At 44.2% G+C, this 121,896-nt stretch overlaps 3 protein-coding genes and 1 pseudogene across 5 annotated transcripts; 1 reads left to right on the forward strand and 3 right to left on the reverse strand.

Annotated features, from left to right (window-relative positions):
- Positions 1 to 988: 988 nt before the first annotated feature.
- On the forward strand, positions 989 to 4,568 carry LOC120850194 (zinc finger protein 493-like). The gene has a single exon (XM_040222626.3). The coding sequence runs from the start codon at positions 1,205 to 1,207 to the stop codon at positions 2,774 to 2,776; it is 1,572 nt and encodes a 523-aa protein (XP_040078560.1). The 5' UTR covers positions 989 to 1,204; the 3' UTR covers positions 2,777 to 4,568.
- Positions 4,569 to 59,031: 54,463 nt separating this feature from the next.
- LOC120850199 lies at positions 59,032 to 61,172 on the reverse strand (annotated as a pseudogene).
- A 3,039-nt stretch (positions 61,173 to 64,211) lies between these two features.
- On the reverse strand, positions 64,212 to 106,106 carry LOC8038428. 2 transcript variants are annotated; one of them, XM_040498507.2, is made up of 10 exons: positions 105,838 to 106,106; positions 103,329 to 103,433; positions 101,185 to 101,310; positions 95,281 to 95,427; positions 90,166 to 90,288; positions 86,002 to 86,124; positions 81,069 to 81,191; positions 76,691 to 76,813; positions 67,292 to 68,031; positions 64,212 to 64,469 (listed from the first exon to the last, which is right to left on the reverse strand). In XM_040498507.2, the coding sequence occupies exons 1-9, from the start codon at positions 105,863 to 105,865 to the stop codon at positions 67,580 to 67,582; spliced, it is 1,350 nt and encodes a 449-aa protein (XP_040354441.1). In that variant the 5' UTR covers positions 105,866 to 106,106; the 3' UTR covers positions 64,212 to 64,469; positions 67,292 to 67,579. The 2 variants fall into 2 exon arrangements, with proteins under 2 accessions (XP_040354441.1, XP_040354440.1); XM_040498506.2 differs by having other exon boundaries at positions 103,329 to 103,496.
- Positions 106,107 to 115,356: 9,250 nt separating this feature from the next.
- On the reverse strand, positions 115,357 to 120,712 carry LOC115330981 (zinc finger protein 239). Of its 2 annotated transcripts, none has more exons than XM_040222634.3 (4): positions 120,316 to 120,712; positions 119,299 to 119,381; positions 117,880 to 117,984; positions 115,357 to 116,486 (listed from the first exon to the last, which is right to left on the reverse strand). In XM_040222634.3, the coding sequence occupies exons 1-4, from the start codon at positions 120,465 to 120,467 to the stop codon at positions 115,963 to 115,965; spliced, it is 864 nt and encodes a 287-aa protein (XP_040078568.1). In that variant the 5' UTR covers positions 120,468 to 120,712; the 3' UTR covers positions 115,357 to 115,962. The 2 variants fall into 2 exon arrangements, with proteins under 2 accessions (XP_040078568.1, XP_040078569.1); XM_040222635.2 differs by having other exon boundaries at positions 119,207 to 119,381; positions 120,327 to 120,412.
- Between the last annotated feature and the right edge of the window lie 1,184 nt (positions 120,713 to 121,896).

Raw genomic sequence — 121,896 nt, forward strand, 5'->3', positions numbered from 1 at the left:
TAGCGGAAAATTTTCCCCGCTAAATTTGGTGGAAAATATTTCCCCGCTAAATTTAGCGGAAAAATTTCCCCGCTAAATTTAGCGGAAAAATTTCCCCGATTTCCCCGCCAAATCTAGTGGAAAATTTTCCCCGTTAAATTTAGCGGGAAAAAATTGCCCGCTAAATTTAGGTCGCGTGACACCTCCCCTCCCCCCTCCCCCCCCCCCCCCCCCCTCCCTGAGGTCACGTGACCTCAGGAAGTCACCTATCCCCCTGTACCCTTCCATCCTCCTCCTCAAGAGCTGCGCTCTAATCCAGCGTTACAGGGAATTGTAAACGACTTTCATTTTTTTCGACGCAAGACTTTTGTTTAAAAGGCATCTAGGCTGCTGTACTGATTTATCGCATCACTCCTAAGAACCAGAGGGGTTACCGTTCCTATAAGAAGAGAAATAAAGCTTTCTCAAGAGATTGGGACCCCCGCTCTTACGTCTACAAAGAAAACCCCAGCTCATTGTTTTTCTTTTGTTGGGAGCATAGCAGCTGGAATGTATCCCATCTGATATTGCATGAATCAAATGGGATGGGGAACGCTTTAAAATTTGAACCCTTCGGATATTTAGCCAGAAACGCATGATGGGTGATATCTCGGAGGATCATGCTCATAGTATATAGGCTTCTATGGGATATTCTATTAATCAATAGTTCACAGGTGCAAACATCTTTGGGAAATAAATTACTGAAAAATTATCACTTCCTGTATTATCAAAGGCCCTCAAATGCTTTACTGGCATTGATTTTATTCCAGACCAGACTTTTTTTTTTATCTATGGTTCAATAAGAAATCTGTCCAGGGTTCTAACACGACACGGGTCAAACTTTGTTTTCCATTGCAGTTAATTTGGGACCATTTCAACCCGTTCAAGTTCCTAATTGTTCGTTCAGAGTTTACTTGAGGTATTCGAAATTTAGGCAACTGCCCTATAAGGAATATGTAACTTTTCCCCTAGTTTTTTTTTTTAATTCGCAAAAATTGAACTTACTTTTTTTGTGTTCCCAACAGATCCGGTTGATGTGGAAGAGGAGAACTCTGACTGTGGAGGAAGCAGCGGTTTGTCCTCTTCCAAAAAACCATTGTACCGGGAATGTCTAGACGAACAGGTGGATGCAGAACATAACCGCTCTTTTGGCACTTACTGCAGTGTCTTCACAAGCAAGATCAGCATGTTCGAAGGGACACAGACGGGGGAAGCGTCTAGGAAGGAGCGTCGCTCGACTGCTTGTGAAAGGGTTCACACAGATGAAAGGCCTTTTAAATGTCTTGAGTGCCCTAAGGCGTTTCGGACTAAGCCTTCCTTGAGGGTTCACGAGAAATCTCATTGTGATGAAAGGCCATTTAAATGCCCCTACTGTCCTAAAGCATTTCAAACGAAGCCATGGTTGACTGAGCACAAGATATCTCACAGTGATAAAAGGCCATTTAAATGCCCCAGCTGCCCTAAAGCATTTAAAATAAAGTCAAGCTTGACTATGCACAAACGATTTCACAGTGATGAAAGGCCATTTAAATGCCCCAGCTGCTCTAAGGCATTTAAAATCAAGTCGCACTTGACAACTCATTTGGTATCTCACAGTGATGAGAGGCCCTTTAAATGCGCCACTTGCCCCAAAGCCTTCCGGACAAGGCCAGACTTGAGGGTTCATGAGAGCTCTCATAGTGATGATGGGCCATTTAAATGCCCCTACTGTCCTAAAGGATTTCAAATAAAGTCCAGATTGATAGGCCACAAGCTGTCTCACAGTAATAAAAGGCCATTTAAATGCCCCAGCTGCCCTAAAGCATTTCAAACAAAGTCAAGCTTGACTGTGCACATGATATCTCACGGTGATAAAAGGCCATATAAATGCCCCAGTTGCCCTAAAGCATTTAAAATTAAGTCGTCCTTGACGACTCACAAGGTATCTCACAGCGATGAAAGGCCGTTTAAATGCCCCAGCTGCCCTAAAGCATTTCAGAGAAAGTCATGTTTGATGGAGCACAAGATATCTCACAGCGATGGTAGGCCGTTTAAGTGCCCTAGCTGCCCTAAAGCATTTAAAAGAAAGTCACACTTAACGACTCACAAAATATCTCACAGTGATGAAAGGCCCTTTAAATGCCCCACGTGCCCTAAATCATTTCGGACAAAGCCTCACTTGAGGGTTCACGAGAGCTGTCACAGTGATGAAAGGCCGTTTAAATGTCCTCACTGTCCTAAAGCATTTCAAATGATGTCTCGCTTGACGGAGCACAAGATCTCTCACAGTGATAAAAGGCCGTTTAAATGCCCCAGCTGCCCTAAAGCATTTCAAACAAAGTCAAGCTTGACTGTGCACAAGATATCTCACAGTGACAGAAGACCATTTAAATGCCCCAGCTGCCCTAAAGCATTTAAAATGAAGTCATCCTTGACGACTCACACAATATCTCACAGTGATGAAAGGCCGTTTAAATGCCCTAGCTGCCCTAAAGCATTTAAAATAAAGTCACGCTTGATGGCTCACGAGATATCTCACAGTGATGAAAGGCCATTTAAATGCCCCAGCTGCCCTAAAGCATTTAAAATCAAGTCACGCTTGACAACTCACAAGTTATATCACAGTGGTGAAAGGCCGTTTAAGTGCCTCTCCTGCCAAAATTCGTACTGTTGCAACTTTTCCTTGATTGTTGACGAGAGATTTCACTACAGAGGTGGAGGGACTTTCAGATGTGAAACCTGCGACAGAGCATTTGCAGAGAAGCGGCAGTTAACCTAACATTAGCTAATTCATGCAGGCCCAGAGCTTTTCGCGTGTTCCACCTCTTCGAAAGAGTTCCCTTTTCGGTCTAAGTTGAACATTGGCAAACTTGTTCGCGTGCCTGTGGCTTATAAACGCCCCACCCCCTGCTCGAAATCATTCCGTATGAAGTTTTACTTGGAACGTTCATGAAAAGCTTCACAAAAATTAAACAACTTGTCTAAATTATATTTGTCAAAAGTCTAGCTTGTAGTCACAAAACAATTAATGAATGCAAGGAACCAGCAGATGTGACACCTGTAACAAAGTGTTTGAACAGGAAAATCTAAATTCGACACCTACCCAAAAGAGTTCAGAGTAAAATCGAGCTTGAGTCTTCACAAATGCAAGATGCCATACAAATGCGAAACCCTTGACGCAGTGTTTGTACAGAAATATAAATATGTAGGTTGTCAACAGAGTGACTTGGTCAGAAATCAATTTGTATGCCAAACCTCCTCAGAAGCACTGTGCAGGGAGTCGCATTTGAGTGCTCATGAAAAGATTCACCGGGATGATCTGGCCACCAGACTTGGACCTCATGCTATCGCAGTCACTGAACAAGAGCACCTAAATGCTCACCAGGCTGTTCACAAGAAAGTCTATCCAAATGTCCCATCCAGCCAAAAGTGTTTAAAATGAACTTACCTCTTCATTTCAAGCTTTCTTTTCAGTTGAAGCTTTGCTTGAACAATCTACAAATGTAGCACTTGTACCGTGGCATTCAACAATGAGCAACACTTGAATGCGGTTCACACAGGATGAATGACCTTGAGTGTGTCACCTGCTGATGAGTTTCACAGAATGTCTTCCTAGCATTCTTGTAAATGTTGTCACAAGCAGAACACTTGACTATTGTGAGTTTTAGGCTATGTGTTTGATACCTGTGAACTAGGATTCAGATGAAGTAGGAGCTTAGAAGGGCATGTCTTGTGTATAAATGCTATAAAAACACATGCCCACTCTCGAGGTGCGCGAGAGGCTAAAGCCCTGTCGAAAGTAAGCTCATGCTGCCGGCGGGACAACTGAAGCTGCTGCGTGCTATTCTCACCTTTCTAGTGACTATTGTGTGTTTTTGTTAAAAACAATAAGGTTTAGTAGTACTTTATGATTAAGCATTAGTATTTACAAGAACTGACCTATCATCTTGCTATTTTTGTATATAAACAAAAGAGGATGGCTGTACATTCCTCTCACATGGCTACTTATTGATAAAAAGAAATGTCTGTCAGAGATGAGGTGTTTGTTCTGACATGATTTTGAGTGAAGAGTTGTTAGATCTTAATATAGAAAGGAAGAACTGGAACATTCTTCAGATAACATTCACATACTATCATGCTATACTTTGGTTTACCACACTATTTTATTTGCAGCACCTTTCTGTATCAAAGAGGCTGCATTTTGGTTTTAAAGTAAGGAACCCTGCTTTTTTAATTATATCCGACGCGAGCCAAGGCATTACATTTAAGGCCGCACCTGCTGTGGAACCATTCTGAGACAACTTGACTGTGTTCAAGTGCTCCCATTATATCACTCCTAAAACTTGGAACTCCCTAGGTATCCAGATTAGAGACTAGGCTAAGAGTTTTGTATTTCTTTTTTTGAACAGCATGTATTAGCAGTTGTGACCTGTTTGGCGCTTCATAGTTTACTTGGAATCCTTGAATACTTTAAAACAAGCTGGGGAAGTTATGATTTTTAGAATCTAGACTTTGTTATGTTGTATGTTTGTGTTAATTGAATAAATAAATGCTCTTTCCTTTGTTTCTTCCTACTGATGTCTGCCTAAAAAAAAATCATATCAGGTGTTTCCGCAAGTACTGTGAACCCTCGTTATAATGAAATTGTATGGCTAGGGTTCTATAGATTTTTCGTGCGCAGCGGCAAAAAACTCTACGCTCGCACCGCCGCACGCCTTCCCCGTATAAAAGATTCAAAGTAAATAACCAAAATAAAGCGTTGATGAACGCACGTGCAAGATGCCATTTGTTTTATGCTTTAGAATAGTTACTGCTGCAGACGCCAGCACGTGGAACACCATTCCCAGCATTCTCCTTGATGCTTGGGTAATTTAGCAGTAGGTCTGTTCAGTAGATTACAAAGTTATCATTGGGCACCATTTTCAAGCTCAGTAGACCTGCAGGTAGGTAATAGAGGTTTCTCAAAGATTTGCCGCTGTGAGACCCACGTCTGTGATGTCTACGCTCACACTGCCCTCTCTTTGTCGTCGTCCCAGATGCTTGCGTGCCTAGTTTCCTTCCGCTCTCCCGGGGTGGCAGTCCCATTGCGCGTTTCTACTTGCCGCCAGGTGGCGGCCCAGTCGCACGTGTCTAGTTTCCTCCGGCTCCTTGGAGCGGGTCTGTGCTGTGTGCTGAACAGCTTCGCTCGTCAGCCACCTTCACAAAGTGTAATGGCTTATGATTTTTTAAATTATTGCTTTTATCGAAGTCAGCGTGGTTTTGACTGAAATGCACGCATTTTTAACTGGATTTAAAGTGTACCGGCGGCCGGCCACGCTTTTTACGAAGGCCGAGGTGCCGAAAGCATGCAAGCCTACACTGAGGCGCACGGAAACCCCTCCACTGGGGCAAACGGCAAACAAGAAAATGGAGCGAACAGGTTATGGAGGGTAGAGCGCGCAGAGTGTAGCTTCCAATGCTGACGCGGGCAGGGCAGGGGGAGCAATGTCCACATTCTGACACTGCTTAAGGCACCCGCAACTGACGCTGCCCAACTCTTGTCGGAATCTGCTCAAGGGAGCGAAGGAGCCTAGAGGAGATTATCCCTTAAGGGGGCACGCTTGCGGTGTACGCACACATGTCACATGGGAGAGTGGGAGTGTTTACCCTAAGTCAAGTGGCCGGTTCAAGTCTGAAATCGCCAAAGAATTCGACATTCCAGCATCAACTGTTCACCGCTGCCCACCTTTTTGCAGAACAAGGAAGGCACACTGGACGGCTTCAAGAGTTTCTTATGCTAGAGAAAGCGCGCCTGCAACCCGAAGATGAAAGATGGTAAACTTTGCGCACGTCAAATTTTCTCTCGCGAGCATGTTTTTTTTTTTTTTTTTTTTCGTAGAATGTGCCACACGGTATAATATAGGGAAGGGGGGACAGCATGTTTGCGAGCCAGCACACAATCGCGACGTCGGTGGTTAGGTTGTGAATATATAAGACATCCAGGAAATAAACGCAGTATGTAGCTGATTTTGAGACATTCTTTTCCCCCGTCTTTCTTCGACCAAGTTTTCCTGCTTTTATCACAGTCTCGGGATTCTTACATCATGATCAACATCCACCAGCTCGCCTGCGCACTCACTGCTTTTGCATACACAGTCTCTACTAGCTGCAGCGATCTCTATACAGGAGTATGTGAAAACGAAGCCACCGAGGATAACTGATTTTTTCGCGCTCAATGCAGATGTTCCCGCTGTTGCTCCTCCCTCGGATGCTGCTATCGTAGACCTTGCGTGCAGCCAGAGTAAACGCGTAACGACGTCTGAGAGGCACCTCGGAAAACACCGACGACTGCGAAGACGCGAAACATCCTGCTTTGCAACATATTGGTGTGGAACGTGGCGGTGACAATGTTCTTGCGATGCCTGGAGTAGTTCAAGGAGAACTGATGCCCGGAAGAAATTATCGGCAAACACCGCTTAATTACCTTTTTATTCGGTAAACTGCAGCTTTTTGTTCGTAACTAAGGTTTGCTTGATTATATGCAGTCGAGCCCAGCTATATCACACCCAGGTATTTCAAATTGTTGTTTACATCGAACACTCCAAATAGGAGCGTTGTTTTTCTGTATCGAACTCGACGGTGGGGACACTTGATATTGCGAATTAAAACGGCCGCCGGTCGCTTTTCCCGCGGACGGATTGCGCCGCCGGCGACCACATAGCACAGGTTGCGGGGCTGGCAGGCAGACTACCAAGTGGAGGATGGCAAAAGCAAGTGGAAGGGCACGCGCACTCGTAGGGAGGGCAGGGAATGCCCGCTGTTAGAACGGTAGCGTCCGCTCTTTCCCCGAACACCGCTGTCGCTGCGCGACTCCTTAGCCCTAAAATAAAATAAGCAAATAAAAAAAAAGTCTGTCGAGTGCTTGAATAACAGTTCAGCAATCGCACTTTGAACGTCTTATCTTTGTTTACCTTTTTCTTTCGCCGTTTTCGCTTTGCCGTTTCTTTTCCCGTTCTTTTTTTGCTGCCTGAATTTAGTGAAGTTTCTTTTTTGGTGCTTACTTAACTTTATTCTATGGGTGGAGTTTTTTTTTTAGTGGCTCGCTTTTTCTGTTCTTTCATTTTTTTTTATTTTTATTTTCGCGTTTTGTTGTCGACGCTGTGTGGAAGTCACAGACACCGTCGCGTAAATGCGGCGGTGTTTATGATCTTTATTAACTAAGCTCGACTGTATTTAGCGGCTCTTAGAAACTCTATTTGGTAAGGTCCGGTTTGTCGCGGCCTTCGGTATTAGCAGAGATGCGCGGAAATTTCAACTGGAGCTTAACACATTTTTGTATATCAAATTATCGATATATCGAACTATTTTACGACCCCTTTTGAATTCCATATATCTGGGTTTGACTGTATTGTTCCGCAGTGTTCCCGTCCACCTTCGTGGCTGCTGGGGCTGCTTATTTGGCTTTATTGCTTTTATAGAGTTGCCGCTTATACCAAATTTTTGTGCCATCGCGTCAACTTTGTTGTAACGAGGAATTACTGTAGTTTCAAGAATCCCTACAAGTAGGATTGTTGAGCACAACAAAATTCTTTGTGAACAACTTCCAGGATTGAGGGACTGCAGAGAACATGCTGATTAGCTTAATAATTTGCTAAAACTTACCAATTCGGTTTTTAATTATAATGAAAATATACATTGTTCTAATTAGGAACTGGGAGAGCGTTACCAAAAACAGCTCATCGGTCAATTTTAGAAAGCCTCGAAGCATGTGGGAAGGGCATGGGTGTTCTAAAGGTCCCATGTGCAGCAGGTGGAAAGCTGGCAATGCAAAAACGCATACAATTTTCTAATCGTGAGTGCTTTTGCATCGCCAGCCTTCCACCTGCTGCACACCCAGGGACTTCGGTGCACTCCCTGCTCTTCCCACCTACCGCAAGCGTTCAAAAAATCTGATTTAGGGTTTTTTCAGGACGCTCAGCAAATTTATATTTGCCGAGCGTCGTGCTCCGAAAAGAACTAACAGTACCCCCAATACTGAAGCTGTACGACCCTTCGGCCCCAACTGAACTCCACACGGACGCAAGCGTGCATGGACTTGTGGGAATGATTCTTCAGCAAGAAGGGTCAGGTTGCTGACACCTGGCGTTTTGTGTCAGTAAGTGCAGCATGATGCCGAGAAAAACTACCATCTAAGAAAACTAGAGCTGATGGCAATAGTCTGGAGTATGGAAAGACTTTGTTCATTCCTTTTAGGCATTTCGTTCATGCTAGTAACAGACCGTCGAGCAATTGTGTACATAAATGTACCCAAGACCCTTAAACCACAGATAGCAAGGTGCTTTGACTTACTACAGGAGTATGACTTTGAGCTGAAGCGTCGAGCAGCTGAGAAAATGGCTCATGTGGACTACCCGAGTTGTGAACCCGTAGGGCCGTCTGAGGACACCCTTGACCAGGTCGTCGAAACTAGGGGTTGAAGTATGCCTCACCTTGGGTTAAGAAGACTAAGTTGTGCTCATATTCAGTAATCTGGTGCAGACTTGGCTAACCTTGCAGATTCTCGAAATTGTTCAGCTGTCCACATTAACAAGAGACGCACGTGTATCTACATTTAGAGATATTAAGTTCCATAAGCCAGTCGTTGCACCATAGGGTTACATTGTTAATATCGGTCTGAAGAGTAGAGATGTCGAAGTCGTTAAGGATATCTTTGTAAATAATGCAGTCGTCAGCAAAAAGGCTAATAGAAGAGGAGACACGGGTCGGGAGATCATTAATATAAATAAGAAATAGTAGTGGAATAGTACAGAGCCTTGTGGGACACCGGAGTTGACAGGCAAGTATGGAGAATTAGTTCCGTTGGCGACGACAAACTGAAGACGGTTAGTCAGAAAGGCGTCTATCCAAGCGAGAATGTATGGGCAGATGTTAAGGCTACCACGTTTATATGGAGGAGAAGAGCGTGGGGAACTTTGTCAAAAGCGTTGGAAAGATCAAGGAATATGCAGTCATTTCTGGAACCCTGGTCAAGTGTGACATGGAGATTATGGATAAAGGTAAGAAGTTGGGTTTCGCAGGAGTAAAACTTCCGAAAAGCATGTTGTGATGTGTTAAGAAATGAGTTAGTATCCAGAAAGTTTGCAAGTTAAGAGTAAATTACATGTTCAAGGATTTTGCATGGTATACTCATTATGGAAATGGGACCGTAGTTAGATGGACTTTGTTTATCGCCACCTTTGTGTACAGGAACCACCCTCCAATCCAATGGCAAGACACCATGTTGAGGTGACTGAGAAAAAAATCTTGGACAGGATAATGCTAGAATACATTATAGTGTTTTTCAAAACATTTTGTGTTAATGTTATCAGTACCTACTGCACAAGACATTTTTAGGTTATCAATAATCTTAGTAATTCCTTCACTATCTACAACAACAGGATGCATAGGCAAAAAAATCACAGGCTGTAAATACTGGGAAACAAGAACTGGAATAGAGAAAGGTTTAGTAAACACTTCATTTAAAACGAAAGAACACTGATTATTGGATAATCCATCTTCATCTGCATCTGCATCCCTAAGCGTTCTATTGGAAGAAAAAGAGGAATTAATAACCTTCCACAGGTTATTTAACAACAAGGAGGGTAACGTATTATTAAAACAATGGGATTTCGCACCCAGAAGTGCTTTTTTATACACACCAGCTGCAGTATGGTACGCTGACCATCGCTGTTCGTTGTCCGATAGCTTTGCAGCACGAAATATTTTTTTCTTGTTTGCTAGCCTTTTTAAAAACACGTTATATCAAGGCGATTCAGAAGAGGACGAGGTAGTGCGAAGTGGCACGTGCATTCTCATGAGGTACACAACTTGTTCTTTAAATAAACACCAGTTATTCTCAACTGAGCGCTCATCAACGCAATCCAAGTAAAAATCAAGAAAAAGGCAAAGGTTCCTATTAATGGAATCAAAATCAGCTCGTGCATAATCAGAAATTCGTTTAATTAATGCATGGATGAAGAAAGAATAAAAGAATTAAAACAGGGACAACACAACCACATCTTTCAACTAGCAACAGACGAGTAAACTTTCAAACAGCAAGCAGCCGACTATACCCAGTAGGAGTAGGGGAGAGAAGGGGGAGAGAAGGAAAGATAAGAAACGCGAAGTGCAAGTCAGGGTGTTAGGGTTATCTCGGATTTTAAAAATTCAACCTCAGTTTTCGTCAGCAGGAGGGAAGGGTTTGGCAGGAGGGAAGGGTTTGACACGTTGTTTTTTGCTGTGGTCATGGCGAATGATTCTATGATTTCCCTGCCGAATCTGCTGTCATGCCCCCCTAGGATTTTTGTGTCATCAAAGAGGGGATGACAACGCAAACACGCACGGGTATGTATGACTATGGGATGATAAGAATCTGGAGAGGCCTTAGAAACTTTGTTGTGATGTTTGCGGAGTCTGTGATTGGTGCATCTGCCGGTCTGTCCTATGTATTGATGGCCGCAGCTCAAGGGCCATCAATACATAGGACAGACCAATCCTTCAGTATATCGATATATCAAACTATTTTACGATCCCCTTTGAATTCGATATATCCGGGTTTGACTGTAATCTGTAATCACTCGCCACATTTCAGTTTCATTATCAACGTTCCTGGATGGGCTCTCTTGCTGAGCTTGCTTACGTTCCTCTCGTCATGACCGACTCGGCCGAGCATACTGCGGAGACGACATCGTTGCAGTTAATTTCAGGAGGTCTAATAAAACGCAGTGACCACAAAATCAGCCAGAGCGACGAAGATACCAGCTTAGCTCCAGCTCGAGCGACGATGAGGCAGCCATTTTCGGCAAAGTGTTTGCCGAGTCGTTTGCCTTGCCAGCGAAGAGACCCAAGATATCGCGTTACGTCAACGTATCGTGTTACGAGTCGTTTGGATGAAGAGCTAAGTATGTCATTTGTTCGTTGTGCGGTTTCTGTAATGTAATTGGAATAATTAGAAGACAATGCGTCAAATACTCCGCAGATGGAAGTCGCCTTCGGAGATGATAGCTTTACGGCATGCAAGTTTAGTACTGATTAATTGCATCCCATGGCTCATACACATACTTCTAGTTGTCTTCATCGGTTTTATAAAACTAAGGAAATACAAATTGTCTTAACGTCGGGGTCTTCGTTAATCAAGTAGTAAACAATCAAAATTTTTGTCAAAACATGAAGTTCCGATCAGAACTTCATGCTTTCAGCAAGATAGCATTGGGAACCGAAACCGTTAAAAAACGAGGGCAGTCGCTCTGAAAGCGGTGGTGCTGGGAGCCAACGAGCTTGAGTAAACTTAGAGCGGTAAACCAGCGGTCAAAAATGGCACCCCCCCAATTGCCGCCATCTTGCCTGTTTGCCACATTAGTGACCACGTGACGTTAAGATGGCTGCGCCCAGAGGTGGGCCAGATCAGATTTGCCAGATCGCGGTCAGCAGATGGCGCAGATGGGTACTCTGGGGCTGCGTTCGAATCTTACTCGAGTGGCGCCGAGTTATTCCGGCGGATTAAGTCACGTGACAAGACAGATGCAGCAACGCTGGACGCGGGTAGTTTTTCGAACGCAACGGGTATGAGAACCTCACCCAGGAGGACCAGGAGTGACATAAAAGCTGCGTTCGATTTACTTGCACCTCCTGCGCTGGTGCAGAAAAGTGTAGGGCAGTCTACTTCCGGTATATATATTAAGATACGACCGGAAGTACACCGCCCCACACTTTTCTGCACCGGTGCAGGAGGTGCAAGTAAATCGAATGCAGCTTCTATCTCTTTCCTGGGTGAATTTCTGGTACCCGTTGCGTTCTAAAACCTACCCGCGCCCAGCGTTGCTGCATCTGTCTTGTCACGTGACTTTATCCGCCGGAATAACTCGGCGCCATTCGAGTAAGATTCAAACGCAGCCCCAGAATGCCCATCTGCTGACCACGGTCTGGCCGATCTGATCTGGCCCACCTTTGGGCGCAGCCATCTTAACGCCACTTGATCACTAATGTGGCAAGCAGGCAAGATGGCGGCAACCGGGGGGTGCCATTTCCGCTGCAGGCAGTGGGTTCCGGTTTACCGCTCTAAGGTAAGACTCAAGCTCGTTGCTGGGAGCATTACGCTCGATTTGCTCCGCAGAGCGTGCCACTGGGGTGGATCATGTGACCGATCGTTCATGGAGGCCAACCGCTCGACGACCGCGCGCTCGGCATCTGCCAGAGGAAGGGACTATTAGTTTTTTGTCCCTCAACAAATGCTGTAAAAGGATAGACACATGTATATCTTTTTTTGCTAGATGCACAAGTGAGCATTTTGCACGTGCTTTTGGGTTTTCAAGATGGCACCCTTTACATCGTCCGCATTTAGGGACTGTGCAGTCTGCTGTGACAGGAAAGTCAAAGGGCAGAGATGTGAAACTGTTTCCTACTGTAAAACCTGCACTCAACACTGGCTTGCACCCCAGTATTTGCTTTTACAAGTATCATACCCTGCACAAATACCGCTAGTATAGTTCAATAATTTTAATGAAAACATTCAGGACAATGGAGAGTTATTTCAAACTGAACATATTGATTGTAGTATATTAAATATTTGAATTTGAGGTAACTCATTAATTTGATCTTTTTTCACTTAAACTAATACTGACTAAAGGGGCCTACAGGGGACCCTCAAGACCCCAAAAGGTTATTCGGTGCGAAAACATAATTTCCCATATTTCTCAGTGGCTGCATTTTTGAAGATAACGAAATTCCTATTTCTCCAGTTTGACACTCACAATACTGAAATAATGTAAATAAACCAACCAAAAGAAGCCAGCTACTTCTTTCAGTAACTATATACAAGACCATTTTCAATAAAAGGTTTGAATCCTCTAGGGTTACCAGCTCTTCAGTGAAGAAAATCGGTACAAGGGAGGCTAAAGGGCTAACGTTGCGTTGAGCTGGCATAAAATGATGATGGTGTGGGGGCCGCGAGGTCCTACCACATTGTTTAAAGTGTTGTCGCAGCAACTCGCCACCGAGATCCTCCGCGCAGTCAACAACAGCGCCGACATTCAACATCTCATTGAAGGAATCCTGATCACCCCCGCTTGGCAAGTCCGTCGGGCGTCTGTTACTAACCACACTATATGGGACCGTTCCCGGTTCTGGAAAAGAAGCCAAGTGAATTTGTTGTACAAATCAATGGACGACGACACACCATCGCTCTCGAGCGTCTAAAGCCAGCACATCTGGAGCACGCACCCGTGAACCTCATCACATGCGAGACGCGCGAGGAAAGTCCGAAGTCTCGGAAAAAGTCTGCTCAAGTTCACTGGACAAACTCATGACCACAGCTAGCATTTCAATTGTATGTTGTTGTAGTTCTTTTAATTTTATTTAATTGCTCGTTGGGCCTCCTCACTAAGGGGGGCATATCTATAGGGTGCAACGCACCCACAGTTCCATCTTTCTTATCAAAATAAAAGAGATGGCTCAAGGCGCAGCACAGGCACGTGCCTCCGAGAGCTCGTGCAAGGGAATGCTCTGAAGCCCCCATCAGAGGCAGACACGTTCTTCCATTGTCTCATTCTATGTCCTCACTTTAAATAACGTGGTAGGACCTCGCGGCCCCCACAATGGCAACAGAACTGTCCGTCGGAGGGGGGGCTCTGGCAGTCATACCTCGGCAAGCCTCACTCATGAGGGCCCTCACTCACCCTCATCTTCACAGGTGAGGTGAGGGTGAGTGAGTATCTGAACCAGGAAAATTCGTGAGGGTGAGTGAGGGCCGCGAGGGCGATGAGGGCCGCGAGTGCGTGAGGGGTATGAGGGTCATGAGTGCGGTGAGTGGCGTGAGGGCCATGAGTGCGTGCGGGGTGTGAGGGCGGTGAGGGCCGTGAGGGCCATGAGTGCGTGAGGGGCGTGAGGGTGGTGAATGGCGCGAGGGCCATGAGTGCGTGAAAGGTGTGAGGGCGGTGAGGGGTGTGAGGGCAGTGAGTGGCATGAAAGCGTGACGGCCGTGAGGGCGGTGAGTGCATGAGGGGTGTGAGGGCCATGAGTGCGTGGGGGGTGTGAGGGCGGTGAGTGCGTGAGGCCCCCTTCAGACGGAGCATCTTTCTCAGCAATTTTGGTGTTGATGGCGGGTTGTTCCCTAGCTTTCCCTAGATCGACACGAATTGCTGAGATGGGGTCCGGCTCGAAATAATCAAGCAACTCGGAACAATTCAATGATGTTTGAAGCGGCTGCATCCAATCAGGGACGCAAAATTTTCACGTGATACCTCGTGCCGCAGGTGATGACACCGAAAGACTTGGTTCTGGTTTGAAATCGATCGGTTTTGGAAATAACTGTTTCAGAATGGTACATTAGTATCCTCAACGAGATTGAAATGCATAAAACACGTTTCTAACGCATAATTGTGTCTAAATAGTGCAAGAAAAATAAAATTTCATGATGATGATGGCAAATTGCAGCTATTGGTTGCTGTGTGATCGCGGGCGGCCCGTGTTGGTGGTGTTGCGGCGTCAAGTTTCTGGGCGAAATTGCCCCATCTGAAGCTGGCCTGAGTGGCACGAGGGCCATGAGTGCGTGAGGGCGGTGAGTGCATGAGGGCGGTGAGTGGCGTGAGGGCTGAGGGCCGTGAGGGCCATGACTGAGTGAGGGGCGTGAGGGCGGTGAGTAACGTGAGGGCCGTGAGAGCGCGAGGGCTATGAGTGCGTGAGGGGCGTGAGGGCCATGAATGAGTGAGGGGCGTGAGGGCGGTGAGTGGCGTGAGGGCCATGAGTGCGTGAGGGCCGTGAGTGCGTGAGGTTTAGTGAGGGTGAGTGAAGGGCTGAAGGTGAGTGTGACTGTGAGGATGAGGGTAAGTGAGGGGCTAAAGGTGAGTAGCTGTGAGGGTGAGTGAGGGGCTTAGGTGAGTGTGGCTGTGAGGGTGAGTGAGGGCGGCCTAAAATGCCGGCCTCTGGTGGCAGTGTCAGCGCTAGGGTCACCATAGGATGGCACGCACAAATTGGCTTGCCATGGTTTGCATGCTAAGGCGGCTAATGGCTAAATCCGCCTACTGCCCACCAGTCAGCACTGACCGTCGCAATGATCACCGTTTTAGTTCACTGCCCCTCCGGCGTCACTCTCTCGAGATTCTCGGCCTGTTCGAAGTTCATTTAGCGCGTGAGAGTCTTGATTTCACCAATCCGGGAGATAATGCTCTCTTGACTAGGACAAGTCAAGACTCCTGCAAAATCCGAGATGGTTGGGAACTCTAAACTCCTTAGTATACGGAATATGTAGCTAAAACGGCACATGAAAAAGTTGCTATAGACACTAAACCGAATAAAACCACAACAGATAAATAGCCCAAGCACTATTTTGTTAAAACTATACATCAACAAGGAATGATGTTCACACACATATTAAGCGGTATAGCAGCGAAATTCAAATCGATATGAATTTTGAAACTTTCTGCAATATTAACCTACGTCAATATTAATCAATAAAAAAGAATCAATGGACCTGACCCATGCAGTAAAACTGAAGATTAAAAAAAAAGTGACACAGCACAAGTTCTTGTTAATTAACATATCTAACATAAATGGCTTCAAGCATCTAAGTTCACAAGAACATTACAGTCACAGATGCAGCATATCGACGTCGGTTGCAAGGAATGAACACACAACAGGCCTCAAGACAACCGTTCAAGTCTAACATTTATCATATGGTGTGAATCAAACATTTATCATATGGTTAAAGTATAGTTAAGGTTCCGTTGCATTTTCGTCTCTTTATTATGGACGACTCGCATTAAAGATACTTTTTTGGGGGAACAGAGGTATTCATATTAATGAGACACTGCTGCCTGAACAATGAATGTGCTAGATTTTTCTCAATAGTTGTATTCAGCGCTGAAACGAGCATAGGCACGAGCACATAGGCTTGGGCAGGGCTCTCGTTGCACACATGATTGTGCCTATCAAAGCTCTCTTGAATGCCATACGCCCAGGCAACACGTTTGCTCGAGTTGTGCACACCTCGCGCAGAATATCAACAAAACAATGCAGTAAAAAGAATGTAATGCAAGGTTTCAGAAACAAGGCAAGTGCAAACTAACATAGTGTTGACATTTATGTGGTATACTTTACAGCTTGCACAACTATGCATCATGTAAAGTTGTGGAAGTAGAATTTTCAATATGTACAAAGGTATAAAAAATACTGAGGAATACAGTAAAAGAAATAAAACACTGCTCAACAAGAACCGTCTAGCGCAATACACTCGCAATATTATCCCAAAAGATTAACACACCCACAGCGGTGATTCTTGATCGGTGTAAAATGTTAGGTAACACAGAACAGATCACCATTACTTTCCAAAGCGTACAATAAGCTCCTTAAAGGGGTTTTCCGGACATTTTTTTTTAGCTACCCGAATTGCATTTTATGAATAACCCGACTCTAGTTTTCACGATATGCTATTTAGTCTCAAAATTCAAAATAGCCACTGAGGAAACCATAAATAATGATGATGATGCCGAAACATTAAAATTTTTGTGCGCTCCCCACTGATTTGACGTCGCAAATGATGCAGACTTTCAGGTCGTGCAAGTAGTCTTAAACAAAGTATGTCGAGTGTTTTTTCGTGCTTCTCGGTGAATGAGCTTCCAAGTATTCTTTTCCCACTATCAAACGTGTGTTAATCAGTTGAGAATGTGTGACTTACTGCCCACTTCAGACCATTTCTGTCGTCACACTTTAATGTCGCCAGCAGGGGCTCTTGGTTTGAGAAACGGGGCGAGAACAAAATATTTAAAAAATTTGTGAATTTTTTTTTTTGCACAATACTTGCCGGGTTGGTACAGCCATGTCTGCCGTTGTGTTGAGCTAAATTTGAGGCAAATCAGCGATCATAAAAAACATCGCTGGAGTACCCCTTGAATCATACCTAGGGCTCCGTGTTTTCAAATAAATCCGAAAAACTCCGAAAAACACCCGCCGGTAAAATTTTGGTCAATTCGGACTTATCCGATAAACTCCAAATATGTATCCAAATATGTATGCCATTCCCCCTGCCAAAAAAAAAGTAATACTTTTTTTTTTTACAGTTTGATTAGCACAAAAGCCACTGGTCTTGATTCCACCATAATTATCTTTCAAATCTCGGACCGTTGTCAAAAGGGGTGTTGCCTCTTGTTTCTTCAAAGTTGATTCAGGGCAACAGGTCGTTCGTTGTACATTCGGGCGACGACAAAAGCCACTCTCTTGGTTTCCAGTTTGGGCCATGCGATTTGTGATTTAGAGAAAGGAAAGGGTATGTTTTAGTAACACTGAAAACTATGGACCACAGAGATTGTATAAAATTTGGGAAGAGGGGCAGTTCAAACTCCTCTATTACCTCCTTAACCACTTCACCTTGTGCGGCCGCGGGCTAGATTGATGGAATAGGATGGGATGACTACGAGCTTCCTAGCGACTACCTCCAGGAGTTTATTGATTTTAAGGTATCAGCGTTTATAGAAGCGCCACTTGTGTGTGACTTTTGTTGTGGATAAATTAGTATTGCCAATGGCAGGGCACCATCGCCAAATTCAACTGAAGATGTTTCAATTGATACAAGTGCGTCTTAGTTTTAATCTGGCATACGGTTACATTCGATTATTTATTTATTTATTTTTAATAGGAAACACAGCGAAATTAAACTCCAAATTTCAGAGAATTGGGAATCAAAGATATAAACTCCGAATCTTCGGCTAAAAACAAACTCCGAAAAACATCCTCCGAATTTAACGAAAAATAAACTCCGAAAACACGGAGCGCTAATCATACCCCATCTGCTTCCAAAACTGCACTGTCTCACTGTGGTGGTTGGAAATTTTTTCTAGATCCTCAAAAGTAGTTGTTAGCAGTTACAAGTTTCAGGAAAGTTTGACAATTGATGGCCAGCGATTGCAAAACGTGGCCCAAAAGCATAGTAATCTATCTTCCATGACTTCCCCCACCTGACCGAAAACACCGTGGCAAGACAGCCCATTGAGAACTTTTGGTGGTCACATATGATTCACAAAATTACCAGATATCAGTGCATTCAATGCAAGCATCCACTTGAGGTATCATTTGACAGGTATCCTCACAAAGAACACTTTTTCTGGTGGGAGCGTAAGTTACTGCTATCTGTGTATCTTTTTCCACAAATCTCGCATTTGAAAGGCCTTTCTCCAGTGTGTAATCTTTCGTGACGTATCCTGTTGCTCTGCTCTCCAAAACGCTTGTGACAAAACCGGCAGCTAAAGGGCTTTTCACCCATATGCACCCTCTCGTGAGACACCAAGTAAGCCTGTCGCGGAAAGGCTCTTGTACAGAAGCGACAGCGAAAGGGCTTTTCGCCCGTGTGTGTCCTTTCGTGAAGGACGAGGCCTGAACTGGAAGTGCTGAGGTAAGGGCAGTAGCGGCACCAGTGCTTCCTTGGTCTTGGGTTCCTCGTCCGGCACTCCACTTGCAACTCACCATCTTCCTGTTGGTCGAAGCTCTCCTCTTCATTGGCCAAATCTGTTTTGTGGGATGAGGTAGTAAAACAGGTAAGAAACTTTGATTTCACACTTAAATTGGTTTACAGCATTTGCAAGAAGAGCACTATATTTTCCAGATTTCAGTGTAAAGACTTGGAGCAGTCATCAGAATTATGAGGTATAAATGTTTTACAGAATATTTCTGCAGATATATTGTACCTAGCTTCTGTTTTGTAGTAGTGAAAAACCAAAGCTTTATGTGCATAACAATGATAGCTGAAGCGATAGCAGGACAAAATTTTTCGACTCTGTCGATAGTAGCACTAACTACACTACTTACTTAACCCAGCTACATAGGAATTGAATGTTTACTCACAAACACATCCATGCTAGAAGATTCTCGTCCTTAGCTTGTTACACAGCAGCAAAAAGGATGCAAGTAACACAAGAGCAATAATATTTTGCCAAGTGTTGCGCAAGTCTCAGCGCTAATGACCCACTCCTGGTTTTATCAGCAATTTTGGATTTAAAAAAAAAAATTACATTATTTTCACACTTGATAAAACTAATGTGAGCACAAGGGCCCTTTCTCCATCGAAAAATAAAAAGAGACACGGAGTAAAAAAAGGCACTTTCACAGCCTTTCACAAGTGGTTAACAAAAATGCACATAGTATTTTCTCATGTTAAAATGGGAAGAGGACAGAGTTCCCAACATCAGATGGCAATTTTCAGAAATGTTCTCCATTTATATGAAATTTTGGTGGCATTATTGGAACTTCACTAAAAGAGAAACATATGTTGGTTGATCCCTGATATAGGAAAATGTCCAGGCAGAGCCTCTTGGAAAGTATTAGAGTTTGAAGTGGGGCTTGTCAGTGCATATACAAGACGAGAACACAAAAGAGAAACACAGCGCTGACTCACCTTCTCATTTTCTTTTTCAAGACAAAGGCAATGAAGTGGGGAAAAAAATAACTTCATTGCCTTTATGTTTTGAAAAAGAAAACAAGGTTGCGAGTCAGTACTGTGTTTGTCTTTTGTTTTCACGTCTTTTTTTTCCGTTTTTTCTGTTACCTCTTAGAAAGGCACACCAAATACTTTTTTTTTGTATACACATACAACATTCTTAGTGGGCTGAACAGGAAGAAAACAGCACAACTTGCAGAAAGAAATGCATTAATCCACAGGTTTACATTGATCAAATAAAAAAGTGTCTGGCCAAAAATGCATGCACACAAGCAAAAATGGTGCCGGAACATCCAGGGCAACACAACACCCTAACGCCATCATGTGACCTGTCCAGTGTCCAGCACAGTGGATCGGAATTGATATTTTGCAGGTATCTCACAGTTGAGTAATACCCAACAGCAAAATTTAACACCCTTGAAATGAGACTAATAAAACACTATATGTAGTTCAAATATATGGCTCTAGTTTTACATTCAGGTGAACATTGCCAGATATTTTGATAATTCCATCATGTGTTTACACACAACTAAACAATCTACACAAAGGTATAGCTTGTCCTCACTTGCCACTGGTAGGTCTACCAGGTCAAAAAGCAGTAATGCAAACATCACATCCTGAAATATTCCACTGTGAGAAAAACTCAAAGCACCATGTTTCTATATCAGTGTACCAACAGCAATATTTAAAAATTAACAATACTTAACTATTAATTAAAAGCAATATTTGGGCTCCAAAAAAGTTTTACAGCCACACTTCTCGTGTGAATTTGTCGCACTGTAGTCGATATGTTCAGGGTTTATATAACTACCGTGCATATTAGTAAGCAGGTTCTTGTTTTCATCAAACTAAAATTTATTCGCCTGGTTATATACTTTGCTTGCATAAGCCTTATAACAGGGTGAAAACCACCGTAAATAGAAACAAAAAACAATATTTACCAAAGGAATGAAAAACAACAACAAAATACAATTAAATTGGAAAGAGCAATTAATAATTTCCTAAATATTGGAACCAAAATAATGCAACAAACAATAGTTGTGGTCTGTGATTAACAGAATGTCAGGCGGGGATAGTTCCATTCAGATGCATGAAATTAACTAACAAAACGTTGTCCTGCAATAAGATGGGCCAGAAATTAACTAATGCATTAAGGCATGATGGTGATAAATTATATGAAACAAGCTAAGACAGAATGCTTTCCTGAGCAGTTCAAGAGTATATAAGGATAACATTATTTTTATTTTATACTGCCGGTTTCATCTAAGTTAAATGTGTTAATTATTTTAGAGGATTTTAAGACTTGAAAAGAAAAGATCCCGGTAAGTCACTGCATATTTTAACTCTAAATGCACCAGATTCATAAACATTTAATTAAATGGAACCAATAGCCTTTAAGAGTTATGCGATCGACACCTGTAGCTCAGGATACAATCAATCGCACTTCCAATTCGGTTCTTATATTGATACTCAAGTATTTGTAATATGTAAAGTTCAAAATAGCAGCATTCAAGTTGAACGGTTGTTTCATAAAGCTTGCATAAATTTACTTATGTTAATGTTTAAATTCAAAAGCCACAACTCACAATTTTGCAGTATTATGTGGGAAACTCCTAAAGTCCATTTAATTCGGCAGTAAAAAGTAGCTACTCTCATAATTTTAAAGCTTGCTTATTCACCACTATTCTAAAATTGCAACTAATGTCAATGTCAACGATCATCCATTGGTTTTTAACCACGCCGACGACATAACCAGAGTAGTATTTTTTTTTTTTTTTGTGCACGTGTGTTTTATTTTGTAGAAAGGCCAAAAAGCAGCAGGTACCAAAGAAGAATGCCGTAAAATCTCGAAAGATGCCCTACCCCCGAAAGATAGCCCACCCCTATTTTTGGCTTGATTTGCCATATTCTTTTAAACACCGAAAGATAGCCGACTCCTAGTAATAGTAGTGTTGAGGTCAATGATGACCTCGGCGTAAATGCGGCTAGTTAGCTATGGCGGGATACAAGTGAACGTTACTGGCTGGGAAGTACAGTCTTCTCCTCTCCGTTGCCCCTCACCACCATAAAGAGCTTGGAAGGAACACAACCTAAAAATGGTAATTTTTTACACTTTTCTTGATTGTACATCGAAAGTTAGCCCACTCCACATTTTCACCCGATTTGTTATTGATGTTAGGTGGGTTATCTCTCGGGATTTTACGGTAGGCTGAAGCTTAAACTAAATTGATTCGTGAGGAAACTAATGACTATTTCCCACAATGTATTAATAAAAATATATTCAGTGTCTGAACAAGTGCATAGAGAGTAGTAGCAATTTCATTTAAAATAAGCATTCAGTAAGAACGGTTATGAGGGTTTTCATGTTACTTATGTAAAACTATCAAAGTTTTGAATTTCCCGACATGTTAGGCCAATTTGTAAGACTGAAATATTGAAATGGGTAACAATAATCAACATATAAAAAATTTTTAATTTTCTAACTTCCTGCCATTCCGACCAGTCGCAGATGAAGTATTATCACGTCGATGGGAAAACAAGGTTGCACTACCGTAAGTGCTTCCTTCCATTTTATAAAAATTTAATATTTTTATGGCTGCTATCTTGATGTTATTCCCGAACCGAGTAAGGGCCCCCTCCCTATTTAGATTGAATAATCTCTAACTTTGGAGGAGGCACTTGCTCGGTATTTTACGGTATGCACAAGCCATCTGTGCATATCTTCCCTCCAGACGTGCTATAATAGGTATGCTTTACATGTACAGTCTTCAACAATATGACAGACCGATTTGACGATGCAGGTTCAGGCAGCTGTGCAGGGTTTGCTTCTGCCAACCCACATTGGTTGGGGTAAAGACATAAATTAACCGTTCTATTCTCTCCCTAAAAATAAAGTGCCTAGGGCTACCGTCTGCTTAGCCCCGCCGCGTACACTGCCTATTTGAAAGGGTCTTTCTAATTGTTGGGGACTGTACATCGTCTATGGAAACTTAAATGGCTTCAATTGCAGAATGCTCTTCCACAAATCTTGCAGCTGTATAGCCTCTCTTCTAGGAAAGTCCTTCCAAACACCATCAAATAGGTTTTCTTTGCCAACTCTCACAAATGCTGCACTTAAGGGGCTTTTCACTGTGACAAATTCTGTAATTCAAGTGGCAAACTGCTCGAGGTAAAGGAAATCTAAACGCCAGACACTGCAGGAACTGTGCAATCACTATTTCTTGAAGTCCTCCAATAAATAGTTATGCACCCTTGTAGTTCTCAAATCACATGTTTCCTACTTGCAGTCATTTCCTAACATCTATGCTCCGTTTCACAATAACTTAGGGGACTGTAGGGGCTGCGGTCCCCGCGACCCAATAAGAGCGTTGGAGCAAGGCACATGACAACACTCAATGGTCGAGGCCACACAGGCCTCGTTTCTGCCAACAAAGCAGCGGCGTCTGGGACAAAAAGCTTTTTAGGCTCCTTTTTCTTTTAACGGCAATTGAACATGCACGATTCCATTTCTATCAAGTATGTAAAAAAATTAATAAATATTTTTGAATCCAAATTATCTTTAACCCCAAGTTACGCACCAACCGTGTCCGCTCCAGATTTATTTTCTACCTTGTAACACCGTGGCCGTTTGTGCCATTTTTTGTTTCGGTCAACAGTTTTGCACCTAGTTCGCGTTTAGACTCTTCTGACTGCAACTCTACATGACACGGAAGAAAGGTAAAGGTATATTTTTCAATGATACTTAGCTCTCATCAACAATTTTCGAGAACATGGCTTTTGAACGACGTTTGTATGAACAGATTCATGTAATCGACTGCTTCCGTTCAAAACATTGCCCTGGTATTACCATCCACCACAGATCCGCAGGTAAACTCGGTGTAAGGTTGTCTCGTGAATTGTTCTCGAAGACTTTGCTACTCTAGCAGACAGCAATGTTGCGGCGGTGGACGTTCCTCTGAAGTTGGTTGGTTTCGCAGCAGATGACTCTTGGCCAGTCATACAAACGCTCCCATAACGTGATGTCACATACCTTGCTCCGATGCTCCAATTGAATCGCGGTGGCCGTAACCTCTACAGTTTGCCAAGTTATTATGAAATGGAGTATAGTCAAACCCCCGAGATAACTGTGGTTACCAGCTATAAACCCTGAATACAGGCGACAATGGAAATGACTACTTCCTTTGGTTGGTGGCAATCCCGGAGAAAAGCTCACCGGAGAAAAGCTCACCGGAGATAAGCTCACCGGAGAGAAGCTCACCGGCCATTGAGCGTATGCGGAGAAAAGCTCACCGTTTTTTTTTTCTTCTTCTTTTTATATGTAGGCTGTTGGATCATGCGTAACATATATCAATTTATTATCATTAAAATTCGTCAGCTTCGTACAAAAAGAAAATGTCCTTTTTGTATTATTTGCTAAGTTTATTGGGTACATTGCTCCCAAAATAATAATTGCCGGCGAGTGTTTTCTGTGGCTTACTTTCTAGGCAACGAAAGCCCAACTCAAAACTTTATGAACTTGAAGAACAGGAAAAAGTTTGAAAAGTTAATAATGTCTGCCTAAAACCTAAAAATCAAAACTGTAAATGCTGAAAATGCGAAAGTGCATGTGGAGCCTGAAACGCGGTGCCTGAAAATCTTTTTGAAGCTTTTGTTAACCTTTGAAAACAGGATAGAGCAATAAATAAGATAGAGGCTTTTTTTTTTTTTTTCACGGAGAAGCAAGTTTTTTAACCGTTCGTGCTGGTGTTTCAACACGTTGCCTTTGTGTGATAGTGCCCTTCTACGGTGAGCCACCCATGACCTTCAGAGCTCCAGACTGGCACCGTTGTTACTCGTGACCTATATAAGAACTAGTCTTTTGTAAGGTAGCGAATAGGGCGAGTTGGTAAATGTTATACATGATGAATAATTAATATACAGAATGGGTGATTACTAATTTCTAATGATGTTTTTTTAATGAAGTGACGTGCGAATTATGTTAAATAGCAACGTTTGACGCAGAATCTGCTAAGTTAAAAAAAAAATCGGTGAGCTTTTCTCCGCATCCGCTCAAAGGCCGGTGAGCTTTTCTCCGCATTTGCCGGTTTTGCGGTGAGCTTTTCTCCGGTGAGCTATTCTCCGCCGCCCGGCTGGTGGCGCACTGCGGCAATTATGCGCTTGTTCAAACTTGTTCTCGAAGTGCGGCGTCGTGGAATTCAGCTGTGGACAAGGCAGGCTGTAAAAGTCCGAAAAAGCCTTTAAAGAGCGCCGTCAAAAACAAAAAATGGCACTCTATCTGCAACAACCCCTCCCATAAAGGAGCCATGCCGTGAAAAGGTCAGGATTACAGTAATTCGTGTTGCAAACTCCCTCACCCCTCTCCTCCTTGAATGTCACTATGGTGAACTGCAAGGTCAAACGACATCCGTGTTGAAGAAAAACGAAGTGAAAGAAACTTCATCTCAAGCACGTGTCCAGCCCAATTTATATAACCCCAGCTTCAAAGGACGTTTGTGCAAAAAAATTGGAGTTAACGAAGTTAACAAAAGCAAAACTTAAGTCATTCATAAAAAAAAAAAAAAAAAAGAATTAATAACACAAGCAGTATCTCGAGATCAGCAAACATCTATTCTCCTGCAACCTGACTTCACAATGTAAGGTCAAAAAAATTTGAGAGCAAAGTGAAAGGAATAAATCTTAGTACAGAGCTTTCTTCTGTTTATAACTGAAAACAGCTCAGATTTCAGTGGGAATAAGGTCACGGAGAACCGCAGTTCATAGGGTTGGGTGATGTCTGGGAAAAAGACGGCTAAAAAAACGCTCCATTCCCGCACTATTGTGACAAAGCCAGTGGCAACAAAGAATGTGACGCAGCATCGAACTAGGCACTTTTCACGTCGGCAGTTCTGCGGCCAAAATCGCTGCCGCTAGCAGCACCGTGGCACAGATCGCAAGGCTTCATTTCGCATGCGTCATCAGCAAGCATTTTCTGCCGCTGCTGGCCGCTGCAATGCCCAATGCTGCTTGCAGCAAGCGGACACACACAATGAATTTAGCAGTCTCCAATACCTATTTGGATGACTGAGATTTCAGTTTCTCTGTTTAATTTTACTTCAGAAAGCAAAATAACCATTAAATAGGCAAAAAAATAGTTTGTCTTTATTTTTTATTTTATTTTTTTAAGTTAGTTGTTGCGGAGGGTGAAACCTCGGCTGGAAAGACTCCAACAAATATGGCCACCTCCGAAATGGAGGCGCATAGAGATATGTGTTTATGTGGCGAAACCCAACACAAGAAACTCTCACGCCATAAACACAAAAGTTTCGAGAATGCCAATATGGGCAGGTTCTGGTGCAAAAGGGAAGAGGAAAGGGGAACTTGACTTTGGAAGTGGGGATATTGCTCCCAAGTTAGGGTATGCCCAAACATTTCAGAGATTCCTAGCACAATATTTCGGAGCAAGGGAAAACAATCTTTCTCTCCAAATTTTCCGAACAGTTCTGAAGCTGAACCCACCAATGGGAATGAAAAAATTAAACCGCAAACCAGTCGCTTGCATACTTTCTGTGCATGTCGTCTGCTTGAAAAACGCTATTGACTCCGTAAGTGTGACGTCATGGGTCCAAACAAACCGTTGCTAGGGTCGTCGTTATGGAAAAATACATGTGGCTAGGATTCGCTACGGAAACCCGACCGTTCAAAAATCAGGAGTAGGATTTAAACTTCTCAAAATCGCAGATATAGAAAGCGACAAAAGTGTGCTGGTAATCGCTTGTTTTTGCAACTTCCGGTCCTCAAGATGCCTGCAGCAGACGACGAATGCAAGAAGAATGCCGTCTGCCACACACCCGCCGGTGAAGCCGGCGCCGGCGTCTGAATCGGGCGAATAAAGACGATATTCTGATATTGCATTTGTTTGAAATATGATTTTCAGTAACTTAAAAGATTTCATAGTGGGGTGCGATGCAAAATGTGGTTTATCGAAAGTCCAGGCGTCGATCGAGATGATCGCCTGCTAAAGGTCGCATTGGACCCGTGAGAAAAGGACTTTAGGCGATCGGTCGAGATCCCAAATTTTGTTTGCGGACTCGCGCTATGGGAGGGTGCTTCGTACCTGGTTGTAACCATCGCGTGGAGAAAGATTCTTGCAGTTTCTTCAGATTTCCGCAAGACCCCAAAAACGCGAAAGAACTGGATAAAAAACATAAGGTGAGTTTATTGCAGATTGTAGCCTCATCGCGGGTTCGATGGAGATCTTCAACGAAAGAGCACATCCACTAAATTTAATGTATAAAAAAAAAAATTGTGAAATTGCGATAGACATGCAATATTTTAATAACCTGACAACCTCAATAATAATAATAACAAGACTTATCTTGATGGCGTACGATTTGTTTCTTATGCTTCAGGTCGTCGTCGTAACTTTCTTGCACTTCAGGTCGTCGTCGTAACTGATCTGCATGGCGTGGTTTGATTTTACGGAATTTTCGCCCCTCTGAACTAAGCTTGGTTCTTCACAGAAAAAAACGCACATTGCGGAGGCCTCTGCGGCCATGGCGATGCACTTGCGTGTGTTGCTCGTTTACCGACACAATTCAACGAAGACGCCTGCTGCAACAGAGGCCAGCAAATCTATCATGTCGTCTGCTACCAAAACAAAGCGGAGTGGAATACTTCAGAAATGGCTTTCATCGTTGCAATACGACGCTGAGATGACAATAACATCTTCGTAATTAGATATCAAGAAGTTAGGTTGCTTACAAAAAATTATTTACTTACTTACAAGCGAAAATCTTGCCTCGTGTGGAGTCTCCATGCATTTGTCCATAGCAACGCCCCTAGCAACGGTTTGTTTGGACCCAGACGCCTTGTTGACGTCATCACTTACGGGGTCAATCCTTTACACAAGTTTTCCAGTCATGTTGCACCTTCCACAATGTTCTCCGCCGCACTGTGAAGGCCTGTGAATATATTGCCACTCTGCCGCCGCCACAAAATTTATAACCTTCTAGAACAGTGCCGCTCGCAAATTCAAGCAAATCTTAATAAAGATTTGCTTGAATGTCGCACACAAACATTTGTGAAGTTGTGCACACAAACATTTGTGAAGTATCCTAATTTGAGCTCTAATACCAAGCAGCAACCCCGCAACCACCCGTGTTGCCACGCCGCGCATGGATGGATGCCGGTGGGGAAACGGCCCATAGAAGCCTACCGCAGCGCCGTGACCGGATTGTGTACTCGTCTGCTTGCGGGTACCGCTTTGCGACTTTGCGATTTGCGACAGATGGCACTGCGGCAAGAAGAAAAAAATCGGAATCGGATTTGCATGGAACGTTATGGAAGAGTGCCCAAAATAAACCGAGAGCACGGCAGTCCTCCATTGAAAATCCATGAGAAACCATCTCCGTCAGTTTAGCCAGTCGCTACCGGTCACCCACCCGGAGTGAGAGTTCGCGGTGCTCCACATAGATGGCGCCACAGAAAAAGAGAAAACTGAGAGGGACACTATCCGGTCGCTCATTTTGCACTCGTTTCCCCACCTGTCTATCTTACACCTTGCACCAAACAAAGAAGTTGCGCAAGAGCTTGCAATTGATCAGGCACCCGGCGATAATGTATGCTTTCCATTTTCCAGTTCATTTGCCCACTCACTTGATGTATTGCTTTCAATCTTTTTGATGCCTCTATTTTTTTCTTTACTCAGTTTACTTTTCAGTCGAGTAGTCAGCAAAGGCACAGAAAAGGGACCTATAGACCTTTTCATTTCAGTAGTTGGCTGACCGTCGGGTAGAGGGCGCTGGTGCACTCGCCGCCATGAAGTTGCTTCAATTTGGTTGGCTTCGGTTTCAACGCGCACGCCATTATGTTGCCGTTTCATGCCGTTTTCGCTTTTTGCGATACAAATTTCTTGTGGCACACAACGAATGACACGATGGTACTAAGTCACTTGGCCAACCACGAGGTGGTTTCAAACTTAAATTGCGAGCACTTTCACAAACACCAGATGCGTCTGATTACGTCCAATCGTCAATTTCGGCCAGGTTCGGCGGTGAAATAACTGCTCCGATACAAAGAGAGGATTACCATGGCCCACGGCCACACCCGCGGACAATAGTTGCTAAACAAAAAAATAATAATAAAGATCAGAAGCTCCGCCCCCAGCACGCGCTTCTTGCCTGCAGCCGGGCTTTGGCTGCGCGTACACCGAGTGGTATGGAAGAACTCAAGCTCAACTCAGAGATCCGACTGCTCATTTTATATTGTAACAGACTATATGAGTGCTTAGTGAAGAAGCAGGTCCACAACATGATTAGCAATGTGCTGAATCACGAAAAACAGATGAAGTGACAAGTTTACTGTTTGGGTTTCGTAGATTAACTTTTTGTAAACTTCACAGTCTGAAGAAGTCCCCTATAATGACATAGATAATATAAAAAAGTGTTGTTTCCTCAGCCTGTTTTATTTAAATAAATTAAGTTCTCAAGAAATATTTGAAAAGACTAAGCTATAAAATTGAAAGCGCTAACGAAGACAAGGACAAAAAGGAAGGCGAACAGAACGAGCACTACCTTTTTGTCCTTATCTTTGTTAGCGCTCTTAATTTTATAAGTCACGAACCAACTCGCCCGCTTCGCCACTTTAGATGAACCTAGGCCGACTAAAATCTTTTTTTAACTGAAGTACTTATTAACAAGATTTCACAATATTAGCCTAATGAAATAGATTATTTGTTATATGGAGATATGCTTACGACGTTCTCAAGGTATGATATAATATGACAGGCCCCTCAAATGATGTCAGACATTAATCCCCCGTAAAATTTGCCAGATGAAATGAAATGCCGCAAAATAAGTGACCTCCGGTAAGTTTGCCTGAAGTAGAGCGCCAGTCACCACACCATGGACCTGTGTAGAAAGCTCTTTACTAGTTCGAACCGACGCGCTTTGTAGACTTCGGCGTAGTTAGTAACTAAAACTAAATCCCTATTCCCCGTCGACAACGCTGCACTCGTGCGATTTTCATGCAGACGGATTCTTTTCAGCGTCACAAATTCTGGACAAGGCACTCTCAACCTGTCTGCGACAGATTCTTAAGCGGGAAGCCAAGACAGTTATGCTGAAATGAATTAAAGGAATTTAACTAGTTATCTTAAGAATATCATTTAACAATTAAAAGACTAGACATGGGGCTAATTAAACACGGCCATACAGTTTCTTGAATTCATAAATAAACCAATCAAGCAAAAACAATTAAGAATGTCATACGTATGTTGGTCTGATATTGTAAATAAACAAATTGCCTGATGTTGACGCACCATTATTTCTAGCATCAGAAAAAAAAAAAAATTCAAATTAAACATTTGTTGCCTATCTTGTCCACGAGTTCACCATTATAATCAAAAGCCACCATTTTTTATCTGTTATAAATACAAAACACAATGCTTTCAGGAAACACATGTGGTTATTTACAGTGAGCATTTTGTCACCTTCCTCGAGATCCTAAACGCGCGATCATATATATATATTTGCATTGTGCTTCCTATTGCGAACGTTCTGCTACTATTAGTAAGCAAACCTGAGTTCTCATGAGTTATTGATGTTTGAACCATCCTGCTCTTAAGTCATATACGTGCTCAATGTGCGTGAACGTTAACGCTGATTCATGTGCCCAAGTAGCCTCATCACACGTAGCCGGCACACCAACGGTAAAAATAGTCAAAACGTGTTTCAAAATAAAATTAACTGCAGAAATTGTGAATATAATGATGTAATGTAATTACACAATAAATATAGAAGTATCGGACGATGCTTTCCGGAGTGAGGTAAGAAACGCGGTGAAACGCGACAAAAAACACAAATTCAACGCATCCGCCAAGATGCGGAGTAGCGTGGAGGGGAGAGCAGAGCGATGAGTTGAAGCAACCTAATGGCGGCCAAATCACGTGACTCCAAGATGGCAGCGCCCATGCAGCGGAAGGTGAAAAGGCAGGTACAGAAGGCTACAGGCACAATAGTTTCAAAACGTGGATTTACGGAGGCATTCTCACTGTGCGAGAATACGAAAAATGTCATTCGAAAGTGCTCTTTGTGCGTATGCAAGCAAGAAACTTTGCATGCTAGTAAAACATTTTTTCGTGAATGTTTTGTGTATAGGTTTAGTTCAGTGAATCCGTTGCGCAGCCATGTTAGTTGCATAAAAAAAAATTGATGTTTTTTAGCTTTCTCTCTTTGATTTATTTTGTTACCCATTGAAACATCGCCCATCCTAGTCAGTGACAACTATGTTAAGAGTAAAGTGGGAGCTCCTCCCACCTCTTACGACTTTAGCAGAGTGAATGCTGAAAAGGAGGCAATCTCCTCTCCAGCGTTCGCTCTGCTAAAGTGGAAAAATGTGGGAGGGGCTTCCAATTCACTCTTAAACTGTCACCTACTTGTGTTATGAATTCTAGGCAGTGGTAGTGGTAGCAGTGGAGGAGACGGCAACTAGGGATGTTAATGCATTTTAACTACCAGTATATTTTTAAATTATTTAAAACTACCTTCCAGGGAACAGCAAGCTTTGATGGTTTTTCTACGGCGTGGCATACCTTCATAGCTGGTAGAAGTTGGAGCAAGCCTAAATACAATTGTTTTTTTTCCTCCTGTACTTTCAGTTTCCCTGCCCCTGCTCTGACCAGTCTACTTGAAAGCATGTAACACTTTTCATCCATGTCTGATCCTCACATATTCGTTGGCAATTGGTGTCCATGTGCTTTGTTGAGAAATTAAGCTAGCCAAATTATACTTAGTTACTTTTTATTCCTTCTAGCAATGTCTAAAACACGAGCACTCTCACACATGAATTCAGTGGTCGCACCATTCAGGAGATAAATCCAAGTGTGGCAGAGTCAGCAGAACATAACTTAGCATGAGACTTCTGCCTATTACTTGAAAACTGTAGTGGATTACAGGTGTTAGTAACTCAGCCTTAAATGCAATGAATATTAAAAACTAGTCTTGACAAAACTTAGACTCGCTTTCACATGACGAAAATAAGCAAGTTTTGCACACATGCCGAGTAAATTAGTTCCTGATGTCACTGAGGGCAGAAGAAACCTTGGTAAAATAACATATATATATATAATCAAAAAATTTAGCTACATATGCCTTAATTGGCCACATAAAGGGAGAAATTAGTAGTGCTCCACGAGGAGTCTTTTTTACTACAGTTCTTGGGGTGAACACAAGAATAGCACATTTTCCAGTATACAAGTAACACAAATACAAGTGGCCATTGTTATTAGAAATTTTTTAGATATTGTGATGTCTCATACATACAAGTGCCATTAATATGGCTACCACACTATGTACAAAATATTTTCGGTGACAAACTGAGTAAATATGTGCATTTTTGTTTGGTTATTATGGACAAATCACACTGCAGACACTTTCTGGGGAAACTGAGGTGTTTACATTATGGAGCCATCACTACGAACAATGAATGTGCAAGGTATTATCCCATTATTTGTTTTAGGAGCTGAAAGGATCATAGGCACGAGCGCACAGGCTTGGGCAGGGCCCTGGTTGCACTCATGCTCCTACCTATCAAAGCTCTCTAGAACGCCAGATGCTCATGCAAACATGCATGCTCAGGCTGTGCACATCTCATGCAGAATATAAACAAAAAAGCGTGTAAAAAGAAGGCAGCGCAAGGTTTCAGAAACATGAGGCAAGTACGACCCAACGGAATGTTTCAACAGTTGTGTGGTATACTTTACAACTTGTAGGACTATACATAGCCTAAAGGTGTGGAGGTAGAATTTTCGACCTTGTACAAAGGTCTAGAAAGTACAAGGTCGAAGTACAAAGGTCTAGAAAGTACAAAGGATTAACACACCCACAGTGATTCTGTTCAGTATCAAAGTATTACGGAGCATGTAACAGATCACCATTACTTTCGAAAGTGTACCATAAGCTCAATAATCACGCCTCATCTGCATCCAAAGCTGCACTGCCTAATCGTGGTGTTGCAATTTTGAACTTTTTTTTTATCTTCAAAGGTAGTGTGGTGTTTACACAATGTTTCAAAAAACTTCGACAAACAATGGCGAGTGGTTGCAAATGTGGCCCGTAGCTAGGGTTCTGTGTTTTCGGGTAAAATTCCAGAAATTCAGGAAGACACTCGCCGATGAAGTTTTTGTTAAGATTTGTCCAAAAAACTCTGAATTTGGAGGCCACGAGAGAAAAATAAGCAAGGAAGACGGTATTTTACCAGTTGTGCAGATGCACAAGGCCAGTGGTCCTAAGAAAAGGCCGTTTCAGTTTCCTTTGAAATATCAGACTATTGCCAAAAGGGAGTTCTCGTTTATCTCGTCAAGGTTTGCTCAGAACGGGTCATTGTACTTCTGAGTCGTGACAAAAGCCACTGTTCCAGTTACCAGGCAGAAGGATACTATTTGTTCTTCTTTGGGAGGTGTGCTTTTCAACAGTTGAAGCTATGAACCTTCCTTGCTTTCCAGAATACGTGCAGGTGTCCAATGATTCCAAATTACTTACGGTTATTGAACCCACACTGCAAGATTGGTTTTGGTACAATTCATTGGCGAGGCCACCAGTGCCAAATGCAGCAGGTGTATCATTTGATACAGGCGAGTGCTTATGACAGTAGGGTAATGTGTCCGGATATCGCTTATTGTTATTTTGAATACTGAAAAATTGGAAAAAATACAATACAATTTTGAATTTCAGACAATTGAAAATTTATAAAAAATATACAAGCTTATTCATGCTGACAAAGCCTGGTAAGCACAGAATAAGCTATAGGCCTCCTAGGGAATAAGAAAAGGAAGTTTGAACAGCACTGTGTCAGCCGAAGATTCACTCCAATTACCGATACGTGCTGCGAGATGGCAGGAAAAGCCGTGAAGCGCGCAACCGTGCCTTTGTGCACAACGCGGAACAGTTTGGTTTTGACCGGTCCAAACACCGACCAGGGATAGCTCAGTCGGCAAAGCACTTGGCTCACAATCTCAAAGTGGCGAGTTCAAATCCTGCTGAAAACTGAAAAGTTCTTTGATGGTTCTGTAGAGCGTAACACTTTTCAATGTAGGAATTTTTCTTTTTTTTTTTCTTTTTTACAGTTGGTTGTTACTGTAATACGCAACAGAACTTCAAGAAAATCAGCTGACAAAACACATTGAGTTAAAAGTTAACTCTGAACTCAAAATTTAGAGCAAATTACATTACAACCCAACCCAACCCAACCCAACCCAACCCAACCCAACCCAACCCAACCCAACCCAACCCAACCCAACCCAAACACCCCTTAAAGAAAAAAAACATCTGAAAAATAATTCCTGAAAACACGAAATCTTACCTATAGCACATGCTATCTGGCTTCCACGACTTTCCTTGCCTGATCAAATGTTGTGGCACCGGTGGTCACATTCGAAGTGCATAAACAAAATCCCCGGATCAGTTTACATGCAAACGTTTACATTAGGTACCTAAAAGAGAGCACCTTTCCTGATGGTAACGCAAGTTACTTCTATCTGCGTATCCTCTTCCACACGCCTCACATCTGAAAGGCCTTTGTCCCGTGTGAATTCTTTCATGACGTAACGTGCTGCCTCGCTCACCAAAACGCTTGTGACAAAACCGGCAGCTAAAGGGCTTTTCACCCGTATGTGCTCTCTCGTGACAGACCAAGCCAGCCTGCTGCGTGAAAGCTTTTGAACAGAAACGACAGCAAAAGGGCTTCTCGCCCGTATGCGTCCTTTCGTGATTGACGACGTGTGCACGGGAACTGCTGGAGTAAGGGCAGTAGCGGCACCGGTGCTTCTTTGGCTGTTTGTCCACTGGCTGCCACTGCACTTTCAACCTGCACTTGTCCTCTTGCTCAACCCTCTCCTCTTCATTGGCCAAACCTGTTTTGTGGCAGGAGGAAGTAATGCAGATAAGAGCTTTTGTTTTTAAACTTGAATTGGTTCACATCATTTATAAAGTGAAATAACAGCATTTCCCAGACTTTGGTGTAATCTCACTTAGCACAACCAGCAGTTGCGGGGTATACTTTTTTTTTTTTTTCAGATTTCTATAGATATTTTGTATTCAGATTGTTTCGAAGTGGTGCAAATCCAAATATTCTTATGCGGGAGTGGTCATATCAATAGCTGTAGCGATGGCACGGCCACTTTTCTGACTCAGCTGACCAAGTACTCTACCCACAATTGCTAAACCTATCTATATATGAAATAAAATAGTTACACACAAACACATCTATGCTAGAAGATTCTTTAGTTAACTTGGACAGCAGCAGAAAAAACACAAAGCAATATTCTTTTGCCGAGTGTTGCTTGAGCAACAGCTGACCTGCTCATGTCCCACTCACTCCTGGTTTTATAAAAACTCAACGCTGATTTTATCAGCAATTCTGTTTTGCTTTTTTTTTTCTAAATTGTGATTGTCACACATTCGACAAAACCGATGTTAGCACATGTTATAGCAGATGTTATACAAGACAAAGTTTGACTTAAAAAAGGCACTTTAACAGCATGTCACAAGGTTCACCATAAAGTTATGGCTCAGAACCTTAACTCATTAAAAAATTATATGGTAGTATTTTCACACATTAAAATGGGAATGGGGTAGAGTTCCCAACATGATATAATTTTCAAAACAAATGTTCTGCATTTGTTTGAAATTTTTGTGGAATTATTAGAACTTCATTGAAGGAGCAACATATATTTGTGATCCCTGACATACATAGGAAAATAATTTGTCTTGGCGGGGCCTCTTGGAAAGGTACGCCAAATACTTTTCTGATGATCATACAACACTCTAAGTGGGCCAAACAGGAAGAAAAAAACAGCACTAATTGTAGATAAAAATGTACCTGTCTATGGGTTTAGATTGATTGGATGAGTAAATAAAAAGTACATGATCAGAGTTTTTCACACAGGTAAGAACTGTCCCAGAACATGAGGGACACAGCTAAAAAAACCTAAAACATCATGTGATGTGTTCATTGTCCAGAACAATGTATCAAAATTTATATTATTGTATCTTAGTTAAATCATGCCGAGCAGCAAAATTTCACCCCCTTGAAATTAGACTAATGAAACACCATACACAGTTAAAGAAATATATGGCTCCAGTTTTCGATTAAGTGAACAAGGCCAGATATTGCAATTGATTTCATCTCTGCCATTATGTGTTTATACACAACTAAACCATCTATACAAATGTAGTTAGTTCACTCGAGCCACTAGTAGGTCAACCAGTTAATAAAGCAGTAATGCAAAAATATTCCACATTGTCATAAAAACCACCCATAAAGCACTGTTCCTACCGATATCAGTGTACTAACTGCAATATTTAATAATTGACATAAATGTTTAAAGATTAAATGCAATATTTGTGATCCCGTAACACTCACACTTTACGAGCAAATGAAAGTTGCACTAAGTTGGCTGTTCATCTTGTTTTCATCAAACTAAAATTTATTTGCCTGTTTATATACTTCACTTACATAAGAGCCCTGCAAGTGAGGGCAAAACGACCATAAAAGAAATAATGTTGACAAAAGTAACAGAAGCAGGAAAATACAATTAAATCGGAAAGAGCAATATTTTCCTAAAAATGAGAACCAAAATAACATAATGAACAAAAGTTGGTCTGTGGTTAACACAACTGACATTGTGTTAATCACAGACCTCAACTTTCGTTGAGGTCTGTGATTGGTGGAGTGGGGATAGTTCCATTCAGTAAACATTTGTGGAATCAATAAAAAAAAGTTACTATAACATGTGAGGGCATATGCTTTGTAACGGTGATCCTGCAATAAGATGAACCAGAAATTAACTCATGCGTTGACAAGATGGGGATAAATGGTATAAAACCAGCCAAGCCAGAATGCTTTCTTGTGTAATTCTAAAAAAAATGGCAGCATTATTTTTATTGATGTACTGCCAGTGCAACTGTAAGTTGGATGAAATGTGCCAATTATTCTAGAGTATTTTGAGATGACTTGAAACTTGAAAGATAAAGACCCCAGTGAGACCCTGCATATTTTAACTCGAAATGCTTCAAAATCATGTAGTTAAATGAAAACAATCACCTTTAAAAATCATGCAATATGTAGCCTAGCACTGATACCTCTAATTCAGAATGTAACCAAATCCCACTTTCAGCTCTCATATTGACACTAAAGCATTTGCAATATATGAAGACTCCAAATTAGCAGCATTCAAGTTGAATGGCACTTTTCTGTGAAGCTTGCATAACTTCTGCTAAAGTTGAAATTAAAGAATAATGTGGGAAACTCCAAAAGTCAATTTAACTTTTGCAGTAATAATGCAGCTACTCTCGTCATTTTTCTTTGACTTGAAAGTTTGATATTCATTACATTTCGATATAACTGCCACTAATGTCAACATATTTCTTCTGGTGATGTACCAAGCTTTTTTTAATACTCACGAAAATTGTCTGTTATCTAGCAGTTTTTGACCTCCCCAACGACATCATCTCAATAGCAAGAAGTTTCGTAAGATCACCCAATGGATGGAAAGTGTCGGGCGGGCATTCTTCGGTTGTGCAACAACAAAATATCATTAAAATTAGTGCAGAACACGAAGGAAGGGGATTTTTTTTTCTTACTATAAAGCTTGTAAAACGGGGAACTGATACCACAGATCGCGGACACGGGAAATTCGCGTTCCACGGTGTGTGGAAACCCGCTGCAAACACGAGTGTCAAAGGTAATGAGATCAAACGTAGATACTGGACAAAAAAACTTAGACACAAGCTACACACTCTCATGTCCCGGGAACATACCGCAGACGCAACAGATTTACATGACGCAGTGCGATAAACATGAGAGAACCACTGCAAACCTGCTTGTCACATCCATATCGGTACCGCAAAACGCGTAATTGGTGCAATTCTCATCGCACAGTGCATGACCGATATCCGGCAGGAATCAGGGGTGAGCCATGTTTCATCATTTTTAAGTTAGGAATATTCAGTCCAAAAAACCGGATGGGTGATCTCTCAGGGCTGGGTGTTCATACGGGATGTTACGGTAGTCTTTTTTTTGGACATGCGCTTATTTCGAGGAAAGGCCAGAAAGCACCAGGTGCCAGATCAGAAGAATAGGCTGAAGGTTGAACTAGATTTGAGGAAACTATTAATCGCCCCAGTCACGCACGAATAAGCGACAAGACACAATTTCCGAAAGTATAAATAAAAAATAGAAAAATTGTCTTAACAAATTTATAGACATTAGCAGCGATTTCACTGAAAAAGTCTAAGCATTCAATAAGAACAGTTATTAGGATGTTCATATTATTTATGTACAGTCAGCACGGAATGAAACTCTAACGCCGGAATGCGTGGTTATCGACACAGGCTGCTCCACCTGGAGGGCCCCTAAGAACTAATAAAAATGCGCTGGGGTGCGAGTCCTACTAAGATGTGCTCGAGCCTTGTAGTGCGTCTGGGACTTCCGCGTTTCGCCGGTGGCGCGCTGCAAGCGCTGTCACTTGGGGCGCTTTTGTGAGCCGTACTGTCGCTTGGTCGACACCGGGTGGCCGCTTAACCTGGCTATAGCTCTTCGAGATACTAGGCCCTGCCCAGACAGGGTGACAAATTTTTTCCACTCCAGGCTTGATATGCCTGGCATATCGGAGGTTACCACAGAGAGCGTCAGCAAGCAATTTCTTGCTTTTTATAACAATCGACTGATAACCTCGCACAAAAACATGTGCATTGCTTATAAAAACCGAGGCATCCGAGTCGATCTGTTGCACCATTTTTTTTTTCTTTTCATAAAGAGCATGGTTCTGCCAATAAACACATTTTATTTTGCCTCTACAGCGTTTCACTATTTCTCAGAAACCGTGCGTGGCACATTGTTCACCGGAGCCCCAGCATGGTTCCGGTGACAAGTCATCAAGCACTATGGGCCTTCTGTGCACTAAATGTTTTTAATTTCGCCCTTGCGATACACAAAGCGATAAATAATGACAGCGCTGAAGAGACATCGCTGTAGGACCCGCACCCTCGCACTCCGGTGCATTTTCATTAGTTCTCAGGGGGCCTCCAGGTGGAGCAGCCTGTGTCGATGGCCACGCATTCCGGCGTTGGGGTTTCATTTTGTGCTGACTGTACGATTATCAAAGTTTTGGACCTCCCCACATATGAGGTGAGTTTGTAAGGTGGAAACATTAAGGTGGGTGACAAAATTCAACATTTAAAATGTTTTAAATTTCCAATTCCCGCCAGTTCCATCAGTCACAAAGTCATGGGCGTCCAGAGGTGGCACACCCGCCTTTTTAAGACTATGGGGGTATTGGCGAAGGGATGTTTTGGTAGCATACTCTTATGGTTCCTATTCGTGACGGCAAAACCATGATTACGAAATGCGAATGAGAAGCTTGATGAAATGTGTAACTAGCACGGCGGAAGCTTCAAGCCATCATGTTCATAAAACCAAGACCGTCAAAGTTGATGGCCTGATGTTGCTCTTATTTCCGTCGATGAAAACACAACATGACCAAAAGACTAGGAATCTACTAAAACATTATAATGCCCATTCGGCCAATAGCGGCTTGCCACAGCAACGCATTTGAGCCGTAATTCTAGGGTTTGGTGGGAGCACATGGTTGAACTATGCAGAAACCTTCTGTGCGCATCTTCCCTCAGGCATAATGTTATAATAGGTACGCTTTACATTAGTCTTCAGCAATATGAAAGACCCATTCGTTGATGCACTTTCAGGCAGCTGTGCAGGGTTTGCTTTGGCCAATCCACATTGCTTTAGGGTGAGGATAGATTAACCTTTCTTCTATTCACTCTGAAAATAAAGTGCCTAGGGCAAACATGCACTTAGCACCAAAACATGAACTGTCTAAGTGAATGGGTCGTTCTGATTCTTGCAGACTTTAAGACCTCCTTCTATGACTACTTCAATTGCTTCGATTACAAAATGCTCTTACATGAACCTTGCAGTTGTATAGCGTATCTTTAAAAATTCTTTAGTGCATCATCAAAAAAATTTGGTGCCTACACTCTGCACATGCTGCACTTAAAAGGCTTTTCACTTGTGCACACCCTTTTGGGAAAGTAAGCCAGGCTTGTTTGTGAACTCTCTGCCAGAAACACCAGCTGAAAAACACCCCTGGTGTGCACACCCTTTCATGAGAAACGGTGCTCTGCACATGAGAGCCAAAGCGTTCCTTGTCCGGTTTGCGCTGTCTTGCATCCCACCCGTCTTTCCGGAAAGGCCACTCTTGCTGTCACTGCAATGAGACCTCTTGCCATCAATAACCAGGTAGGTGTTGGCCAAACGTGTTAGAGAACTTTACAGGGCTCTTCACACTCTTTTAGCTAAGTGCCCAAAGCACATATTACAGCAAAATATAGTTTTTTAGTACCATATTTTTTTAACTTTGCATGTTTACAAGTTGAAATTTTATGAGGTGTGGACAATTTACAGGTACAGACTATACGAGGATTTGTTGAATTTCTATCATGAAATTATGCTTTATCAACTCTGAAAAAAAAACTGAGAGGGATATTCATCTCTCTCCAGAAATGCAAACAAACAATTACTCATACCAGTTAAAAAAGAAAACGCTTTACAGGGAATTGAAAGAATGTGTTAAAAGTACTTGTACTTTACTTTGAAAGTACATTGTATTTATAGTGCTTTACTTCAACTACATTGTGCCCAGTGTACTTACTACTTTACTTCAAGTACATAACCTCCAATTTACCTTGTACTTTACTTCCTAATACTTTGAGATGCACTTTACCCAACACTGGATTTTCCATACTTTATTTTGACAAACATGGGAGATTTTGTGAATCGCATGGTATGTCAATTATAATTTATGCAAGATACTAGGTCTTTGTGGGCCAAAAAAGCAGGCATTTGTTAAAGTGTGCTGTGTACGAGAGTTTTTATGTGCAAACTATGCACCAGGCATGAATTTTTAAGGAAAATGTTTTCCTTTCAACCGCATCTCGCCCCAGCGGACAATACTCTGGGTGCAAACTAGGTCCAGAAAATACTCTGCATCTATAAAATAAAAATGGGATTAGCAGAATTTTTGAAATTTCTCACATAAGAAATTTCTTACTCTTTTGAAATTACAAAAATTTAAAAATAAAAAAAAAAAATTGAAATTTCTCATTTTTACATTGGAAAGTAAATGATTTCTGCTACACGCACAGTGCGCTACAAGGCAGAAATAACAATGGCTTCAACGAGTAAATCCTCATCGTAGAAAGTGTCCAGGAATGCATTATTTTTCTTCTCCAAAACAGCAAACTGACTGCAAGTGAAGCAAAGACACAGGTCACAGGGGGGGGGGGGGGGGGGGGCAATACTAAAGGGCAATTATGTCCTTCCCATTTAAACAAAGCACTAAAACCAAGAGCAGGGAACTGGGGTACTACAGCAACATTTATGCAAATGCTATCAAAAACAACATGGCACGCATTCACACAACAAATAAATATGAAAGCCAGAAAACATTAATAAATGTGCACGCCATCAATAAAAATATCCAAAATACTACTCTTGCAAAGAGAAAATTAAAACCAACATAAAAAACCCGTTCATCGTAAGTTTGCACTTGAGGATATCACCTTACTGAGGCAAAGTCTATACAGCATAAAACCCTACCCAAAAGAAGGAACCCTGGCCTTGTATGTTAGAAAGCAAAGGTTATGAATGGATTGGGAGAGGTGGATAGACCCTTTTTGAAAGCCCATCAGGCAACATTGGCAGTAACTAATTCTTGGCCAGATAACGTGCGATTGGATCCGAGTGCTCGCCAAACGCCGACGCAGCCCTCGCGTCCAGTACATGCTCAGAGTTTGTGCCTAAACAAAGGTGGAGTCGAATGATAGGTAGAACAGGCCCTGGATGGCGCATCCTTTGGAAAAGTGTCCATTGGGTAGGTGCGACAGTGCAGTGGATAATGGTTCTGCTCCACTGGCCGAACCGAGGCCACGTTGCACCTGGTCCACTACTGTTGCATTTGTGTAAACAAGGACACACTATCAGAGGTTTTTTTGACAGCAAACCGGCAAAGTCTCCACGGCAGCAGCGAGCCATTCACACATTTGCACCGAGGCGATTCCCAGAGACTCCGGCCTGAAAGGTTTAGAAGGTGATTGAGGAAGAAACAGACACCTACACAAAGTGGTCACAATGCCAAACATAATTAAAAGGATATAATCACACTGTGCAGCCGTAAAAGCTGCACTAATGCAGTCGTAGGCAAGTTTCACGGCCAGGAAGCATAATATAGGGGGCTAATTGTTACGATAAATCGGCTAATTAACTATTATGTTTTCATTACCTTTTAGTTAGTAAGGATAAGCTTGTGGTTCCAATTAGAAACTTGCTAAGCATCATCAAAAACCACTAAATCAGTCAATTTCAGACTTGGACAATGTGAGAAGTACGGTGGAACCACCAAAGTTGCCACTTGTGGAACAGGTACAAAGCTACCGGTCCGATAACATGCTCGAGCAGTTTTTCCGCCTCTTTTCATCAGTGGTTTCTCCCCGCTCACTTTGTGCCGGAAGTTTATAATTGGAACCATGTTTATTTTCAACAATTTAAAAGCTAATTAACATATTTTAGCAAATTATTCGACTTACCATAAGCATTAGCCCCCTGTATTGTCCCTCCCATATAACTCTTCTGCAGAAACTGTGTATACAAGAGCTTTTTTCTAGGCTCATACTTCTCAATAGTGCTTATGCCTTGTATGTGTTTTCTGAAGTTAATTTTCGGCAATATAAGCAACTTCGGAACCATTTTATTTTATTTATGAAGTAGTGAAATGCTTCTAATTCTATAGCTGCACGTTAAGCACTGCATGTCATTAGTTACTTTCTTCAATGCAAGGGAGTCCATTTTTTATGTCATGATGAGAATACTTCTGTGATATAATATTATCAGCACAGATGTACAATGGCATGACAGCACAAGTCAGACCTAACACAGCTCCGGGTTTAACAAGATGTTTACTCTGAGCAACCTGTAACAAATTACCTCAATAAACATTAAGAATCAAACAATGTTCTAGGAGATACTGTACACAACTATTTTTGCGAGTTCAATATTTCCGTAATATTGGAAAGTGTGGCTTTCATAAACAGTTCACAGGCACAAAAGTTTGCAATTTTGAGTGATCTGCTAGGTATTCCTTACTACGGGGCAAGATATTGTCAAGAACAATTTTATTCTGTTAAGTATTTAACATCCGACTGCACATTTAGGATAGTCATGAAAGGTGACGTGACACAGTATGGTGCCACAAATAATCTGTCATAAAATTTTTCAAAAGTCCCAAAGACCCTAGTTTTCCATGAGCCGTCACAAAACATCACCAAAACAGCATTTGTGGGGGGCACGTTCAGTGCCCACTTGCAGCTGATAAACAAAACACTTTTTGCCTTACTTCCATGGGCATGCTGTAAGAGTGAGAGCATAGGGTCGTGTGTTTCACAGCAAGCAGTGTGTCACGTTGAAATACAGATACATGGGCACTGCTGACTTTCATACTAGCTCTCCGGCATGGAATGTAACGGTTGTGAAAGTCCCGAGTGATATTCTGAATTTAGTCCTAAATCGATAGCCTCGGTGGCTATGGTGAATGTGCAGTCCAGCCTTGCACCTTCGATGAACGAAACACCCATCTCGTGAGTGATGAGGACAATTAATTTTAATTGTTCTCATCCCCAAGGGATCCGACAAGGCAACTCTGGCTGCAATGTCTTCAAATTCCATCACTTTCCAAATGACCGAGACTTCCGCTGGCCGTAAATTGCGTCCGTAAACTGAGAATGCTTGTCTTCGACGCCATCATCTCGAGTGTGCTTGAAGCATCTCGTGAATAGAGTGCACACCGAGCTTCACACTGTGCCGGCAATCAACATGGCCTACGCTTGCAAGGTGGGCAAAGCTTTGTCGTGAGAATCGCTGTTTCAGCTTGTAACTTTTCAGTTGCTATTATTTGCAGGTAACGGTGATATCTTGCAGTGGTGACATTGACTCAATTTTATCATCTAAAGCGCTTAGTTAAAGGCTCACTTACACCGCCCAGTGCAGCTGGAAATTGTCATAAAGTCAGGTCTATCGGTTTTCCTTAAAAACACTAAAACTAGGAAAATATGTTTTTTTCCACTCATTTACTGCAGGCATGTCTGAAAAAATAGTGTTTGTCTAAAAAAAAAAAGATTGTCTAATATTTATGTTACAATACAAATTTTTCGATTTGCGGGTGAAACCAAAACGGTACCTCTGAGGGATGATGATGATACTGTTTCTTTTCAACTAGTGTGCGCCATTGATTTCTATTGCAGTGGGCTGGATCACAGATCGAGGCTTGTCTTGCTGGGGTCGAGTGGCACCAATCACTTGACACCAGCTAATGCATGGGACTCCACGCGAAAAAAAAAAAAAAAAAAGGAAAAGTGCCGTTTTTTTGTTTCTAAGCTGCTGTCGGCACTGAAACTTTTTGGCTGCTTTTTGGGAAGTCAGCCAAATAGCTTGTGCACAAACATTAAAACTGACAGCCCTCAATGTTCTTATAAATAAATGTTTTGTAGTCAAGAGTGACACCCCTGGGCAAAAAATGTAGTGCAGTTCAATGGAAAAAGGGTTACTTAGTTACCGTGGAGTCGGTGGTTGTTTCAGTGAGGGGTTTAGCAGACAAGCTTGAAGGTGTTGCAACGAAGAATTTGCTCACTCCCAGAAAGCCGCTGTCAAGGCTAAACTTTTTCGACATTTGCCAACTTCTGGGCTTCCCCGAGTACATAGTGCCGCTGAAAACTTCAATTTCTATTGCTGAAACATGCTCATAGAATTAAACGTAAACCTTTCGGTGGACATCCACCTGGTTAGGAATGACAATGAAAGAAAGGAAAAACTCTAACCAAAAAATTGATATGGAGCCCGACGTTTCAAGGCCAGTTCGGCCCCTTGATCACGGGTGACTGTTTTTGTCCTTGTCGTCGTGGAACTGGCCTTGAAACGTCGGGCTCCATAAGTTTTTCCTTTCTTTCACTGAAACATGCTCATGCATCAATTCCAAATCATTGATCGGTTCGACCCAGCAAAGGGCCCATCTGTACTTTGCTGTTTTCAGTTCTCGACAAAGGACATACATGTCAAAATGGAATCTTCCATTAAAACTTCTATAAACATCTGCAAGCCGGAGGGAGCTGCCTTCTATCATTGCTTGCAATGCTCTTATTTTGCGCACCCTTGTTCACATTATATTTCATTGTTGTGGATGACACAAAACGCCAAAAATAATTTCAGTGTACTGCATCTAAAACCACAAAATCCTGAAGGAAAATTCAATCAAATTCAATCTCTTAACTGATTCAATATTTGAGAACTACCAGCGATGCATTCAGTGCTGCTGTTCTCGGCATCGCCGCACTTGCGGATGCCATAAGGCGGTGCAAGAAACGTTCCCAGCGAGTTAAGAAACGCATGTGTTCTAAGAAGGACACTCGGCACTTTACACCACCCAACCAGCACACCTAACACAGAGACAGCGCCCCAAATAGAACTTTCACAAATGTTTCTAAACACTCAGCATTGCCGCGTTACCTGGTGCTCGCTAGATAGCCCAGCAGTATTCAAAATGGCACCACCCACAATAAAACAGTCCATAAAAATCAGAAAAAATAGACAAACATGCTTGTGATCCACTATATCTGAATTAAAATGAAACCACCCAACCACCAGAGGCACTACAATGTGCATCTGGTGGTTGGCATCCGCTGGGGCGGCCTCTCACACACGATCGATCCCTCTCACCTTTCAGTCCCTTCTTTGCAGAAAGGTTCTTCCCCATTCCTCAACTCTAGTGCGTGAAGGGATGCAATGTGGTCAAGCTGCTTCGCCAATGGACATCACTGCACTCATAAAACAAGTTATCAAAGCACCTGGCTGGTGGGCGGGCCTTCTTTCCAAGGAAGTATTACGTCCATTTGCCCTTTCTGCCCGACCATAATAGTCAATTATGCTCAACATTGCTATAAGCGACCGTTTCCCAAAGATAGTGTGCTTGCATGATCTCACAAATGCTGCAAAACCTGCCATCTAGTCCAGAACTGGAAGTGCTTAGGGGCTATTTGCACGCCGACGAACTCGCTCGAGAAAACACGAATAGTCTTTCAGATTCAAACCACAAGGAGGTGGAGAAATTTAAACTCTTTCTTACTTCGGGAGGTTCATGGTGCCTGTTGCTACGTCATTCACCCCATTTTCAGTGTGCCAATAAAGAGCATGGGAGCTACACAGCTTCGAAAAGGGGGAATGGGTGAGAACATCGCTTGTAAGCATGCGACTGCTCGTAATGCTATGTCATACATCACACACAAAAATAATCGGTACTGAAGGTAAGCCCAGGAGAATGAATGGATCATTTTGAGAAATCGTCATTTTAGGAGGCCCTGGTACGAAAATAGGCAAGCGCGTGTTCGCACAAGCGTGGGCCTTCCCTCAACGAAAGAAGCCAGGCCGTGCTGGCTTCCACGGGTTTATAAATTGACCTCTCCCAACGCCCCTCTTGTGCCTTACCTTTTGCAGCCCCGCTCGTTTGAAGACCCACCTTTCCCCATCTTCCTAACGACACACCGTTTCATCCAGAGAATCCTTAAACAAGTTTTTTGGCCACATGGGTTCACTCATTTTAAAAATGGTAAATTCAGGAGAGGAGTGTGCAAATAGATTATGAGACTATAAGAGTGCGTGGACATGTCGGTGGCCGACGTAGCTGCTGGCAGTGTCCTCTCGTTGGCTGGCTACGTACTGGACATCCGACCGCAGTACGCTGGCATCTTTTAACAGGAGTGCGCGAGCACATCTGCAATCGACAGCAAGCGCACATGTTCACACACCTCTGATCGCATTGTGACAAAAAGTTTGTCACAACAATCGTGCGCACCACCACTTTTTTGCCTACACTGCTACCTCGCCTTGTTTTTGCCGGGTAAACGACAGATGGAGGGAAGCTTAGGATTTTTTGCCCCACTGCAGCCTTTAGGTGCTCTCAAATTTGCTTTTCCTATTGGAGCCGGTGTCTCCCACATTTAAGCCGGCTCATGTTCTAGAGCACCAGTGAGTGTGACGTGCGCCCGCTTTTAGGACCAACTTACAGGTTTATTTCCTATTTACAAACGCTTGTCAAAAAATCAATTAAGCAGCGCACGCCATAAGCATGCAGTGTCTAGAGTCTTGGCTGTGAAACAGGTGGGTAAAGCTGCTGGCATTCTTTTTTACAGACCTACTCTGCTTGCAGACGGCACCATGTCACCTCCATAAACAAGAAAGCAATAGTCATCTGACGGTAGCCAGCCAATGAGGAACAACTGTCAGCCCTTTGTTTCTTCCTTTTTTTTTGCTGGGCTGTTTGTGCTGGCTGCTGGCAAAATATCCACACCCAAATAAAAAAAGGTGCAAAACCCGCATCCTGCTTTGCATTTGTGCCATTTCTTGAGAGAAGGTAGCAATATATGTGTACAGCTTATCTTGGTCACATTGAGAATAAATTTATAAATTAACCAGCACAAATTTACGTCGAAAATGTGCTCTGGCAATCTCTTTGTCTGTCAGCCGGCAAACTGCAAATACTAATGAATGAGTAAACCCCAGTCAGACAAGCTAGTTTAGTGTCCTTCAATCGATTGCCCGTAAAGTCATTTCGATGGTGTCAGAGTGACACTTGCTGAAGAACATACTTGCCATCAAGAGAGTTTCGCAGAATGTACTCCACTTTATCCTGGAGAATTAGTGTGCAGTCATTTTAGCTATGTGATAAGAAGACAAAAAAAAAACATTAAAAGACAATAAAGCTGTGCAAAAAATAATTGCTATTTTTACAGAAGTACTATCCGATGTGCATTTGTTTAGGGTTACACGAAAGCAATATATTAAAGAAATAATCTAGTTTCCAGTCCTTGCAACACGTGCCAGCCAACACTTCTCTGCCCAAATGAGGGAAGGTCTCCCCCAAACCACCGTCCCTTTTGTCTATAGGCCCAGAGTTCACGCTAGACAATGGGTGCTTGGCATTGTCTTCTATGATAGCAGCTATGGTAAAAGCATTCTGCTGCAACTGCTGTTCCAAGGTTGTTTGAAAATCTTTGTTCCACTATAGCCAGCTCCAGCTGCCTCTTTTTGAAGAGGCGCTGGTCTCACAGATACGAGGGCTGCTAGAACGCATTTCCACTGATGGCAGTCACCTGCAATCACGCCTGCACCATTCCACAATCTGTTGTATGAATGTTGGATCTGCTTCTTACCTGTCTGGGCTCACGCGATGGCTCACAAATGTCTTCAAATTGGTGCAAAGCATGTAAATTAGCAAAATAATGTCCGATAATGCACTTTAGAAAAGAAGGCAAACGTTTTGGCGAGAGCTTTACGTTATACTTCAATATTTCACATGCCTGTCCCTTCAGCCATCACCACTGCCATCATTTCTGAAATACACTTGGTTTTACAGTGTAGCACCAACACACTTGAATTGAGCAACAGGCTCCATCAGCAACTTTCCGTGGATACATGCCTCATAGAATCCAGTTGCATCGACACTCATTATGCGGACTGCATGCTGTGGGGACATTTGGTCACGCTTGTATCACTGGCCACGTGTTAACCTACCCGGCCCACCTGTTCATGCCGACCGTCTGTGGCGACTCGTTACAAAAATGCTAATCCACCTGATCTACCTGTACAAGCTACTTCGTGGCAACAGTTGGGGCGTTTTATTACAGAAAAACAGCTATCGCAAAATACCATGGAAGTGCACACTTCGTTTAAGCGCCCACTATTAACATTTCCGAAACTTGGGAATTCTGCAAATTATATGTTCAACAACCAATTCGACTGAACAAGCGCCCATGCCTAGATTAACCTAGTTTTTAGTGAAATGGGGTAAACGCTCCCCAATATTTTAAGGTAACCTGAGCTGTCGATGAAGCTCTATCGATGAAACGTCGTTCGATGAACTGATTGCCCGGTGAAAAGAGAGACGCAGATTGGAAAGTCGAAACATCAGCTAACATTGCGAAAACGTTTTGTTCATGCATCGTGCCTGAAAACAAATTGACGTCACATTGACGGGTTCCTTCTCGCGGTGCAAGGAACATCTGACAAGTGCTCAAAGCGAGTCAAACGTTCAGGAATACTAAAACATTCGCAGAAACTAAAACGTCACCGTTTTCTTTATTTCATTTTTATTACTTTACACTTTGCTTTTTTTTACAGAGGCTTCAATTTATCGCTTTTGCCACCCGTATCCCACGAGATGCCGGGTTCGTCAAACCGCCTGTAAAGCCCCTTCATGTTTCAGAAGTAGAGCAAGGTGCGTCGATGCACGAGGAACGTGCAACGTGCAGCTCTTGGGAAGATCATGGCGGCACAGCGCAGCACTGAGCTAGATTTCAGACGCCATGAATTTACCAGAAGTGGCGCGCGGCACGTGCCTCGAGCGTTGGTACAACAATGAATGGCGCCAATTTTCCCAGGATAGAGGGGCTTTAACCGCGTGCGGTCGGAACTGGCTCGTGCGGTTCGCGGATTTCGGTGTATCGCGTTGCTGTGCTCGGAGTATGAAACTCAAAGCGTTGAGATACGAGTAAAGGAACGCGGGCTTAAAGCGCCCAAAGGCACAAAGACGTTCACTCACCTAGCGCTGAAGCGACGCGACGGATGGTCGCGGTCCAATGTGACTGGAGCACATAGTTTTTCGACGAGGACAGCAGGATAATGTTTAGGAAAAAAACAACGACCAAATATTTTGGAATAGTATTATGGGTTTCCGCGATTTCTACTGTCATACATGTTTCGTATAGGGCCACAAGACTACTCTATCTTCCACCGTGCTCAGGGCAAAGGAAAGAAAAACTGAGAAAATATCAAACCGGCTCTGGACCTCTCGACCATCTGAATCTGGACCGCTCTGGACTGTCTCGACTTGGATCGGATTGGCACCTACCATTGGTTCTCGCGCCGCTTGCCTAAAAAAAACTTAGCGAAAAACAAAACATATTTTGGGATGAAGTTTATATATCTAATATTTATACATCATCATTTGTTAGGCATACTTCGTTAGACTTCCACTGATCTCCACCTCGTTCAGCCGGGAACATCCATATTCACTCGCGAAGTCGAAAATGGTCGAAGAGGTCGAAGGCACCAGCAGAGCCAGCAGAAGACACCGTAGACACCGGTCGAAAACTTGGGCGCGCAAATTTGGTTCAGAGCGTGGTGGCGTGGGTGGCATGTGTATGTCGTTCAGTATAACGTATAAACGGTATAATTACGGTATAACAGGTATAACTGTCAAAGTAGCTCGAGGCAGCCATTTGGCAGGTTGTCATTGCAGCGTCTCTACGCAGCAGTGAAGCGAGGAGCGCGACTTTCGAGTAGTGCTTGTCCCTTGTCGTCACAGGTTGTGAGGACTACTGGCGAGGACCTCCCAGCAGCAGCGCATTACTGAACCAGGAACGGAATGCAGTGGTGATGCAGACACAGTAGCAGACGTAAGGGCAATTTTGCATGTGGCAAGACAGCATGTCAAGCGCGACATGTCTATAGTTGGGTTCGGTCCTCTGCCCAGTATGCCGCGAGGGTGGCGAAAAGAGCTAGAAGGATCTCTTGTAGGCCAACATATCGTTAGGACACGGTACGCCGGCATTTGGCTGCCACATTCGACAAGTGCAGTGGAGATGAAGGCAGCTAGCTTTAGGTCTACCCACTAATCAACTGCTACATCGAGGATCACAGGACATTTCATTTCATTTCATTTATTTACTCTCAAGGCCGAAGCATTACAAAGAGGAGTGGTGAAGCAAAAAAAAAAAATAAAAAATACAACATGAACATAAACACAGCAGGGGGATTACAAAAAATGGTTGCAAACGGCACTTTTGAAACGGTCGGTGTCAGTGATTGAAGCGATGGAGGTGGGGAGGTGGTTCCAGTCTGTGCAGGTTTTGTGAATGAACGAGTGGAAGTGCAAATTGGTGCGGCTGCTTGGGACGCCAAACTTGAACTGATGTCGCTTCGGGAAGAAATGTGCGATGGTGGCAGAAAGAGAGAGTCACTGAGTAGAGAATTGAAATTATAAACCTTATGAAAGAGACAAAGACGAGATAGTTTACGACGCAATGAAAGATCGGGTGAGTTAAGATTAGATTTCATAGAAGTGACACTGGCAGTTCGAAAGTAATTTGAGAAGATGAAACGCGTGGAACGGTTTTGAATGGCTTCTATTTGAAGAATAATGGAGTTAATATGAGAGTAGCTTTGACCTCACTAAAGTTTTATAAAGTATGAGTTTCAAGTTAGTTGGGGCTAAAGAAAAATTACGCCGTAGATAACCGAGTGCGCGATTAGCATTACTAGTGATGTAGTCGATGTGATCTTGCCATGAAAGGTTAGCAGAAGTGATAATGCCAAGGTATTTGTAGGACGAAACTTGCGTTAGGCGAACACCGTTAAGTAAGTAGTCACACGGTAAGATGTGATTTGAATGACAAGCAATTCTCATTGACATACACTTGGCAGGGTTAAGTGATCTGCAGCAGAGAATAAGTTGTTAGTAAAGGCGAGTAGTTGAGTTTCACATGAGTAATTTTTTCTGAAGCCGTGTTGGTGCATACTAAAAAAAGAATTAGTTTCGAGGAAGGACACCATATGACGGTATATGACATGTTCCACGAGTTTGCACGGTATACTGGTTAATGAAATGGGTCTATAATTATTGGGACAATGAGTGTCACCTGATCTGTGCAGAGGCACCACCTTTCCCCCCTTCCAGTCGTTCGGGAGCGTACAGGATTCTAATGATTGTGCAAAAATCTTCGACAATATTATAGATGAATACACTTCGGTGTTCTTCAAAAATTAGGGGTTAATGCCATCATCACCTGGAGAAGAGGAAAGCTTCATATTTTGAATTAATTTCATTACGCCTGCCTAGTCAATAACTATTGGACCCATCGGAATAAAATCATAAACCGGAACATAGGGAAACATACATGGCGTGCTGTTAACAAACGACGATGAGAATGCAGAGTTCAAAACAACGCAGCAGTTTTCCCTAGGAACTACCGATTCGCTATCCGTAGCAACTTTAATTGGTTTCCTTTCACTTCCGCTCACAACGTGCCAAAACTTACGCAGATTAGTTTCCAGTAGCGATGGAAGGGTTTGATTAAAAAAAGTATGTTTGGCGAGAGACAGTGCACGTGCGTACTCATCCTCTGCACAATGATAAGCTGCCCATCTCTCTGAAATCGTTGATATCTTGGCTCGTCGAAAAATTTTTTTGTTTGATAACCGTTTTAATGTTGGTGTATACCAAGGTGACTGTGTATTTCTAATTTTACGAAGGGGTATGTAACGGATAGTAAGCTCAGTTACTTTCGATTTAAACAAACACCAATTACCTTCCAACGATTGCTCAGAAAATTTTTGAAGAAAATCTGATAAAAATATCTCGAGTTCATTATTAATCCCAGTGTAGTCAGCCCTACTATAGTTTCTAAATACCTTTGAAGCTGCACATTTGCGAGGCGAACTGTTCGGAATATTAAAGTGAATGACGGAATGATCGCTTACGCCTGGAAAAACTGAAAGTGATTGTACAAGATCTGGATGGGTAGTGAATACTAGGTCAAGGACAGTGGCACTTGTCCGAGTTGTACGGGTTGGACATTTCACGAGCTGAGTCAAGTTAAAATCCGAGCATGTAGTAAGAAAGGAATTGCACTCAAGAGAGCCGAAGCTTGCTACGGGAATAGGTGCATCCCAGGAAACGCCAGGGAAATTAAAATCACCAAGAACAAAAATGGGCAATGATGGATACCTTACGTGTAATGTATTCAAAGCATCATATAGATCAGAAGAAAATCCAGAAGGTGAATTAAGGGGGCGATAACAAGCGCAAAAAATTACGTCCTTGTGGTTCAGACGAATGCGCACAGAAGTTAATTCTAGAGGCGAGGCAAGCGACACACCAAAAGAAACCAACTCGTCGCAAACCGCTATCAAAACGCCACCCCCAGACCGAGTTCCCCTGTCACATCTGTAGAACCGATACTTCTTTTGGCAATTTAAAATCTCACTATTGTCTACTTTTGCGGATAGCCAAGTTTCCGTCAAGACCACTACATCAGCAAGACATGCGTCAATTAAAGAAGACAAGGCGTCGCGCTTGTTGATAACGCTCCTGACGTTACAGAGCAAAAAAGAAAAATCACGTACTAAGGAGGCACTGGACATAGTAGGCGAGGGAAGATTACGATCACCACCCTTCGCCGACCGCTAAAGTGATGTGGGTGCACTGGGCACACCCTCAGACCTTGGTGATTGTTGCACCAAATTACGGGAGGGTCGTGGTCGAGAGAGCTCTGAGATCTGGTCTAGCTCTTGGTCATAAAAATAACACTTATCATTTACATACAACTTGTTATAAGTAAGTTTAAAGGTGGAACTCTGAGTCTTTCCAAATTCGATTAGGTTCCTTCGAGCCAAGCGTGTCGCAGGACAAAAATCTTCGCTAATGCTGATGCAGTTCAACTTTAGCTTGGCTCTGAGCTGCATCACCTGGTCCTTTGTTTTAAAAGACGAAAATTTGACAATCACTGGTCTAGATTTGTTTGCAAAAAACTGTCCCAATCTATGAGCACGCTCGACGTCAAATGACAGCGTGTTGGCAGTCAACTCAGCTGAACCCCTGTCGAAGCAGAGCGCTAACGCGTTTTTAACCTTTTCTTCCTCCCGTGACCACGTTTCAGACACGCTGTCAGGAGTTCCGTTGAAAAGTAGATTGTTTCGCCTGGATTGATCCTCCATTTCATTCAGTCGTGAGTGCAAGGCGGCATTAACATTCCTCTGATCTGTTTTCCCGTCGCAGTGCATCCAGTTCACCCTCCATTGTTCCCGCTTTATTCTCAACAGACGTAAGTCTTTCCCCGATATTTGTAATTTTGTTGTCGATTGTTTTTTGGCTTTGTTTTACTTCATCAATGGAACTTTCTAGCTCTGTTTGACCCGTCTCAAACCTTTGCGACCGAGAATTCAGTTCGTTCAACAGGTGAAGCATCTGCGTGAACTGGGCCAACTGCTCTGCACTCATAGACCAGGATTTGGTTCAACGTCGCCACAACAAAGAAGGGACCGAAAAAAAGAAGCGGAAGTCGCAACACAAGACTGCAAGTGGCGTGGGCAGGTCAGCAGCAATAAAAAACGATTGTATGGATGCCATTTAATTGCTAAATTTTGCTGGGAGTCTATGGGGCAAAATGTTTGTTTTAACTCTGGTCATAAGAGCCCATTAGTGTGCTTGAATCGTTTACGCAAGATATAAATAATTGTTGTTTTCACATGACGTCAATCCGCCATTTTGTTGTTAGCTTGTTTTTTCAAACAAATTTACTAATATGAAGGATCACATCGCAACGTGTTGAGGGTATGTCAGCGTGGTAAAACTTACCGTAGAATACCGTGCATCCGCCCATACCACATTAAGCGCCCATTCCCAAATTTGTAAAATCTGAGAAAATATGCACAGTACATTGATATGTAGAATTGATGACCGGACAAGGGCCCATTTTTTCATGATTATCTCAAAATCTTGAGTGGGCGCTTGCCCGCTATTTTACGGTATAAGCTTCTGTGCTCTACGCACTTAAGGGGTCATATAGATCCTTGGAAGGCTCGCCTTCGGCACACGCCAAACAGCTCACAACAACAAAATGGAGACAAAATTACGTCGGTGAAAACACCCTATAGTCACCAGTTTTGTTCCAATAAGTTAAGCATTTATTTAACACAAAACATAGTAAATTCTGCCATCTTGGACGCTGCTGCTTGTCTGACAACCCTGCTTTCTCCTCTCGACGTTCGCGATTCCCGGAGCGAGAAGAAAGCGAGAAGGGCTACACCAAGGCATTCGTTGCTTGCAATGGGAGGCGAGAGGAAAGTCGTATGGAGCAACTGAGTTGCAACAGAGAAGGCGTCTGCTCCTGTGGAGGCAACATTGGCACACATCCTTTCTCTCAGGCGCCACCATTAAATTGCACACACTCCCCAGGATTTGAGTTGTGCCCACCCTCACTAGAGTCTCCCTATTCCGACATCTCTGCGCACGAGCGGTGCAGTCAGCATTACACGGTTGTGTCTTCTAGAAGTGCTCGCGGCCCCTTCCCGAGAGCAGCGGTGGCAACGGGCCAAGCTCAGCCAAATCTTCACGCACAATGTTAAGAGCTGTGCATTCTAGGTAAATCGCCATCTTTGCATCTGTGATAGCCAACATGCTTATATCTGGGCAGCGCCATCTGTATACTCATAGCCTCCTCTATACTTGCAAAGCATGGCAGTTCGACGACGGAACCATAGTGTGCCCGGTCGCAGATTTGGAGTGCGAGAGGAACCTGGTATTCAGCGTACAGCTTTTGTAGTGGAGATGACCCCAAAAACATGGTTTTCCAACCCAACAAGATAAGCAGGAACGCGAGGAGCATGAGCAGACATTCCATCGCTTAGGAGAAGTGTTTTGGCGTCTCGCCGCAGCGGGGCACCTGTTACACAACTCTCCTGTCATCCATTGTCTGCCGCTCTACCTTTTCATTTTTGGCGGCCGCGTCTCGTGACGATCTGCCAGGCCTTGTCAGTATAGAGGAGGCTATGGCATACTCTATGCATGCAGGACGGAAAAAAAGACAATGGGATCGTTCTTTGCCTAAGAGAAGCTTTTAGGAATTTTTTCCTGCTCGATGCTTCTAGATGCGGCAAGCAAGCTGTCGTGCAATTTGTGAACAATTAATAGACCCCCTTAAAATTTCGCCCTCTTACGTTTGATTCCGAAATGCGGCAGACCTAGCACAGAAAGAGCGATAAAAACAGCCAGTCTATCAATAGACTGATCTCACCCAGTGTTCGGCACATGCGTGAAGCCGCCACAACTTTAGTCCACAGGAGACGGGCGGCAATGCCCAAGATGTCTCATGCTTTGCACGTGCAGAACTCCAGCAAAGTTGTGGCATGTGCAGAAAGACTGAAGTTCCCTTAATGCCTTGCGGCAGCAGTGTCTCAGCTAAACTGGCTGGCAAAATGGGTCTATTGCAGTGCTTCTCAACCATTGATGTTTTGCGAACCCCTCATGGATCGGCGGAGATGATGGAGAACCTCATTTGTGGTGAGGGGAACGGAAAGGTATAGGTTAATTATGATAATGGTTTAATAAGTGGATATAACTAGGGTTCAAAGTTTTCGGTTTAGACCGATAAAAGTATGTTGAATCCATTTTTGGAAATTCGGTTTTAACCGAAAAAGGTCCGTTTGTAGGTTCGGCGTTTTTCCTTTAAAGTGCGAAAAGTATGGTGGGGGAGAGGGGGAGGGCTTTGTAAGGTTTGACATTGTGCGACGCCTTCGTAATTGCCCTCTTCCAAGGTTCAACATGCAACAAAAGAGGTCTTGGATTGGCCTTCGCGGGACGTCTGTGTCCTTTCTGTTATCAGGCTTAGTGTATCAAATTCCCGGTCCTAAAAGGAAAGGTTTGGATGTGAACTAGTATAAGGTTTTTAGCTTCATGCACTTCAGAGGTCATCGAGGAAAGTCGTTAATACCTTTCTTAACACACTCTCTTAAACTTCCCTGTGGTTAAAAACAAAAATACAATGTCTTTGTTTTTTTTGCCATTCCACTGGTCATTGTACGGTCATGGCCTCAGACGGTCACGTCGTCAGAATGGGAAGGAAAAAGAAGGGCGCTAAAGATTTTGCCCGCGAATTCCTGACGGAACTTGTAGCGAAGACGACGCATGTATATCCGTCATTATTTTTTGAGCGGTCGCAAATATCACAGCTACAAGGATCATCTGATCCGGTGTCCGATTGTGTTTCTTTCATATTCACCGAAAAAAAACTGTAAACTTTTTAGGAATAAATATACACCGAAAAAAAAAAAAAAACGAAAATTAAATTTTAAAATAAACACCGAAAAATGCACGCCGAATTTCGAAAAAATAAAAACCGAAAACGCGGAACTTTAGATATAGCTAAGGGCTGGGATAAAGTAGACTTCTCTCATTGACATACACATGAGAAAGCTCGCCCGAAAATTGGAATGTTTCTTCTCAATCGGATACAAGACTTTTTATTGCCGGGCTTGACCGACGAGGCAGAGCTTCGCGGAACCCTAGATTGCCTTTGCGGGCCCCCATTTGAGTGCCCCTGGTCTATTGTATAGACCAGGGGTGGCCAGGCTGCGGCTCTTTGCGTGTTAAAGTGCAGCTCGCGGCACCCGCCTCCAACCTCCCCCCTCCCAGTCACACGAGCACTTCCCCAAAAAGAGAAATGGAACGCGTTTTAGATAGAAAAACAGGTTGCGGTCTGGTAGTTTTGTGCTACTGATACCTTACGCACAGTTGGACTGCTTTTGACTTGGATATACTGAAAGTAGTTAGAGTTTCGTTTATTGCTATGAACAAAAGTTTGCCCCCCCCCCTTTTCCGCGGCTCTTGGAAGTTTCGTGGTTTTGTTTGCCGCTCTTAGGCTGGGTCAGCCTGGCTACCCCTGGTATAGACTATAGTCTCTTGGAAGCGAGCATTTTTTTTTTAGTTACAGACTTGCCAGCTTGTTGCTGCGTTTTGTACATGCCACTTTGCAGTATTTTTAGGTCGACCATAAGAGGGCATACTTTTTGAAGGGGTCTACACTAGAAAAAATAGAGCAGGCCTCAGCGGGCCCATGCTAATGAGCGTCGCGCCGTGCCAGCTGTCTGAAATGGATACTGGACAGCAAGCAGGCTCAGGTCCAAGAGAGGACTGGCCGGGCTCCTAAATACCGGTCCGTGCAGACCTAGTGTGAGCCCCGTTCCAAGCAGGTCTGGATAGCTCAGCATAAGCACACCCGGCAAGATGTCACATTGGCCACCGACCGTTGGTTCTGTGTTCTGGGACGTCGCCACCTTGTACGGCACCTCACTATATCGCCATTCTCTTTTTTTCAACATTATTTTATTTAACACGCTGCCCCTGCAGGCTAGGCCAAATCTTCAGCCAATCGGCGTTGACTGCCAGCTAACGGCAGCAAAGTTTCTCCGCCTCGAAGCAACCATCACCGTTTTTCCTTGCTGTGGGCTTACAGCGACGAAAAGCTTTAGGATCGCTGCGAGGTGGAGAACCATGCGCTCGTAAATGGAGCTTTTTTTCAATGCCGATTCGACGCCGCTCACACAGTAGGAAGCTCACATTGCAGTAGGCCTTGCCCGCTGATACGGTATGTCGGGCAAAAGCAAACTGTGCCAACACTTACCTGAGAGGAAGTGCTTTCTTGAACATACTTGATACTTGTCGAGATCTTTCCGACTCCTTTCGCACTCGCGTGTTCATACTTTTGGGAGCGAAAAAAAAAAAATGCAAGTCCACAACCTTTTTCTCCTCTTCCTTTTTTTTTTTTTTTTCTTTTCAACTACGTCTTAGTGCGGCAGACGATCGTCACAAGTCATTTTGCTTGCACTGCAAAGAGCGGTATCGGGGGGGGGGGGGGGGGGGGGGGGGGGGCTCTACAAAAGACATATGGCGGATGGCCTAGCTACGCCACTGCTTCACCGTCATGTTTGGGTGAAGTGAGCCAGTGTGCAGGGACAAGCTTTTGAGATTTTTTGGACTGCACGCTTGTTTGGCTTTTTGGGCTTTTTGGGACACGACAAGGGAATCAGTCATTGGCCCCATGGTTGCCACCTGTTTTATTGTGAATGTGGTACGATTGTTTAGTCTGGCTAACTGATAAACTTGACTAGTACCTCGGTTTTCGTTAAAGTGGCCAGTAAATGCATACTCATAATGTACTCCTTTTTTAAGAAAAAATTGGTGAACTTTGAGACTTCCCTTTAATTTGACCAGCGGAATGTTTGTATGTTTCTTATTTCCAGTTAATATTACAAGAGCGTTTATATGGTTCTTGCACCCGAAATTGACGCACAACCTTTTTGACTTTCTTGCACTCGTAAAGGCTGTCCAAACGGGACACTTAAAACGCAAGAAGCGACATTTCGCCGGCACATAAAGTAAATTTAAAGTCTGGCCGTCCGCCTTCCGCTTGGACATCAACCACGTGAACGTCACAGCTTTCTCCCTCTCCCCCTCCACATTTCTGTGACGTTGGTGCAAGTCAGACTCAGCGTCGCAGGTTGCCTACCAATAGTGTGCCTCTATCTGTTCTGCCGCGGCCACAGTTGCCACGGGAGGAGGGTCGAAGAGGTAACTCTGTGGTATGCATCTCGTGCAAAGAGGCTTTGCCTCCGCGCCGTCGTGTCCTTCCCGACTTGAGCAGCCTTGGAGGCCTTAATGGTAGAGAAAAACGCGTGTGAGCGACAGTACGGACCCACGTGACGACATCGCTCTGGGCCTCCTCCGTCAAGGGTAGAAACAGAGGGAAGCTTTCTTTCCTGACAAAAAGAATTCTGATGAAAGTGGACGCAGCGAACCGGCGCACACCATGTGGCGAAGTTATGTGGCTTTACAAGTTTTGAGGTGTCCCGCTTGGACAGACGTTTAGGTGCACCTCTTATTTCATGGCGGCAGCGGTGTTCCTAATTTACGCCCTTGTCATCTCTGTAGACAGATTTGGACGAGACGCTTCTAGGTCCCGAAAGCAAGGGCTCTGGCTGCGAGGGCCGCGGCAATCTGCGAACTTCTGGATGGCAGAAGACAGGCCCCACTTCCATTTTTGTGTTTTGAGAATGTGCGGCCACTACTGTCTGCCACGGCAAGGGCCGAGAATTGCTACTGGTTTGGGTCGTTGTTTGTGTGCCTCGAAAGGGCAATGTCTGCACGAAGTTCGGTATACGCCGTAGTTCGCTCTGTCTTTTATCTCTGTTCTGCAGGTCCGCCATAGTCGCTGACGAACATTTGTGAAAAGGCAGTTTACATCAGCGTTGAGCAATATACACTGGCCAGGGAACCCAGAAACAACAAAGAATTAAATTTTGGAAGTTTGCATTCCAACTAATGAATACATCTGCAATGCAGAAGGAAAAGACCGCGGATTTTTTGACGTGCACAAGAGGCCCTAGTTACACGGTACCTTCGCCGCAATAAGCTCCCGTCATATTGCGGCGTGTCTGTTCACAACACGTTTGAAGCGAGACATGAAGCACAGCATGAGACCATTGGTGCCATCCTCTCAATTGCCTGTATGAACAGGTTCCAATGGGCTGTCGGGTAGGACCACGTGACTTTTGCAAGAAGACGAAGAGAAGCGGCAAATTTTTTTCTGCAGTCATGTGGTCTAGAAAGAAATGTCCATCTGTGGTACGTCACCTTTTGACATGTTGCCCATTTTTTACTTATTGAGACATGCACAAAACTCAGTCTAACCAGAAGTTGTTATCGGTACAGGCAGTTGGCTTTGGTTGCACATTGTTTGGGCTGTGGTATTGTTGTAAATTCTAGTTTGGGGTTCAGATTTTACACACAAACGGCTAAAACAGCAAAAGGAGCTTCTTGACGACGCCCCATTACTACAGCTGTGACGAATCTTCATAAAACACCATTGTAAATTAAACCTATTCTCACCAGAGACTTATTTCAAAAAATAAAAAAGGCTGTGTTCTTTCTGCATCCTATCCATTCTTATTACAAAAGGTAAGAAATAATGCACTCCAGTATAACAAAGGAACCTTCTATCATTATCAATGATGAATTTGTTTAGCTATGCAATCACTTTTTCATTTTTAAAGTGATATACTAACAGATGTTGGCATCTGCTCCAAACCAATATTTTTCCTGCTACAGAACCTGCTACAAAATGTCAAATGCTGCTTCCATCACCAATTACGAAGAGCTAAAATAAACTTGCCAGGGAGGCTGACATATCTGCAATCAAAAAAAGATTCACAAGCCGCTACGCCATGTAGGGTCCTGGCCAATAAACAATAATGACAGAGCAAGGCACTGCAGTAATACATGGAGAGGCAATTGCAAGAGCTGGTATGTACACAAGTGATGATACTCAACACAGTAGATTTGCTTTCCCACTTCACATTTCTTAGGTAAACAAGTATTGGAAATGCAATAAAACATTAGGCAAGTCTTTAAAACAAAATAAATTATCCACAGGTATCACGGAACACAAATCCTTCACCCACCCTTGTGATGTTCGTTCAGATGGCACTTCCTCGCAAATGTCTTTTCACAAACCACACACTTGTACGGCCTCTTACGTTTGTGCATGCTGTCATGATCCAACAGGCTGGAAGTACGTGCAAATGCCTCCCACACGTGCTGCACTTGTATGGTCTTTCACCCGTATGAGCCCTCCTGTGAGACAGCAAGTGAGAACTTTGTGCAAATACCTTGTGACAGACGTTGCACCGAAACGGCTATTCGCCCGTGTGAGTCCTCATGTGAACCTGCAAGGTGGCATCCTGGGAAAACGCTCTCCGGGAGACACAACAGTTGAATGGCCTCTTTCACGTGTGCGTTCTTTCGTGGGCGATGAAATGCTGTACACGACGACTGGCATAAGGGCGGAAGCGACACTGGTGCACGTCTCTTTGCTGTGGCCGATGCTTGGAGTGCTGCCATGTTGCCGTCTTTGACATTGACGTGGTTCTGATTGTCCCACCATTTGCTCTCGAGTGGCACTGCTCGCAAGAAAGAAAAAAAAGTTTGGGAATGCTGAGTTATTTATTAAAGCAGTAGCTCCTCAAAGGCTACAATGGCACAAAATGTGGAGGTCAATCGATCCTTAAAGGGCCCATGAAACGATTTTTGGGTTGGCATAAATCATTTTAGATTGGGATTTTACTAATAGCACATCGTTCAGTGGACCAAAAAATAAAAGGTAGAAAGTCAAAAGCCTGACTTTCAGTGCGAAAATTTGAAAACAGAACGGACTATTTCGTACCTCCTCCCCTTCGCAACCTGTCTGCCTTTTCACTGTGATACATCCGCGGTCCCAAAAGCGTGTCATCGGGTCCAAACTGACGTCAGACGCAACCGGACCTCGCTTATTCCCTTCACCCCTAAGCTGACATTGTGGTGGAAGCTACGCGCTTGCCGGACCAATCAACCGCCTCCCTTTCATCACCTGACTTCATTTTCTGCAGCCACATTTGCCACGCTCTCGTGGCAAGTGTGGCTGGCCCAACGAGCACGTGGCTTCAACAGCACTGTCAGCTTCGGAATGAACGGGGTGGGTAAAGCAACTTTTGTCTGAATTTTGAGCGACGGGCTAATCTTCTAGGGGGAGAATGGATGTGTCCGGATTACGCAAACGAGAGTGCGAGCAAGAGGGGATTCCCCCTTTTCGTCTTCTTTAACTGTTTGGTGGAATGCGCGATTTATGAGTTGAGGAGGAAAGCTAAACAGGAAAAAGTTGGATAAGCGTTTCATGACCCCTTTAACCGCTAAACAATCTTAAAAAAAAGAATGTTGCTTACAATTTTCTGTAACACCGAATTAGAGCGGAGCTCTTGAGGAGGAGGAGGGAAGGGAGGGGAGCGTATACCCCTCCTCCCACCTCACCTCCTCACCCTGCCTGCTACTCCTCCATCCAAGCGTCGCCGGCGTCGGAGTAACCGTGAGGTCATGTGACCTCACGGAGGTCATGCGTTGTCACTGGGGTCACGTGACCTCACGGTTACGGCGACGGCGCTCAAGCCGGAAACGGGCGCCTAAGAGCTGCGCTCTAAGAAAAAGACGAATTTGTAAGGTCAAGGAGTTAGGCAAATCGTTAATACAGATAGAAAAAAAGAAGCGGGCCCAGCACACTACCCTGAGGGATACCGGAGGTGATGGGAACAGGGTCAGAATGACGGTTGTTAGCGATAGTGTACTGGGTCCTGTTATATAAAAAGTCTTTAATCCATTTGAATACATGCGGGTCAATATTTAGTGCAGATAATTTTGAGAGCAAACGCTGATGAGGAACGCGATCAAATGCCTTAGAAAAGTCGAGAAAAATAGCATCAGTAACCTCATTGCTGTCCAAATTAGTGTGAATATGATGTAAGAAACCAGCTAGCTGTGTCTCACAAGACAGTCCTTTTCTAACACCATGTTCATGAGGTGAAAAGAAATGATTGTTCTAAAGAAAAGTAACGAGGTTAGTATAGATTACATGTTCAAGTAATTTACATGAAACACTGGTTATAGATATTGGCCCGTAGTCATTAGCAGATAATTTATCACCATCTTTGAAGACAGGAACGACCCGCCCGATTTTCCAATCATTGGGCAGCCTCTAGCAATGACTGGGAAAATATTTCGGATAGTAAGACACAGCTAATGTCCCTAGTACACTTCAGTAATTTCGAGCTAATGCCGTCTTCACCAGCGGATGTAGAAAGTTTAGAGCTGTTAATAAGGTTAAGAACACCGTCTGGTGTAATGTTTACGTTAGGCATGTTATTGCTTAAATACGAAGGAAAGGAAGGGATTGCCCCCAGTGGTTCCTGAGTAAACACGGCACCAAAAGTCATATTCAACAGCGAAGCACACCCTTCCTCAGATACAATGTTTCCGTTATCAGTTAAGTGAAGTGCGGCATTAGCTTTTGGATTAACCACCTCCCAAAATTTTCTTGGGTTATTCAAGAGAAGTGACGGCAAATCTTGAGTAAAATATTTTCTACGGGCTTTCCGACTCTTCCCCTTGTACAAACGATGGTACTCCTTATAACTCGCCCAGTCAGAATCGGAGCGGCTTCGCTTGGCTTTCCTGAAGCGACGCTTTTTTTTATTTAGTATTAGCTTCAGGTCCCGGTTAAACCAGGGCGCAGAATGATTAGTTTTTATACTGATGACGGGAACAAATTTTTCAACTAGGTCAAGCATTGTATTTTTAAACGGTAGCCAGTCGTGTTCCACAGTACGAGAAGAAAAATCAAAAAGAAAATCTTGAGCGAACACTGTCAGATTAGCATTAATTGCATCATAGTTACCCTTTGCGTAATTTCTGATAAATTTTTGTGAAGTGACATTAGTAGGCACTGGGAACATGGCATGAAGGTGAAAAAGCTTATGGTCGCTTAGGCCATCGAGGCATGATATATCTGAAAACACCTCGGGGAGGGTAGTCAAAAGAAGGTCTAAAATAGCGCTACAATCTGTGGTAATTCTGGTAGGACTTTTAATGAGTTGGGTAAGATTAAATTCAAGGCACAACTCAAAAAACCGTCCCAGTTCTGATCTTTGTAGCAGAGGAGGATTAGTCCAGTCAATGGTAGGAAAATTAAAGTCACCGAAAAGTGTGATGGATGCATTGGGATAACTGGCAAAGAGCCCGGCAAGCGCATCATTCAGTGCATCAACAAAAGAGGCATCGCAATTCGGCAAGCGGTAGCACACTCCGACAAGATGGCGCGACTCTTTGGTATTTATACATATAAAAAGCAATTCGAGGTTAGTGGCTATGTTAACTAAAGCAGATGTGATGGTCTTTCTGATTCCTATCAAAACGCCTCCTCCGCGCCGACCAATCCTATTGCAACGATAAATGTTAAAAGATGGAACGCAGTCAAAAAGCTCTCTGTCATCAATAGAATCATGTGGCCATGTTTTCGTGATAACAATCATATCAGCACTGGTGGAATCAATAAAACTTTGTAATTCATCGCGCTTGCGCATGAGGCTTCTTATATTAGTAAATAAAACAGAAATGGGTTTTTCAGAGATACGGGAAGGTGCTACGCAGTCACTGCGAACAAAAGAAATCTTGCAAGTTTCACTGGTTTATTTTTTAAACAAATGACATTCCAGCGATTCAACCCCAAGATCCAATTCTCTCCTGCTGTTGCAACAAAGTTAGCAGCTTTATGAACTGTTGATTGCGAAAACTCAGAAACAAACACTACATACCAGAGAGAGGAATGAAAGTAATGCACAGTGTTTACGTACATGGGGACCCTTATTACTCTGAATGCTTTGCCGAGCACACAAGACTCTCACCAAGAAGCTTCTGGGTAGGAGGGCTGTTGGAGAAGCATCTCTTCAGACTGTATTGCCTGGCGAGCTGTCGGGTGCTGGTTCTTTCGATTACTATGGATCACTTCATGAACCCTCAAACGACATCTGATACAGAATGCTTCTGGGCAGACAAGGCATTTGAACCGCATTTGGTAAGTAACCTGGCGAGCATTTAGTAGGTGTCGTCCTTGCATGAATATCTAATCACAAGTTCTACCCTTGTATGGCTCTTCGCAATGGTGAAACCTTTCGTGGCTGCTTATACTAGACTTCCACCGAAATGTTTTTTTGTCAGGTGGAATACTTCAATAGCTATCTGTCCTCGAGAACCAATTGATGGACATCTATACTCCGTTTCAGCTTCCGTCCGAAAGCAGCCAAAGTTGCGCGTGGCCCGAGTTAATCACACGTTGGCAATTAGTCACGCGATCTCGCTTGCATTTTTGCATCACTCCGCTGCTCCGATGGTCGTTTGTGCCACCTGCGCTCGCCGAGTATTTTGTCTGCTACAGGTGTATCAACGGTATCGTCTGCTACAGTTTTAAAAAGTACCCTTTCACGTTCTGAAATTTAGTCACAGGGGATATCAGTACATAGGCTGGCCGCTGACGTCTGTGTCCACTTTCCACCTGTTTGGCATAGTTTTGAGATGTAAGTACACGTTGCAAGGTGCCCGATGACCCGGCCGTTGATGTTTCTTTGTATTGTTTGGCTATACCAAGGCTCGAGGTGCAGTCCTTTCCACCAGCTCCTCGGCGTTCAATGTGATCGCCGCGTATCAGTGAATCGTAGTGGCCCGAACGCTTATCTTGTTTACAACACATTTGCAATACGACGCGGCCAGTCTCCTGCCAAATTTGAAAGTAGACAATTATCGTAACCTCTCGCGCCTGATGCCCAAACGTGCCTTTGCGAAAGGGCGTTTTGAAGCGACTAGGTGAGGAAGATGGAGGATGGCAAAAGCAAGGGGAAGGGCACGCGCGCGCGTAGAGAGGGCAGGTGGTGCCCACAGTTGGAACGGTAATGTGCGCTCTATCCCCAAACACTGCTATCGCTGCGCGTCTTTTTAGTTTCAAAATAAAATAATCGAGAAAAAGAAGTCTTTGTCATGTCGAGTGTGTCAACAACGGTTGAGCAATTGCACTATGAATGCCTTATCTTTGTTTACCTTTTCCTTTCGCCTTATCGCTTTATCCATTTTTTTTTCCTCTCTTTTTTTTTGCTGCCTGAATTTAGTGAGGTTCCTATTTTGCTGCTTGCTTTCGCTGCGGCGGTGTTTGTGATCTCCACCAACTAAGCTCTACTGTATTTAGCGGCTCTTAGTATCTATTGAGTAAGGTCCCGTGTGTCGCGCCTTCGGTACTAGCAGAGACGTGCGGAAATTTCAACTGGAGCATAAGTTAACATATTTTTGTACATAAAATTATCGATATATCGAACTATTTTGCAATCCCCTTTGAATTTGATATTTCCAGGTTCGACTGTAAGTGGTAACTCCATAAAAGTGATAAAGCCAAAAAAAACAAAAAAAAACAGCGCCAGCAGTCTTGAAGGTGGACGGGAACACTGCACAACACTAACCGTATATTCAATCAAACAAACCATGTTTATGAACATCTCACGGCAGGTTTAACGAGTAAAAGTGTAATTAAGTGGAGTTTGCCGATACTTTGATCCAAGCACCAGTTCTCAAAGTGCTCTAGCCATCGCAGGAACACTGACACCGCCACTGCACTCCACTTTGTTTCCAACCAGCCGTAAGACGTTCCCCGTCTCCGCAGTCGTCAGCATTTCCCTACGTGCCTCTCCGACGTCGCTTGGTGTTTACCCTGGCCGCACGCAATATCTAAGATTGCAGCACCCGTGGCAGAAGCAACAACAAAAACGTCCGCATCGACAAGCGTGAACGAATCAAAGTTATTTTTAGTGACTTTGCCAACATGTTTGCACACACTCCTGCAAAGATCGTTTTAACTTTGGGAATCGTGCACCGGCTCGGCAAGCATGCTCGCGAGAAAAAATCCGACGTGTGCAAAACACCTGGCGATCTTTTGTCTTCGGGTCGCGAGCACGCTCTCTCTTGCACAAGGAACTTTTCGAACCCATCCAATATGCCCTGCTTGATCTGCAAAATGGTGGACAGTGTCGAACAGTCATTGCCGGAATGTAGAATTCTTTGGCAATTTCCGACTTGGGCCAGCCACTTTTCTCAACCTCAGGTATCTAAGCAACTTTCGGTGAACACTCCCAATCCCTCATACAACGGAGGAGATCATTCAAAGGAATGACCTCCTCCGTCGTATGTCCAGGCTCCATTGCTCCCTTGACCAGATTACGACAAGAGTCAGGCAGCGTCGCTCCCTGCCCGTGTCCCTGCGTAGGCGCATCGGCATTGGCACTCTGCCCTCCGTCACCCATTTACTCCGTTTTCTTGTTTGCTATTTTTCTCAGTGGACAAGGGGGAGGGAATGCAAGGGTCTCCATGCGATTCCGTGTAGGCTTGCATACTTTCGGCATTGTGGTTTCTGTACTCAGCGTGGTCTATCACCAATACATTTCCAATAATCCGGTTAAAAATGTGTGCATTTTGGTCGGAACCACGCGTTGAACTTCGATAAATGCGAGAATTCGAAAAAAGCAATTTCGTCATAATGAGGGGTTACTGTAGTAAGTGCACGGCTGTGCCTCCTGTTGGAAATGCCGTGATACATAACCGAGTAGAGTGTGTCTATGGCAATTAGGGGCAATACAATAAACCTTTCTTTTTTCAATATGTGGCAGTGCAGTGTTTAATATCTATGCATCTATCTATTCCCACCTACTACTAGCTCATGTTTGTGTTCACATTAAATGCCAAGTCCAACATACCTGAAATCCTTAGTGCAAACAGCACTCTCGGGTGAATCCGTTTTACCGGACCTTTGCAGATGATGAAATCGCTGCTTCCGTTGCAACAGAGCCATCGTCACTCGTCGCAGAGCACAGCCAACGTCGACAACCTGAACGCTGGACTCTCAGGCAGCATCATCCAATGTTGCGGCTGGACGATCTACGCACACCACGATTGGGTCCACGCATTCCACGCTGTAATGTAGATGAACATTTTCCGAGCGAAGAGCACCGACGGCCTCACTGAACGTCGCAGTCGCTTCGGTGTCAGTTGGTGGGCCGCTTCCGGTTCTCGTTTGTCCTCGCCCGCAACGACACGTTGAAGCGCCTCTTCCAACGAGTCAGGTACTGGTGCGATGCTTGAAAGCCTCCTAGACCCATCTTTGCCGCCAGCTGTCGCGCATGAGCTTGAAGCAGGCGGTTGCTGACGGGTCTCCCCGCCAATCTCTCATCCTCCAGGAAGCTCACCAACGCATTGTCTATCTCTTTACTGAACACGGGGCGTCCCTTGCCCATCGACCTTTTAACCCTGTTCTCTCCTTGGCACTGCTGCAGGAGCGACTGGTAGTTTGCGTTCCAGTCCCTTATGCGTTTCCTGTCGATGTCGAACTGGCGTGCAGTCTTGCTCACATTGTTTCCGTTTTGGCGGTGCCACTCCACGACGTTCACCTTCTTCAGGATCGTGTAGCTTCCCCTCACCCGGCGTGCACGACGGGGTCCTGCAGATCATTAACCCTTTGTTGACAAGTGTTGCCTTGAGGCAACAAACCACATAATTTTTTTTATTTAATAGTTTCAGTTTTATCAAGTATCTTTTGAATACTCGGAGTCGAGCCTGGTTATATCCCATTCGGGTATTTCGAGTTATTGTTTATATCAAACAGTCCAAACACCCCTTGAAAATCACATGCAATAGTATAAGAGCGTTGTCTTTTTGTATCCAACACTTATGGCAAGGATATTCAATATAGCAAATGAAGCCCAGCCGCCCGTTGCTTTCCCCGCGACCCGATTGCCTCGGTGGCGCGCACATTGCTTGCGGCTCGTGGCTGGCGGACTGCCAAGCCAGCATAGATGCGGGAAGATACCCAGAGAAAGAGCAGTTGTGGAAAAAGAGACACAATGAAGCGTAACAAAAAAGGTGGAGGATGGCAAAAGCAGGTGGAAGGGCGCGTGCATGTGCGTAGGGAGAGCAGGGAGTGCTCTCTGTAGGAACGATGACCTGCACCTTTTCCCTAAACACTGCTGATGCTGTGCGACTCCCTAGCCCCAAAATAAAATAATAAGCAAAAAAAAAAAGGCTTCGGCACGTCAAGTGTGTTGACTACAACGGTTGTGGAATCACACTTTGAACGCCTTAGTATCTTGGTTTACTTTTTTCTTTTGGCATTATTGCTTTGCCTGTTTTTGTATTTTTGCCTTTCATTTTTGCTGCTTAAATTTAGTGAGCTTTCTTTTTTGTTTCTTGCTTAACTTTTTCTATGGATGAAGAGATTTTTTTATGCGCCTCGCTTTTCGTTTTTTTTTTTTTTTTTTTTTTTTTTTGCTTATGGTGTGTGAAGGTCCCGGCCAGAATCCGGAATTCAAAGGAGATTGTAAAACTATTTTACAATCTCCTTTGAATTCAATATATCCGGGTTCGACTGTAGCAGCCTGGCAAGTCTTGAAGATCTAAGCTACAGCACCATCTAGTAAAAAGATATACGAATAGTCGAAGAGAACAAAAAGTCTGGCGCTCAAACACGGGATGGCGAAAAATATGGGTAAGTGTTTTCTCTTGCTGTTAATATTTACGATATGTGACAGTTTTACTTGAGGCTATCGAATGCGCAGATGTAATTGACATTTTATAACGATTCATAGAGATTACGCGAGGAAGCCACCTTCAAACAGGAGTAGAGGAAGCCAAGCTCGCCGCTGGTCGAGCGGGATGACCTCGTTGCATAGCAGCAAAGGCGCCCGCACCACTCCCCACGAAACAAAAAAAAGGTTCGGAAGATTTTTCTACTTTGACAAGACGTAGGTACAGCGTCTGCAACGAGCTCCTGACCGGTGCGTCTACTGGATTCTCGAAAGTGGCGCTTTGATTTCTGCCCTACGACATGGTACAAGTGTTCGTGCTGTTGCCCGCCCCGATACTGGCAGTTGCGCGACAACGGTCGTTTACGTAGCAGACGCCAGTCCTGCCGCAGGTCGATCTGCAGCTCAGTGGTCCGCGGAATCGTCGGCGGCCGGGAGTTGGGACGCCGTGACAACGTCAACGCTCACATTCGCTCGTGCTTGTTGCCGGAACTCGCGCGACCGACGACTAGGATTGCGACATGCGGCACCAACAGACCGGCTCTTGCGACGTCATTTACTGCCGCTTCGGGACTGCTTTAGATGCGTGGGCGGTAAAGACATGCCGGTCGACATGTGCAGGGCACCGTAACTGACACGAAGGTACGCCTTTCCATGTGGTGGGACGTTTACAATGGGACTGAAAGAGACGAGACCCATCAAGTGTGCCGCATTTCATGCACGTATAACTACCGCCTTGAAGAAGTCGTATTACGAGGTAGCCTTTGGTTATGAACTCGTAGACAAAGTCAAGTGGAGAAAATTGACCACATCGAGCTCAGACGTGTCTCGTGCGGCCTGTCGCGATCACGGCGTGTTCGAATCTCCCCATGGAAACCACCGCAAAGAAAAGCAGACACTGCCGTGATTTCGTGACGCAACTTAAGGCGAGAGCTAATGAAAGTTAGCTTTCGAACAAAGGGAAGCGGAAGCCGTTAGGCGAACGGCCTCGATGGCATCTAAGCTCAATTGCCAGAGCAAGTGCGCATGTTTGACGCTTGGATGGCGACACGATAGCTGGATTTTCAAAACATTGTACAAAAAATAAAGCTAAGCACGTACCGAAGTGAATCAGGCACAACTAAGGCTAACCGGGGTAGGTAAAAATGTTTAAAATTGAAGCAAAAAATTGACGTTTGCAGCACCTGTTTGTTGCCAGCAGCACGTGCTGCTGTACCAAAAGAAGTCTGTAAGGATCCGACGCTAGTGACGCCGCAAAAAGGAGTGGAAGCGATTGGTTGGCGGAGTAATATGAATCCCTTTGAGGGGCACCTGCCACCAATCTCTTGACCTGTCACTGACTATAGTTTTGACAAGCGGAATCCTTTCAAAACAGTCAAAGGCTCGTGAACCATCTTTTTTTACCTGGTCGGCCGCGATATCGCCGTCTGCCGAAACAGGTATCCAAACAAAAGAGGGGTGTCGAGCCATCCTTCGGGTGAGGACGTTTGTGCTAGATTTTGTGGTATATTTAGAATAAACCAAATGGGTAGCATCTAGAATGAACTCGTACAGTTTCATGCATTTTTCTTTGTTTGCTTATAAAATGAATTTTCAGCATTTAGAGATCCTTGAAAAGTTTAGCCCTACCTTTGCTTCGCAAAGAAAAAAGAAACAAGCATAATATCAGACTGCAAAGCACCATAACCATACAATGCAGTGGCATATTTTTTTCCGTAGGGCAGGGGATCTCAAACTGGGTTCCGGGAAACACAGGGGTTTCACGAGCTGGTCTCATGGGTTCCGCGAACACCCAAACTGCAACCCCCCCCCCTGCCGCAGGCTGCGCGGCACGGCCATGCAAAGCGCCTTCATCTCACTTTGTACTGACATCGCGATTGATATGGTGGGAATATATGGGAGCCAAGGAGGCAACACAAGCAAAATTGCTTACAATTGCACATCTGTTGCTTCTCGGTCGGCAAATATGGAGGGGGGGGGGGGGGGGGGGGGGGAGAGTTCCGCGGCAGTTTTTGAGGCTTCCTGGGGTTCAGTGAAACCAAAAAGTTTGAGAACCCCTGCCGTAGGGAAAGAGCGTGCTGGCACCGGTTTGTTTACAACATGTTGTTACATATTTTTTTCCTAGACTTCACATCTTTGCATAAATTACTCAATTTAGTATTCAGAATTAATTTATTCACATCAAAATGTTTCAGATTATACCGCATTTGCACAAATGTGATGCGAGATTTTTTTCTGCATTTACACACTTTAAAACCCATTTTTCATTATATTCGGAATAGACTACAGTATAGACCACTTACAACATAACCGCTTATAGTGCAGGACCGGGTATAACGCGGTTTTTTTAAACCACCAGTTCGCCTCCCATAGAACTCCATGTAATTACATATTGCTTAAAATGCAGGCGCGCGAAGGGAAATACCGGTTATTAGCCCCGAGAAGTTTGTGTGGCGCCCCCTTACGGCGAACCGGGGTGACGTCACGGCGAGGAGAGAATTTTTCCCCGACTCGCCCCGCTCGCCCTGTGGAGGCTGTGACGACGCTATTGAGGTATGGCCTGTAGCTACAGGCGAAACTTCAACCAACATTTTAAGAGTGGTTGACAGGGCAGGCAACGCATGAATCACAGCTGGTATATGAAAATAAAGAAATATGGCCACAATTGCAGGATGACTATAGATTTACATCTCGCACAATAAATGCTGCTCATGGTCTGAATGAATTGGTAGGTTATGTATACTATATTTTCTTGTATCTCTGTTTTTAAACAAGATCGCCGAAGCAGAAAAGCTGCATGCTGCTCGAGCAACATGCTAAATACAGTCTGGGCCATGGGGAGAGAATCATAAGACAGCCCAAGTGCAGGGGCAAAGTAAGAAAAAAAAAAAAGGAACATTTATTGTATACATTGCTCGCATTTGACCTTTGCTTGATTCCGATAGTATTTCAATGGACTACACGTATGGTATCTGTAGACTTGTTTATATCAACCCTCAAGTAATATATAACAAACGTAAGCGAAGGTGTCTAGCTCGTTATTAGTCCCATAAGCCCTAAAATTGAGATTTTACTTAAATCTAATTGTCCTGAAGCTAAAATATCGGAAGCTTTTTTCACGCAGACTGTCGCCCTTCACAGGTTCCACATTTTCTGCTACTAGTGCTGCATCTACCACTGGACAGACGTTCGAATGCTTTCTATTACTCCTGTTTTCCTCTGTTGTCAGAGAGTCCAGCTGTAGGGAGTGTGGAGGCTGAGGAAGCTTTTGGGGACCTGCAGCAGTGTCTCTTTTAATTGGAAATGACAATTCAGACTAAACGGTGTATTTTCCGAATACCCAAGGCTGGAATAAAGAATGTCAGGAAAAAGTATAAACATTCGGAATTGCGGCACTATTGCTGTGCATATTTTGGGCAGCTCAATATATATCATACAGGCAACTGGGGGCAATTCAGCCGTTTTTGCTGCTACCTTACGAACTAATTTCCAGTAGTTGTGCATCTTCTAAGAAATATGCTAGCATACGTGTATAAACTATATAATTAATTCACGAAGAAGCTATACATTTATGTAAAACAACCCTGTTCCACGAGCACTTCAAAGATCATCAGACGCAGGGCCTTTAATACATCTGCGAACCAGCGCATGCAGAGTGGCAGCGCAGAGTCGGGGTCGCGAGCTAATTTGCCGACCCCCCAAAGGCCCATGATATCAATGCCACTTCAAATGCCTTGAAAGCGGGATGTAATATCGTCCCAATTCGTGAACATGCAAGGAACAGAATTCCAGCGTCTGAAACACTTGCGCCACCGTTTCACCGACCCCTCGTAAGATTGTCTTGTGTCGTGTGGACGGACGGGGAGGTTCGTCGGCGGAATTGCCTCCGCCGATAACTTTCGGGATTTGTAACCCAATTTTAAAGGTAAAATGGACAAGCAGGCTTAAAATGTACGGAAGCACGTCAATATCAGCCTAGCTCAACGTCTTGTACATCAGGTAAACGAAGTCCAGCTCCTCAAAAGAGCTTGCGGCACACAACACCAAACCAGGAAACCGGTGCTGGGAAGCGAGCCGATGCGAGATCGCGGAGCGGAGTCCTCCGCCTGGCGTCACGGTACACCTCAACCAATCAGGGCGCGGCGACCGCAGCGACGCTTGTGTTCGCTCTCGGGGCTAATAGTGCGGTTTCTGGCACAGCCCGCCGACCGCGCCGACGACCGGGGCAGCGAGCACGCTTGCCTGTGCGAACTGCGCTGACGACGAGAGCCGCAAGCGTTGCGCAAGCGGCACTCGCGGGGCAAGGAGGTTGCTCGAAGAAGCGGGAGAAGCGAAGAGAGAGGTTTCAGTTGCCCTAGCGACGGAGGGACGCAGCGGAGGGACGCACGCACGTGACCGACACGTGCGTGCGTCCCTCCGCTGCGTTAGAAACCAACAACCGCAACGACAGACCAATCGCAGGTCGAGGAAAAGTGTTCGCGCGCGTTGCATACATGCTGGCTGCTGGTTGTGATCAACGTTGTGATCGTCGTCGTAGACGGCGTTCATCTCATCGTTCCGCGTAAAAGCGCTATCCTTGACTGAATTTTCGTTGTGTGTCGCTATGATAACCCAGCACGTACTAGAAGGGAAGATCCACCTACTCGAGCGGCGATGTCGTGGCGGCGCTCTCAAGACGGCAGAAACGCCCGTGTCGTCGTGTTTGTTTACTTTGACTACAGTGGCGATTTCTAAGCATTTGTGTCCTCAAACATCGCCCGGATTTCTTATTTGGCGCATTTCATGCGTGTGCTCAAGTTCAAGGTATTACTGGCGCGTACCGTATGAAGGATTCGAACTTTCACGCGTTTTCATCTCCGGAGAAAAGTGATTAGGGTTAGCAATCCTGAACGCTCGCAACGTCCGTCCGCAACCCGCGACGCCGCTAAAAGGCTGCGCCAGGCAAAAGCCGCTCATTTCTTTCAAAATGTGTGACACACTTGAGAGAGAAGTGTACTAGTCTGGTGAAATAAAGACTTTCCTCAAACTAAGCTTTATTTTTCATCTAACATAAAATAAATTCTTTTACAAAGGTAAGTTGTCTTATGGCATGTATTTTGGCCTGAAAAATTGATGTTTCGGTTATAACGTGGTACCGCTTATAGTGCGGATTTTTGCGACTCCCGCGACATACGTTATATGCGGTCTACACTGTACATTAAAAAATTCCTGCACACAGCACTGCACGTGTTGCCTCATGGGACATCTTCGGCCATGAAGAAGAGTGGCATGGTTTTGATTTAGACTGCCCCCATCGAGCCCCCGTTTCAACCTTGACCTTACCCTATTGTTCTATATACAGTTAAAACGCAATCAAACAAAGCTGAACGGAGCGGCGAATTACATTGTTAAATTGGGAACTTCCGTTACATCAAAACTGCCATTTTTCGGGCATTATTTCGATAAACCTGGGTTTCATGTAACGGCATCCAGAGAACTACTTCGATACCACATTTCCGCAGTGTTCATGCACCGAAAATGTGATTTTTGCACCGAAATTGTGATTTGAAAATTTAATCCGTGAAGACGACCCGCAGCACTAGTGCATAAAGGAAACAAATTAAGGTTACATATCTGACACCAAAAGTTCTGCCCCTTTATCGGCACTCCGTGAGAACCAGTCGGAGCCAGATTGAAGTCGGATATCCCACCAGAGATGCAAAAAAGCCCCTTTTTCGATCCAAGCACAAATAATTCCCACGTTTTTTTCGAGGCAGGGACTTTTAAATATGAGGCTTCATATCACGGCGACGCAAAAATCACTAATAGCTGCCATTCTTGTCTTGGCGATGCCCTGGCACTCAGATCCGCAGGGCCCAGAGTTACCCTAAACGGTGGGTTGACCATTACCGAACTAGCGAATCCCATCGGTGCCATCTGTCGCATGCGCGACAAGAATCAAACACCTTGAAACAGTCAATGCCGCCTGACATAATTCACTAAAAGCCCAAAGTGGCGAGTTTGTTTTCCCATAAAAACAAAAGTAGGGTCACGCAATCTTGTTGCCAGCATGCCGGCAAGAAACTTAGAGGCATTCTAAACAAAATTAGCTTGAAATTATGTACCCCTTTTTGCATTAATTCTTTTTTAGGAATGCTGACATCCAAATTTATTTTATGTGTATAAATGCATGGAGCCCTATTGGGAAGGAGATTGAACTATAGAGGGCACTTTATTGAGCTTGTTGTCCCCGCAGTCCAGAGTTTACTAATACAACATAACAAAGAAATTGAAGCTTGCTTAGCACGGTCTGGACATGAGCGCTTTGCTTTGACCAGTGCTTTAGTCGCACGAGGAGCAGCCTTCGAATTGTCATCTTAGACTTCTTAGACTACAGACAAACAAGAAAACAAAGTTTGCTGTCCCCACAGCTGAAGCGTACCACTAGAGGCGTGACTGTTTGATCTTTTTCTCAATAGGCATCAGTAATAGAATTATAATTTGTTTGTTAAATCAAGAATTTTGTAGAATCGAGTTTCATAAAATCGAGTTTCAACTGTATGCCTCCCTTATCAGAACCCTCTTCCTTTTCAACCTTTCTACTACCAAAATGGGATGTAACTTTTGCTTACTGAAGAACACTGCACATCCGCCTATTCCACAATAAGCGCCCATTCCCAAATTCGCAAGATCTGAGAAAATATACACAGTACATTGATATGCAAAATTGATGACCAAACAAGCACCCATCCCCCATTTTTTTCGCAATTATCTCTAAATCTTGAGTGGGTACTTGCCCGGTATTTAACGGTACCTGTTTTCAAGAAAACAATGCATTGTTTTTCTATGTTTTTTTATAGACAGTGACAGGCTAAGAATAAGGCCGAAGCTCTGCTTTGAGCACATGCTCGTTGCCCTCTGCCGGGCTTTGGCTCCCCATGCGACGAAGCCTAATCACAGGCAGAAAGCTTGTGCTGGAGGCGCCCCGTGCATCTACTGAAGACTTAAAAGGGTACCAAGATGGTTTCTGAGATAGTTTATATAGCTAAAACTTAATCAACGAGCTATAAGCATACTGGAACACCCGAGACAAGATTGACGTGCATCCCGTTTCTCTATTGAAAATGGGATCAGAAATCGCAACACGCCCCCGTTTCAGCGGCTCGGCACAGAAACCAGAGGGCGCTCGAATGTGCGACGGCCAATCGCAAGCGATCGCTTACCATGCAGCAGGGGGAGCGATTGACGTCGAAATGATTTCCGAATGTGCAAGATTCGTGCGCGGGAAGCGATCGCTCGCAATTGGGCATTGCACGTCCGATAGCGCCCTCTGGTTTCTGCACCGAATCGCAAAAAAAATAGGAGTGTCGCTATTTTTTATCTCGTTTTTGATAGAGGAGTCCGATGCTTATCGGTGTAATCTTGGTTTTTTTTTTAGAATGCTTAGAGCCCGTAGACTGGGTTCCAACCGTAAACTGACTATCTCAAAAGCCACCTTAGTGCCCCTTCAACGTGTCGCAGACTATAGACAACGGCTGGAATCCTACGGGACAGTGGATAGTTTGACAAATTGGTGACCCCAGTCACTGTTCAGCTTGCCTTTCTTTGCTGCACGACCGTTGCTGCGGCGTTTCTTGGGGCGCCGTTTGAATGGGGAAGCATCGCTATGGTCCTCGGAACCGGAGCTGTCCCTTGCTGGGGAAGACAGCCTCTCCTCCAGCTCTGTTGAGGAGAACAGCACGTGAATGTCGTTGACTACAAAAGACAAGAAAGGGCAGGGTAAAAATAAGTTACACAGTACAGCCCACTTATAACGAACGCCGCGTGAATCTAAAATCACTTTGCTATATCCATTTTTTGCCATATGTGGACTTCTAAAAGAAAAATAAGTGAGAAATCAGCTGCTTTAGCATGCGAATTTAATGCTTCCCAAAATAGCCATAGATTCGACACCGCACGTACCGCGTACGAGACGCCTCCATGATCGCCTGCTCGATTGCGTCGAAGTGTGGGAAAAGGCTTTGTTTAATTCCGAGCCGCTCGGCACCAGCGAAGTAGTCTCGGAGGGTCTCTGCCGCGGCGAAAGCCGTTCCAGCGGACACCGACTTCTTTGCAGAGTTGTCACCATTCTCGTCACTTTCGCTACCTCAGGGGTGGAACTCATGAAATGTACATGGGAGCAGCCATGGGAGCAGCTGAAACAGCTGTTTTGGAGCAGATTGGGAGCAGCTAAAACTACATTCTGGAGCAGGCTAGGAGCAGCCCAGACCAGTTTTCACTGCACTTCAGGTTGTGTCTTAGACAAGCATGGAAGCAATTTCAATTGTGCTTAGCAGCACAGATGAACATGAGTGGTTAGGAACCTTAGGTAGATGGGATAACAGTGTAACAGATGCGAAAACTTGAAACTTTGTGAGCCTTAATGAGAACCAAGAAGTAAGTACCATATATTTCTGAAGATAGTGTCCTTGACATTTTCTGAGTGGCTTTCAGTTGCTCTAACTGGAAACCAGCACTGCTTATCGCACAACCCACACAAGCAGACACTGCCGTGATTTCGTGACGCAACTTAAAGCGAGAGCTAATGAAAATTAGCTTTCGAACAAAGGGAAGCGGAAGCAGTTAGGCGAACGGCCTCTATGGCATCTAAGCTTAATAGCCAGAGCGAGTGCGCACGTTTGACGCTTAGATGGCGACACGATAGCTGGATTTTCAAAACATTGTACAGAAAGAAACTACCCACGTACCAAAATGAATACCGGCACAACTAAGGCTAACCGGAGTAGGTAAAAATGTTTAAAATTGACGCAAAAAATTGACGTTTGCGGCACCTGTTTGTTGCCGGCAGCAGGTGCTGCTGTGCCAGAAGAAGTCTGTAAGGATCCAACGCTAGTGACATCGCAAAAGGAGTGGAAGCGATTGGTTGGTGGAGTAATATGAATCCCTTTGAGGGGCACCTGCCACCAATCTCTTGACCTGTCACTGACTATAGTTTTGACAAGCGGATTCCTTTAAAAACAGTCAAAGGCTCGTGAACCATCTTTTTTACCTGGTCGGCCGCGATATCGCCGCCTGCCGACACAGGTATCCAAACAAAAGAGGGGTGTCGAGCCATCCTTCGGGTGAGGACGTTTGTGCTAGATTTTGTGGTATATTTAGAATCAACCAAACGGGTAGCATCTAGAATGAACTCGTACAGTTTCATGCATTTTTCTTTGTTTGCTTACAAAATGAATTTTCAGCATTTAGAGAGCCTTGAAAAGTTTAGCCCCTACCTTTGCTTTGCAAAGAAAAAAGAAACAAGCATAATTTCAGACTGCAAAGCACCGTCACCATACAATGCAATGGCATATTTTTTTTTTCGTAGGGAAAGAGCGTGCTGGCACCGGTTTGTTTACAACATGTTGTTACATATTTTTTTCCTAGAGTTCACATCTTTGCATAAATAACTCAATTTAGTATTCAGAATTAATTTATTCAAATCAAAATGTTTCAGATTATACCGTATTTGCACAAATGTGATGAGAGATTTTTTTTCTGCATCTACACACTTTAAAACCCATTTTTCATTATATTCGGAATAGGCTACTTTAAAAAATTCCTGCACACAGCACTGCACGTGTTGCCTCATGGGACATCTTCGGCCATGAAGAAGAGTGGCATGGTTTTGATTTAGATTGCCCCCATCGAGCCCCCGTTTCAACCTTGACCTTACCCTATTGTTCTATATACAGTTAAAACGCAATCAAACAAAGCTGAAGGGAGCAGCGAATTACATTGTTAAATTGGGAACTTCCGTTATATCAAAAAATGCCATTTTTCGGGCATTATTTCGATAAACCTGGGTTTCATGTAACGGCATCCAGAGAACTACTTCGATACCACATTTCCGCAGTGTTCAAGCACCGAAAATGTGATTTTTGCACCGAAATCGTGATTTGAAAATTTAATCCGTGAAGACGACCCGCAGCACTAGTGCATAAAGGAAACAAATTAAGGTTACATATCTGACACCAAAAGTTCTGCCCCTTTATCGGCACTCCGTGAGAACCAGTCGGAGCCAAATTGAAGTCGGATATCCCACCAGAGATGCAAAAAAGCCCCTTTTTCGATCCAAGCACAAATAATTCCCACGTTTTTTTCGAGGCAGGGACTTTCAAATATGAGGCTTCATATCACGGCGACGCAAAAATCACTAATAGCTGCCATTCTTGTCTTGGCGATGCCCTGCCACTCAGATCCGCAGGGCCCAGAGTTACCCTAAACGGGGGGTTGACCATCACCGAACTGGCGAATCCCATCGGTGCCATCTGTCGCATGCGCGACAAGAATCAAACACCTTGAAACAGTCAATGCCGTCTGACATAATTCACTAAAAGCCCAAATTGGCGAGTTTGTTTTCCCATAAAAACAAAAGTAGGGTCACGCAATCTTGTGGCCAGCATGCCAGCAAGAAACTTCGAGGCATTCTAAACAAAATTAGCTTGAAATTATGTACCTCTTTTTGCATTAATTCTTTTTTAGGAATGCTGACATCCAAATTTATTTTATGTGTATAAATGCATGGAGCCCTAATGGGAAGGAGATTGAACTATAGAGGGCACTTTATTGAGCTTGTTGTCCCCGCAGTCCAGAGTTTACTAATACAACATAACAAAGAAATTGAAGCTTGCTTAGCACGGTGGGCACGAGCGCTTTGCTTTGACCAGTGCTTTAGTCGCACGAGGAGCAGCCTTCGAATTGTCATCTTAGACTTCTTAGACCACAAACAAACAAGAAAACACAGTTTGTTGTCCCCACAGCTGAAGCGTACCACTAGAGGCGTGACTGTGATCTTTTTCTCAATAGGCATCAGTAATGGAATTATAATTTGTTTGTTAAATCAAGAATTTTGTAGAATCGAGTTTCATAAAATCGAGTTTCAACTGTATGCCTCCCTTATCAGAACCCTCCTCCTTTTCAACCTTTCTACTCCCAAAATGGGATGTAACTTTTGCTCACTGTAAAACACTGCACATCCGCCTATTCCACACAAAGCGCCCATTCCCAAATTCGCAAGATCTGAGAAAATATACACAGTACATTGATATGCAAAAGTGATGACCAAACAAGCACCCATCCCCCATTTTTTTCGCAATTATCAATAAATCTTGAGTGGCCACTTGCCCGGTATTTAACGGTACCCGTTTTCAAGAAAACAATGCATTGTTTTTCTATGTTTTTTTTTATGGTTAGTGACAGGCTAAGAATAAGGCCGAAGCTCTGCTTTGAGCACATGCTCGTTGCCCTCTGCCGGGCTTTGGCTCCCCATGCGACAAAGCATAATCACAGGCAGAAAGCTTGTGCTGGAGGTGCCCCGGGGCATCTACCGAATACTTAAAAGGGTACCAAGATGGTTTCTGAGATTTTCCATATAGCTAAAACTTAATCAACGAGCTATAAGCATACTAGAACACCCGAGACGAGATTGACGTGCATCCCGTTTCTCTACTGAAAATGGGATCAGAAATCGCAACACGCCTGCGTTTCAGTGGCTCGGTACAGAAACCAGAGGGCACCATCAAATGTGCGACGGCCAATCGCAAGCGATCGCCTACCACGCAGCAGGGACGATTGACGTCGAAATGATTTCCGAATGTGCAAGATTCGTGCGTGGGAAGCGATCGCTCGCAATAGGGCACTGCGCGTCCGATAGCGACCTCTGGTTTCTGCACCGAATCGCAAAAAAATGGGAGTGTAGCTATTTTTTATCTTGTTTTCGATAGGGGAGTCTGATGCTTATCGGTGTAATCTTGGTTTTTTTTTTTTTTTTTTAGAATGCTTAGAGCTTGTAGACTGGGTTCCAACCGTAAACTGACTATCTCAAAAGCCACCTTAGTGCCCCTTCAACGTGTCGCAGACTATAGACAACGGCTGGAATCCTACGGGACAGTGGATAGTTTGACAAATTGGTGACCCCAGTCACTGTTCAGCTTGCCTTTCTTTGCTGCACGACCGTTGCTGCGGCGTTTCTTGGGGCACCGTTTGAATGGGGAAGCATCGCTATGGTCCTCGGAACCGGAGCTGTCCCTTGCTGGGGAAGACAGCCTCTCCTCCGGCTCTGTTGAGGAGAACAGATCATGAATGCTGTTGACTACAAAAGACAAGAAAGGGCAGGGTAAAAATAAGTTACACAGTACAGCCCACTTATAACGAACACCGCAGGAATCTAAAATCGGTTCACTATATCCATTTTGCGCTATATGTGGATTTCAAAAAAAAAAAAAAAAAAAAAAAAGAAATCAAGAAATTAGCTGCTTCAGCATGCGATTTTAATGCTTTCTAAAATAGCCATCGATTCGAGACTATACATACCGCGTAAGAGATGCCTTCACAATCGCCTGCTCGATTGCGTCGAAGTGCAGGAAAATGTTTTGTTTAATTCCGAGCCGCTCGGCACCAGCAAAGTAGTCTCGGAGGGTCTCTGCCGCGGCAAGAGCCGTTCCAGCGGACACTGACTTTTTCGCAGAGTCGTCGCCACTCTCGTCACTTTTGCTACCTCAGGGGTAGAACTCATGAAATGTACCGTATTTGCACAAATATAACGAGAGTTTTTTTGGTTTTTTTTTGAAATTACGTGCTCCAAAATGCACCTCGCGTTATATTCGGAATCGAGTTCAGCCACGAGGCACGCGAGTCTGGAGAAAGCCAGGGGAGAAAGCCATCCCTCCGGCTCAATGCAAAGTATCCGGTGGGAAAAGAAGTGGGGGTGTGGAAGGGAATTTATTAGCTATTGGGCCACCTGAAGGGGCGAATAGAAAACATAAAAAAGCATTTTTATCGCTTTTGTGTTTGTACAACGCGCACACGCCAAAGAAACTCAGCGCGCGCCATGCGGGAATGCGGGCGCTGGCCAATTCGAGCCAAGCCAAGCCGGGCCAAGTCAAGTCAACACGAGCCAAGCCAAGACCACCAACCACGTTTACGCAATAGACTACTTCCATAAAGCCCTGCATGCAACACGGCGCGCGTTGCACTCTGGGAACTAGTTGGCCAGGGAGGAGGGTGGCATGGTTTCGGTTTCGATCGACACGTCGACAAGAGATTGTTTTCTGGTCCCGAGAGCGTCATTTGTGGTCTCTAAACTAACCTAAATGGCCAGACCTCGAAGCTTTAGCACAAGCCCGAGACGTATAGCTTGTCTTAACACATGCTTGTTGTATTTTTGTACTTGAGCCTTCCTGTTAGCGCTCCAATCGAGGTATATGTGGACGAGCCAGTGCTGGGAGTCTCGACGCTGCGAAGCTCGGGTGCTCGGGGATCTTGCTTGTGTACGAATCAACAAGCTGTAGCAAACAATAAGTATGCATACATCGAGCTCGCGCCTTTACATTAGTGTTGTTGATCAGGAAGTTTGTTTGCTTCGTGCGTCCATAGACGAAATATTTCTTTTTGCAATTACTGTTTTTCTTAATGTGCCTGAGTATGTGAGGTAAAACTCGGAGGTGCCATTGAAAAGCTCAATTTTAACACACTTCTTATCTCTTGTCTGTACTGACCCACAGCACTGCACGAAGTGAAGTCCCCACCCGCTTGCATTTCACTAATATTCAACATCGCGTAAGCGCATAAAGTTATCCTGCAATCATATAGGCACATTCGCGCACACAGACCGTTTTAAGAATGCAAAAGTCGAGCACTTGTGTGAAGAATGTCGCACCGTTCACCGGAAGTGCGTTAGACGGGCATGAACCCCTATGCGCATCGCATTGGGGTTCATGCCCGTCCGGCGCACGGTGCGACATTCTTCAGACAAGAGCTCGAACGAATTCAAAGCGCATTTGACGGTTGCTTATGGCCATAATATTTGTTATGTGTTTGCTTTCTTCCTGTCTGAGTATGCCGAGATAATTTCAGACACACCGTTGCCGGCACAGATCTCGGGCGTCAGTAAAAGCTCATCCAAAAAGGCTTAGCGAGGAGTAGGGGACGCTTGTTAGGGCCTCCGTCGTAGCTAGCCGATCTCAGCGTTTGCGAAAAGTTAATCTTCTATCAGCATAAAATTTGAGTGGGAGATATATGATGACACGAGGAAGACATCATAGTAACTTTTGTGCAGTAGTGAGGTCGAATTTATTGCGTTTCCTTGAAAGTTCATGCGTAAACGCTGGCCTCAACTTTGATACCCTGTGAGGATGCGGCTTGCTTTTCGCCCAATGAAGTAACAAGAAGCGGACGTTTGGCAAACAAAATGCGTGTAAGGCTCCAGACGAACAAATTTCAGTTGTAGTTCACTGGTACTAGACGGGATTACTGACATTGAGCTCAAAGATGCACTCGTGGGGTGAGGTGACTAAGCCACGACTTACTACGTTCGCATACGCACGCACAATATCCGGTGTTTCGGGAACCAAGGAAAGTGCCCCGGTCTTCGTTTTGTATCGCTCGAGTATGAGTGTATTGTACGTTCGTGAAAAGTCAGATAATCGAAAACGCAAGCAGCGCGTTCTGTCACGGCGTGATAGCATGAGATGAAGCTGCTCAGTCGAAACCGAAACTGAGTGGCCAACTAGTTCCCAGAGTGCACTGCGTGGTATTTCGCCGCGATGGGGCGCGTCGGTTTTGGAAGAAGTCCATTGTGCAACACGAGGCATTTGTTTATGCAGAGGGACCAGAACAAGAAGTGTAATCGTGTATCGGATTCAGCAGTCTAAGACTTTTTTCTGCCTGCGTATTGTTTAGTTTCTGCTCCAGAGTAATCTGGTGTTTGTGTGTTGGTGCTTCTGCTTCCTGCCTTGTTTGGATTGTGGGCTGCCGAGGAGCTCGCACGGAAGAAAAAGGAACTACCAGACAAGCAGGTGCCGTGCTGCTGCTTATCTGCGTAGTCGCCAGATTGTAAACGGAAGGACATAAGCAGTGAGGACGAGTGCAGTCAAAACATAAAGATATTTCTTCAATTTCCATTGACTTTTCACATCTGCTATGTCCTCAAGTGCAAAAAATGTATGCGGCCTCGGTTCGCGTTATAATATAAAAACATATTTTTATTTTATTTTTGAAGGCATCAAAACCTGCCCTCGCGTTATATTCGTGCAAATACGGTACTTGGGAGCAGCGACGGGAGCAGCTGAAACAGCTGTTTTGGAGCAGATTGGGAGCAGCTAAAACTACATTCTGGAGCAGGCTAGGAGCAGCCCAGACCAGTTTTCATTGCACTTCAGCTTGTGTCTTAGACGAGCACGGGAGCAATTTGAATTGTGCTTAGCAGCACAGATGAACATGAGTGGTTAGGGACCTTAAAAGGGTTGATAACTGGGCTAGTTGGTAGTTAGACATTTGAACGGTATTAGCGCACACGTATGAGGAAGAGGGAAGAGACAGAAAAGAGCGCTCTTTTCTGTCTCTTCTCTCTTCTTCTTACGTGTGCGCTAATACCGTTCAAATGTTTAGGGGTCTTAAGTAGATGGGATAACAATGTAACTCATGCGAAAACTTGAGACTTTGTGAGCCTTAATGAGAACCAAAAAGTAAGTACCATATGTTTCTGAAGATAGTGCCTTCGACATTTTCTGAGTGGCTTTCAGTTGCTCAAACTGGAAACCAGCTTTGCTTATCGCGCAACCCACACGTGCTCGACAGAGTAATTTTATGTGCGAACCACGTAACGTAAGCAAGCAACGGACGTGCAGTTGCGCGGAGGAACAGGGCAACAAATTTAGAGTTTATCCTATTGTGCAACTCAATATCGAAGCAGCAGACTACGATTAAAGGAGTTAATGTATTCGAAGCGATAAGCAGGAGCAACGTTAAAGTATGCCGAGCAGATCTACCGCGTTTCAGTTCTATCAAATCATGATTTTTCTTGCGGAATGCAGTTCCAACTTCTAACGATGAAGTACTAAAAGGAGTCTTTTGCTCATTTATTTTTAACTGGCTGACGTCCGGATCCTGGGCCGCAGAGCCTCAGGCAATCTGACGATTAACGACTCGACCTCACCTCGGCAGACTTGCTTAACTGCTTATGGTTGAAGAATAACAATCTATTCGCAGGTGGTGTACCGCTTGGAATCCAACCCCCGAGTTTTTTCGCCTGCTTCCAACTCGGGATACACAAAGAGAATAAAAAGAACAAAGGATTGCAAGGCAGACCAAGTTAAATGTGCTCATTGTTGCCAACCAAGTCGATAAAAACCGAAACCAAGACAAAATGCAATTTGTTTTGGCAAACGTTTTGCGATTTGGTGCATAATGGCGCACGATATTGGCTGTGGCGCAGTTTCTGCAACATGGCGCAGGACGGCTCAGACAAATACGACTGGCGTGAAATGGTGCAAATGGCGCAGCCGTTCCACCCTGCTACCTGCCTTCGCACTGACTAAGTCAGAGTTCGCGAGGGCTTCATCATATGAGACCAGCCACGTAGCCAGGGGCAGGGGCCATGGGGCCCAGCCGCACCGCAACCCCCCCCCCCCCCCCCCACAAAAAAAAATCTTCCAATTTGCTGGGGCCTCCTCTCCCCCCTCCCCCTCATACAACATTTTGTCATGGGTGTCATGCGTCATGTTTTGTTGACATTTTTTCATGCGAGGATGTTGTACTGACTCCCGTATAGCCAGTCTGGTAGATGGCCACTTCGTAGCGGTTCTGCCACTCTTGGCGCACCACCATGTGGTCACGCGATGCAGCGCGTTATCACGAGACATGTTGCATCATGAGGACCACATGATGTGATGTACCCCGAGTCCACAAGTCCCAATACAAACACAATCCTTGCCTTTTTCTTAAAATGTCTTCTTCCAATCTTGTGCAGCCTCCAAGAATGAAAATAACTTTTACTCGTCTACTTCCAAGAGGGTTTGTTTTTTCAGACACGCAGCTGCGATCAGAGGGGACCATGAAGTAGTGGGGACTCCAACCGCCATTGAGCTTGCCTTTCTTCACTGCACGAGTGCCGCTGCAATGTCCCTCCAGGTCCAGCAAGGAAAGGGACATTTCATTGTTGTCCTCGGGGCAGAAGCCTTCACCCGTGGAAGCAGGTAGTGTCTCCTCCATTTCTGTGGAGGAAAACAGCACACAAACCTTGCAAACCACCACAAATAAAGGAGGGCTGTCTACCACCGAACGAGACACAGTAAAACATGTCGGGCAAATGAACAGGAGTATGGACTTGGAAAAGGTCGGAGGAGGAGTGGTTTTTGGAAACAAAGTCGTGTTTATTCAATTTCAATCGATCTAATTCGAGTGATGCTCTCCAAAATGGATGAAAATATGAACGTGTACCATAAGGTCCAGAATGGAGGCCCACCCCAGAAAAATGTTAATGTTTTTGAAACTAAACGTTTGTAAAGTGAAAAACACCCAAGACATCCAATGGGGCTTCGAGTTGCCACGTTCCTGGTTAAAGGGAAGCTAAAGAGGTTCTTGAAAAAAAAACGAGCTTGAGGTGAATGCTTCAGTATTCTTATCCCTTAATCTGAATATCACGTTCGTTTCCCCGAAGATGTCACTAAACGCGAGAAATACAAAAAATCTCCGACCAGCCGTTACGTCACGTAAGGATCCTTCGGCCGCGAAGCACCAGTCTCGCATGGGCAGCGCGCGCAATTGTAAGCTAGCCGGGTATATTCCCCCGCACTGACACCAGTGGCGACATCTTTTTCTTACCTTACTGAAAATAGCAAGAGTGCACATGCACAGCTTTGATAGGGGCTGAAAATGGGCAAGAGCGGAGATTCTGAAAGCTCCTTTAGTGATTGAATGCTCCGGGAAGGATGTGCTTCACCGGTGCTTTCAAAATCAGACTCCGTGCACCAAATTGTAAAAATAATCTCGATATTCATGATCCTCGAGGTCCTATAAAGATGATTTAGGTGTTCAAAGCTTTGAGGCCTGCGCTAACCTTTCGCACGTCTGATTGTAATGCGCAGTTAAAAAAATAAAAGAATCAAAAAGTCGGCATGCGCATGAATGAATACAAGCCTTTAGTTACATGCGCCGGTGAATTGGGTGACAGCTTGCGCCACCTGGTCAAGACTGGCAAAGGTGATGGGGCATGCCACCACCCAATTCAATGGCGCGTGCAATCAAATATGTGCGGCCTTCTGCGCATACGCCGTTGCATCATGGCCACTGCCTCGCATGCTGAACACAGAAGAGATGGCGATCGATAGACACCTACATACCGCGTTTTCTTCACCAATGCATGAAAACAGTCAAGAGTACCACAAACGCGAGTTTGAAATGCTCGTAATCTGCGGTATCAGTTCCCCTCTTGTGCAAGTTTGTAACAGGTGCCTATACTTTTTTTTTTTTTTTCATTATACGCCTTGCAAGTGGGCTCATTTTCGTCTTCTGCGGATGAGAAAGGAAGTAGTGGTGACGTCAGAACGCCGAGCCCTGATTGGCTGATCGCGACCCCCTATCTGAGCGTCGTCTGCTCCTTTGCAACGTCGTCTGCTCGCAACGTCGTCTGCGTCTGTCTTACCGTTCCTGCGACTTTACAAGCGAGCTCGACTTCACCTTTCAGAGAAGGCAGACGAAATAACTCGAGCGGTACGTTGTTTTTGTCTAACAACTAGCAGACGCGCATCAAGGAGGGAAGTCAAAGGTGGCGAGGTGTCTTGAGGCGCCGAGGTTTGTTTGCTAAGAACCGAGAGGTGAGCGTGTTAGTGTCCACAAGTTCCCTCCCAAATACTTTTTCTCTCCTTTCGTGTGCGGCGAGACTCCTCAATTTTTAACGGCGTCGGCGGGTTGGCGCAGTTAACGTCGTCTGCTTTACGTCTGCTAGTCAAAGCGATGGCTGCTTTACCTTTCCTCCGTCTGTTGGAGATTCACCGCTTTTTCACCAGCGAGAGTCACCGTTGCCTCGGAAAACAAGGAGATAACAAGAGAAAGAAATTGACCTTTTAATCTAAAATTGAGGTCAGCGATCAAAGTATAATACGGGAAGAATTCACAACGGTAGCGTGGGCATATTCCATTCAGCACGCCAGCCGGTCGTGGGCAGACGGTCGCCGAGTCGCGGAGTGCCTGCTAGGCCTAACTGCCGAAGCTCGCTTGGTCGCGTTCGGTGGAATCGTGGCCATTGGAGCTTTTCCTGGGCGTTTGTGGATCCAGCGTTCTTGTTCGTCGTGGTCCGTTTCAAGTACTTTTTGCTTTTTTCTTGCTGCTTGAAGTCGGGACGCGTGAGAAGCGCACGCAGAAAAATAAACGTCCGTGGGTCGTCGTGACCGTGACGCTGTCGGCCATGCGAGCTTTGGAGCTGTCGTAGGATTTCGTCGTAACCTGCGCAAAACTTATGAAAATTTCGTTTCGTGAATACGAATTCGTTTTTAAGTTCTGTCTTACGCACATTTTTGGCGTAAGATCGTTCCGAAAGTCGCAGGAAAGGTAAGACAGACGTGGACGACGTTGCAAACAGACGAAGTTGCAAAGGAGCAGACGATGCTCAGATAGGGGGTCGCGATCAGCCAATCAGGGCTCGGCGTTCTGACGTCACCGCTACCCCTGCGCAAGAAGGAGACGAACTTGCCCTCCGCATTGGACAAACTGTTGTGCTGCAAAACACTAAATTATTTCACCTCCACATTTTTCATTTTCTATCTTTCCACTGCGGGAGGGCATTCATTCCGGAATTCACGCTATGCTGAGCTTGACATAAAACACTTTTTTTATAAAGAGCAAACATGAAAAATATTTTTAAGATATTTTTCTACATTTTTTTTTTATTACAGGGCTCAGAATGAGAGTCTTTATTTAGTTACAGTTCCCGACTAATTTTTCAGATGCCGAAAATTGAAACTTGCATGTTATTTCGGACATCGACTTGTCATCGACTCACCCAAATGAAACAGTGTATATTAACAACCAATTTTTCAGACAGTTTGCAGTTCCAAAGATCGATTTTTCGGACAAAAATAGTTACAAGTGGCGGCCGCCAAGACGCTGCCACCTTCGATATTTCACTGGCTTGACCGTGCGCTTGGCTTGATGTTTCAGATGGATTGGATAGGTTTGGCAGCACTACTTTAGCGCTGACGAACCAGCAGCTAGGCGTGCAATGCTATGCATTTTGGTTTTGCTACGCGTCATCATCATTGTTTCGGTCTCTTTGTTTGGTCGACTTTCCATCTCCAACAAACCTTTTGTTCTGTTTTCGTGCCAGTCGCCATTTGTTAAGTCTGGAGTGCCCTGTTGACAGCTTCTAAACTTCACACCTAAATGTCTCGTGGTTTCGTCGTTTTGCCCTACATCGATGTGTGCTTTGGACCTAATGGCCTCTTCTTTCACTTCTGCCGGGTCAGGACACAACGCTGACAAGAATGCTAGAGGACATGTTCCCTCCTGGGAGTAACTATGACACAAGGTACTCCTGCGACCTTTCTAAGCAAGCTTAGGCTCGATAAAGCCGGAAGTTTTGTAATCTGCAGATTTTTCGGACTGCTTTATTATTCGGACGCTTTTTCAGCCCCCACGAAGTCCAAAAAATCAATCGACGACTATATATTGATTCAAGCTACATTGAGCCTGAAGTCTGCGACATAAACAAAGATGTTATGGGGGGCATGAAAACAACAGTAACAACAAAAGACTTGTTCACACATACACTACAAGACTACCTCCACGCTATCGGTGACTAGTTACCTTCAAGTGAATGCTGCATCAGCACTGTACCGAATGTTATTTAAGCACTGCGATACATGTGCAAACCGGCCTTTAATAATGACTTACTAACTGCAAAGAGCAACCAGACTACTCACATAACCACCAACACAAGTAAGAAAAATTTCAATATTACTGTTAAGACCGGTTATAACAAAGTCAAAGGAAATCGGAAATTACTTCGCTATATCCACTATTTCGTTATAACCGACCGGTTATAACGAAGTGCAGAAGGGAAGGTGAAATTGTGATCGCTTCGCTGTAGCCGCTATTTCGTTATAACTGACTTCTTTATAACCGGTCTCGACGGTATTCTGACAAGCAAATGATCATTGTACTGCTGCCAGTCGGCTGCCAGTCGTCGACTGGCAGCCGACAAACGTCGCTGACATGTAGTGCCCAGAGTGGCGGCAGGGGAGGCCAAACGAACTTGCCTTCCTTCACCACAACATTGTCTGCCAGGCCTCCATCCAATTGGTCATGATAAGAAAACGGTGTGTCAGCAGCTTCGGAGCATGAGCCCTCACAGGTGGAGGGGGCATACGCCTCTTCCGGTTCTGCAAGGAAAAATGACGCCAGAATGTTGCACATGAAAAATGCTGTCCATCTTTGAAACGGTGCAAAAACTGAACCGCACTTTCTAACAGCGGATTCTAGTAAACCAGCCTAGCCACTTCACTCACAAGCATACCGTGTGCCTGGTTGCTTCTAAGCACCGTATTTTATGGCGTACAAGTCGAGTATTTCTAACCCAAATTTCTGCCGGTGCTTCCTCTCAAACGGTGCGACTTATGTTTTGTTTTTTAATCCACATTGACCTTAACTGTGCAGGATGTAGGCCGAACCAACGTTGCCAAACCGTTTCCGCCAAAGAAAGGGTAGCAGAGCACCCGCCGATGACTTTGGTACGAAGCGTGGAAGCAAAAGTCTTGGACCCATGCAAGTGTGATTCTTTTTTTTTTATTTTATTTTTTATTCAGCAAAAACTTGGAGAACCTCCAAGCATTATTGCGGGAGGCACATTGTAGTATAAAATAAATCGGCATTCTCGCGACACACCACTTCTGCTGGTAACTAATTTCACTCTGATATAGTACGCACAAAAAATGAGTGCTTAAAAAGATTTGTTTTGGCGGCATAAGGTCGAACCTGGCAAGAACGATCTGTTCAACATGAGATATAATTTGGCTGTTGTAAGTATAATGAGGCAGAAATTTCTGTTTGATTATAATAAATAAAATAAAAAAGCTGAAAAAGCGATTGTATCTCCCCAGGACAAACCGAGCAGCAACAGATTGAATGCGCTCAAGTGCACTGACGTAAATAAGGTAAACCAGATCACACACGGGGCAAGCATATTCCAGAATCGGCCTAAGGTATGCTTGATGGGCAGCTTCTTTAACCTCGCTACTAACGTGCTCGAGGTTACGCTGCAAAAGCCTAAGAGACCTGCCTGCCTTCCCAATTACACTGCTTACTTGTGCTGACTATAAACAGTCTACATAAAATATCACACCTAAATACTGTCGAGACTGGTTATAACGAAGTCAGTTATAACGAAATAGCGGCTACAGCAAAGTGATCACGAGTTTGCACTTTTCCACTGCATTTCTGTCTGTTTTGAGCGAGGGAAATTGTGCAACTCCCGTGGATATAGCGAAGATGAATTTTGTAATAATTTAAAAAAGAACAAAATTCTGAGAGTTTACTAAGTCTCGGATCGCCGCACATTGCGCTGCTGCGGCCAAGAAGCCACCCAGAACAGGCTACAGAAGATGCTGGAAAGGCCGCCGGCGGCAGTCTCTGCAACGTTGTCTGCTCCCCGCTCTTTATCTGGGAAGCGGCTTTACCACACCACACGCGGAGAAGCCGTTGTGGCATGCCGATAGGGGTGTTCGGGGCGCTGGCGACAACGTACTGGCGGAGATGGCGGAGAGATCCTAGATAAAAGAGAGGGAGCAGTAAGTACGTCTGCATTTGATTGTCGCGTGGCCAGTTTGGCAAGGAAACTGGGCAGAGAGGCGAACACGTTTGCAGAAGGTGAACACTTTCGAGTTTTGACTCCTTGCATGCTGCAGCTCATTTTGCAAACGCGGCCCACAAACCACGTGACCCCGATAGAGCGGCTGCCCCATCTCTTAAATCTAAGCTCTCTATACTGACGACAGACAAGCTTGAGCGCGAACTCGGTGCCGTGTGCGCTTCTTCCTTTGCTTTGTGATCCGTGTCGGCGTCTGGTCGGTGAGGTCGCTCCTATGCAAAGGTCTGCTTTGCTCAAGCACTGACTCGGTGAACCATCGCCACTCAACGTGGAGAGTACCGGCACCGCTGGCACCTCAACGGGGAAGATGAAGGCAATTTCCTTGATTCGAAAGCGTGCCATCCTCGACGGTGTGCGCATAAACGTAAATAATGCCGTCCACTATAGCAAAATCTTTTTTCGATCAGAGCTTCTCGCAGTTGGAGAGAAGCGGCTCAGATCTAGCAGAGGACGTGTGCAGGGAAACTTGACCGCTTTCTGCAGGCTCAATAGACATGTGTCCGTGACATTTGTGTCATTTTTTTTCATGTTACAGTAAACTTTCGTCAATTCGACCTCGACAAGACCTTGAAACTTGGTTGAATTATCCAAATGATTGAATTAAAAAAGGGACAGAAAAGCTGTTAAAATTAAGCTTCCTTTTATTGTCTAAAGTACTCACGGATGGTCCACTGTCGTCTGCACTCAAAAAGCGTATCCAAAAGCATGCTCCGGGGAGGGCAGCACAACTAAACGTAACGTCCCCAGAAAATTGCGCACTAAAAAGAAAAAAAAAAGTAGGTTTTATGACTCGACTTTGGCGCCTAACAACCAGACCGTCGACAAAAAAAAAAAAAAGAATAGAAAAAAAAAGGAAAAGAGAACCCGCGCCTTGTCACGCGCAAGATGGACCGCACATGATGCTATACAAAAGCGCTTTGAGAGCGTGAGAATGCTTTACAAGCCGACTTTGGCGCCAAACAACCAAACCTGCGACAACAAAAAAAAAAAAAAGGAAAGAGATCTTGCGTTTTCTGGCGTGCAAGATGGACCGCACACGATGCTACAGAAAAGCGTTTTGAGAGAACGTGCTGTCTCCACGCCTGACCACGTGTTATGTTCTCCGCGCCACTCCACGCCAGATTGGTTGCGCTGGCTCGTGTCATTCGCTACGGTCCATCTCAACGACCTAGAGGGGCAGGCGCATATTTGCGCACGTTCGACTTCGCAGCGAAGGGCCCGTGTTTTGCCGTACGTTGGTGGTTTTTCTGCCGTGGTGCCCTGCAATGTGAGCCCGCGCGCATTCGCTCGGGACAAATTATCCGATGCAGAGACTTCCCGAGTTCGAACTATAAACTTTTCCTCCCATTTTCCTTCCTCGCACTTGCCGGGACTTTTGAACACGGCCGAAGTAAATGAAAAGTTGAATTAACCAAGGTCGAACTAACGAAAATTTACTGTATTTGTATGAGTTCAAATATAACGAAGAAGTAGATATAGCGAAGCGATTTCCTAATCCCGTTGACTTTGTTATAACCAGTCTCGACAGTACAGTCATGCTTCGTTAATATGGACCCCACTAATACAGATACCAATCTATATGGACACCATTTTTGGGGACAAGGTGGGAAAATAGATTCATTTTTGTCTCGTTATTAGGAACAACTCACATGATGAACGATTTTTGGGGGAACGGAGGTGTCCATATTAACGAGACATCACTGCGCTTGTATAATGATTCTATTCTTATTGGTTCACTGCAGAGAGTATACTGAAAAGTTTACTCCTTTAATTTTTTGGTAATGCTTAAATGAACACATCTACTAACATTAAGGGAGATTCTCTTATTTGTACACCTTGTCTCAATGCATCTAAGGTCGCTCACAAGCTCTGTGGAATCCATGTCACTAGACACTCTACTATACAATACACAATTGTCTGCAAACAGACACAATTTAGATTGAACTTTAGAAGAAATATCATTAACGAAAACAAGAAAAAGAAGTGGCCCCAGGACGAACCCCTGTGGCACACCAGACCTCACAGATACCAGGCCCGAGATGTTCCATTTACTACAACCTGCTCTTTCCTTGAAGTTAAGGAATCACTAATCCAGTTAACCATAGCACTATCAATATTAAAGCTTCAAGTTTTTGCACTAGTATAGAGCGAGACAGAGTGTCGAACGCTTTTTGAAATCTAAAAGCATAGAGATATACAAATATACACAAAGGTGTGACTGGTATACAAACTTTTTTGGTGAAAATTATCCTTTACGGGGTGCAACCTATAGACGATCGCAAGCAAGGCGACTGGCCGCTGCCACGTCTCTGCTCATGCGGACAAGCCCGTGCCATTGCAAGCTTGCCGAAGCTACGTTCACGCCAAATCGCAAGTGCTTACACGCTTGGGGTACCAGTCGGGGCGCCACGCTCACAATTGTCTGAGTATTGGTGCAACTTCCACTCCGAAATATATAGTATGCTCCTAAAATACAGCAGGCAATAAGAGGAGAGGCCACGTAGTGATTCCTGGATCCTGGGACGTTGCATGCTCACCACAGCATTAGCCAATCACCTGCTGTTGAGTAGGCCGAGGAAAGAGGATGGGGTTTGTGCGAGCAACATTGACAGGTGGTGGTCAATGTTGCTTACAACGGTCCATGTTGCTTGGACGGTTTGTGTTGTCCGAGTTTACGCCACATAAACTGGATCCACAAACACTCCCATGCACTGACTCATACGATTTCGACTTTAAAATTCTACTCATTGGGTGCCGATTAGCAGGTTCCATTTGTCCCCTATGGGTATAATTTACAATTAATAATTTCAATACACACTTTAGGAAGTTTGTCATATTAACTCCTTCCATACAACAGGAAAAAGGGGGGAATCCTAAGAAATGGACAAAACATTCATTTTTATTTCAAGAACTAGTCAGCATATGGCTAATTATGATAGATGTGGCACAGAAAGGGTTAAGCCATCTCACGCTGAAATTCAAGGACTGTGAATTCCCTTAAAGGCCGACCAACAAGCAGAAAGAAGGAAACTCTCTCTCAATTCCTCCGTTCCATTTGAGAAAGAGGGAGACCCTCCTCCTCTCTACCGGGAGTTCAGAGATCCGCTCCTGTGTGGAGAGGGGGGGAAAGTGGGCGCATGGAAATGGAGAGAAGGAAACTGGGAACCGTTTTTTTCCCCGGTAGAAGACGATTCTGTAGGTCGGACTTTAACTGCAATGAGGTTTGAGGAAACTCGCAAAAAACTAAGAGTCATCAATAAATTGTCGGCTCCAATTTAATTTATAATGCAATTTCATTACAGTATATAGGTTTTCTGGCCAACTCTAGGCAAGTCTCATGGGCAAAAACCTCCTGTGCGGCTTTACAACCCGGGCCGACCATCATGATGACGGGTGACCGACGAACACAAACTGCACAGCAACAACAGGCAAGGGATGTTGCAGGGTTTTCTACCATCAGTAAGTGCTGCGCACACCCTGCATACAATAAAATGGCCATGGAGCTTGCCTTCTTTCACCACAACATCAACGTTCCAGTGTCCTTCCAGGCGCATCTGGGAGGTGGACAGGGTGCCTTGGTCCTCCGAGCAGACGCTTCTACCAGTCGGAGTGGGCAGTATCTCCTCCGGCATTGCAGAAGGGCACGGCCCGGGAACTGTTTTTCGTGGGAGACGACACAACAAAACACCACATGAACCGCCATACAGTGGAATCGTAGCCCGTGTTCTTAGGAGGCCAGATATGGAACAGAGCAGTCACCTCTGGAAACAAAGTTCTAATTCACTTCTACCATTATGATTTGATCGACACAAAAACAAGGGAAGTGCAGTACGTTAGAGCAGTGGCTTCTAACCACTTCTGGATCAACAGAAGTGATGGGGGAACCCATTACACCGGGAGGGAGCACAGGGTAATGGACGATTGCAATACCAAGAGTGTGAATGAAGAAAACTGAATGCATGCAAACCAGCAAACCAACTTTGAAACTCTAAAACGAGGGCACCCGGTGCACATGGTTGGGTCTGTTTAGCTTCGTGGGTCAGCCACCATGGATTAAGAAAAAGAAGTTTTACTGCTCGGCTTCACTGACGGTCTAAAGCTTTGGGGCCCTTAAGGAGGCCTTCAAAGACCCCATTTGAGAACTATTGCGTTAGGGCAAACTCGTTACGCTTACGACAGTCTATGCATGGCAGTAATAGAAGTTTTTAAAAAACGTGTGCCTTGTATTAGCTGCTGCGTCTATTATCGAAGGTCGCCACAGCTTAGGCATGCACTCGGAGAAGGTACTGGACTCGAGTGCTGCAATGGATCGGAGAGACCTCAAGTCCAATCGCACACAACACGCTGGAAGTCACACCCAAAACATGGCGACTGTCCATGCTGCTTGACGGGCTTTAAGAAAGGGGTTGTTCAAGTCTTATTGCAGACTCATTATCGTCAAGTGAATTCAGTATACAGTAGACTGTCATTCATTCAAACTCCAAAAATCCACGGATTTTGATTGAGTTATCGGAAGTCTGAATTACCAGAAATTCATCTAAATATCATGCAAGCTGAAATTGTGATTTGTTACATAGATGGCTATGCACACAAAGCAGATATTTGACTATCTCCTCTACACGGGCCTACTAAACATAAGCGGCTATGCCACACGTGAAACATTGATGAAATGTATGATACAAGTTTATTCATCACCCAATTGAGCTGTCCATTGGGGACTCTTTAGACAGCACATGACACCTCAAAACGAAATTAAGCTTATTTATTCAACAAAAAAGTTGTCGACTGTGGACTATTAGCCCCGTGGAGCACACTTCTTACCGAAAACAGGTAACAGACCATTCACACGACGGATCAAATCACAAATTTACTGGAGGACTTCTTTTTCACCTTAGAAGTACAAACCCTGTCAACAAAGCCTACATATTACTATCTCCAACTGAGGTCTTCATATACGTTAAAAAATAATATTTGGATGTTTTAAAACTTTCCCACTGTGAAAGCAGTCTTCATTTGTTTTATTATAAGCCCGTGTTCGTTGACACTTGTGGAACGCATAAGATTTTTCGCTAACATGACTCGTCGCCCAAATCGGCAGCAGCTGACCAACGAGCTCTTTAAAAAGCTATTTTTCATTGAATATATTTTTGTGTGGTACTGCTTCCATATAACAAAAAAATAATATGTAGCAAAAGGTTGTTTCATTTTTGTTTTCCAAATAGTGACTTTTTGACGGTAATACAAGAGTTCACATTGCACAAAAAGCTTTTTTTGAAAGGAAAATGCATGCGAGTGTTACTGGACCCGGAAAAATTAGAATTGCTATATTTCTATTTCCAAATACTTCTTTATTTCTCGAATGTATTTCATATATATGTATCGCCATACTTTAGTACGGGTGAATTTCAATATTAGTACATTAGCTGTCTTCGTCACGTATCCCCGTATTTGGATTTGCAGATACATTTTAGAGTATCTCTGCCCAACCCTGGCGCGTAGGAACTTTGGCATATTCACACAGGACGGGAATTCAATAAGAATGGTAGATCTGATAACTGCCAAAAGCAATAGTTCAAAACAGCTCACTAAACACAATATACATGAAAGCGAAAAAAATTTTTCAAAATAGTTCCACAGACGTGAAAGAGGGTGATGAAAATGTACAATAAATATTATGGTGATAGAACCCACATTTTGACGAGTTCTTTCATTCATTCTGATATCTTTGTTCACGGTTTTAGCATGCAACTCAGTGTTTCTTCTCTTTCTTTTTTTTTTTTATGCGCGTCTATTTTTGCGTTGGTAGCAACGGGCCACGGGTCACTGGAAAGACCACGGCCTCCCGCGGGCCTGACGAAAGGCCGCCGCAGACCAGGGTTTGGAGTCCCCTGCTCTAATGGGTCGGAAAAAGACCCTTTCGGACTCTCTCGCAAAACTCGACAACAAAGTTCTGGGGACCCATTGCTGGCGTCGTCGACAATGTGATCTGTGGGATTTCGTCGTCGAGCTTTGCGACCCTCGCGGAGAGTTCTTGTAGTGTAGTGGCTTGTAGAGTGGGCGAGAGCATCGTGCAAGCAATTGATTTGAGGTCGCGACAATCAATGCCTCGACGTGCCCTCATGCCCAATCGCCAGGACGAACGAAATGGCCGAACCTTTAATGTGAGTAAAACACGGCAAGTGCTCTGTGCTTTACCAACCCCGGCAAGTACCCACGATAAACACTGGCGGCATGTAAGTGGCTCTAGGCCATCTGGCCACACGCTCTTGCTACAAGTTAAGGGAGTGAATGCTGCTAGTTTTTCTTAATCTCTTGCTCGACTGCCATTGCGTGGAGAAAAAAGAAAAAGAACTCGTGTATTTTATATGTAGGGTTCAGAGTTTTCGGTTTAAACCGATAAAAACCGATAAAAGTATGCCAAATTCATTTTCGGAAATTCGGTTTTAACCGAAAAATGTCAGTTTGTAGGTTCGGCGTTTTCGGTTTAAGCCGATAAAAACCGATAAAAGTATGTCTAATCCGTTATCTAAAATTCGATTTTAACCGAAAAAAAAAAACAAAAAAAACAGTTTTTTAGGGTCGCGTTGAGGTGGGTAGGGGAGGGAGAGAGAGAGGGGGGGCTTTGCAAGGTCCGACATTGTGTGACGTCTTCGTGATTGCCCTCTTCCAAGGTTCAATATGCAACAAAAGAGGTCTTGGATTGGTCTTCGCGGGACATCTGTTTCCTTTCTGCGATCGGGCTTAGTGTGTCAAGTCCCCGGTCCCAAAACAAAAGTTTGGATGTGGGCTATTATAAGGTTTTTCGCTTCATGCACTTCAGAGGACATCGAGGAAAGCTGTCAATACCTTCCTTAACACCCTCCCTTAAACTTCTCTGTGGTTAAGAACGTGAATTCAATAGAATATTTTTTCTCATTCCGCTGGTTCTTGTACGGTCATCACCTCAGAGGGTCACGTCGTCAGAATGGGAAGGAAAAAGAAGCACGCTAAAGATATTGCCAGCAAATTCTGCAATTCTTAAGTGTGTCCTGACTGAAGTTGTAGCGAAGATATGCGTATATGCGTCGTTATTCTTTGCGTGATCACAAATATTACAGCTACTAGGATCCGGTGTCCGATGGTGTTATTTCATATCAGGGATGGGCAAAATACATGCAAATATATATCGAAATACAAATACAAAATACTTCGTCAAAAATGTATTTAATTCTGCCCGAATGACGCGGCCGCGGACCTTACAGTTGGAGGACGTCCGTGACAAAGTAAAACGAAGGAGGGAAAGACACTTCTTTTTGTTTCCGCATTTCCTCCGTGAGCGACCCCAAAGTGGTCGTGTATCCGTGCGAAAAGAAAACGATGGAGATAACAAAAGAAGAGTTTGTTAACGTAACCGCGGAGTGTTAGGTCAAAGTCTGTCTCCGCCGAAGTAAGGTCACCGCGAACCCGCTCCTTCTTCCCGCCCGTCGCGACCGCGGTTGTGCAATATTTTAGGCAAAGCCAAAGCGTAAATAAAGCTTTGCTGGAACATCCTACACAGACGTTTGCAGAGCGTCCTAACCGTGCACGGACGCACGTATGTACGGAGCAAACAAGTTGCGCAAGAGCTTGCAATTGACAAGGCGCCCGACTTGGCCCGACGCCAAAGTATTTGCCAACGCGACCGCCGGCTTTCCCGCTTTCCCAGCATTGCTCTTGGTCGCTTCTTCGGTCCGCTCGCTCGCTCGCTCGTTGCGCCTGGTCGGTTTTTCTATTTTCCTGTAAACTTTTCTTTCTTTTTTCTTTTCTTTTTTTTTTTTTTTTACTAACTAGGAGAACATAATGGTGACATTCTTTCACGGAACAAACGTTCGCGCTATATGCAGATCGGCGGTGTTTCTAGCGCGTATGCAAGCAACGGACTTCGCTATAGTAAAATATTCTTTCGTGAGTATTTTTTTCTATAAAAACAATGAAACTAAATCGAGTTTTGAGTTTGATGTACCTCTTGTGCATCAGCGCTAGATACGCAGAGAAAAATAGGCGGTTTTTTCCGCTTTTTTTTTCAAGTGTTTGTGCTCACCCACCGAGACATGGCCCACCCCACTTTTTTAAAGAATTTCAGGCGGTAGGGGGGTGGGCGATGACTCGGAATATTACGGTAATTACATTTCCAAAAAAAAAAAATTTACATACAAGATACAAATACAACCAAATGTATTTGGTCTCCTCCAAATACTTTTCCAAATACATTCCTCAAAATTCGCGTCAGCGACTTCAGGGCACCTGCAACGGGTTTCTGGGTATCTATCTCATTTTAATTTTGCATCGCACACTCAGGAGTTAGTGTGCGAGGCTCCAGTAACGTACTAGAAATATAATCACAAAAACATGTAATCAGCTTGGACGTAATAGGTGAAAAAAGTACAGAGCTTCAAGCAGCTTTTTTTTGTTCTTTACATTTTGGTATAGACCAACAAAGAACCGAGACGACCGAGAGGCGCAGCACTACCTAAAGAATTTTTTATTGTTGCAACTCGCACCAGTTACGAAAATCTGGACGACCCTCGCATTTAGAATGTTTCAGGTAAAAATATGGATGGAAATCAGGCTGGAAAGCATCACAAGTTGTCACATGTACTTATTTAGCCAGTCTGCCTGTGAACGTCGATTTCGTCACTATTCTTGCCCTGGACTAGCACCGTAATCACAAAGTCACTAAACGCTTGTGCTTGATTGAGAGACACTGCATTCGGTGCAGAACGTAGTTTTCTTCCTGCTCTGGAGAGGGACAATAAATTTGAGGGATGTATTTTCGCCCACAAAATTGTATTTAATTACAATTGTATTTGAAATACCTACATTTTAGCATTTAAATACACACATCAAATACATTACCCAATTCATAATTAAATACAAATGCAAAAAAAAGTATTTGAAATATGTATTTCAAATACTTGTATTTGAAATACTGCCCATCCGTTTCATATTAACCGAAAAAAAACTAAAAAACGGTGAACTTTTTCGAGAATAAATATTTTATATATATATTATATATATAAAATTATATATATAATATATATATATAATTTATATATTATATATATATATTTTATATTTTCAAGAATAAATATAAATTTTTTTTCGAAAAACCGAAATAAAATAAAAAAATTGAATTTTAAAATAAACACTGAAAAAAGTATGCCGAATTTTGAAAGATAAAAACCGAAAAAAGTACGCCGAATTTTGAAAAATAAAAACCGAAAACGCATCTTTCTATTTATATGCTATGAATGCCAAGGAATAATTGTAAGCAGTATTTACTAAAAAGACAATTGTTGTGTTGCCCCTTTAAGTGAAGGCTCAGAGGATTTGTGACACCCAAAACATTGACTGTAAAATCCATAATAAGAGCGGGACATGAGCGGGAACTTGCCATGGGTCTCGTGCAGAAAGCAGTTCCGACAGCGTCCCTCCGCCTGCCCTTGCAACGAGGACATGCAGTCGGGGGCTCCAAGACCACGGTCCTCGACAGACCAGGGAGGTGGGAACTCGATCGGCTCTGATAAACCAGGAACACAAAACTCTCTGTCCTCTGCCTTCTGATGAAACACGAAGAGGAAGATACGATCGTTTACCCCAGATCAACGACCACCCACAATGGGAAGACAAGAGCAAGAAGTGAACGACACTTCTCTTCCGCACACGATTTCGGTTCACCATGCGACATGCCGTGTTCCAAAGCAATGTTATAGATCCATTGCAACACATGCTGCGCCATCTAAGGCGCTGAAAGGAATAGAAGGAACGCTCTATTGAGAACCGGTTTAGCAGACGACAGAAAATACGAAGGTGAGTGAAAGGCCAAGCAAACAACGGTGTTACCTCTCCCTCTTTTCAAGGCAAGGAGCATACAGGAATGTGCACGGCCTACTGGGAGCTTTAAAAAAAGTACATTTTCTGCGGCAGCCTGGCCCGTTAAATGGCGCCTTGCAATCGACCCCCGAAGAGTGCAGCCAAGCTCGTTATCCCGAATGGCTCTCATGTTTGACCCCTGGAAAGTCGAGCCAAGCTGATTATCCCGTGTTGAGATAATCCTTTCTTTGTTCCTTTTGCAGAAGGAAGAACACAGAATCAAGGAACAAAGAAAGCATAAGTTCCATAAATGCACCTTTTACAAACCAGCGAATTGGCAAACCGGTGAATAAAGTTTTATGCTCAAAGAGTGTGAACTGGCTACATACCGAACACTGGTTAGCCAAAGTGAAAATAGCTTCCCATGGTTCCTTTAGTTATGTCACCTCCCATGAGCATATCGGTCTTTCTCTAAACATGGCAGCGTCCCACTCTGATGCTGCTGTGAAAATTAGAGTGGAAGTAAATGGAGTGAAGACACTAGCGACATTTCAAAACATTACTTTGTCATTGGTGCGTATGTCGATGGTGCAAGTGCAGCCCAAGTGTTGTAGCTCTGCCTTTGGCATTTCTGCTCCACGCCGCCAATTAAGAATCAAATGTTCCTGTCAAGAGTTGGAACGTTGATGTTTTTACCTCCTATATTTGCCTGGGGTCTTGCGACTCCTGTTGAAACCTTGCCCCCCTCTGGCCTAAGAGACAGTACTGCAGTAACTAGGCATAAATAAGCTTGATATTTTTCTAATCGAATCTCGCAACAATGGCTTTCCATAACAGCAGTGATAAAAAGATTGCTGCTCCTTCCCTGTGCAACCTCCATATCCCTGCTCAATTATAGTTTTGTAACCTCCGTAGAAGCACGGGTAGCAGCATGAAGGGAGCATGCCTTCCTTCGCCACAACAGAGGCTGGTCGGCCCACATTCCGACGCACGGTGGGGGAGGACAAGCCATCGGCATCATCCCACTACGAGCTGGTCTAAGCGACAGACTCCTCTTCTCTGCCACAAGAAATGTACAGGAAGGTTGCGCGCTAGCTCCATGCTCTGTGTTCGAAACAGTGTCGAACAGTTAAAGGGGTAGCTCCAGAGAAATTTTGATATTCACCGATATGCCCCGAAATTAGTTTAACACATTAATGGGCACATCTGAACTAGTCGTCACGATAAGTCAGATAATTGACTAAATCTGTTAATTTACATTTTAATTAGTGAAAATAAACATATGGTTTTTTTTTTTAGAAACGTGCTGGGGTCATCAAAAACTACAAAATCAGTAAATTGTAGAAAACAATGTGAACGATAAACTTGTTCACATTTTGCTTTGTCATTTTTCCGCGCGCTCCCCGAGTGGTAACTTCGGCACACCCCTGTGCCTCCCACGTGCAGTTATCAATGACACTGAGCAAGTTTCTAATAGCAGCCGTACATTTATTTTCACTAATTAAGAAGTTAATCCCCAAATTATTGTTAATATATAGTGACGACTAATGCCCTATGCTATGTCCCCCTGGCCGTATAACTCACCTGCACACATGACATTAGTGTATATTTCACAGCCTTTTTTTCCTTCTCTTTAAGTCTGTTTTTTTTTTTTCTTTTTTAAAAAGACTGCCCAGTACATTTCTGTGGCAGTAGAGCTATGATGGAAATGACAGTTGATACTACCTTCTTTCACTGTGAAAGTGTTATCCCAGTGAAGCTTGGAGGGGAATGCTCGGTTGCAGTCGTCGGAGTAGATGCCTCCGTCTGCTGGGGTAGGCAGGATCTCCTCTGGGGCAGCCGAGGAGGACGAAGCGAGCACGTTACCCGTGGGACCGGTCAGACACATGTCACCTGTCGTAAGCCGGAACATTATGCCACAGTTCCAACACAAGGGCTTGCACGTGTGTTATGAAATGAGATGGATAACGACGCAAAGATTCGAGTTTAGCGATGCAGAGGCAAATAAGCCTCTGCAGGTAAGCCATTGATAGTTATGGACGGATATTAATGATTTTACCCGTTGTGACATGTGGTAGCCCGTTCCAATTATGGTGTACAAAACCCAAACACGACTCCTCCCTTCCTAATTTGATGTATTTTTCTCACTATCACTAGGCCATGAGGGTCATCACCGGAAAGACTTTATGGTCCAACGAAAAACGAGAGTTGATGGTTGTTGAATGTCAATAGCGTTTTCTGAAGGGCTGCAGGGGACCACAGATGTCAGAATGTCAGCGCTGAATAATCAGTTTCCTTTTCTTTAGGCCGTGGCTAGGGTTCCGTCCAGACGGAACAATTGTCCCCACTAGAGTTCCGTCCAGACGGAACCACTACAGTACGTCGTGATGGAACTGGTAGTCACCACTGGAGTTCCGTCCAGACGGAAAGTTAGCAAACCCTGTAGCGTTCTGTCCAGACGGAACGACAGTCGCCACTAGAGTTCCGCCCTGAGAGAACTATAGCCAGCGCTAAAGTTCCGTCCAGACGGAAGAGAAATGCACCACTGAAGCTCCATCCAGCATACACGGGGGTTGATGCCTATATGCTCCACCTCTAAACCATTTCCAGAGAAACAACTGGCAATGTTCCTATGTTAATTTTAATTGTCGTTTTTTAAAGTTGAATTCACTTGTCATAGCAATCCTATAACATTGCTACTGCTTCCTGGAAAACAGCTTGTCCAATTTCTGCAAACCACGCATCTCCGGCCTCTTTTACCTTGTATAAACATTAAAAATCTCCTCCCATGCAGATGTTTTTTTCGTTTTTTAGTTTGTTGTTACTGGAATGACAACCATTCCAATGCAAGACCTCAGGCTGGGTGCATTGTCGTAATGAAGGAGCACCCTCTTTCTCAACTTCCCACAACGTTTCTCCTTGATTGCAGCGCATAATTTTGTAATTAGGTTCGCACTGAACTGAACTGGACTAAACTCTGCTGGGCCTGCTATCGTTCCGTCTGGACGGAACTCTACTGCACCAGAGCCGTATATGTAGAGAGTTTGGTCAATGGGAGGCGCGGCAGAGTCAGGGCGTGCGGCCGAGTCGGAAAGAGGGCTTGGCATGCTCTCTTGACCAACCAGAAGCCGAAAAGAATCCCCTAGTGGTGGTAGCGGCAAACAGTTCTGATCAAAAGTCTATGTTCGTATATGGTTTTAATAAGCGCGTAAGAGTGAAGTGTATTAACTCTTCGTGGTTGAAAATAGGGTGCACGTGTCGTTTTGATCATGATCATGCAAAAAGATGTAAGAAACGAACGCGCTGCGCAACTCTGTTTTGCGCGGACAGAGTGTGACCAATCGGACGGCAGATTCCCGGCCCTGGGCGCTTGGCGTATGGATCATGTCGATCGTTCCACTAGTCGCACGGTTCCGCCATCATTTTGAATTAACATGATTGAAACATCACGTGTACCATATTTTCAGCCATTGAGAGTTACTCTGATGCAGTTATCAGGTTTGTTTCTCGCGACCACCACCAGGGTATTATTTCCGGCTTCTGGTTGGTCATATTAAAATTTCTGAAGACGCCCTGGAACACGCCCAGCCCGCTTTCGGCCAATGGCACCTCCTCATTTGTCTCCTATACTTCCCAACGAATGGTCAAACTCTCTACATATACGGCTCTGTACCGCACCTGCTACTGTTTCGTCTGGACAGAACTCTAGACACTCAGTTTATTTTTATATATATATATATATATATATATATATATATATATATATATATATATATATATATACGGTGAAGTGTGCCGACAGTTAACCGCCCCCCCCCCCCCCACCCACCCACTCGCACACACCCACACAGACAGACAGACAGACCCAAAACTTTCTTGCCCCCGACCCTTTATAAACTGGCGAATCTCACCCTCCCCCAGTTTCAAGGTCACATCTCGCATTTGTAGCATCAGACTGGACACACTGGCGGCAAGTTAAAACGGTACCCACTGGCAAAAACAGCGTGTCAGCCAAACCAACATCTGAATCTAAACCCCAGCAAGGGGCGGAATAATCAGAAACCACTTCACAACTGCAACTTTACGCGTACACGCAGCACACTGTTTACATCAGCGCTACTAGTTCGCAAAACCTGAACCCGAATCCGTCGCTATCTGCTATTCGCGCCTATTTGGAAGAGGTCATGGTATGAGGATCGAGTGACCGAGACGCTGCGATAAACGAAGCACTCACGGCTGCCGTCCTGCGTTGCAGCCGCCATGATCCGTGGTTGTCAATCACCCGTCTCAGCTGCTTTGGTTTCTTGCCTCATTCCCTCATACGCCGAGCACTGGAGAAAGCTGGAGCTGAGACAGCCGAGACACGAATTTTGACCTTGTTGCTTGATATGTTTCCATGCAGAGACGAAATCAACATGCGTGAGAGGGGCCCCTACGCGAAGATATCGCACCCGTTCATGGAGGTAGGTGTGACGATCAGCTTCTGGAGGAATTCCGTGTTAGTTCGTGGGGTCAACTATCATAATCACGGTCACAGTAGCTTTCAAAACTCACAAACTTTTTTTTTTTTTTTTTTTTGACTTTGTAGGTTGTGGAGGAGGGGCATAGAGGAGGGGCTCTAACTGCTCCAACCGCTTTGTTTGTTTTGTCACGTGATATAACCCACGGCCTCCGACGCTCCGACGTATACGTATTAAAGTCTTGAGCAGCCTGGGAACGCACTACAGCTGCTACAGCCATAATTTCTGCTCTATGTAGCAATTAACATTCACTTTCTGTCAGCTATTTTTTTTCTAGCTATTAAATTATTGACTGAGCATTTAGACTTTATAAGAAACAAAACTAGACAATCCAATCCAGGATTTTGAACCATAGCCCGCGTGATTTTGATTGCCGTGGTTGTCGTGAATTCCCGGGGATATGGTCGAACGTTTTGCGGTTCTTACTTAAATGTGAAGTCGAACGTCGCTGCCGCAAAACAACGAGATAGGACGTGCTCCAGCAGTGGGTTTCAGAACCACGAACATGCTCCCGTCTTTCACGCACACTTGGGGTAGATCGGCGTCATATGAACGCGCGTTGTAGCGCGTTCACTTGATAATTAACAACGAGCAGCTTGTGCACTGTGTGTTTTTCTTGAGTTTTCGACAGTCGTACTTCCACCGAGGGCATCGTAGCGCCTGCAAAAGTGCAATGAGGAGGTGCTGCGTCTTAAAGTGTGGCGCCTGTCAATCGGACGGTATGTCGCTCTTCCACTTTCCCACGAACCCCAGATATCTCCGATTCCACTGTGGTGTGTTCTAGACATTTCCCAGATTATCTGATAGGGAAGAAGGCTAAGCCTTTTGCAACCGAGTACGACCGAAAGAGACGAGATCTCTTAAAACTTCTTAAAATTTCTTAGGACGAGGGAACACACAAAAGCGAAGGTTTTGCGGGATTTCCGAGGTCAAGTGTGCGTAATACCTATAAGAAAGGCTCGTTTATACCGTTGACAAATGTTTTTCGAGCCAAGAAAGAAAGGATAATGCGCGAGAGAAATAAAAATACGCCGGACCGCCAAGTTTACACTGCTACCCAATAGATGGCGCCAGTTTGTTCTCTGGTTCAGAGTCGTATATTGGGAAGGTTTGGCCAGTGAGTGTGGCGACGAAGGCGCCGGAGAGGAGAAAAGTAAATGAAAGGGAGGAGAGCGTCGAAGGAGCGAGAGAAAGAAGGGAGCAGAGAAGAGACGATCGCCATTTTTTCGCAACGCTGTCAGAGACTGGTCAGAGAAGAGCACTGCCCAGGCTACGCGTCGTCTGCTACGGGCTGACTTCTTTTTCGCCTGAATAAAAGTTTGTGGCCATACGCCGAAAAATCTTAATTCATTAGCTTTTTAACCCACCGAGGAATAACAGCATGTCATTTTCTTGCCAGAGCCAGCGATATAAAAGCCAATCATCGAGATTTAGGTGCCGATCCCACGCATTCCGCCGGAGACGAATGAAAATGGCGGCCCTTCCCACTCAGCTGGGAGCAGCCGGGAGTTCACGTGCATGCGCTCATGCCTCTCGCTCTGCGCCTCATGCTGATTGGCTTACTCGGGAGGAGATAGTTACGGCAGCAAGATCATAGACTGGCCAAACTCTCCCCATATACGGCTCAGCTCTGATTGTAAGAAGTTTCAAGGAACCTGTTCTAAGAGGTCACAAGAGTGTGAACGGGCCCTTAAATGTTTTGTATCTTGGTCATCTTGGTGTTCAAAAAACAAGAAAACCTTCCCGCACCGACACACCCAGCGTTGCTCGCGTTGATTACTTGGCTTTAGATGTGTTGTCACGTGATGTGATATGGCCTTCGACGTAACATGGACGTAACTCAAGTCTACTCGAGCAGTTTGAGAAGGGCGGCGGAGAAAAGCTCACCGGAGAGAAGCTCACCGGAGGTAAGCTCACCGGAGAAAAGCTCACCGCAAAACCGGCAGATGCGGAGAAAAGCTCACCGGCCTTTGAGCGGTTGCGGAGAAAAGCTCACCGATATTTTTTTAGCTTAGCTTGATTCTGCGTCAAACGTGACAATTTAACACAATTCGCATTCGTCACTTCATTAAAAATATGTCATTTTTTGTAATATTCGTGAAGTTCATTGGGCATCTTTACAGATTCCTCAGAAATTAGTAATCACCCATTTTGTAAATTAATGAAGCCAAAAGTATAAAACCAGAACATCGTACCCCGGTAAAAAGGCAACAATTTATTGACAGCTGACAGTGCGCCGTCGCTAGCTCTGCGAGCTAATATGAATAGCGAACATTATGAATTTTGCGAAATTCTGCATTAAGAATTTTATGAACATTGCGAGCTAATATGAATAGCGGTTTGTGAACCATTTCAGCTCAAAATATTGTGTAGTGCCTAATAGATAAGTAGCTGTTTGTTGATGTAATCAGTGTCGGCTACGCTGTTTTCTTTCTGTTAATTTCACTAACAAAACTTTAGCTGCGAGAACAGCTTCGTCGTGTCGTGTTTGTTGTCTTCACTCCGTCGTCGTGGTTTGAGTGGTTTTCATCATGTATGACGTTCACCAACTCGCCCTATTCGCTCCCTTACAGAAGACTACTTCTTGTATAGGTCACGAGTAACAACGGTACCAGTGTGCAGCTCCGAAGGTCATGGGTGGCTCACCGTAGAAGGGCACTATCACACAAAGGGAACGTGTGGAAACACCAGCACGAACGGCTAGAAAACATGCATGTCTGTGGAAGAAAGAAGCCTTGATATCCTACTGACTGTTTTATCCTGTTTTCAAAGGTTAACAAAAGCTTCAAAGAGAATTTTAGGCACCACGTTGTTGCGCATGCACTTTGGGATTTTTGGCATTTACAGCTTTGATTTTAATGTTTTAGGCAGACATCAAGTTTTTTTTAACTTTTTCCTGTTCTTCAAGGTCATAAAGACTTTAAATTAGGCTTTCGTTTCCTAGAGAGTAAGCCACAGAAAACACTCGCCTGCAATTATTAATTTGGGTGCACTATACCCAATAAGTTAACAAATATTACAAAAAAGGACATTTTCTTTTTTACAAAGATGACAAATTTTAATGATAATAAATTGATATATGTTAAGCATGATCCAACAGCCTCCATATAAAAAGAAGAAAAAATATCGGTGAGCTTTTTTCCGCATACGCTCAATGGCCGGTGAGCTTTTCTCCGCATTCGCCGGTTTTGCGGTGAGCTTATCTCCGGTGAGCTTTTCTCCGGTGAGCTTTTCTCTGTACAAAAGTTGAGAATTCACCTGATACGAACTATCTACAGGTGCGGACTATACAAGACCGTTCACTGTGACAAGTCGTGAAGGATTTTATGATTTATGTATAATACAAGCTTCTTTGTGAGCTATAATACAGTAGGCATTTGTCAAGGTGTGCCATGTTTAATACTTTCAATCAATCGTTTCGGATAATAAAATTAAATATGATTTTGATGCGTCAGTGCCCCTTCAAAGGGGCTCTACCAGGACTTTTTTACTAGTTTCTAATTAGCACCAAACCTTTGCGCACTGAACGTAGTAACTTAATGAAACTTTATTCGCTTTATTTTAAAAGTTATAGGCAAATTAAAATTACAAAAACAAGCAAAAAATAACCTCCTTCATGACGTCCTTGGTTGTTTGAGTGGCCGTGAACTAGAGGAGGGGTAGTGAGCTCAGCGAGCATTCGCAGCTGCCGCACTTTGTGTCGACGGCTCAAGATGGCGCCACTAAAGCATGTTCTGGCTAGGCTGTATGAAGCGGGCAGCCAGGGCGGCTCACATTGCATCTGCTGTGCGACTAAACACTAATCCGGCATAACACTTCATTGGCCACAAACGGCAGCAAACACGGGGTAAAGATCAGTTCAGAACGGGAGCCACTTCGCGCTGCCATACCGCCAAAAAGGCCAAACCGCGCACCGAAGCTGCTCGCTGAAGGCCTTGAAAACACTCAGATCCTTTAGTCCATACGACTGCAGTGCCGCCGCATATATCCAGGACCTTTCTACACTCGCCGCTCGTTGGTGCTTGATCCCACTACACCTTTCAAGTATGTGCCACCTTTTCCACGGTTTGGTGGCGGGTATGTTGACAGGTCATTTCTTGTTTCCGTAGTTTCTAAACCATTAGTTTCTTTTCTCTTCTAAAACACTGGACAAAAAATACTTTCATAAATAATGGAAACAATTCGTGCGACTTATATTTTGTATTTCGGGTAAAAAGAAGCTTTTAGTGGCTCGGACTAGTGGTAAGCCCAGGACCAAATACGACACATTTTGCGCGCTTTTGGAACCGCAGGTCGCCCCATAGGCGCAGAAGGTTTCCGCGTCGTCCGGTTAAAACATGATGCATGGATATTTAGCTACTCTCTCCGTGCCTGCTGACTTGCCCGAACACCAAGAGATATTGAAACCGCAAAAAAGGTAGACGCTTAAATACGATTGCAGGACCCCTTTAATGCGGACAAAAGCAGAAGACATTACAAAGCAGCAAGGCATGATTCAAGCAGGCGTCGACACAAACAAAGCTCTCCTAGCCAGGGTTGGACTGCTTAAGCATCTTCGGAAAAGACCCACTACATCGTGGTGGCACCAAGAAGACACAGAAATGCCAAGATCGAAAAACGATGTTATCTTGTCCTCATGAGCGAGATTTTGAAGGTTTATGGCGCAAAAGCTACGAGGCCATCTGCACCGTCCTTGCGGGTAAAAGAATCCAACCCTCCCCTTCAGTCAGGATGTTAAAGATTACAATTAAAGAAATGGGCAAGGGAGACATCTGGTTACAAGACACTCAAGTACTGCAACTCCGCACTGAACGCCATCAGGCGTGTATGTAGCCCAAGAGGAGGGGCGACTGGAAGCATAGCCAAACGGATGGTCAAAGCCCTCATAGTCTCGTGCATAGTCTGCGAAGCCCGCCACTACTGGCTCAACAAGGGACAGTGGCAGAAACTGGAAACTTTGACCAATCAAGCAATGCGTATAATCACCGGCCTTCCCAAGTTTATCCCCCTTGGCAAACTGCGGGAACAAGCCGGTATCAACCAACTCCACGACGTGGTGACGGCCTGCACGGTTGCTCACAGCGAGCACCTGAAGCTCGCCGGCCAAAGCAGAGGGATTATGAAACTCCTCCACAGGCCATCGGAGAACCTCCCAGAATTACCCGAGCAATTTCCGCCATGGGAAGACTTCGCGGAAATCACCGAAAACAAGCCTAGTGCACACAAGGGGGATACCAAGCAGCTAACTCGTAAAGCCAAGGCGCACATCAAGATGGCAGAAGCATGGGATCCGAACAGCATCATGGCTGCCTACACGGACACCGCATCGCTAGACAACCCCGTCACCATGAAGACGGCAGCTGTAGCCATTCCTGCCCTACAAATCAGTGCTACCAAGCAACTCCCTGAAGGCGCCTCAACCAAAGGAGAACTTGCAGCAATCAACCTCGCCCTTTAGACGGTTCTCGCGCTCCCCGGCCGGGTCTTTATTGTTTCGTCGAAACTCGTTTTGTGAACAACTTTTCATGGACACACATTTCATAAACACACGTTTCATCGATGCAATCGTTTCATTGACTCGTTACGCACTGTATGGACATTTCGTCACGCGTGCATCACTGGGGTGCGTATTGACCCACCCCCTTTCCTGCGTTCACACTGCTTCGCAGGGCAGTATCAGCTGTTACCGAAACAGAAACTTTGGTTGCGTCAGGCAACATTGGTCTCGGGTCGTCAGAGTCATGGCCACGTCACGTCGAACCACGTGGTCTTGTGACGTTCGGGAGGGAACGAGGGACAGGAGACGCGACGCAGGCAGGTCGCTTCGCATGGCCAAGACCAACACCTCCTGGAAGAGAAGGCCATAGCGCTCCGAGTGGGCACGTCACAATGGACCTTTTCCGAGAAGCGTTCTGCGCACGCGCGAGCGCCCGATGCCAAGCGGTGGAAGTCGGCACGAAAAAATCGAGGAAATTCGGAATGAGGCTGTAAATCGACGAGTAGAACACGTCATTGCAGCATATATATAATTGTGTTACACAAAAAAAGAAAGTGGACGGAAAGAAAAACACGACGTTTGGGTGGACGCTACGGATTTCCTTCTTTAAAGTCGCTCTAGGCCTACCTCGTTGCACTGGCCACGCGACGCTGCTCAGAGAGCGAAGCAACTGGTAACGTAGCTCCCATTATTGATTGGTAGCGCAGGTCACTTCCTCGATTTTTTAGTTCGCGCAGCCACCGCCTGGTGCCGTCGGTATATGGAAAAGGTCCATGGCGGAGGAAGGAAGGCCATGGCGCAACTACGTGAGAAAATGCCGCTGTCGACGCGTATCGGCGCATAAATGTTTGTGCGCGTTTATCCGACATTAATACACATTTTAAAAGCGTCAGTCTTGTACAATTTATTATATATTTAATATAAACGTAATATATAATGTGGTACCAAGGTTGAAAGTACCAAATTTGTATTTTTGATTATCCCCGTAACCGCGGGACTAAGCGCAGTCCCGCAGCTCCCCAGACTTTTCGAACGAACCGGCTCCGAATTTCCGATGCGACATCTTCCGTCGCAAGGGCTTCGATTCTGGTAAATTTACGTTGCATGCGAGCTGCTGACTGCATGCAAAGGTACGCTGAGTCATTTCAGAAGGGAAAGAAACCGAAAAAAAAATCCATTCATCGCCGCTGGGAGGGAGCGCACACAAGGAAGAGATGGGTCGACAATGTTAAGCCTCTCGTCCCACAATGCTGGTGCTGCTCTCGCGCGCGTGTGTGTGTGGTTTTGTCCTACCCATCGTTTTTTTTTTTTTTTTTTTTTGTCGTCACTGCAGTCTTGGGTAATTTTTTTTTTTTTATTTTTTTGTGTGTGTGTGTGTTTGCTTGATACTACGGCATTTGCGTGGATTCGCGAAACAAGTCATGCTATGGTTTGACTGACGCGAGTGGCAACTAGTCAACGATGACACTGGCCCGACTGGCCGATGACCTCTCTCGACAGAGAGACTTCTTGAAGTTTGTGTTAAAATTTTTTCGTGATGGATCGCGTGGGACGTATGGATACGATCGACAGGTGAGGAACAACTGATTTACGAGTTTTCTTGGTCATGTAAGACGCAAGTAAAGTGCTGCAGTCAATTTTTTTTTTTTTAAATATCGTGATAGAATAAAGTTTTGTTTTTCGTCATTATCCGTTTGCTATTGCGTCGACATTTATAATTATGCGTGGTAATATTCGTTTTTACTGGAAGGTAAATAACAAGTTTGTGTGATTATTGAAAGTGTGTTGTTTGTGCTTATGTGTTTGTTTATACTAATGTTATTTTGTCGCCTTTACCGCATTTATACTAGAGTCTTAACTGTATTAAAGGGATACTACAACGAAATTTCGGCGCTCATTTTTTTGGCCTATATGTGTTCAAAAGAGCAGTATCACATGGAACATACCAATATCTTGTTAAAAAAGTCTCGAAAAGGAATTTTAAAACGAATTAAACGATTAGCAAAGAGCACCTGGTGGATGTCGCTAACGCCTCGCTTGTAATGCCCGTCTAGGAACCTTGACAGCTAGTGACGGAGGTTGTCTCGTCTTCGGCCACGACGAGAGAAGGGGGGAAGGAGGAACTCCCCTCTTCCCGAGAATCCCTGTTGTGTGTCGCAGAAGTTGCTATTGTCCCCCTAGAAGATTATAGTAGATTAACCCATCTCTCAAAATTCGTACAAAAGCAGCCGCTTCGGTGGCTGGAACGACTAGGCCATCCTCTTTACGTCAGCCTCGCCGTAGCTTTGCTCGTCTTAAGAGACAACCTACGTCACGATTGTGTTGGATGTCACGTGCTCTAAGCTGGGCCTTCTCCGAGCGCTTGCCAGAGTGGGCCGTTTATAACGAAAAATACAGCCACCAGGATCAAAATACAAACGTGCGATTGTCATTTACAGATATTGTGGATCATATTCAACGTTTTGAACAAGACGGGAATATTTCAAATTTCGTTGAAGTATCCCTTTCAGGTAGAAGTATTATTGTATACAAAATAGGTTATATTTTGTTCTTAGGCACCTCGAGCCCATAGGGAGAATTAAATTACTTGACTGTAAATAGTAAGTTTAGTATCCCTGCCACATGGAAAAGTTAATATATTTTGATTAAATAATACGGGATTTAATCAGCTCGCTGTTTTTAGTGATTTTATGAGCGTCGCAAGCTGATTTGTCGGCCCCATATTTTCATTAGATCGAAATTACATTACTTTTGCCATGTGGCAGGGGTATGATGCAAGAATTCAGTCACTGCACGCGATAACATCGCTTACATGATAGTAAGTGACATTCCTCTAGCCGTGTCCGCGTTGACTACATCTACCTGATTTTTCAATGTGACCTGTTTTGCTGTGTCCAATCACTGCGTGTCTTGCCATTTTGTCGAAGTATTTCTGTATAAAATATGCATTCCTGCAGCAATAATTGCGTGAATCAATGTTTTCTCTTATACGCCTTCCTCGTACCATTTCATACCGATCACTTAGCGGTGTAATATTTTGCCCGTGTAATGAAATGTTTTCAAGACCCGTTGCTATGTGCAGCTTTCAATTTAGCTAATAAGACACGCTTATGTGACTAAAAGCACGTTACGACGATCGATCCACGCGCGTTGCCCTTGCTTCGCCGCGCGCCCCCGATGGCCTTCCCTCGCGACGTCACGAGTAGAGTGCTATGGCCTTGTCTTCTAGGAGGTGTTGCCTGGACGGTGATGGCCCGGGGAAGAGGGGGAAGGGGAGAAGACAAAAGAGGAAAAGGGGAGCTGAGAAACAGACCGATAAGCGCGCAGAGCAGTGCAAACTAGCACATTCGCGTTACGGTGATCACGTGAACGCCCGGTCAGCCAACACCGGGAGAAACTCATGACGTCATGTTCAATTTCGCCCTGAGAAGTAAAAACAAACAAAACGTGTGAATGATGTAGTCATGCCTCCGACATAGTGGCTCAACGTTTGCCGCTCAAACTCCGTCGCATTGACTGCGCTGACGTTTGCACCGCGCGCTAGAGTTGGCAGCTTTTGGCGACTTGACTCACTTGAAGGTTTGCTGGCCAGTTTATTAAATATATAAACGGAATTAGATCGTAATATTTGACATGGGGTCTTCCTATGATACTGTAGATGGCTACATAGTTTTCTAAATATAAAAAATGAAGCGGAGTTGCCCTTTAATCTTTGTCCATTTTTTAAAATAAAACCTAGGACATGCAGGCAAAAGCGGTTTTTTGTTCTTTACTTCAGAAAGGTCGAGACACCAACTCCAAAATTATTTAAGCAAGGCACTGACATTGTTGCACAGCCCCCTTAAGAAAGGTTGTGGCGGGGTTATACTTCAATCGGCTCTCAAGGTACAAATAGTAAATTCTTTTTCATGTATATTTTAATAGCAGCTTTTGCATTTTTTTTCTTTGTAGCAAGAGGAGAAATACAGTTGTAAAAGAATAAGTGTTCGACAACTGCACGAAACTGATACATCAGTGTGAACAAAACAAGAAATAAACAGATAAATTTCACTTTTCACAGATAAAGTTAGAAATTGACTGCATCACACTTGAGCATTTTGAAATCTCTGAGCTGAGAAACTACTCAGCTTCCTCATACACTCAAAATGAAGCGTCGAACGTAGCTCCATAGGAACTAAAGCAAATATTTACTAAGAAGGTAAAAGCAGCTATAGTAAGGCAATTCAAAACAAAATAAAAATGCTACATAGCAGAACTACGGTTGTTGCCTAACCGCAACTCTTAATTTTTAGAATTGTGAATATGCCTGTTTCTCACCTTAGGTGAACAACAAACAAAAATCTCACTTGTGCACTTTTTTATGCCTACTTAAATTGCTTATCTGGGCAAACGTTTTCCCACAGGCTTCACACTTGTAAGGCCGCTCCCCATTGTGGGCTCTCTCATGACATAACAAGCGAACTCTTTTCGAAAATTGTTTCTCACACTTGCCACATTGGTATGGTCTTTCGCCAGTATGTGCTCTTTTGTGAATCTTGAGGTCATGACTCCTGGTGAAAGCCTTCTGGCAAACCTCGCAACTGAATGGTTTCTCACCCGTGTGAGTCCTCATGTGCCCCTGTAAGTGAGTCATTTGAGCAAATGCTCTCTCGCAAACAGAGCAGCGGAAAGGCTTCTTTCCTGTGTGTGTCCTTTCGTGCCTGGTGACACTGATTTGGTAAGGACTGCTGTAAGGGCAGAACTCGCAGTGGTACATGCCCTCGTATCGTGGCCGCGTCGTCGGTTGCGACTCAATTAGTTCGTTTCTTGGGGAAGAGAAGTCGCTCTCGCTGTTTCCATCGTCCTGGAAGGCTGCTTCCTCCGGTACTGTTGGAGAGACCAGAGAAACCAGACAGATTCAACAACAAAGAGTGTTCAATGCCAACAAAAGACAAGTTTGACAAATCTGCACTGCATTCAGCAGAAATTAGCACACACAAACAAGTGTACTGACGCCTGTTTGTTTCAGAACAAATCAAACAAACTTGACAAATAAGAATGATTCAAGTATTAGGAAAAGCACTTTGGGAAAATGAAAAAGATATGAGCATAGCCCATTCATGCATCTTTCATTGAAGCAGCTCATCTCGCATCCTAATTGCCATAAGCAACAATGAGCAAACCCAATTTCTGGAGCTCCGATGAAATAGAAGGCTGCAGTGAAAGCTATGGTACTGTGGCAGTATCATGTAGTGACGTCCGTCCGTCATAATAATGTCCTACAAAATGTCACTGTAGAGTCAATGTCACTCAAATCAACGAAAAATCACACATTATTCGAGTATGCACGCACTCCTTCCAGTGGAAAAATGTGGTTAGAAAATCACAATTGCTGACATCTTGTAGTCTCAAACACCAGTCAAGAGCAAATGGTGCAAGACAACCACATCAGACTGGTTTTGTTTGCACAAATAGGTTGATGGTAATGTAGTAGAGTAGGTTGAATGGTTGTGCTTGTCTAAATAACTGGGATTCAATTGATGCAATAGGGGACACTCCATTTGATTCAATGATGCTGGAAATGATATAAGTAGGCTGTATACTTTCCGGTTTTAACCGTAAAACACCAATAAACATCTGCAGTGTCGAAAATAAAAAATCGGTTAAAACCGAAAAAATAGTGGTTCTTGAACATTTTTGTACAAGCGGCAGTTTTTTTGTTTTTTTTTACAGAGCAAGTTGTATGTAAACATTCGTTAGACACAATTTTTTTTTTTTTTTTACGGTGGTTTTGGATGTTAGCATAGGTCTCCTTAGGTCTCTAGTGATCAAGGTGTGTTTTTTTCTATCAAGGCTGGTTTCATTGACCTTTAGTTTATGTCCCCAAAAATTTGGCCTCATTGTTCCCTTTTGTAGATTGCCCTGTTGAGGGTTGGCCTCCTTCTTTGTGGACCTTAGTTGGGTGGTTTAAAGTCTTTTAAAATTTTCGGGGTCGAAGCGTGTCTCAACTTAAGCTGAAACGAAGTATAAATCGCGACAATGAAGTATGAGGAACATTTTGTATCAGATGTAAATAAAAGTTTAACCGTTATTTCTCGATTGTTTGTTTCTATGCGCAATTTTTCCGTCGATAAACGCTATTTTAAGTGTCTGCACGAGACAATTCACCGAAATGCACCGGTATCTTGGAAAGAAATGAACACCGAAAAACATCCGCCGATTTTTGACATGAATTGACACCGGAAAGTATACGGTCAAGATATAAGCAAGAACACTGCACAGAGAATCCATGTTCCCAAAAGTTGAGTTGGCCAACGGGAAGGACGCTGTCTGCAAAGCAGCAATGTGCCATTTCCTGCATCTTGCAATGGTTGCCAGAGTCGACCTGCAAGTTTGAGAAGAGAAAAAATTAAAGGCACTGTCACTGGTGCGATGTGAACATTTGACTGTTTTTTAATACCCCAAACATGGCAGACTGATACGGACACCAAAAGCATATTGTAGCGAAAGAGGAGAGCTCAGAAAAACAATGTCACAAGTAAAACGAACATGACAAGTTCGGCGTTTACTTCATCCTCTTGATTTGAGGAAATCGTAATTGGGGTTAGAGTGGGGTTATACTTCAATCAGCTCTCACGGTACAAATACTGAATTTTTTTTACTTATGTTGCACTTTTTTCATTGACACTTTATAGTAGTTTTTTTTTTACATTTGGCTGCAATTTCTAGCAAGCAATATACAGCAGTGGAAGTATTGGAGCTAGACAGCTGCAAAAAAAAAAAAAATTTATTTATAAATTAACAAAACAATAAAGGAACACAAATTTCACAGAAAAGGCAGAAAATCGATTGCCTTATATTTAAGCATTTTGAAATCTTTAAGCTCACTCGGAAAGTACTCAGTATATGTAACACCATCCAAAACTACAATTTCTATATCTGCAAAAAAACTCAGTTTTTTTTTTACAAAAAGAGTTTGGAAACAAACATTTACTCAACATTCCCAAGCAATGTTCTGTTGCGTGCACCACCAATGACACTGAAATTACATCTGGGGCTGCAATAGACTCCCTTAGAAAGTAGCGCACTTTCCTGCGGTGCACAGGAACGATGCGGGAACCTTGACGTCGGCGTTTGCAAAAAGGGACATAGCAACAGATTTGTGTATACAAAATAATATACCGTAGCAACACACTTCTAGTCCTATTTGTCGCACGAACCACTTCACTGGACATGCTTTTAACAAGTGGCAACTTTTTATATTAAGAATATGGAGAGCTTTGCACAAAACACCACACCCTTCCTTACTTTTCACACACTCACATATATCAAATTAATTACGCAAATGTCTATCCAAGAAATACTGCTCACAAATGTATAACCTCAAAAGTCATCAGGAGTTAAAACATATGGAGAAACTTGAATTCAGTACAAATGGGTGTCTCCAGGTACTTCAAAATGGGTACCCCTCAAGGTGGCACCTCATCGATGCAAAAATAGATCAGCTCATATGATTGATTTCTGACAATTCTAGCACAGGTATGGCGCTCTCCCTAATGAATTCTTCCGAGATTCATCAAGGCGGGTGCATGTTTTAAGTCTCTCACAGATGTGGTGCACTTTAATATATTCTTTATCCCAAGTGCATCCTTTCGTGTCTTGTGATGTCAACTCTGTTGCATGCAGAGTAAAGACCAACATGGCATTGGTGTTTGTCCTTCAGCTGCTGGGGAGACTTCCACTAGCCCTTCTCTTCTTTGCAGGTGGTGCCTGTGGCAAGTCCTGTTGGGAACATGTGGCATATCAAATTGAATGTGCAGACACTGATGTGGCAACATGTTCTAATATGCACCGTGCACTATTCATGTAAATAATAAACAATTACATTTTCAGCACTTGCATGCTATTCATCACACATCTTCTTGCTATAGCTTTTATAAAGCTACATCAATTATTGAAACTTCAAAGTTTCGATTTCTGTTTACCAAAGGCATAACCAGAAAGCTGGCATCACAATGAGTGCACTTAATGGATATAGCTTTGGAGCAGAAATTTTTCAATGCTGTTACAAGTATATACACCTGCTTGCAGCCATGGTGTCATGCCGCCACAGTGGCATTGCTGTCGGCACGGAGCACGCACAGACGCTTCCCTTCTCACAAATCTGGTTTCCGCACACGCGTCATGCTTACACTGGGTGCGAGCAAATACCAGCTTGTTTGTAAACAGCACACTGGCTTATAGGCAGATAAGATGATATGTTCTGCAATACCCAATCCTATGCTCAAGTCTATTATTTCAAAAATAGCCATTGGCCAGCCATGTACCAGGAAAAAGAAAACATCTTTTGCAGAGAAATAATGCAGTTACAGCACAGGTATCTTAATGCCTTCTCTGCGTTAAGTGATCAATGCAAGTTTGGCAAAACGACTGTATATTGCACCAAGTGAGCAACTGAGGCCTTATTGCGCCAAGTGAGACTAATTTAGAACAATTGAGAACAGCAATGTAATTAGAGCTTTAGAAATTATAATCGTCAAAAAATGACAATTTTTATGATAATCTAAAATGCAGCTGCATGAATGAAACGAAACAGCAGGAGGAAGGTATAAAATGAAAGACCTTCCCTAGAAAGCTCTAGAAAGCATAATCCAAGCAGATTGTGATAAAGCTACGATGTCACAATTGATATGCAAGATAATCAAAAGTTCTTTACAATGGACATACAGCTTTGCATTCTCGCCACGGAGAAGATATTGGTGATTTCTCAGGAGGCAAAGGGAAGTTCAGGATGACAGTCTGTATCAAATCCCAGGATGGGATTTGATAACATAGTTTTTTTTTTTTACATCCCATTCCAGCTGCCATGAGCTAAAAATTGATTTCTTGGCTTGTTTCCTTGTCCAATGAGCCTTTGCACTACATTTTTTAAACTCCATCTTGTTCCAGACCGTTGGGTAGCGGCACAAAGTGCCCCCCTGTTCTGAGATCGAAGCATAACAGAACAGTCTTTGGTCCACCAAGTTTTGCAGCACTTGGGAACATTTCCAGATGCTTGTGGAAGGAAGACAGATGCAGCATTTATGATACGGTCAATAACATACAGGGTTGCATTTTAAGGGGTAATAGCCAAAAGTTCAGTTGGGTCAAGCACTGCTTCCAATGCAAAAAGAGCCCAGTCAGCTTTGTCTAATTTCCACCTGGGAATGTGTATTGGAAGTGAAGGAGGCACTACAGTATGTTTTAAGGTAACAGGAAAATGGCTACTCCATAAAAGGATTACCTAAAACGTTTAAAGAAAAACGGGGATGTTGGGGAGGAAAGAGACAAATCGATGGAAGTAAAAGTGTTAGAAGGTGCACTAAAATATAGGTTCTCGTTCATTTAAAAGGCAAAGGCCGGATGATAATAAAAAGTGTTCAATGACACCACGGTCCACCACGGGAGTCTCGGCGAGCACTACCCCATATGGGGTGATGGGTATTAACATCCCCCAAGATTATAAAATGCTGCGGAAGCTGGGCCACCAGTCCATGCAGGTCACGTAAACGAAATGGAATATATGGTGGCAAATAAACTGTAACAAGTGTAATAATGTGCTCAAGAAGAATACAACCTGCCGCTACTTCTAGTGAGGTTGTGAGAGAAACCAAAGCACGAGCAATACGACCCTGCACACCGACGGGTACTCCACCAGACGAGATGCTAGAACATGCACGGTTCTTTCTAAAAACCTGATGATGGCGTAGAACATTTGTTTGCGTGTCCTTAAGATGAGTCTCCTGTAGGCATATAGCAACAGGTCAAAACTCAACAAAAAAATTTATGTCATCAATATTAGGGAAAAAACTCCGGCAGTTCTGCTGCATGATGCTATAGCTCTTTGCGATTAGAGAAAAGGGAGGCAAATGCTATAAAAGATGAACTAAACTTAACATTTGTTATGGTTTAAAATCTATCTTTACCCATGGGGTGTTATGTTTGTTATGGGGATCTATCTGCTTCAGAGTGGAGTCGCTGGAGACAGAAAGGAGGACTCCAATCATGAGGGGTGCATCCTCGTTGGATCTGGGTACACTCTCATCCACCTGCCCGTCTGTTGTTATCGACAGCTGACCCTTGGAGGTTATCTGCTTGGATGGCTCCCCGGGAGTCCTCTGGGCAGCAGAGGTGCAGGCGGGTTGACCTCGGCCATGAGTGGGCAAAGTGGCAGGAGGAGCAGAGGGCGTCATTCTCTGCTTCGGGATGGATGCTGACGAGGCAGCACCCACCTTACGGTTTGCACGTGGTGCCACTG

The sequence above is a fragment of the Ixodes scapularis genome, unplaced genomic scaffold (assembly GCF_016920785.2).
Source record: "Ixodes scapularis isolate PalLabHiFi unplaced genomic scaffold, ASM1692078v2 PGA_scaffold4__175_contigs__length_147842914, whole genome shotgun sequence".
In the NCBI taxonomy this organism is placed as follows: Eukaryota; Metazoa; Arthropoda; class Arachnida; order Ixodida; family Ixodidae; genus Ixodes; species Ixodes scapularis.

Coding starts and splice junctions, on each gene's coding strand:
- LOC120850194 (XM_040222626.3), top strand. CDS start 1,205: ATGTTCGAAGGGACACAGACGGGGGAAGCGTCTAGGAAGGAGCGTCGC.
- LOC8038428 (XM_040498506.2), bottom strand. CDS start 105,865: ATGGCGGCTGCAACGCAGGACGGCAGCC. Junction 101,311..103,328: donor CACTTTCACAGTGAAAGAAG/GTAGTATCAACT, acceptor CTGGTTTATCAG/AGCCGATCGAGTTCCCACCT. Junction 86,125..90,165: donor CAATGTTGTGGTGAAGGAAG/GCAAGTTCGTTT, acceptor TTTCCTCCACAG/AAATGGAGGAGACACTACCT.
- LOC115330981 (XM_040222634.3), bottom strand. CDS start 120,467: ATGGCAGCTGGAATGGGATGTAAAAAAAAAAAACTATGTTATCAAATC. Junction 119,382..120,315: donor TGCAAAGCTGTATGTCCATT/GTAAAGAACTTT, acceptor TGTTCCCAACAG/GACTTGCCACAGGCACCACC. Junction 117,985..119,298: donor AGGACAAACACCAATGCCAT/GTTGGTCTTTAC, acceptor TCAAACTTGCAG/GTCGACTCTGGCAACCATTG.